The 144,179-nt window shown below is 37.7% G+C and overlaps 7 protein-coding genes across 14 annotated transcripts in view; 2 read left to right on the top strand and 5 right to left on the bottom strand.

The window, feature by feature from the left end:
• LOC103042803 (signal-induced proliferation-associated 1-like protein 1) overlaps window positions 1–64,638 on the bottom strand; it is a 65,329-nt gene extending 691 nt beyond the window's left edge. Inside the window, exons 1-23 of one of the 5 annotated variants that reach the window (XR_007424044.1) lie at window positions 64,371–64,637; window positions 34,315–35,998; window positions 33,235–33,365; window positions 31,516–31,704; window positions 30,016–30,190; window positions 27,407–27,510; window positions 26,230–26,387; window positions 18,872–19,439; window positions 16,456–16,730; window positions 15,205–15,474; window positions 13,855–14,004; window positions 13,190–13,308; window positions 12,756–12,829; window positions 12,232–12,647; window positions 9,730–9,933; window positions 8,055–8,208; window positions 6,807–7,008; window positions 4,940–5,089; window positions 4,262–4,376; window positions 3,755–3,833; window positions 2,221–2,333; window positions 1,744–1,849; window positions 1–171 (exon numbers count right to left, since the gene is read on the bottom strand). The exon at window positions 1–171 is cut by the window's left edge and continues 691 nt beyond it. Coding sequence is in view for 3 of the 5 variants with exons in the window: in XM_049463624.1 (XP_049319581.1) it covers window positions 1,813–1,849; window positions 2,221–2,333; window positions 3,755–3,833; window positions 4,262–4,376; window positions 4,940–5,089; window positions 6,807–7,008; window positions 8,055–8,208; window positions 9,730–9,933; window positions 12,232–12,647; window positions 12,756–12,829; window positions 13,190–13,308; window positions 13,855–14,004; window positions 15,205–15,474; window positions 16,456–16,730; window positions 18,872–19,439; window positions 26,230–26,387; window positions 27,407–27,510; window positions 30,016–30,190; window positions 31,516–31,704; window positions 33,235–33,365; window positions 34,315–35,797 (5,166 nt within the window). In the remaining 2 variants the exon portion in view is untranslated. Of the gene's footprint in view, window positions 1,850–2,157; window positions 2,334–3,754; window positions 3,834–4,261; window positions 4,377–4,939; window positions 5,090–6,806; window positions 7,009–8,054; window positions 8,209–9,729; window positions 9,934–12,231; window positions 12,648–12,755; window positions 12,830–13,189; window positions 13,309–13,854; window positions 14,005–15,204; window positions 15,475–16,455; window positions 16,731–18,871; window positions 19,440–26,229; window positions 26,388–27,406; window positions 27,511–30,015; window positions 30,191–31,515; window positions 31,705–33,234; window positions 33,366–34,314; window positions 35,999–64,370 lie in introns of all 5 variants that reach the window. The other 4 variants (XR_007424045.1, XM_049463624.1, XM_049463625.1 and 1 more) reach the window with 4 other exon arrangements.
• Window positions 64,639–71,304: 6,666 nt separating this feature from the next.
• Window positions 71,305–73,713, bottom strand: gpx2 (glutathione peroxidase 2). Its single transcript, XM_022672567.2, has 2 exons — window positions 73,053–73,713; window positions 71,305–71,952 (listed from the first exon to the last, which is right to left on the bottom strand). Exons 1-2 carry the CDS (start codon window positions 73,272–73,274, stop codon window positions 71,599–71,601), a joined length of 576 nt encoding a protein of 191 aa, XP_022528288.1. The 5' UTR covers window positions 73,275–73,713; the 3' UTR covers window positions 71,305–71,598.
• A 1,304-nt stretch (window positions 73,714–75,017) lies between these two features.
• Window positions 75,018–81,297, bottom strand: LOC103039104 (ras-related protein Rab-15). 2 transcript variants are annotated; one of them, XM_007230372.4, is made up of 7 exons: window positions 79,275–81,297; window positions 78,390–78,450; window positions 78,077–78,137; window positions 77,657–77,734; window positions 77,426–77,515; window positions 76,961–77,026; window positions 75,018–76,144 (listed from the first exon to the last, which is right to left on the bottom strand). In XM_007230372.4, exons 1-7 carry the CDS (start codon window positions 79,396–79,398, stop codon window positions 75,986–75,988), a joined length of 639 nt encoding a protein of 212 aa, XP_007230434.1. In that variant the 5' UTR covers window positions 79,399–81,297; the 3' UTR covers window positions 75,018–75,985. The 2 variants fall into 2 exon arrangements, with proteins under 2 accessions (XP_007230434.1, XP_049319879.1); XM_049463922.1 differs by having other exon boundaries at window positions 77,675–77,734.
• Window positions 81,298–81,400: 103 nt separating this feature from the next.
• Window positions 81,401–87,171, bottom strand: LOC103037189 (protein max). 2 transcript variants are annotated; one of them, XM_007230367.4, is made up of 5 exons: window positions 87,016–87,171; window positions 86,741–86,767; window positions 84,316–84,423; window positions 83,225–83,348; window positions 81,401–82,666 (listed from the first exon to the last, which is right to left on the bottom strand). In XM_007230367.4, exons 1-5 carry the CDS (start codon window positions 87,049–87,051, stop codon window positions 82,482–82,484), a joined length of 480 nt encoding a protein of 159 aa, XP_007230429.2. In that variant the 5' UTR covers window positions 87,052–87,171; the 3' UTR covers window positions 81,401–82,481. The 2 variants fall into 2 exon arrangements, with proteins under 2 accessions (XP_007230429.2, XP_007230428.2); XM_007230366.4 differs by having other exon boundaries at window positions 83,225–83,363; window positions 87,016–87,170.
• A 14,994-nt stretch (window positions 87,172–102,165) lies between these two features.
• LOC103037734 (sodium/bile acid cotransporter) lies at window positions 102,166–107,331 on the top strand. Of its 2 annotated transcripts, none has more exons than XM_022672570.2 (5): window positions 102,166–102,560; window positions 103,943–104,147; window positions 104,922–105,100; window positions 105,614–105,816; window positions 106,750–107,331. In XM_022672570.2, the coding sequence occupies exons 1-5, from the start codon at window positions 102,166–102,168 to the stop codon at window positions 106,800–106,802; spliced, it is 1,035 nt and encodes a 344-aa protein (XP_022528291.1). In that variant the 3' UTR covers window positions 106,803–107,331. The 2 variants fall into 2 exon arrangements, with proteins under 2 accessions (XP_022528291.1, XP_022528290.1); XM_022672569.2 differs by having other exon boundaries at window positions 106,747–107,331.
• A 797-nt stretch (window positions 107,332–108,128) lies between these two features.
• Window positions 108,129–123,047, bottom strand: LOC103038790 (sushi domain-containing protein 6). Its single transcript, XM_022672571.2, has 9 exons — window positions 122,957–123,047; window positions 120,004–120,150; window positions 118,567–118,758; window positions 116,668–116,880; window positions 115,624–115,815; window positions 115,339–115,533; window positions 114,594–114,732; window positions 113,221–113,594; window positions 108,129–112,273 (listed from the first exon to the last, which is right to left on the bottom strand). Exons 2-9 carry the CDS (start codon window positions 120,119–120,121, stop codon window positions 112,248–112,250), a joined length of 1,449 nt encoding a protein of 482 aa, XP_022528292.2. The 5' UTR covers window positions 120,122–120,150; window positions 122,957–123,047; the 3' UTR covers window positions 108,129–112,247.
• Window positions 123,048–123,843: 796 nt separating this feature from the next.
• Window positions 123,844–142,006, top strand: mthfd1b (methylenetetrahydrofolate dehydrogenase (NADP+ dependent) 1b). Its single transcript, XM_022672573.2, has 27 exons — window positions 123,844–124,064; window positions 126,183–126,267; window positions 127,026–127,085; window positions 127,194–127,247; window positions 127,860–127,996; window positions 128,819–128,919; window positions 129,066–129,202; window positions 129,658–129,769; window positions 130,041–130,168; window positions 130,348–130,445; window positions 130,956–131,129; window positions 132,847–132,983; window positions 133,358–133,404; window positions 133,491–133,598; window positions 133,718–133,792; window positions 134,143–134,245; window positions 134,519–134,595; window positions 135,310–135,450; window positions 135,655–135,723; window positions 135,925–136,036; window positions 136,335–136,474; window positions 136,662–136,703; window positions 136,805–136,905; window positions 137,814–137,991; window positions 138,129–138,236; window positions 139,602–139,754; window positions 140,178–142,006. The coding sequence occupies exons 1-27, from the start codon at window positions 124,027–124,029 to the stop codon at window positions 140,265–140,267; spliced, it is 2,805 nt and encodes a 934-aa protein (XP_022528294.2). The 5' UTR covers window positions 123,844–124,026; the 3' UTR covers window positions 140,268–142,006.
• Window positions 142,007–144,179: the final 2,173 nt, after the last annotated feature.

The following is a 144,179-nucleotide window of genomic DNA, read 5'->3' as shown; positions in this document are numbered from 1 at the left end:
TCTGTAGTTATACACAGCTTGATATAAATATTCACCTTATGGCACCATAGGGGTTTTATTTCCACTTTCAGTACTTTCAGTTTCCTTCTTCTTTACATCAAAACTCCTAAAATATAATATACAGAAGGTCGTCTCTCGTACGTCTCACACTGAGCGCAGGTATCTCTCTCTCTCTGTATTAATGACGTTTAACACAAACACACAGAAACAGGTTTACAACTTTAAAACAAGACACTAAACTCAGAACGTCGCCTCAGTCGCACTTTTAACGAGCATGAGAATGGAATGAGGTTCGGCTCGGAGTCGGAGAAGATTTGAGGGACTGTAGTTAATCCCTTACAGATGGAGAATGAAAGACTCGTCCCAGAATTCTCTGAATATTCTGCCTTTTCAATCAATATTCTATTGAGTTAGGACTGAAATTAACCGCAAGAATGTGCACTACCGGTCAAATGCTTTACCACACCCCCATTTTTCCATTTATTTTTGCAATTTAAGCTCTTCAGCTCCAGACAATAAATATAAATGGTAAGTATGCCTTCATTTATGGCCATTATTTGGCATAAAGACCAAGACTAAACTGTAAACCTGTAAATTACATGCTCAGTGTTAAATTAGCATAGTCATGTCCAATGGAAGGTGGGATGGGGTTAATTTGTTAAAAAAAATTCCAATTAAGATTTTTGTATTTTTGTGTTCATTGAGTTTCTCAGTGATAATAGGTGAACAAATCATCTACAGTTTACTGACTTCTCTGCTTTCACAGATCTGCTAAACCTGCCAATGAACAGGTAAGCTGAACCAGGTGAGCTTGAGCAGGAAAAGCCCAAAACTGTGAAGAGTTCTGCACTCTAAGTCAACCTAAAATTGGAATATTTCTGCAAAATCACTGTTTTATTTGCAGAATTTAAGAAATAAAAATGAATTCACTTTCACTGTTGTTGATTTATACGTATTTTCACTTAGAAATAAATTAATAAAATAGGTCATGTGATCACTAGGAATGCCCAAACTTTGTGATACATCTGTAACTGTAAATGTAAGATATACAGTTGTGGTAAATTTACTTAATTTTACTTATTCTCATAATGTCATGGTAACCTTGGGCTTTCAATGATTCCTTTTTAACTGTTCTTTTCTGTGGCAGAAAGTGTTAAAATGTCTTAATAAACAAAATAAAGCAGTGTATAATTTTCATTATTATCTAAATACTACACAGGGTAATCAATATATACATACAGGGCCAAAGTATGTGTCATACAGCCAATTAGATAATTACAGCAAATACATGCTGGCCAAAGTCTCTTAATTTGTTGATAATTACACACCTCCTCTGACACATGTGAAGTCAGACTCCGCCTCTTTTTTAACCTTTTTGCCTAATAGCATCACAGTGCTAATTCTCGGAGGAAAGCGCAGCGACTCGGTTCTGATACATCAGCTCACAGACGCAGCCTTGTGCTGATCCACATCACCCTAGGAGTGATGAGGGGAGAGAGCGTCATCTACCCAGAGAGAGCAAGGCCAACTGTGCTCTCTCAGGGCTCTGGCAGCTGATGGCAACCCCGTATATTTTTGATACTGTATATTTTTGCTTTTGTTTAATTAAAAATAAACCCACAAAAATTTTGTCTTTCTTTTAAAGAAGACAGGTAAAAAGAAATCATGAAAGACCAAAAGTGCCATGACATTTATGTCAATAATGAAGGTATGACCAGAGTTCAGAAACAAATTTTCACACACCTTTGTCGTCATGATGGACACCTGCTTCATTCCAGAATTTTCTAATGGTGTTAGCATCCTGCCTCAACTTTAAGAGGCTGAGTAATGCCATCTCCTGCCATCACAGCTATGAATAAATGAGAATTCTGCGTTAGAACTTGTGCATCATCATTATCTGTAAGACAGAATGAACGAGTGCGACAAGGAACAACATATCGACTCTAGAAAAACTGGTCCAGGCCGCAGCAGATCTCGAGTTTAAAAAGGAACCCCTCTAAGGAAGGTAATGGAAACACAGAGGCATGCACAGATACCCCGGCAGATCTGAGGAGGCAGGGAGACATGCAGGTCTCTCATCATGACTTAAAAATATCTTAAGTCTTTTTGAGTCTTTTAAACACTGTGATTCTCGTCTCCTCAGGATTGAGTTCGCACCGTTTGAATTGCACGTCGTCATGGGAATCGAGTCAGTTCATGTCAATGGTGTTGAAAACCCACTCTGTGAACTTCTTGAGTTTGGCTGATGCATTGTGGGATTCCTCCTGCAGTCGCTGATTGTCTGCTCTCAGGTTCTGAACCTCGGCCTGCAGGGAGGCTTTCGCATCTTTCTCCTGATAAAAAAAAAAAGAGAAATTGAGAGAGGATTAGAAATGAAATTAAACTCATCTTTGCACCCAAAAGCTTAAATGTGCCAATTCTAATGACAGTGTTTGTCATTTTTGTTGAGTTTCTTTTGATAGTAGTGATAATAGTAGGGTATAATAGGGTAACAGGAAGTGGAGTCCACCACAATTTCAGGGTTCTTGCACCATTTTAAAAGTCTAAAAAATGTAATGCTTTTAAGACCTTGATAAATATAAGTAAAAATTACCCCATTATCCCTTTGAGAGAAAATTATTTATTGTAGAGGAAACCTCACCAACCCTAAGTTATTTTCCCAGTAGCTTAGCTAACTCGCCCTTAAGGTCAGTATGTTAGCTAGCTCTCCGCTGACCTTAGTTCTCACCCCAGTAAAGTAGCTAGCTTGCTGCTAATGTTAGCTAGCTCTCTGCTGACCCTAGTTCTCTCCCTGGTAATGTAGCTAGCTTGCTGCTAATGTTAGCTAGCTCTCCGCTGACCCTAGTTCTCACCCCGGTAAAGTAGCTAGCTTGCTGCTAATGTTAGCTAGCTCTCCGCTGACCCTAGTTCTCTCCCTGGTAATGTAGCTAGCTTGCTGCTAATGTTAGCTAGCTCTCCGCTGACCCTAGTTCTCACCCCAGTAAAGTAGCTAGCTTGCTGCTAATGTTAGCTAGCTCTCCGCTGACCCTAGTTCTCTCCCTGGTAATGTAGCTAGCTTGCTGCTAATGTTAGCTAGCTCTCCGCTGACCCTAGTTCTCACCCCGGTAAAGTAGCTAGCTTGCTGCTAATGTTAGCTAGCTCTCCGCTGACCCTAGTTCTCTCCCTGGTAATGTAGCTAGCTTGCTGCTAATGTTAGCTAGCTCTCCGCTGACCTTAGTTCTCACCCCAGTAAAGTAGCTAGCTTGCTGCTAATGTTAGCTAGCTCTCCGCTGACCCTAGTTCTCTCCCTGGTAAAGTAGCTAGCTTGCTGCTAATGTTAGCTAGCTCTCCGCTGACCTTAGTTCTCACCCCAGTAAAGTAGCTAGCTTGCTGCTAATGTTAGCTAGCTCTCCGCTGACCCTAGTTCTCTCCCTGGTAAAGTAGCTAGCTTGCTGCTAATGTTAGCTAGCTCTCCGCTGACCCTAGTTCTCTCCCTGGTAATGTAGCTAGCTTGCTGCTAATGTTAGCTAGCTCTCCACTAACCATAGTTTTCTCCTCAGTAACTTAGCTAGCTTGCTGCTAATGTTAGCTGTGTTTAATACATACTCTATAAAGACTTTTTAAGGACCTCAGGGAACCCTGACTTTGTATATTTGTAAAGCAAAATGTTTATATAAAACATAGATTAAGCTGAATGAATCATTACAGGATGCACTCATGTGCTGATGGTTTCAAGTAATTCATGCATTAATCTTGTTTATTTTATTTCTCTCACCTTCTGCAGGTTGTCCTGGAGTAGTTTCACCATAGACTCCAACTCAGAAACCTTCCCAACCAGACCGGGAGGGTTTTCACTAAACCACAGCACAGAAAACAGGAGAATATTAAAGTAAGGTCAAATCCTGCAGTTTTTTTTTTAACAAATCTGCCAGTGGACCAACAGCAGCAGATTACATGTCTCTCAAAACCATCACTGATCATCAGTAAATTTTACATTTTTACAACTTTTATGAAGATGCGGATTTCATTTTCCAGCAGGACTTGGCACACTCCCCACACTGCTCCAAAAGTACTAATTGGTCTTATATAATATTCTAATTTTCTGAAACAGTGAATTTTGGGTTTTCTTTGGCTGTAAACTTCATAATCATCAACAATATATATATATATATATATTTTTAAGTTGCAGTAGTAGAATATGATATAGGAATGATTGATAAGTAAAAAATGAAGATGTGTGTAGATGATATCTGAAAGGTAGAAGCAGAGGACAGGCATGTACCTGGGTGAGACGTGTTGTTGTGGGGCAGTCTGCAGCTCGGCCTTCTGGGAGCTAGTGGTTAACGCCTCGGACCTGCAACCGGCATCTTTGGCTGCCAAGAACGTAGCCCTCTGAACTACAGACCCAAACATAAACATAAAAATCAACTTCAGCTGCTGAGACAAATCTTTATATCATCAAACAAACTTTAATATCAGACAAAGATAACCAGAGTAAATATAAAAAAACACTTTTTAAATAATCATTTTATCTATTAAAGCAAAAAAAAAAAAAATCTAAACCAATCTAACCCTGTGTGAAAAAGTGTTTTTCCCCTAAATCTAATAAATTGATTGTTCCACTCTTAGCAGCCACAACTGCAAATCAAGCTTTACTGATAACGACTTTAACTAGACCATCCATTTTTTTTAAGCCATTCAGAGGTGAACTTTAGAGGTTTGTGTGCTTTGGGTCATTGTCCTGCTGCAGAACCCAAGTACTTCTGAGCTTAAGGTCTCGTCAGTCCTGTAAAGAATATTTACTCAAAGTCCTGGAGATCATCAAGATGTTTGTTGGTAAATGTGAGTCGGTTTATTATATTAAGTTGTATGTTTTCCTCTATATTTACAGGGTTCTCCAGACCAGTAGTAGTCTGGGCTGTGTGACCAGAATAGACAGAAGTGGATATTAGATTATTACCTTCAAAGGCTTTGGCTGCATCCACCAGGTCAGACCAGTCCAGTCCACTGTCTGTACTGGCGTCTGGGAGGGGGATGAGGGGGGGCTCCTGCAGGGGGGGTCTGCGGGGCTCCTGCTCAAAAACACTGCCGTCTGTGGAGGTGAGATCTCCTGAAAAGAGAGAAAAGAGGAGAAAGAGCAGAAAAAAAACACGTTAGATTACATAATATACAGCTTTCACATAGCTTGTTTCAGGCTAGAGTCTAATATACTCACCACTGAATGGCAGGTGAGCTAGCGCTTAGCGTGGTTAGCAGCTAATGCTAATACTGCTCCAGCCTTAGTGCTGGAGAACTAAACTGAATCTCCTGTATAACTCTGTACTTCAGTGTTCAGAGTGTCTTTACTGCTCCTTAATACCTGACTGATAGAATTCATACATAAGGAGCACTGGATTATAAGGAGAACTGACCATTTTTGGGAAAATTAAAGGATTTTAAGTGCAGCTTTTAGATGTCTGTTAGCAGCAGGAGAAATATGATTCCACCAATTTACTAAAACACTGTGTACTTTTACACAGACAGCCAGGATTATAACAGAGCTCCTCTAAACCACATAATCATTACCATCAGAGTGTACCGCTCTAAATCCCACAGCCTCACACTGAGTCTGATACAAATCCAGCGTTCAGGTTCCTTATAGAAAACCATCCAGGCAGCAACACACACATCACAAAACACTGGAGAGATCTGAAGCTGGTTTTATATTAGGTAGTCTGCATTATATCTATATCGGGAACTCCAAGCGTTTCCAAGCTGTTTTTCTCTGTGGAAAAAATGAATGTTTTCTAAAATAGTCTTCTAAATCTGATCTGCTCCACGGTACATACCCATCTTCCCTGAATATCAGTGGAAATATGAATACAGGCAGGTATACAGCACGCCAACTCAACTGACTTCACAGGACTGGCAGCTTCACCAAAATATCCACAGCAGAAAAGAGCGAGATTTAGCAAAGTGAGGAAGTTAAAGAAAAGTTTTCCCAATATTTTAAAATAACTTTCAGACCTGCCAACATTGAAAGAATTGTATTTGTACAAATCAAACCCCCCAGAGATCTACAGCTCTGGGAAAAAATAAGAGAGCACTTAAAAAACTATGAGTTTCTTTGATTTTACCAAATTGAAAACCTCTGGAATGTAATCAAGAGGAAGATAAACGGCTTGAATTTTAGCACCAGGAGTAAAGCAGCATAAAGTTATCCAAAAGCAGTGTGTAAGACTGGTGGAGGAGAACATGATGCCAAGATCTTTTTTGTTATTTCAGACATTTCTCATTTTCTGTAAATAAATGCTCTAAATGAGAATATTTTTATTTGGAATTTGGGAGAAATATTGTCTGTAGTTTATAGAATAAAACAACAATGTTCATTTTACTCAAACATAAACCTATAAATAGCAAAATCAGAGAAACTAAGTCAGAAACTGAAGTGGTGTATTTTTTTTCCAGAGCTGTATAATATTGAAGAAAACAATATAACATAATTTAGCATGATTCAAAAATGTGTTTGTAAGTCTTATATTGTATGGTACTAGCCTGTGCTTCTTATAGGATAATAATTGGTTACTAAACTGACTAAAAATGTAAACTATACATTTTTTATTAACTTAAAATCACCAGTACACATATCAAACAGTGCACGCATGTAAACCATGGAATATTTGGAAGTGAGAAACCAATATTTGTTTAGATAGAATAAAGCTGCTTATTCCAGAGTTCCTAAAGTGGCAGTGATTAATATTACAGGATGACGTTCTTCAAAGGTCTATTAATCCATAACTAAATATGCAAATCAATAAGCATCGATTTAAAGCTATCGATCAGCTCACCCAGAGACTTGGCTCCCTGAGTGTAGGAGTTCTGCCGCAGGGGAGCGCTGCGATTGGTGGGCGAGCGGGGCATGGTGGAGTGACCGAACAGACCGTCACTCTGTGCAGCAGACAGCGGCTCCCTCTGGACACTGAAGATGCTCTCGTCTGAGAAGGTGCGCTGCAGGGAGCGAGGGAACGGCGTGGAGGAGGAGAAAGAAGGCTGTGGAGAGACAGCAGAGACAGGCAGGTCAGAAAATAACTGCTACTGAACATTGTATAAAGTGTGTTGATGTATATCAACACCCCACTGTCACACTGTGTGTCTGAATGTTTAGAGTGCATGAGCTATAGATGTGTCTAGTAAAATGAAAAAGAGAGAGAGAAACAGACAGAGACAGAGAGATGGAGGGAGGAACACAGTGTGGCAGGGAGTGACAGGAGAGAGAAAAAGAGAGACAGACAGACAGACAGACAGATGGAGAAAGGGGGGGAAGGAAGACAGTGAGGCAGAAACAGAGAGAGAGAGACAGGCCGTCAGACAGAATGGCAGACAGAAAGGCAGACAGATGGACAGATCGAGGGAAAAAGACAGTGTGGCAGAGATTGAGAGGAAAGAGAACAAGAGAGAGACAGACAGAGAGACAGACAGACAGACATATTGGCGAAGGGAAACAGTGAGACAGGGAGTGAGAGGAGATTAAAAGAGATAAAGAGAGAGAGACAGACAAATTGAGAAAGGGAAGATGGAAGACAGTGAGGCAGAAACAGACAGAGAAAGAGACAGGCAGACAGTCAAACAGAGAGACAGGCAGGCAGGCAGACAGTGGGAGAACGAGACGGAGAGGGAGGAGGATGGCAATGTGGCAGGGAGTAAGAGGAGAAAGAAAGAGAGAGAGAGAGAGACAGCCAGACAGATGGAGGGAGGAAGAGAAAAAAAGAGAAAGAGAGAAACAGACAGAAACAGAGAGATGGAGAGAGGCAGGAAGGAATGAAGGAATACAGTGAGGCAGAAACAGAAAGAGAAAGAGAGACAGACAGACAGAGGATGGAAAACAAGGCAGACCGAGAGAGAGAAAAAATGGGGACAGAGTGAATCAAGTAGAGAGAGAAGGACAGAGCAAGAGAAAGAAACAGAATAAGAGAGAGAGAGAGAACAATACATTGCATACTTGAACTGCATCCGTGAGAGAAAATAAAACTTTATCAGGATATTTTCTGGAATGTTTGTCTCTGATAAAGATAACAGTGTCTGTAGCTGTGTCTCACCTTGCTGCAGGAGGGAGGAGGACTGTCCAGAGTGATGAGCTTCTTCAGATCCTCCTCTATATTAGATCTGGGCGCGTGCTGAGGGGACAGGTTCACCCTCATCGTGGCCCTCAGCTGGGGCTGCCCGCCCAAATGCCCGTCACTCTGATGCCGCCTGAATCAGAAAGAAGGGAAACATCAGCCCACTCTCTAAAACTGCAGAGCTCTGCCATACCACATAAACCACCCAGAGCCCCACTCAGAGTTTAAACAGGAGAATATCTGGGGCAGAAGCTTTTTTTTTTCTGGAGAAATTTCTATTTTATTTGAAAATTCTATAGTCAAATGACAAAAGGGTACACACTATAATAAAGTCAGTATTTTATTTTTGTTTTGTATCATTTTAAACTTGTAGTTTCTAATCACCATCAGAAAACCTGTGTTTTAAATTATTTTCTTTATTAGTGTATCTTTTTCTTATTTTAACATTTAATTTATTTAATTTATTTTTTATTTATTATTACTTTTTTTATTCAAATGTTTTATATTTTCATTCTTATGTTCTTATTTCTATTATTCATCTTATACTTTCTTATCTTTCTTTACTTTTACTATTATCTTTTTATTTTATATTTTATATTTTATAATTTTTTATTTTTTTATGGTATTTTAGATTTTTCTGTTATACATATATATTTTATTCTTATATATTAAATGTTGATTTAAAATGAGTACATCTTTTTTGTTTTTTCAGCCATTTCTCATTTTCTGTAAATAAATGCTCTAAATTACAATATTTTTATTTGGAATTTGGGAGAAATGTTGTCTGTAGTTTATAGAATAAAACAACAATGTTCATTTTACTCAAACATAAACCTATAAATAGCAAAATCAGAGAAACTGATTCAGAAACTGAAGCGATCTCAATTTTTTTCCCAGAGTGATGCACATCTCTGGCCACTAGATGGAAACCTGACAGCTTTATCAGAACTCTCATTCTACATTTTAGTAGAACTAAAATAGTAGTGCACTGTGGGCGTGGCCTAAGCTTTTCTTCTTAATGGCTTTATTTTTTCCCCTTACATTACTTTTACTTTTATACTTTAAGCAGTTTTAAACAGTACTTTTATTATTTTTTTAAAGAGAAAAAAGCTTGAGTTGACACTTCAACTTCTACAGAAGTATTGTAAACTATGTTGCTGCTACTTTCTTACTCTCCTTTATATTGTGTGTATGTATCTTGATATCTATCTTATTCTATTTTATTTTATCTTATCTTTATATTTATCTTATTATAACAAAGAAAGAGAAAATAATTTCGTTCTACCTCATGTACCACATGTGATGTGAATGACTATAGTCATAGAAGTCTTTTTGAATTCTTAAATCTTTGAATTTTAATACGTTTGACACATTTTGCTGTAAATATTGGTTGTAAAATGATACACTGCTGCATTCAGTAGAGGAAACTACACAAGCCTACAGTGTAAACAGCATTTTAGGATATGCACAGTTAGAGTTACAATTACGTAATTGTAAATAGTTGTGATTGAGCTGGATTAGCTGTATAAGTGCAGGAAAACCACAGAAATGTGGAACACAATGGGTTCCCATGACTTTAAGAACCGCTGGCCTGTGAGAGAGACTCCACTCTGCAGTCTCACTCTGACTCTGATTCTCCTCCTCACTGACTTACTTGCGACTGTTACCGAAATCCACAGAGTTGATGGTGCTCCCGGGTTTCTTCCAGCCAATCAGGTACTTGCTGGTGGCTCCCTGGCGGGGGTAGAAGCTCTTGGGGCCGGGAGAGAGCGAGGGATGGGTGGGGGAGGAGGCGGAGGGGGCAAACTCCTCCTGGGTCGAGCTCAGCGGACTGCCTGAGTGTACAGAACTCAGAGTACTGAGAGAGAGAGAGAGAGAGAGAGAGAGAGAGAGAGAGAGAGATAAAGAAAGATCGAAGGAGAGATAGAGATAAAGAAAGATCGAAGGAGAGATAGAGAGAGATAAAGAAAGATTAAGAGAGAGAGATAGAGAGATAGAGAGAGATAAAGATAGAGAGAGAGAGAGAGAGAGAGAGAGAGAGGAAGGGAGAGATAGAGAGAGAGATAAAGAAAGATTAAGAGAGAGAGATAGAGAGAGATAAAGACAGAGAGAGAGAGAGAGAGAGAGGAAGGGAGAGATAGAGAGAGATAAAGAAAGATAGAGAGATAGAGAGAGATAAAGAAAGATAGAGAGATAAAAAGCGATAAAAAGAGAGAGAGAAAGAGAGATGGAGATAGATAGATAGAGAGAGAGGAGGAGAGAGAGAAGGAGAGAGAGAGAGAGGGAGCAAGGGAGAGAGAGATTAGTTAGTTCAGTTATAAACACACCATAACACCAGATTCTAATACAGAAATAATCATATAAATCATATTTCTTAAAATAATCTACACAGATATCCAAACATCATCATATCAATTACAATGAGAATTAATGTCTATTTAACCTTAACGAACTGTTTATGTATATATTATATTATAATTAATCAATTGTTGTTCTTTTTTTCTCAATTAATCATTTACTAAATTAATTCATGCTTTAGCAATATTGTAATTAACTATGGTCAATAAAGCTTCTTTGAATTGAATAGAGAGAGAGAGAGAAAGAGAGAGAGAGAAAGGGAGAGCGAAGGAGAGAGAGAGAGAGAGAGCGCGAGAGAGTGACTAAGCACAATGTAACATCAATACAATCATTCTCTTTCCTTTGCTAAACACACACACACACTTTTTGGTTTCACTATCCTTGTGAGGAGCATTAAGAGTCCCTCAGAATATCTGTTTGACTTTTTTTTTAAGCCACTGTTCCTTACTAGCGCTGCATAGTGTTGCACCTTATAATCCAGTGCGCCTTATAGTGCAAAAAATGTTGATAATAATTAAATGTTTTTTGTTAATGTTAAATTTTAAAGAGTATAATAATGTCTGGTACAAAATACAAAAATAAAAAACAAAAATAGTTATAATTATAATAATTGGCCGAGCTTGTGGCTTCATTTTTAAGAGATTCAGCAGCGACAATACTATAAAAAAATAAATGAGGAAAAATCTTAACAGCGGTTTAATACAATTTTATAACCACTCCTACAGTGATAAAGTGTCCCGGAGTCACCCCTGAAGGATACTCTTTACACATGCACTTCTGGACAAGCTGACAGGCGACTCAATCATTTCCTGCCTAATCCGCCATAAGACCAGTTACAAGATGTTAATTTTCCAAGCCTGAACAGAGCAGTGAAGCATTAGCATGATTTTGAAGCTGTCTCTTTTTAATGGTTAAATGTTATATAATGTTGATTTAAGCAATTTTTATTTATTTTAACTTTGCTTATTGGTTCCAACAATGTATTGATTCTTCATAATTTTAAATTTGTCAGGGTTAAAACACTCCTGGAACGCAGCAGAAACAGAAAACATGATCTTATTTTCCGTACCAGTGCTGCCAGTATAGAGCGTTCCTACAGCAGCAAGTGATCCACTGCTGTTCAATAACGGCAGGTTGAGTGTATGCTCTGAACTCCAGCACTAAAAGCATGCTTCAAAAGCGAAACATAAAAGTGAAATCCAGTATTGACCCTTAAACCCTCGGACAGAACTGTTCTTTTTTCTTTCCTTCAGCTGACAGATGCAGAGCTCCGAAGGTCACCGGAGTTCAGGACGGCTTCAGAAGACGAGTTTTTCTCATGCTGCACATTCCTGGCCAATTTGTGCAGTCTCTGGTCTCTCAGAGACGGAGGAAACATGCACATCCTGCCAAGAGCAAGCTGCAGCTTGTTGGATGTGGAAACGGCCTGAGCCTGAGCGGTGCACATGTGGAACTGACGGCGTACGGCGGGGGATAATAAAGAGACAATAGCAGCATTTTACCCGACAGTTACACCACATAATCCTACAGCCAATACGTCTTATTGTGTGTCTAGAACTGTTTACATAAGCTAAAATATACGACATTGACTTATGCTGTATAAACATTTTGCTACCACACTGTTAAGCACAGTTAAATTACTGTAACACTGGTAATTTCACCTGAATATATATATTTAGCCTAAAACAAGAAGTTTAAAATGAGCTGTCAACACTAAAGCAGGTTGAATTGTGTCACCAAGTTTGTCGACTGAGTGCTGAAAAATAAAGAAACAAACAGAGAGAAGGTGAGAATGTACCTGGAATGAGAAGCTACATCACTGAGGGTATGGGAGCTGGGGTCTGGAGCCGGGGGGCTCCTGGTCCGGTTCTCGGGGGCGTCTGATTGAAGGGGAGAGTCTGAAGCACTGGGAGGAATCGCTGCAGCAGACGTGACCTCGCCCCACTGAGCCGAGGCTTTCTCTCTGGGTTTGGCGGTGATGCTGACCGTAACACAGTCCGAGCTCCTGCCGCCGGACCCGTAGGGCGGGGCTTCGGCGAGGCCGTCGGCGGAAGCTCCCTGCAGGTAAGTGACGGTGAATCCGTTGAGGTCCGACTCCGGCTGAGCCGCAGTTCTCCCGCTTATTTCGTACCACTTCTCATCGCTGTGGGCGGAGCTGGAGGCGTTGCTGGAGAGCGTGTTGCTGCTGGATTGGCTGATTGATGTGGAGTCGCTCTGCAGGATAAACATGAGGTCAAACAGGGTCAGAACTGAGCAGTGTTGATAGAGTATTTAATATTAGTTAATATAAGAACGTAAATATAAAACAGTTAATCAACAAACCTTAGAGTTGTTGGGGTAGAGTGCTGCACTATGCTGATCAGCGTTGCTCAAGACTGGCTTTGCTTTTGTTGAATCTATAATCACAAAGGACAGAAAATCACAAAAAAAGAAAAATCTTATTGTTCATAATGAAGAAACACAGAACAGTTTATGCAAACATTGTTCACTTCTTCAGTCCATGATAATTAGCCACAAAAGGATATACCACATTTGCATATACCATATGTTTTTGCACATGTACATGGGACTGTATCCTGCACTTTTACTGCAGGACGCAGCACGACCGCCGGATTCATTTAAGTTGAGCTCTGCTGAACTTTTTAGCCAGAGGGCGGAGCTGCATTCAATGCAATGCAACCCAGCATGCAACGCATCTCTCTCCATTGAAATGAATAGGATGTGTTGAAGCTTAAGTGCCAGTGAACACTGATTACCTGAACTCCTGCTGGATCCTTCTCCCTCCACCACTCTGGCCCAGGTTGGTGGAACCCTCACACCATCTTTCATATTCTGCCGCTCAGAAATCAGTGGGGAGCTGCGGTTAGCATTATATCTAGGGAAAGGGGAAAAATAGATTATTCTCTAAAAATAAACTCTAAAAGTCTGTATTTAGACAGCTATATACTAATATGTGATCCTGAGAGATTATGGATCCAATTCAGGAGACATAAGGATCTACAATTCACTTCCTCTTTTCTTATATCAATTAAAAAAAACAGTAGCCCTTGTAACTCTCCATATTTAATGCATTCTGCATTTCGTAACTGACATCTAGAGCAAGTCCAATTGTGCTCTCTCTGGGCTCCGGCAGCTGATGGCAAGCTGCATAAAGAGGATTCGAACCAAAGATCTCTTGATCTTGGTCATTTTCATGAGAATTTCATGATCAAGTGATTAAAAAAATGCTCCAAATTGACTTTGTATTAAAACTTTTTATCAAAAAGCACAAACGCAACCTATGTAAAATGTACTGAATTAATTTATATTGTTTATATATATTTATATTTATTCTACTTTCATGCATTTTTTAAGTTTAAACAAAATAATGAAAACAGAAAATACAATTTAGTTGTTTTTCAGCTCTGATTGTAGGACCTACCCATCAGGAACGGACTTTTGACGCCAGTGTGTGGAGCTGGAGCTGGAGTCGCTGGAATATGATTGGTTGTTGGGGGAGTTGCGAGTGTGCGGGGATCGGCCCATCACGATGGAGCAAGCCAGAGCGTAGTTATCAGAGCCTGGAGAGTACCTGAGAGAAAATCATAGCAGGACATAGCAGATCATTACAGGAGAAATACAGCAAAATCTCATCAATTAAACCCTCTGAGCCTGACGATCAACCATGATGCATCATACAGAAATCTGCTCAGGAAGAGCTTTAAAATCTGAACCGCAGGAGCAGAGGAACAGGGTTTATTACAGGGAGGAGAGGAGCATTTGGGAAGAACTACAAAGCACAGGTTCACTAATTTAAAGGTGCAGTTTCATTAGAACACTTTAACCTCTAATCTGTACATGAAAAGCGAGTGTTTGCTTTGCTTTTTTCTTTGGGATCTTTTTGCTTTGACATCAGGGTTTCCCCCAGTTACCCAGTTAGCTCTAGAATGACGAGGCAATAGCTGTAGGGCTTGGAAACGCATAAAAACCCTTGTGTAGGAAAGAATTTCTAGAACATATATTTTTAAGGTCTGTATTAAATCTGATATGCAATGGCAAACCTCAGAGATAACAGAATTCAGGCTTTAAGAAATACCTTCACACCGTTGTGTTTTTGTAAGGCTCAATCCCATTTTTCCCATACTTAGCCCTACCTAGGGCTGCACGATTTGGGCAAAAAAATCAAATTGCGATTTTTCCACAGAATATTGTAATTTAAACTGTGAGTATTAGTGGTTAACATATCTATCAAATATAATTATACATTTCTTTCCACATAAAATGCTCTCAGGGTTCTCAGATTAAATGCAGTTGTAAGTTTTATTTTAAAATTTCAGGGCAAAAAAAATAAATATAGCTCTGGAAAAAAATAAGAGAGCAATTAAAATGATGAGTTTCTTTGATTTTAACAAATTAAAAACCTCTGGAATACAATCAAGAGGAAGATGGATGATCACAAGCTATCAAACCACCAAACTGAACTGCTTGAATTTTTGCACCAGGAGTAAAGCAGCATAAAGTTATCCAAAAGCAGTGTGTAAGACTGGTGGAGGAGAAAGAACATGATGCCAAGATGCATAAAAAAAATGTGATTAAAAACCAACCAGGGTTATTCCACCAAATATTGATTATTTCTGAACTCTTAAAACTTTATGAATATGAACTTGTTTTCTTTGCATTATTTGCTGATCCAAACAATCAATTATTTATAAAGGAATATAATGAACATCTAAATTATCAAGGGTGCCCAAACTTTTAAACTGCTGATCTCCCTAAAGCTTTTGAGATGTACCTTTTAGGGTTGAGTGGACGTCCATCGCTGGAGACGCTGCGTGGAATGATGGAGCCGCGGTTTGCGTAGTCTGAAGCCTGGGTCTTGCTCAGCGTCGCCCCCTGGGTTAGGCTGCGTTTCTGCGCAGTGGGAGCAGGAGTCTGGGGAGCAGCAGTGGACTGAGGCCACTTGTTGTTTTTGTTGTGAAAGGGGAACTTGTACTCGTAGGGCATCCCCTCCTTGTGGTTTTTGTAGTCCACCAGAGGCATGTGGTAGATCTCCGAACATCCTCTTTACAACAAGAGCCAATAATAGATCAGTGATCCCCAACCACACAGAACACATGAATGAGTTCCTCCAAACCACAGAAAGACAGGAAACTGAATTTCCTCTATACACACCATTAGAACTCAACAAAAATATACAGCTCTGTAAAAAAAGACCAGTTATAAATGAAGCGTTTCTTTAATTTTACCAAATTAAATACCTCTGGAATATAATCAAGAGTAAGATGGATGATCACAAACCATCAAACCACCAAACTGAACTGCTTGAATTTTAGCACCAGGAGTAAAGCAGCATAAAGTTATCCAAAAGCAGTGTGTAAGACTGGTGGAGGAGAACATGATGCCAAGATGCATGAAATCTGTGATTAAAAACAGTTATTTCACAAATATTTATTTCGAAATACGACATTATTGACTTTTGGGTTAATAAGGGTTATTTTTATTTTATTTTATTTTTTATAATATAATATAATTCAGTCAAATTTTGTTACATAAAAACTGATTATTAGTGTGGAAATGAGAAAATTCTAATGTGTAATTAATGCTTCTTTTTTTCTCGATGTAAACTTATATAATATATTTTTCTCTCACACACTTGATATATATATAAAACCAAAATAAAAAGTTATTTAGTATTATGATAATTTGTTAGGGTTAATTTAATTTTCAAAACATTTGTAATTTTTTTTAATGATTAAGTCAAATTTAGTTTGGTTTTGACCATTATTAAAAAATATATATTTTTACTGTTAAAGTAGAAATATGCTGATTAAGAGTGTAATAATAGAATTGTCTCATTTTTATGAATGCTCCTGACTTTTTGTTTTAAATTCATATTTAATATATTATTCTCTCACATGTTTAAAAGATGTCTTTGAAAGGTGAGCTATAAACATTACATTTTGATAATTAAAAATTGTGTGATTAATATTTTGGGATCTTGGAATAACTTTATGAATTAAATTCAGTATTTGTAGAGATTCACCTGCGTGGCGTGGAGTCGTCGTGCGGGGGGATGATGACGACTCGGACAGTGACTGAGGTGCGCAGGAGGTCGATCATCTGCTCATGGGAGAGCGTTGCCACGGCCACTTTGCAAATCTCCACCAATCGGCTGCCTTGCCTCAGGCCTGCCTGCCAGGCGAATCCGTACGGCTCCACCTCCGCCACGATGCCCTCGAAGTTCACGTGGAAGCCAAGCTGTCCCAGAGAGTTCCTGCGCAGGGTCATCTCCTTCGTCTGACTGCCTTTAGTCACCAGCTGAGGAACAAACAAAACCAGAGCAGTTAGAAACATTTTAAAATAAGGAGTTTTTTACACTAATAACAGTCTTTGAAATGTCATATGTTACTTTATAACATGTGTAATAATGCCCTGCTAAGTGCAGTTTAGCCTATACTGACCTAGTCTTAGAGTCTCTGTAAAACACCAAATCCACTGGAGATCCTATTTAAACATATAGTTACTTACACACAGAGGTGGGTAGTCCAGGTCCAGAAAGTGAAAAAAAAATCCACCCCAACTTTTGAATAGTGTAAACAGAACTGTTCTAAACATACACCTATCTATCTCAATTGTACTTGGCTGGTGGTGTTTTTCCTCCATAGACGAATTCTAACTGTTTGTTTCTTAGCTCTGAAACATTACTGGGTAAAGTATATAAACACTGATGTGTTATTCGCATAAATAACACAGGAATGAACTGCATGCTGTTAGCTCCTAGCGCTGTTAGTTATCTCCTATCTGACGAGATGGCGTCACTGCCCGGCTTCAGCTCTGTCTGTGGGCGGTCCCGAGCTGAGGTGGGCGGGGCCATGAATACTAATTGACGGGTTGATGTAGACACGGTGCTTTTCCAGATCGACTCGTTTAGTTTTTCTAAATATTTTCTTTTACTAGCTGCTGCAGAACAATGAGGAAGAGGATGAGGAAGAGTTTCATCATGTGCAGCATCATAAACAACTCAGAGAGAACTACTGTATTTCACAAACAACAAGAAAAAGAGGATTTTAGCAAAAAAAGCTATTATTCTATTTTTTTCAGAGCTTCATGTCTATTAAAACTACACAGAACTACATTCTTTAACACAGTTTAAACCAGTGGCACTGTGGTTTTGCTGGCCTTCAAAATTGCCTTTAATTAAAAGGTCTGTGTTGACGAGCATCAAATGACACCAGAGAGCCATTAAGCTGCTCCAGTGCCAGACTGCTGATAAAACACTGTGTGTGTGTGTATATATTTATCTACCACACCATTACTGTGTTGCCATACACAGCAATCAAAGCTGGGCAGAGGCAGCAGCAACAAAACAGGTGAACATTACTGAGCACCAGCAGACACGACAGATAGGTGACTAATCTGAAACCACTACTGAAAAATCACAGTGTGTTATTTAGGAGAGGGCGGGGTCATCAGCCATTTACAAAACACACGACTGAGAAATTACAGCAAACACACACCAGCATGCAGCACCAGCACCTGCTGCAATCTGTGTTTATGTCTGTGATGAAACCAAATTTTAAGAGTGTAAATCTAGGAGTGTTTAAATCGATTCAGTCTAAATGAGTTATTACATCAATTACATTTTTATTTAGATTTTAAAATCTTTTTAAATAGTATTTAAATAGTATTTTTTTGGGTTATAAGGAGAACTACCAAAAAACGTCTATTTTCTGGTCTATTTTCATACATAAGAAGCAAGCTTATCACCATGTTTCCCTTTTAATGGGAAAGCTTCTTAAAAAAACATTTTCTTTTAAAATCAAACGAGTGGACTTTAATCTACACAGATTTTTCTCCTGAAAACTGTAAAACTGTTTATTTTGTGAGTAAAGCGCTTCCGTTTATCTACAGTGAGCTTAGATTTCCATTTTTTGTGTCTAAGAGTGAGTTAAGAGTGAAGTTTTCTCCAGCACTAAGGCTGGGTGCAGCAGCATTAGCATTAGCATTAGCTACTAAGCACAGCGCTAGCACCGACAGCACTACACTGAGGAACCCTGATTGTTTCGGTAACCCAGGGTGCCATCAGCTAGCGGTTTGTCGCACATAACTTGTTTTAAGATGTTGTTTTAACACACAGACTATAGTCCAATATACTCATCTGAGAATGGGTAAAGAGCTAGTGCTGTGGTTAGCGGCTAATGCTAATGCTGCTGCACCTAGCCTTAGTGCTGGAGAAACTTCACTGAAAACTCACCCTTATAATGCTCAAATTAATACATTAGATGCACCGGATTATAAGGTGCACCAATGATTTTTGGGAAAATTAAAGAATATACGGTAAAAATAAATACGGTATACAGTTTGTAATGTATATCCTTTGTATATCCTTTAATCATTATACATTTAAACTGGTACATTTGACAGAATGAACTGGTCTAAGCTTGGTGGGACTCACTGACCTCCAGACGCTTGACGACTTCGCTGAAATCCTCAGTGTTGTTGTTTATGGATCGCAGTGAAACGTTCTCGCCTCGCTCGTAATAAATCTTCATAGAGGCGGGGCTTCCCGACGACCAGCCAATCACGTCCCTCACAGAGCAGTTGAACACCAGAGCTTTGGCCTCCTGGTCCAGTATGAGCACAAACTCATTGGAGATGGCCAGAAGCCCCTCCCGCTCCGCACCTGCGGTCTGGTCCTCCACGTGCACCGCCCAGGTGATGGCGCCCAGGCTGCGGAGCTCCGCCCCCCCGTACGGCCGACTCCTCTCCTTCTTCTTTTTGAAGGGGAACTTCCCGGAGGATTCCACGGGGGTGCTGGTGACGTGACGCTCGGCCAGGTCCCGCAGGTACTCCTGCCGCGTCCGAGTCGCCATGGCGCCGAATTTATCCGACTTGTGAGCCGCGTTTTCCGCGTTGATGAGTTTGGTCAGGAGGAAATCTCTGAAGACGGTAGATTTGGGTAAGGTCACGTCTTTAGGGATGGCAGGACCAAAAGATGGAACATCACCCGAGCGACTGACTGCAACGCTGCAGAAGAAGAAAAGAAAACAAATTGTGCATTTTAACAACAAATAAATTAAATTATTTGCATCAATTAACACCAATTAATTTGTCTTGGAAAAGCCAATTTACTGTTCTTCATAATCATCTTATTGTTCTACGCTCAAAAATGTAATTTAATCTAATCTTCTCCCACAGATTTTTACGTAGAAACACAAAAAAGTGCAGAATTGACCGAACTGTAGCTGATTAGGTTCCTTGTGATTTTTGGAACGATACATCGTCCAACAAAGCCCCCTAAATTTCCTTCGGGATAAATAAAGTGTCTGTCTGTCTGTCTGTCTGTCTGTCTGTCTGTCTGTCTGTCTGTCTGTCTGTCTGTCTGTCTGTCTGTCTGTCTGTCTATCATACGGTTTTATTAAAATGGACGTTTTAATTTCCATAGGAACCCATTCAAAATTGTCCGTAAACTTATGGACAATTTAGGGGACGGGGACAGGGGGAGGCAGCAGATAGAGGAAGAGGCAGCAGATAACACACACCTTAACAACCACTTGGTAAACCATAGTAACAGCACAGCACCCACTTGGCAACGACCTGGATTCCATAGCAACCATGTATCAGAACGCTTTTGTACACAACTCTATGGTTAAGCCAAAGTTTAACCAAGCCAAATCTTTTTGAACTATAGCATTAACATCAACATTTTTGAATATCGTGAATGAAATTATAACCTTAAAATTTGGTGCCATATCACCCACCCCTAATTATCACGTGTGCCATATATTGTATGCAATGATAAAATCCTAATGTTGTGTTCTTGAAGAAATATTTTTTATTAATTCACTGTTTTGTCATATTGCCAAGAGTATCGCTATAGCAAAAATAGCATGAAATATCGTGATATTATTTTAGGGCCATATCGCCCACCCCTACTGACTTACACTGTTAAATACTGAAGTTTAGTTCCACCATATAACCTAGCAAACACTGCATTTCCTACCGTTCTGTAAAAGTTAAAATGTTAATTAATCCTTATATTTATTGATGTTAAAAGTTTATGACCTCAGTCTGCAGCTATAGAGTTTTGAGTACTTAATTCAAGTACACACACACACACACACACACACCCGTGCAAAAGCCATTTACTCAGGTTTCTTGTGTGTGGTGCTTCTCAGCGGGACAATAGAAGTAGGCTGAGTGGATCTGCCCTCAGGATAGTGAGCTAGAGAGGTCAGAGCGAGGAAAAGCAAGAAATCCAGTATTTTAAAGTGGAGAATATTCCTTCAGCTATTGTTCTGGATAAGCCTTTTCTTGACCAGAACACAAAAGGAGGGTGTGAGCTCTCCCGCGGCCGGGGTTCAGCTTAGGTTACAACCCGTTCCTTCCCAAATCTAACTTCAGCTACGGCCCCGGGGAGCAGGAGCACGGAGACACAGCAAAAATACACCAATCAAGTTTCAGTACAGCCAATGGTTTCATAGCAAGACTGGGGGAGAGAGAGAGAGAGAGAGACAGAGGAAAAAGGAGGAATGGTGGACAGCTGTGGATCTCAGTCCCATACTAACATCCTGCTGTTCAACACAGCTTCACGTGTTCCAGCTTCTGACACAAACTTTTAGACTTAAGTTCTGAAGCAAAACAGGGCTATTAAACAAGCTGGGGTGCATCAGATTATAAGGCACATTAAGCGACACTAGTAAGGATGCCTACATCGAAGTGAGCAAGGGTGTCGCCATGTTTCCCTTCTAATAGGGAAGCTGGGAGAAGCACCTAAGTAAACAAAACTGTAATTCTTGAAAAAAATATATATATATTTTCCTTTTTTTTTTAAATGGAACGAGTGCTGGATGTTAATCTACACAGATTTCTCTCCAGAAAACTGTTTTTTGGGTGAGTAAATCACTTTTGTTTATCTACAGTACATATTTTGTCTGAGGGTGAGTTTTCAGATTCAAGTTTCTCCAGCACTAAGGCTGGGTGCAGCAGCATTAGCATTACCCGCTAACCGCAGAGCTAGCAGGACGCAAATTGCACTCAATAGCACTAGACTGAGGAACCCTGAGTGTTCTGGTAATCCAGGGTTCCTCAGTGGTAATCCAGTGCTGTGGTTAGCAGCTAATGCTAATGCTGCTCCAGTCTCAGTGCTGGAGAACTAAACTGAATCTCCTGTATAACTCTGTACTTCAGTGGAGTGTCTTTACTGCTCCTTAATACCTGACTGATAGAATTCATACATAATGAGCACCGGATTATAAGGAGCTCTGATGATTTTTGGGGAAATTAAAGGATTTTAAGTGCAGATTATAGTGCAAAAAATACTGATAAATGAGCTCAGAGGCAACACTCAGCTGCAGAAGTGTTAACATTGCTATAAAAAAAATCCTGACCTACTACAGTCTGTGAAGGCAAGTCACCCATTCAAGACCTTTACTGCTAGTGACATGTGCACTCAAACGGGAGCTCGGCATTTTCAGCCAAACTAGCCGAGCGTTGTAGAGAGATTCAGTGCTGCTGCACACTCCTCTGAATAATGCTCAGATTATCTGTCAGAACAGTCACGCAGAATCATCATCCAGCACTGCTGCCACTCTTAAAGTACAGTATACAGCTCTGGAAGTAAGAGAGCTTCAGTTTCTGAATCAGTTTCTCTGATTTTACTATTTATAGGTTTATGTTTGAGTAAAATGAACATTGTTGTTTTATTCTATAAACTACAGACAACATTTCTCCCAAATTCCAAATAAAAATATTCTCATTCAGAGCATTTATTTACAGAAAATGAGAAATGACTGAAATAACAAAAAAAGATGCAGAGCTTTCAGACCTCAAATAATGCAAAGAAAACAAGTTCATATTTATAAAGTTTTAAGAGTTCAGAAATAATCAATATTTGGTGGAATTTTTGCTTAATTTTTTGCACCAGGAGTAAAGCAGCATAAAGTTATCCAAAAGCAGTGTGTAAGACTGGTGGAGGAGAACATGATGCCAAGATGCATGAAAAAAAACTGTGATTAAAAACCAACCAGGGTTATTCCACCAAATATTGATTATTTCTGAGCTCTTAAAACTTTATGAATATGAACTTGTTTTCTTTGCATTATTTGAGGTCTGAAAGCTCTGCATCTTTTTTGTTATTTCAGTCATTTCTCATTTTCTGTAAATAAATGCTCTAAATGAGAATATTTTTATTTGGAATTTGGGAGAAATGTTGTCTGTAGTTTATAGAATAAAACAACAATGTTCATTTTACTCAAACATGCTCTCTTCATTTTCCAGAGCTGTACACTCATCTCTGATGGATAACCTCTTGAACCGTTTCTCAATATTAAGCACAATCCAAATACGCATTCAAACAAACAATGGAAAGCCTAAAAAAAATCCAAAAATCTGTTTTTGGAAAGAGCTCCCGCAGAGAGGTCAGCTTCTGACGAAATTCGCGAGCCAACACAATAAACGAGGAATAAAGACCAGGGTTTATATCCAGGAGCTGTAGTTCTTGGTTAATCCGCACCTCGGGGATGAGCAGAGTGATGAGTGGTGGTTCAGAGGGACGAGTGATGCCTGGGGGACGGCTAGTGGACTGAAGCCAAGCCGAGGACAATTGTAGCTCGAAGGCAATCGCTATTGTTTTCCTTCCTGCTGCTGAAGCTGCCTCTGAGGTCCTCCACGACTCTGAGGTTATTTCAGAACATGCTCCCACTTTCCCCTCCTCTTAATCCAGGCGAGAACAAATTCAATCAGAGAGTCCCGAACGGCCGAACGCAGTGAAACGGTGGGAAAGTGCTGGATGCATTGCTTCCAATAATGGAAAAAAAAGGGAAAACGATAAATTGAAGATTTTAAAAAGGTCTCCTGGTCTCTTTTATGAGAATCCAATTAGCTCCACTGTGTCCTGTGGGGCGCTACACAATCCAGATTGCTCTCCAGCAGTGTGTTCTCAGTACCTACGTGGAGGAAGAAGAAGAAGAAAAAAAGAGGAGGAGGAGGAGGATGAGAGAAAGAGTCCAAAAAAATAAAAATAATAAATAATAAAAAAACTTCCAAAACAGTGTCTGCTGCTGACGAATGCTCTCCTACCACAAGCTCCCAAATAAATCAACACTATTAAAGTGTGACAAGAGAGACAAAAGCAGAGTCCCAAAAGCAGGTGTGTGTGCACGAGTGTGCACGTGTGTGTGTGTGTGTGTGTGTGTGTGTGCAGCATGGGAGAGAGCTGAGCAGTAATGTGAGCAGGGAGCTCGATGCACTGGTGAAAAACTGACTGGATGAGCGTGAGGAGGAGGAGGAATAAGAGGTGGAGGGGGGGGGGGCTATCCGGGAGAGTCCTGCCACACTAACTTCTTCAGACTGACTGCTCCATCTCAGCTGCCTGCAGGCAAACCAAAGAACGAGAGAGCGAAAGAACTAAAGGACGAAAGAAGGAAAGAAGGACCGGAAAGTGCAGGAGTGCTGCATGTGTGTGCACATGGGTACATGCACACGTGTCCAACCCCTTTTAGATGCACTACTTGCAGAAACTCCAAAAAACCCTTTTAACATCTCCAGCCTTTGCACATACAGGGTTTATACACCTTTTCCAAGGTAAAATTCAAGCACTTTTAAGACCCATTTTAAAAGTTTTTCCAGCACCTTTCAGCTGTGGTAAATTAATAATAACGGTGATAAATCTCAAAACTGCGATTCAGCAATAATCAGTATATATCGCAGCAACTATACTACCGAAAATACATATAGCAGGAATTATGAATTTATTGGTGTCAGTTTCACACTATTTAAATACCAATGTTCTTCACCACTGATTGAGTTACTGTAGTATATGTCAAATTCAGGACGAGTTAAGAGCATTTATACATACATATACTCAAAATATACTCAAAATTATTGATTTGCTTTTTGTCACAGTGTAAGAGATGGTATTACGTTTGTGAACACAACTAGAATTGTGTTTGGTAATAGCAGACGGAGAAGAAAAATTAAAAGTATTTTTATTTTATGCTCTGCAATATTTTTCTTTAAGTTAATTTATTAAGTTATATAGTTATTTATTGCAAAGTAATTCAGTTAGACTTTTAAGCATTTTCTCCAAAATTCCAGAACTTTCCAGGCCTGGAAAACAGAATGTTAAAATTCAAGCATTTTCCAGGATTTTAAGCACCCATACGAACCATGCACATAAAAAAATCTTAAGAATAAAGGTGAAAAAAAAACAACGTAACAAATAAAAAAAGAGAAAGAACTGAAGCAAAAGAGCACAAGCTGAATCAGCGCCTTCATCATATTAGGAATCAATTCAAAGAGTAATCTCTCAGTCAAGCATTGTTAGAATGGTAAATATATAAATATATACTCATACACACACACACACTGTAAAGAGGACTGTATATGAGCATCGCCTATAGAGAGCTTCTGAAGTGGCTTGTCATGGCCTAACTCATTCAGACACGTGTTCGTGACCCACAACCCGTGCACTAGCTGTGATACTGAAGTTTAATATAAATCTACAAATAATGCACAAATACAGATGAATGCAATAATTCTGCAAATGTTTACAAAACACTTAATGACACTAACTGTATAATAAGCATTACTATTACTGTCACTGTTACTATTGCTAAGGCACAAAAGCAGAGGTTTTAATTTGGCAGGATTAGTTATCAGACTTCTTCTGACTGTGGGATCTGTATCACAGTTACATTACATTACATTACATTACATTACATTACATTTGGCAGACGTTTTTGTCCAAAGCGACTTACAATAGTCAAGCACAATGTAAAATAAGTTTAAAGGTAAAACAACTTTGGATAGGGATAAAAGGAGGACAAAGGGGAGTAATAGGATAGAGGAGTGAAGGAGGGGAAGAAGGAAATGAGGTTAGAAGTAGTTAGTGTGTTAGAGGTGTTAAGAGAGTAAGTACTCTTTGAAGAGCTCTGTCTTCAGGAGTTTATTAAAGATAGTGAGAGATTCTCCTGATCTGGTAGTAGATGGTAGTTAGTTAGAGGTGTTAGGAGAGTAAGAGCTCTTTGAAGAGCTCTGTCTTCAGGAGTTTATTAAAGATAGTGAGAGATTCTCCTGATCTGGTAGTGGAAGGTAGTTAGTTAGAGGTGTTAGGAGAGTAAGTGCTCTTTGAAGAGCTCTGTCTTCAGGAGTTTCTTAAAGATAGCGAGAGATTCTCCTGATCTGGTAGTAGAAGGTAGTTAGTTAGAGGTGTTAGGAGAGTAAGAGCTCTTTGAAGAGCTCTGTCTTCAGGAGTTTCTTAAAGATAGTGAGAGATTCTCCTGATCTGGTAGTAGAAGGTAGTTAGTTAGAGGTGTTAGGAGAGTAAGTGCTCTTTGAAGAGCTCTGTCTTCAGGAGTTTCTTAAAGATAGCGAGAGATTCTCCTGATCTGGTAGTGGAAGGTAGTTTGTTCCACCATTGGGGAACTCTGTATGAGAACAGTCTGGATTGCTTTGTGTGAATGTTTGTTTGGTAAAGCGAGGCGACGTTCACTGGAGGAGCGCAGCGGCCGGGAGGTAGCGTAAGCCTTCAGGAGTGAGTGCAGGTAGGAAGGAGCTGTTCTGTATCACCTTGTAGGCGATTGTAAGAGCTTTGAATTTGATGCGAGCATCAACTGGTAGCCAGTGGAGCTCAATGAGCAGCGGGGTGACATGTGCCCGTTTTGGCTGGTTGAAGACCAGACGTTAACCATGATTTAGCTTGTTTGTATTATGGTATAATATAATATGTATGTTAAGTGATTTCACCACAAACATTCCCTTCATATAAGATTTTAATTAGTCAAAGAATATAATCTGGTATGGAATATGACGTTACCTATAACAGGTGTTGTCCGAGCAGGGGTTGTGGACTCGGACGATGATGAAGACATGCTGGAAATGTGAGCGGATGTTTTTAGGTGTGAAGGGATGAGCACCCGGCTCCTGAAAGACGATGGTGACAATATCGTTCCCAATGTGCCTTTTCCTCAACAACTGCACACAAAAAGAAAAACTGTCATTGAAAGAACATTACCTCACATATTTCTCATATCTCATATGAAAAGCTGATTTATTACTTTACACTTTAAGATTATAACCTCACATTTAAAGACTGCTACCTCAACACCTCACACATCACCCTACAATTAAAGCCTATTATCTTAAAAAATTACTTCATACTGGAAAACTATTACATCAACACCTCTCAAAAAGTGAAATACATTTGCATTACAATTCTCTCAAAATAAAAATGTATTCACATTATATTTAAATGATATAACCTCACACATTTAAGGCACTATTTTAAGGCAGGGGTTCCCATCCTTTTTTATTTATTTATTTTAACTGTGCAATCCTTTTTAAGGTTCAAAATATTTTGCAACCCCACCTCCATTCACAAAACCAATGAGTGGCAGTACCAGTACTAGTTTCTAAAAATACAAGAACGATAATTATATAATTCACTCACTTACTGTGATAGTTGGACCTGAATTGTAGCACAAATATTTTCCACACATTCCATCTTAATAGAGCTTAAAAATATTTCAAATGATTCTTGATGATGATTTATGTATTAGATATGTCCGTGCAGAAAATATTAAAATTTTAATTAATAGAGAATTGGCCATTTCTGCACATTACCTTTTGCATTCCTGGCTATATTTCCACTTTTCAAAAAGCACTTATTTTTAAGCGAACCTCTACATACAGACCAATAACTTAAGCATAAATTAACCTGAATCAAGTTGAGTTGAAAAGTCAACTCAGAAGAATCAGATGCAAACATTATCCTAACATTTTGAGCAGAGAAACACCCTTAATTAGCATAAATCTCGCTACCCGCAAGAAATAAGATCACCTTGGAAGACATGACACCCAGGTAAAGAACCCCTGTTTTAAAGCAATATGCAACTTTGTGAGAAAATGTTCTTCATTTTTTTAACCACTCATCTTGGCAAATTTCAAATTACACAATGAGCACGGTACTTTAGAAAGGAGAAATGCTGCCTAACCTGCTGCTTGTTGTTCGGAGTGTAGGGCAACATGGTCGACACGTGAAACATGATCTCATAGTCCTTGTACGCCGTGTATAGAGAGTGTGTGCCGGTGGAATCCGCTGCAGGTGAAACAGAAGTGTGAGTGTCAAACACCGTCATACTGAGATACTATTACCAGACAATTATATTATATGAGCCTTTAGAAGAAGAACAAATTATTCTGCTCTTTAACAAAGAAGTACGCAGACATTATCGGTTTGTAATAGTGAGATAATAGTGATTATAATCAGTCAATTAAGCGGTTCTTTCAGAAAGAAAACTTTAAGATTTTTAAAGGTCTTAATCTGCTAGAATCCACTTTTTCTTGTTGTTTTTGAAATACAGCAGGTCTCTCTGAGTTGTATATGATGCTGTAAAAGCTAGTAAAAGAAAACCCTCAGAAATACGTGTTGATCAGAGAGATGATCAGAAAATGTTGACGTCAATCAGTGACGTCACGGCCCCGCCCGCCTCGGCTCAGGACCTCCCACAGGAGGAGCTTACCACAAATCTTGTGTAAGTAAATATAGGTTTAAATCGGATCTCCGGTTGATTCTGTGTTTTACAGAGACCTTAATATACAATAGGGAAGCACAGTTTGACGAGATAACACAACTCGACAAAACACTGATCAAAACAGGCGCCGTTAGAGTCAGATTTTATGATATAGCGTGTATATAGGCTCTGGGGCTTCGACGTGGTGAACACAGAATCACACAACTCAGTGCTGTATCTTCATAACTAAGGCTGAAAATCTCTGAAAACATTTTGTCCTTTCACTTTTAGAGGTGTAAAATTGAGTGTGGGGGAGCCAGATAAGTGTTTTCTGCCTCAGTGCTGTTAGCCAATCAGAAGCGATATATATATATATATATATTTGCATGTATGAATATTAATGAGTAAGAGCCAAAACCTGTCTCTTTCTTTAGAGAGCACTTCAGTGATTTAAAGCAGGGCTAAACAGAAACACCTGAGCCTTTTTATTCACACACAAAAAAAAACATCTCAAATGGCATTCATTCCTTTATACTACAAACCACAACTAGACATTTTAAAATGAATAAAAAAAAAGCGATGGAATGAGACATTTAAGAAAACTTAAAGAACACTTATCTGAACAAACATATTATATATTTATTTAAATAAAATTATGCAATTTATTAAAAACCCAGAGCATTCTCGTTGAGCCTTTGAAGTTAAAGGCTCTTTACTCAGAGAGAGTAAACACAGGTTGTCTCTGAATGAATGAAAGATAGGAAGACCCATTTCAAACAACAAACACCAACATATAATTTACTGCATGCTTACAATTATCTGCCATTTCTTGTTTTCATTAGCAACATAAAAGCTTCATTCATGCAGCCGGAGAATGTGTGCATGTGGGTACGGGTATCCGTCTGCACTGCTGAGGTTTATTTAAGGTCTTTGGGGCAAGAAGACGGAGAGAGGGAGAAAATACAGCTGGAGAGGAAGAATCACATTAGAGAGAAAGAATGCAGGGTTGAGGGAAAGGACACAGTGCCATTTGAGAGAGAAACTCATCTAAGTGGATTTAAAAATATATATATAAAAAATAGAAAATAAATATTTAGGGTTTTTTTTTTTATTTAGTTTTAAAACAATTTTAGCCAAAGCTGGGAGAAAATTAAATCTTTACAAAGTAAGAGATGAATGCTTCAACAATGAAATTAAAATATAGTTGGAATATCTGATCCACATTATAATATATAATTATATACTAATATACTATTAACTCACACAGCTCAAGACTATTACAATAAATTATTATTATTATTATTATTATTATTAATTTGTTACCTTAAAGTGAAATACTCTTATTAGAGTGTCAACACTAAAAGACAATTACCTCACATTATCTCACATTGAATAACCATTATCTCACTGTTACTTCACACCAAAAACCCATTATCTTACACTGAAAGACTATTATCTCTCAAAGTACAAGATTATTTTCTAACATGTCACCTTATTGTGAAATACTATTATCTCAAACTATTACTTCACACTAAAATACTAATCTCAGTTACCTCATACTAAAAGATTAGTTTCTAACTAGCTGTGTCCATCAATTAAAAAAAATAATCTGGTTAATCACAACAGAATTCTGTGATAAACTACGATTAATCGCTTTTGTTTTTATTCAGACACAGATTTGTATAGATATTTAAATGTAAATAAAAGAATGAATGTAAGAAATGTAAAATGCAAATTATATGTATTTTAGTGGTGTCAATTAAAATAATAGTACACAATTGTATGTTTGAGGGGAGATAAAATGGATAAATGATAAATTGGATTGTAAAAAGCTTGGTTGTGAGGATTTTGGAATTTTGGAACATATATTTGTATATATGTCTAGTTCCTATTATATATTATATATATATATAATGTTTAATGTGAAATATAGTCTATAATAAAGAGATAATAGTTCTACATTGGCCTAATACACACAGTATAATCTGAAAAGAATATGACTTAAAATATATATTTGTGATCTTCTTAGCATTCAATAAGCAGCAGATGGTTTTTCCTCTCTGAGGACTGGTTAAAGGCGAGGTGCTTACTCTTGGTGTCCAGCTGGGCTCGGTACTTGGTGAACCCTTTCAGTCGTACTTTCTCTCCCAGCAGCTGCAGGAACTCCTCGAAGGCAGGACCGGCTGTCTCGTTGTTGTACATCTCCTCCTCCGTGCTCTGTCCCGCCCTGCAGTACATTATCCCCACCTTCACCTGGAAACTGAGCTGAGGAGAACCACAGGACCCGAGAGAAGGCAGAGGATTAGACTACAGGACTACAAGGACAAGACAAAGTGTGCAGCAGTGATACAAACACGAGTCATTAATCTCAGAACATTTAATCAGGCCTTGCCCAGATCCAAGGATGGAGTAGCAGCAGGAATGCTAATGCAGCTAACAACAAATCAAAGCTAATGGTGTCAGATGAGCTCATGCTCCATTAGGTTTCTTTAACACTGTATTCAGGGTTCATACACTTTTTAACCAATAAATTCCCATTGAAATTGATTACACTAGGCCAACAATAAATTAAAAACAATTTTATAATAATAACATATTTAAAATGCGTGTCAGATCCTGAGAGCTCCATTGTTTAGGGCTAAATTACTGAATTAACTAAATTAGCTCAAAATAGATTTTCTTCATTGATAAACTAAAACACAAGGATTTGTAGAACAGATTTCCATGACTTTTCCCAAACTTTCTGTTCATTTATATTTTTTCCAAATCTTATCCAGGCCTGGAAATTGCTATTTTCAAAGTCCTCTACTTTCTTTCAGGTTTTTCATGACAATTCGAACCCTGTGTATATTCGTTTTTGCTTTGTTTACCAGGGTTTCTGCAGGGTCCTTAAAAAGTCTTAAAATGTCTTAATTTACTGTTATTATCAAGATTTTAATTTGTCTTAAATTTACTGTAAAACTGATGTAGTTATCACATTTTTAAATGCTGCGTTTAAAGCCAGTGGGAAAGCACATGCTAACATCCTAACATTAGCTGCAAGCTAGCTGACATTACTGAGGAGAGAACTAAGGTTAGCGGAGAGCTAGCTAACATTAGAGGAGAGCTAGCTAACGTTACTAGGAAGAGAACTAAGGTTAGAATAGGGCTAGCTAACATTAGCTGCAAACTAGTAAACATTACTGGGGAGAGAACTAAGGTTAGTGTAAAGCTAGCTAACGTTAACGGGGAGAGAACTAAGGATAACATAGAGCTAGCTAACATTAACAGTGAAGAAAACCAAGGTTAGCGGAGTTAACATTAGCGACGAGCTAGCTAACATATTAATGTTAGTGTCGAGTTAGCTACGTAACCAGGAAGAAAACTAGGGTTATCGGAGAGCTAGCTAACATTAGCATCACAACGGAACAAAATTTAAAAAGAAAATTGATAACAAATGGGAAACTTTACATTTAAATTTTCAATACAATCATTTATTTTCCACTTAAGAAGTTATGAGTAAATTTTTTGGCCTTAAATAATTTTTTGAGGTCTTAAAAAGCATTAAATTTGACATTTTTAAGAATGGAGCAAGAACGCTGTTCACGTACCCCCTGTTCGTCCAGTTTCATCAGCTGCTCTGTAACTTTGGGCGTATTGAGGGCGAGTCTCAGACAGGAGATGTCCAGCTCCGGCAGCAGGTAATCCAGCACTTCTTTTAGAGGTAGTCCTCGAGTGGTACCATGTTTAGCACTGGAAGGCACTGAGTCCTCAAGTATTGAGCCACGCAAGGTGGTCAGCTAAACAAAAAAACAAAGAAAAAACAATGAATCATAAAAAGCAAGCAATCAATACTCCTAATCCATGACTGAGGGGTCACTTTATTACTCTTTATTACTCTATTACTGTTTATGATGAACTACCCATTTACAAAGAGCACAAGGAATACAAGTAATGGAGAAATGCAGCTCACCATCAGCTGCCGAAGCCCTGAGAGAGCACTTTGTTACACTTGAAAAGAAGGTGTAGGGGTAAGTGGTGAAATGATGTTGAACCTAAGACTAGTTTAAGACAAAACCTTCTGTACAGTTACTGTAAAGCAATATCTCAGGTAGTGCTGAGAATTATACGGGTTCATACAGTATGCAAAGAGGAATTTAGAACTGGTATGCGTTTTTCTCATACCGCCACACCACTAGAGGCGCTGTGGAGCAGCATGTACAACTATTTAAAATGTTTAGTTTTGTAAAGAAAGCTGTGTAAAAGTTGTTGTAGTATCTATTTTTATTAAGGGCATTAATGTACATTCTTCAGCTGTTTTTTCTGCTAATGAAGTCTGATTTCTTCATATATTGTATAGAAATTATATTTTGTGGGACAAAGTAAACTCAATAGAAATCAAAGCCTTAATTTAATGTACAGCAACATATAACATGTAACATATTAAAACCCAGTCATGCAAAAAAATATAAAAATAATAATAATTAAGGACAAATACTTTAAGTTTCTCTAAAACTCATTTTTAAAGTTGCACTCTGTCGTATTATCTCCCGCCAACACACAGCTGAGAACTCCAACTCCTCTTAAACATACTTATGCTGTACAGCACTTCTGCACTTCACTCTACAATCATACCATCATAAACACTGAAACGGATGGAGGGATCTCTAGAAAACACTGAAGCAGAGCAGAGGTTATAAAAGTTCTGCCTGTGGTTAGACTTGCTCAGGGGTCAAGCTATATTTGCTTCTGTCTGCAGAACTCTGGCTCAGTGAGGAAGAAGCAGCAGCCTTGGACTTCTTCCTTCTTCTTAAAAAATCTTCATACAACTGTCCCCAAGTGCCCTATATACTTATTAAACCCAGTTCAGAGTAGATCTGCATCTGAAGAACCCTTAGAGGAAACAAACTGATAGATATATAGATTTTTTGCACTATAAGGTGCACTTAAATTTTTTTAATTTACCCAAAAATCGCCGGAAAGAGCGCCATCTACTGTACCCTCCCAGAGAGAGCAAGACCATCTGTGCTCTCTCAGGGCTCCGGCAGCTGATGGCAAGCTGCATAACCAGCGGCAGCGCCTTAGTCCGCTGGACCACTCAGAGGCCCATAAAGCCCTAAAGTTAACTAGTTAACCAGCAGCAGATAGGTTGCTGAACTCTGTGCTGAACTGAGCGCTCCACTGCTATAACTATACAGTATCTGAATTGAGTGCTGTAACTCAAAAACACTCAAAAACAAGGGTTGAGTGTAGAAAAGAGAAATGGGTTTGGGCCAAATACATAAACAAGCCCAGCTGTCGGAGGTTTAATTGGGTAGGAATAATCTCACCTCACTGGTTCTGAAGATAATGCGGTAGTTGTACTGCTGGCCGTGCTCCTTGTGTTCCTCCAACTTCTCCCTCCGTATGCTTACAGCCACAGGGCCCAGCGCCTCGTCCACACCAAAATAGTTCCAGTGCTCTGAAAACAGTCAGCATGATGCACACATAATTTGATTAGAGAGGATGGAGAAAGAGTGAGACAAAAGTTTTATGCCCATCATTACTCCAGAATAGATAAGTCTAGAGAGTATCGAACATAGGGCTGAGCAATCTGATTGCACTGGTGATAATAATAATTTAAAAAAGCATATTTCCTTGTAGGTAAATTTTGCAGCTAAAGGGTGGAGGCCTTGAAAATACTAGGGTTGGGTATTGTTTTACAATTTGTGGTATCGATATGATACTTTGATACCCAAGCGATACTTTTTTTAAAACCGAGTGAGGGAGAAAGAGAGAGAGAGAGAGGAAGACTGCGAGAGACAGAGTGAGTGAGCGAGTGGGGGAGAGACAGAGCGAGAGTGGGAGTAAGCGGAGACAAAGCAAGTGAGCGAGAGACAGAGCGAGTGAGGGAAAGACAGAGCGAGTGAGGGAGAGACAGTGCGATAAGCAAGAGACTAAGTGAAAGACAGCGCAAATGAGCGAGAGACAGTGCAAGTGAGGGAGAGACAGCGTGAGTGAGCGAGAGACAGCGCGAGTGAGCGAGAAATAGAGTAAGTGAGCGAGAGAGGGAGAGAGAGCGAAAGGCAGTGTAAGAGAGGGAAAGACAGAGCAAGTGAGCGAGAGACAGCGTGCGAGAGAGCTGATACTTACTAATAATATTGCATTACCGTGATAGAAAACATTATCATGATACATAATATTTACACAGATTTTTGCAGTTAAAATGATTAGTAGCACCAGATCCTTAAAAAATACAGCTTGATGTTTACTCAAAATGTCAAATTAAATGTCTCTCATGCAGATAAACAGGCTCTATTAAACTCTCTGTAAAGGAATGTGTGGTTGGTTCAGTATTCTTTTAGCACAGATGAAATCTGGCATACGAAACTGTATTCACAGTATATCTGATCAGATATGAACCGTCTTACCTCTAAGGTAGAAGAACTTCCTGTAGTAATAAGCCCCAAGATCCACATGTTCAATAATGTACTGCTTGTCTCGGTCGTTGAGTAGACTGGGCGCATCCTTGGGTCCCTCTACCACAGCGACTCCTGCGTTGTTACAGTGGGAGTTTACTGTAGGATCATCAATCCCATGTACCCTAGAGCTCCCACCGCCAACGTCTGCAGGTAAAGACAGTCCGAACTTGTGTCTGATGTCGCCTCCGGTTTCGGTACGGAAGCAGGGGCAACTCAGAACCAGGCCGTTGCCCTCGTCGTCGACTGCGTCGAAAGATGGACTGTCTCGAGCGCTTAGCTCCTCCTGGCTGCCGCCGGGAGAACTGTAGGGCAGGCTGTGAGTGGACGACAGGGTGGAGGTCGCCGAGGTGGAAAACGCTGAAGCGGCGGAGGCACCAGATGTAGTGTTTTTGCGTAAAGCTGCAGAGTTCTGTCTGTTCTGGATCACCTCGTTCAGGTTGAACAGCGTGCTCTGCACGTCGTAGTGCGCAAAGCCTTTTTGGCACATCCAGGGTTTCAGCAGAGGTTTGGGATCTTCGAGACGCCCGTCCTCTGCATTAGCGCCCACCCTCGGAGTATCCACTTCCGCCCTTACACTGCGGAGCTTCCGGAAAATTGACTCTCCGCCAGTCTCTGATTTGGATCTTCTCTTCGGCTGTTTGTCTCTCAGCCGAATGGAAGCTGGCCCATCCCTCACGTCCTCCCCTGAGTCCAGCAGATCCTGCTTATGAGAGGCCATTAGCAGCTCCGCCAGTCTTTCAGGAGCAGGACTACGCTGGTCTTGCTTTTCCCCTTGGTAGCTCATCAGCATCTCAAAGAAGCTGTTCCCTGAGACCCCTGTGGATGTTGCGATACCGTGTTGATCGATCGACGAGGTGCTGCCGTACTCCCGATGCAGCGGCGACCACTTGGTGCCCACAGATCCCCAGTCCTCCCCACTGTCCCCACTACCATCCAGCTCGCTTAGGGTCATGTCGCTGTTGCTACGCTGTCGGATTCGCCTGGTACTCCTCTGTGTTGAGCCCCTGTTATCACCGACTGTGAGCAAATGCGTTGATGATTCCGTTGAGCTTCCAGAACTGGCAGGATGCAACTTGCTCTGCAGAGTCCTGTGGATGTTGTGAAGCATGGTGGAATCCTCAGGACTCAACAAGGTCCCTAGTTTGGGGTGACCACTCGAGCCACCACCAGCTGTGTAGCTGCTCATGGTTTCACCGTCTGAACCGCCAAGACGCAACGTTCCCCCATCCCTCCTAGGAGGCCAATCGGCGACTCGAGCTCGGACCCCCATTTTCGGCACTCCGAGCATCCCCCCCGCCTGATAAGCGTTCTCCTGCCGCACACCACGAGCCCCTCCATTACTCAGCCGTAAGGACCGAGTGTAAAAGTCTTCAGAGGCATGCACCGTCCCCACGACAGGATGATCAGAAGGCGAGTGCTTAAGGCTCGTCATGGTGACGCCTCACCAAGCGAGCGCCTCAAGCGCGGCACATTTCTGCAGATGGCTCCGACACTGCAGGCTTCCATCCAACTCAGCAAAAACCTCCTAATCCTTTGGTTCCATATCCTGCAGCCGTTACTGCACTAGCACTCAGGCCTGCACCGCGGTCTTCTAAAATGATGAAAAAGCCTCATTCTCTCGTATTCTGTCCTCCTGCAACGAAAAAAAAAAGACCAGAGTTAGAACTAAAAAAAAAATGTGGAACTTTCTGTTCAAGCTGTACACGTTATATCGTAAGTAAGTAGAGGGAGGAAAAAGGATAAGCAATACAGGTCATTATTAAAAATTTCAATACTAATTCAGAAAATTAGCCAATCAGCCAATTCTTTCTAGTGAAACCAGGCTTTCTCAGACCAGTGGTAATTCAGGGACTCAATTCTTAATTCTTCTGTACCTTTGCAAACTTGTTAAATCTGTAAAGACTTATAAAGGTAATTCAAAAGTAATTTCTGAACCTTACAGCTGTTTTGTTGTAGTAAAAAAAAACAGAAGTAAAATGACCCAAGTCTAAAATGTATTAAACAAAATAAGTTAATTTTACATTACATTACAATACCTACAATAAAACACATTTATAAACAATAAAAAAACAAATGCAATAGGCCTTTTTCAATAATTACATTATCAACTACTTCATAATCATAATATCATCTATTGTGCTTATTTTCATGTCTGTTCACAGATTTAACAGTAAACCATCATTTAATAACTACTTTATTTGGTTCTGCTGCAGAGTGAGAGTAATTAAAGTCTTTACTGCAGAGTTTGTTGACTAATCTAACCTGACCAACAAACGCTGACATAGCCTGAATTATTTTTGGCGCTGAACGATCACAGAAACCGAGCCAGAGGGGAATTCGGTAGCAAAGTCCACATTTCACTGCAGTTACCATAGTTACACCAGGCTGAACCCAAAAGCTTGTTTACATTTTACTTTACTTTTTTAATGTTCGGATCATTTCTAAAGATAAACTTTGACCAAAGTCCATTTTCACTTTAATCTAAAATGTGATTTATCTTAAATTGTATTTATACTTGCACAAAAAAAAACGAAAATCAGCACATTAACATAACATTGCAAAAGTAATGCATGCATGCACTAAATACAGTATTTTGCACTGTTAATAATTTGTTGCTGAACAGAGTCAAAAACTCCAAGCAATGCTGGACAGTAGAGACAATTCAAAACTTCAATAAAAGCCTGATGCAATATTTCTTTCTTTTTTTTCCTCCTTAATTTCAGAGGAAATTGCTTTGTTATGCTATTTTATTATTGGTCCACCTGCATAACAATAATAAAACAGCATAACAGGAAGGAATTATTATAACAATTAGACCTTTTTAGTTTTTTCTAGACGATATATCGGTCCAGAAATGATTGAGACAAAAAGATGTTATTGTCATTTTAAGACAACTAAATGCATAATTAATCACATAATATACAATAATAATACAATAATACAATAATTAACAATAATATAATAGAATAACAAAGATCACAACAATTATACAGTTTAAACTATTTTGCAAAAAAATAAAAGTTTAAATGTGAATATAGTGCAGTGTTGAACTACACTAATCTCTAACTGCCTTAAAAATGGGTCAGTTGTTCAGAGTGATCCAACTGTAAGCTGCTCTATCCTAAATTCACGTGAAACTGAATGAGATCTGATCACCAGAGAAAGCTCAGTACAGGTGTAAACAGCTTATTCATTTACTCTGGTAATCTGATATCTCACAGAGATTTAAATCACAACCTCTGCTAGAAAACAAAAGCTTAGAAACAGGAAGTAAAGCCTGTGGGGGTTTGCCTCGGGGTTGTTTACTTTAGCACTGCTTACAATGCCACTGTCAATCAGTGTGACCACATTTCAAATCCTGATCACATGAGAGGATGAATTTTCTTGCATTTCAGTCTATTTAATATGTTTTATTTTGGTTTATGGCTTATTTTCAAAACGTGACTTTGATTAAAAGATTGAGTCACAGATCCTTATTAGTATAATGATGTAAATTCACTGTATTTTTGCACTATAATGTGCACCAGGTTAAAAGGCACATTAAGCAACACTAGTAAGGAACAGGGGTGTCTTCATGTGACCAAGACAGCAAGTCTTTGTGATGCATCAAGAGCCACGGTATCCAGGGTAATGTCAGCATACCACCAAGAAGCACCAACCACATCCAACAGGATTAACTGTGGACGCTGTAAGAGGAAGCTCTCTGAAAGGGATGTTCGGGTGCTAACCCGGATTGTATATACACAGATATATTATATATACACAGATATATAAATATACCCACAACCCTCTCCGCTCTCTCTCATTGGTTTATGTAAGTAATTACGCTTGGCTAATAGCAGATCTCTCAGGCTTGGAGCTGCCGAGGACTTTGAACTTGCTCCTGCAGTCGTCCCTCTCAAGTCCCTTTTCCCAGAAAGCTGCGACACGTTCCCCTAATCAAAAACACTCTGCTGCAGTTTTCTGATATCAAAAGAAGGCCTGCACACATCAGAGCCAGCGGGGGACTGTAACTGATGTGTGTGGAGCGGCGCTCGGGCTCAGTCAGCACACATGCACACTCCCGAGTCATTAAGACCCTCCCTCAGAGCAGCGGCAGCAACGCTGTCATCAGATTAAGGACTGAGCTGTCAGTGCTTCGCCTTCGGAGGCCTTCACATTCGGCAGTGAAACGCAGCAGATGTGATAGCAGCCAGGAATGATAAACACTACGTGACCTATAATTGGGATAACAAGAACATCCATAACAAGCCACTCACTTTAACAGACCGATAAAACTTCTGATAAGACAAAATAAACACGTAAATAAACTCATTAATTACTGAATATAAGGTGCACTTTCAATAACTTCTACTTTCTGGTCTATTTTCATATATAAGGCACACCAGATTATAAGGCGACACTAGTAAGGAACAGGGGTGTCGCCATTTTTTCCCCTTCTAATTCAGTAGTTAAGCTAAGATAAGTAAACAAAACTGTAATTCCTTTTTAAAGTCAAACCAGCGCTGGATGTTAGTAAGTTTAGCTTTCCAGATTTCCACTAAGGCTGGGTGCAGCAGCATTAGCATTAGCATTAGCGGCTAATGCTGCACAAAAGAGCTACACTCAGGAACCCTGAGTGTTCTGGTAAGCCAGGGTAAAATTAGCTAGCTTGTTTTAACATGGTAAACACGCAGACTACAGTCTGATAATACTCACCTCTAAAAGGTGAAAGAGTTAGCGCTTAGCTAGCTAGTAAGAAAAGAAAAATACAGTAATTAAAAGAGCCTCTCCTCTCCCCTCTATTAGAGCTATTGGAGACTAAACGATTATAAGTACAGGAATAAATAAAATATCTATACACATCCAGCAGACTGAGGGCAGGAAGAAAAGCTAGATCAGCCGCAGCAGGATGATCAGATCAGTATCTCTCCTGCTTCAGGGGAGAAATCTGTCAAGATGCCAGCAGGCTGTAGAGCATCTCTCTCGTGGCACTTCTAATCGGATTCTGATCTGAGATTCTGTTGCTCTTACAAGAGACTAAACAAACACAAACACACACAAACAAGTGGAATACCATGTATTTCTTAGCACTGATGCTCAACCACCGTATTGTCCCAGCGGTAATAAATGCAATAAAATAGATTACTGTAACTGTACTGTACAGTTCATGCCTCAGATATAATATAATTAATACAATTCCTGTATCAGTATTTTCTTTTCAACAAACATGTGCTGATGAGCTGGTGTATACAGAGCAGGGAGTGAGGAATAGAGCTAACAGGAGTGACAAACGGCAGGTTTAAGTTCATTTTTACTCTTGCGTAGATTAAACGGAATAAATCCTTTAGCATCACTCATCTCGGTTTGTATTTAGTGCTTCTCAGGCAGCAGCAGCCTGTCACTCACACAGACACAGAGACAGCGCTGTGTATCTACTAGTTGTGTCGAGAATCAAAACAGTGCAGCATGATGTGCTCCACTAATAAGAAATAAATAATCATCAGCCAGATTCACTAGCCTGCTGACCAGAAACCGGATCTAATGCTGAGAGATCTAATGAAACAGAAAAAAGGAAATAACTTTCCTAAATTCTACTCTGGGAAGGTAGGAAGCATTTTAAGCATTTCTGCTCTAACGCTGACATGATTTCCAATATGGAGACTCTCTCTAATCCCCTGCTCTCCTCATTGGTCATGCAGATTAGTTGTAGTAGGAGAAGCAGAAGAGGGCAGGGAGCCCGTGGAAACGTTAACTTCACGTAATCGGCTGGCCACCCGCCCGTCCAGCGTCTCAGCGTCTGAGCGACGGCCAGCGGATTGATTATGAGGTCAGATAGCGAGCAGCAGAGGATCAGATCAGCACAGCTGCCTCTGGGGGCAGAGCTCTTGTGCTGTTGTTGCATCAGTCAGTCACAGAGGCGAGCGTAATGCACGAGCGCCGTACGCTCGCAGGGTCCCAGGTGCTTTTGGCAGCATAATGAAGGGAACGTGCACGCGGTTGCCAGGCAACAAACATCACGGTGCTTTTTCTTTTAGGCTGATGCACTAAAAGCAAAAGTGCAGAGCTTTACATTTTCCCTGCTCTGTGTTAGATACTTAGAAATAACAGTGGAGAGAGATCCAGATATGCATTCAGTTATCTTTACAGGAGAGATATGTAAAAGGGTTAAATCTATATAATTTCTCTTTAATACTATACCTATAGACCGGGAAACTACTGTATATACCCCTCTTTCCCTCTTTCCTTACATATCAGTATTTTCCCATACATTTCCCGTAATATATCATAATAATAATAAAAAGAAACATTTCTGTGCCTCTCCAAACTGACTCATGTCCCTAATTTCATGAGAGGTTAGTGCCGAAAGCGGTACAAACCCTGGAACAACAAAAAAGCAGAGAGATGGATCAATGGATGCAAGGAGAGAGAGAGAGAGAGAGAGAGAGAAGGGGGGGTATTTCTGGCAAAAAAAGTGAAGACTTCATGTAAATATAAAAAAAGTGTATATATAGGCTGTATTATAAGAATTACATACGTAGGAATGTCCACAGCATTTCAGGTAGGCCTATCAGATCATCTGATCATCTAATTGCAGTGTGGTTATTTTACATTTCTTGAAACCGGTCTTAAAAAGTAATTTTAAGTGTTTTTTTTTTTTTTTATTGATCCTGAACCTCGGTTGAGCTGTTTGGATGGCTGGAGGCGAGTGGCGAAAAATTTCCTTTATTCTTAAATCCCAAACTAGACACATACATGCAATACCGATGCCAGTTTTTAAGGATCTGCCGATACTGATACCAATACTAGTGCTAGGCAGTATATTGTTGGTATGCTTTTTTTTTTTTTTTTTTTACATACCGCCATACCACTAGAGGCGCTGCAGAGCGCCGTGCAGAACAGCACCACCAAAGAAGCATACTGATACAGCTCTCTAGCTAAGACTAGCCTGTTAGCATAACAAGCTAACAGACTAGAGTAAATGTAGCTCTGTTCTGTGGAGAAACACTCGTCTCGTTGTGTCCTGCCTGAAGAGAAATGAGAACAGCCCTTTATCTGAGGAGCTCCTGCTGCTGTTCCTTGCAATATGAGCGTTTTTATTCAACTAAAATAGAAAAACAACAGCAAACAGCAATCATTCACTCAGAAAGATACACATTTCCCAGACAAGCCCAGAATCAGTCCTGTTGCCATCCGTTTAACGTACAAACACACATTGAGGCTGAGCTGGATAACATCTTGTACGAAACTAAAGACACACCTCAAAAGAGCCGCGTGTGATCTCATCAAAAAGAACAGCTCAAGTTTTACTGGGCAGCCTAAAGTTTTTTGTGTGTCCGAAATAAAAAAGTAGCCTCTTAAATACAAAGAGGTCTTTGATAAAGTACTCTAAATAAGCAGGTTAGGAGTAATGATACTATTGGTCAGAGAAAGAAACTGTGCAGTGATTCTCGCTCTCTCTCTCTCTCTCACTATCTCACAGTAATTCACACTGCGGACACTGAACTAGGGTAGAGGTGGGCGATATGGCCCTAAAATAATATCACAATATCTCATGGTATTTTTGTGTAATCATACTCTTGTCGATATGAAACAACATTAAATAAAAAAAATTAAAGAATACACAACTGGAATATAATTACATAATTATTATTATTGCACACAATATTATATGGCACACCCCTAACTGAGATATTAAAACATACAACAATTTACTCCAAATATCTCCATATATCCGGGATTAAAGTAAAATAAATGATACTGGACAGATATAATCTATAGACTCTAGTAGATATATAATGGGAAATGAGAACTGTGTGTTTTTTTCTTTTGATAAAAACAGTAAAAAAGTAGAATGTGAAAATTAGGGGTGGGGTGATATGACACCATATTTCAGGGCATAATATCGTTCAACATATTCAAAAATGCTGGTGATAAAATTGTGTATGATAGGATATGGCACACCCCTAAACTACAGTTTACTTGTTTGTGTGTAACATTATGCAATATTTCAAACATGAGTGTGAAAGTATTACACAGCAAATCAATATGAAATTCACAGTAATGGATTCATGCATTACTACTTTATTGCTTTTCTGCTTTTTTTAATGTATTTCTCTTTTATAACACACTGCATCCAGAAACTCAGTTCTTTCACATATTTTATAAATCAATTTAGTGTCTAATGAAATTAACGTTATTAATGATATTGATTTGCTGTATCAAATGAAAGTATACACACTTCATGCCTGGAGGGAGCAGGGTTTGGATTTTACTGTATAAACACACACACACACACACACACACACACCATTAGAAGTCAAGTGCAGACTGTACTTGTCTCTCAATCCATTATTGATCCTCATCCAGCTTGTTTCCCAGTCCTCACTCTCTTACTGTGTGCACTTATCCTCTTCACTATTGACAGCAGTAGTGAATAAACTCAATACAGCTTTCCTACTAATATTCCTGCTGCCACTTATAATCTAATCTGTATATGAATAAAAGCAGCGTCTCCAAATCTCTTGATGTCGTTCCAGTTCCTCGGATTTCAGGAAGGAACAGTTTAGACTGTAATTTCCAGCCTTTAAACCAGAGTGAGGAGCAGCATTGTTCAGGAACAACCAAACACCACGGACTGGAGGCTTTCCAACATCACTGGGAGCTGCAGAGATTGGCTGTACTGCTTCAGACGGGAAGATAAGAGGAAGTAATTCTCTCAGGGTAAAAAACACCAGTCTGACAACAGTCAAAACATTTTTAAAAACTAAAAAACATACAGCACACTCGGAGGAAAGAGCAGCGACTCGGTTCTGATACATCAGCTCACAGACGCGGCCTTGTGCTGATCCACATCACCCTAGGAGTGATGAAAGAGTGGGAAAGAGCGCCATCTACTGTACTGTACCCACCCAGAGAGCGCAAGGACAATTGTGCTCTCTCAGGACTCTGGCAACTGAAGGCAAGCTGCATGACTGGGACTCGAAACCATCGATCTCCCGATCAAAGTGGAAGCGCTTTAGACCGCTGGACCATTCGAAACCATACTGGACCATACACTGTTTCTCTCACTTGAGCTATCTCTCCCTCTCTCTCACTGTCCCTCGTTCATGCTGTCTCCCTCTCTCTCTCTCACTTCCTCACTCTGTCTCTCTATCTCACGGTGTCTCTCCCTCTCTCACTCATGCTGTCTCTTTCTTTCTCTCACTCACACTGTCTTTCCATATCTCTCTTGCTGTCTCTTGCTAACTTGCATTGTCCCTTCGTTTCTCTCACTTGTTCTGTCTCTCCCTTTCTCTCTCACTCACAATGTCTCTCTCTCTCACCATCTATCCATCCATATATCCATCCATCCATAAATCCATCTCTCCTGAGATATTATAATACAGTAAAAAAGCTCTACACTACTCTATTACTCCTCTCCAAATACAGAGAACTGGCAGCATAAAAAAAAGAATCATAATTTTAATTCAATTTTTATTTTTATTTAGACCACTAATATAACATAATTTAATTTGTGTTAATGTAATCCTAATATATATATTTTTTTAAATAACTCTTAAAACTAAAATGCATAAAGCAATATGTGTAAGAAAGATATTTTTAGTTTAATTATCTGTTTAGTTTATTTATCTGTTAAATAATTTTTTTTTTTTTGTATATTTTGGTTACAATTTAGAAAAAGGTATCGAAAAGTAGAAGTATTGTTTGGGTATCGGTACTGAATTTAAAGTATCGTATCGGTACTGATATCAAAAAAGAGAAACTATAAATAGAAACTTTAATATAATCTCTGTTTAAGTGGTTCTGAAATTGGTTTTATGGACCAGCAGAGCACGTCTGGGGTCCCTGAGGACCAATTTAAAGACCCCTAATCTACAGTCTACAGCTAATGTAACTCAGACGAGCTGGCAAAGCAGTTTAGCAGTCAGCAAGGTGCATGAATAATGTAAACTAAGCAACAACAATAGGAACCTGTGCTCCATTATCCGCTCTGTATTGTTTCTGTAGTGGAGTGTGATCCTGTAGGGTGGATGAACAGCAGTGTGATGATGTGTTGGAGTTTAAGCTGGGAAAATACCTCTCTAATCTACTGAGACCTGGCTGAGACTGGAGGTGGCTTCCTGTTTCTAGCAATGCTGTGGAACCGTGCGACTGGCAGCGAGCCACAACACACAGTTTAGAAGAGAATTATGGGAATTATTCGGAAATAAAACTACTCATGAATAGAGGTGGGCGATGTGGGCAGTGTGGGAAATGTAGGACAATGTATTGCTGAAAAAGAAGACATTAAATCAGAGTAAACGAGTATATGTATATGTATACATGGTGTTTGTGTTGCTCAGTTGCCTCAGTAAGCTCTCTTTCATATTGCTTCCATGTCACTGATTGGACAGGGTGAAACTAATGATGTCATAATACAAAAACATTGACTTTCAATTTGCTACCAGCCTAAATATCTCAAAAACAATGCTAAAAAGACACAGCAAAAACCCTAAAACATCAGAAATGAATGAATCAACAGAAGCTGTGATGCGATGAAAATGTGATGATTAGATCAGTCACGATAATGATTACATAATTAACATAATTGACCTAAAATTGTACAATAAATGGACTTTACCTCAGTAATACTTGATAATCTGCTAAATAAATAATGAAACTAAGTAAAAAATGCTAAAAAAAAAAAGTAACTAATCATATACTATAATACTGTCATGCAAAACAATAATAATAATAACATCAAAGTAAATACAAAATGGACTGCTTTTAAAACTGTTAACTTTTTTGTAGTTTAAAAAAATTCTATATGATACAATATCACAATACAGTGATTCTTTGAAAATATATCAAGACAATTTTCTGTGATACTTAAAGGGATAGTTCGGGATTTTTGACATGAATCTGTATGGCATCAACATGACCAGTGTCGTGCATTCTCACTGACTTACCCCCGACCATGTCCGGTGAGCGGAGTTCTTGTCCAGTATTGTCCGAGCCGAAAGTAGTCCGGCATGTTTGCTGGGGTCACGAAACGAAAGCGTTTTTCTTCCCAAAACAGTACGAGTGCAAAAGAGTGATTTATTTGCATAACAAAAAACGGTGTCTGCAAAAGTCACGCCTCATTATCACTGGGGCACTACTTTCATTTTGGATCAGTGCGCGCGATTGCGCAACCTGGCAGCTAGCCTACGGTTTCGATTTCACTGTTTACTGTTCGGGAACATGTCGGACTACGAGAGCGACGAGGAATATATTGATTTCCGCTCAGAGCCAAGGGGGTATCTTTATGAGCCTGAGTATACTGAGGAGGAACTTGCCCAAATCGAATTGGATCGTGCAGAAAGGATTTAGTTATGCCCGAGATACAGAACCTGTCAATTGATGAGGACGTCGGCGGGCCAGCTGCTGCCTGCATCACAAACAACAGCGGGCATGGAGAAACATAGTCATCCTCGCTGAAGTGCGCACCGCAAACACGAAGCTTCTTCATTTTCACCACTTTGGTGTCCACATGGAAGCCCATTGCAAGTATCCAAAGTTGCCTGAGAGCAATGTCAGTCACGGGGATACGATGGAAACTGTGCGGAGAATCAGCCACATCTTTGTTGCTACAGCCTGGATAATCACAAGTCCGCACCATTTTAACACACACACATACAAATGTATAAATCTGTGTTCAAGAAGCTTATAAAAGCCGATAAACTTCTCTCTAAAGCTTGCTCTTTGCGTTGCTGGTTGAAGCTGAGCGCAGCCAATGATCTGAAAGACTAGTGCGCTGCTCGCAGTTAGAATGACATGCGCACTGATCCAAAATGAAAGTAGTGCCCCAGTGATAATGAGGCGTGACTTTTGCAGACACCGTTTTTTGTTATGCAAATAAATCACTCTTTTGCACTCGTACTGTTTTGGGAAGAAAAACGCTTTCGTTCCGTGACCCCAGCAAACATGCCGGACTACTTTCGGCTCGGACAATACTGGACAAGAACTCCGCTCACCGGACATGGTCGGGGGTAAGTCAGTGAGAATGCACGACACTGGTCATGTTGATGCCATACAGATTCATGTCAAAAATCCCGAACTATCCCTTTAACATAATCTGTGTAATTTAAGAGTAAAAAAAAAAAAAAAAAAAAAAAATCTCATTATTCTTAATTTTTCTAAACGTTAAACCCTTTAGCCTTATATGGAGACACTGCCCGTACTATTTAGTGGTCACATGACAACATTATACAAGTGATTAAAAACAAGATGGCGGGAATCCCAGTCAAAAGTTTCTACAGCCAGTCTAAAGAGAAACATGGGACAGATAAAATAATCTCATCGAAATTTATGTTTGAAAAGAGGTCATTTCTTTCTGTAATAAGCAAAAATTTAGTTTTGGCAAGAATACATTTTAAAATGTTAATATGAGTACCCTTGTTTGTTTGTTTTTTTTTTTTTGCAAAAAACACGTACAATACAAAGAGAAAGTAAAGTTTCTATATTTTTTTATAGTTGTTAGGTTCTCCTGAATAGATAAAAAAAAATTAAATAGGCACACCAAGCTAAAGTCCTACTAGAGCAATTCAATGCACATCACAATATAGGGGTTGCAATATATTGTGATACTGTAAGCAAAGTAATATATTGTGATTATTCAAATCAAATCATACATATAAAATCAGAACAACACTCCTAACTAGAGCGTAGGGTTTAAACACTGTTTGCCACCAATATTTAAGCCACCAATATGTGTAAACTTATAAATAAAAATCAATACTTTGTTTTTTGAAAATCCATAAAGTATTGCAATGTAAAAATTTGATTTATTGTGATACGATACTGTTTTTTTCTGACTTTCTTACAGCTAACAGATGTAAATGTTCCTCCCCAACTTCCTTCCTCCCTTTTTCCATGATATCACTCCTGCTGCTATTTCACAAGTACACACAATAGTGCACTACAGGAGCTGTGATGAAGACTCACTGCAGGACAAAGATCCTGAAAACAATAGAGTCAGGGCAGAACAGCTGTCTGTCTGAACACACTGTGAATGTGACACCTCCCGGGGAACACACACACACACACACACACACACACGCCCCCCGGCAGACAGACAGACAGGGCCGGGGGTGAAGCGGGAGGAATGTGGATGGCGGAGGAAGTAAGGAGGATGAGTAAGTGGAGGTGGGGTCTACAGGCCCAAACAAACCCTGCAGTCGTCACAGGTGGAGAGATGTAGATCTTCTCCTGCTTTCTGTCTGCTGGAGCCAAAAGCAAACAGAGTGTTTCTACACAGGAATTTCTCAGATCAAAAACAGGGGAAGTTCTAATGTGACATCCAAATCTACTTTAGATTTTCAACAAATTTAAAGAAGTACTGCAACATTCTCAGCATAATTGTCTATAGTGCCTTTAGTATATCAATAAACATCTATTTATTATTTTCTGGCCTTCTTTCATACATAAGGTGCACCAGATTACAAGGTACATTATGCAACACTAGAAAGGAACAAGGATGTCACCATGTTTCCTTCTAAAAACAAAAAAAACAAAAAAAAATTAAAGTCAAACTAAAAACTGTTAAATTTGGGGGAGTAAAGTGCTTTTGTTTATTTACAGTAAGCTTTTTTTTTCAAATTTCCAGATTTCCACTAAGGCTGGGTGCAGCAGCATTAGCATTAGCAGCTCACCGCTAGCCACTAACAGCGCTGCACTGAGAAACCCTGAGTGTTCTGGTAACCCAGGGCGCTATCAGCTAGCGGTTCGTTGGCTTTTCCTGTAAAATATAAAATATTTTTAGAAATGTATCGCTTTGTTTCAACAGGAACAATAATTAACATTTTTCCCCTCTATTAAGTAAAAGTCACAAATCTTAACAAAAAACAGTGGATTAAAACATCTGCCTCTGATTTACATCTCGATTCAATTAAATACAGTGGTGAGTTTACTCTCCATGTTTTTTAATTGAGGAAAAAAAAAGTTTGGCAATACTTTGCTTTTTAGTATTTGAAATGTACCTTTGGTCTATACACGCCCCCAGCTTACACAGAAATGCACCTGTATGGGAATTGTAATAATGTACTGGGTGATATGACATCAAATCAGTATCACAATTAATATTACCTTGACTATATTTAATAAAATATTATTTTTTCAAATATTAGTGTTTGACATACAAAACATTAAGTAGAACTCAATGAGTCACATGGCAAGATGAGTTACATGGTTTATGGGAGGTAAAAAATAAATAAATAAAGAGTAAAAGAACCTACATGAGTTTAAGTCAGTTAGGACAAGATTAAGTCATTTACAGGTTCTGAATATCGGTTTAAACTATTGTCCAATTTATTTTCCAACCCAAAGCCAAAGCTTATATCCAATATTTAACATAAAATATGCAAACAACATAAATTATAACTACATACAATCATATTCTATACAGGCAAAAAAAAATAATTTAAATTTTGACTTCAGAAGCTAAGGTTAATGGACAAATCAGACCCTGAAATCCAATATAATAATAAAACAATTCCCTGCCAACCTACACACAACAAAGCTTAGGTTAAATATCTATTTTTAATAATATGCGGACAGACTGTCAGGTTGTGTATCTACGTACTACACCGCCGTGCTAAATCTGTAGATGTAGAGCGATACATGATATATTTCATAAAATAAAATAAAATCTTATTCCAACTCATGCGTTCCACTCGAGTTAAAGCATCTGTGCTCAGCCTGGCTGTAAAATGTGACTCGGGCTGAATTTATATCCAGTATCAGCTTCTGTAGTTAGTGACAGATCACTGCCTGAGGCTGAGAGAACAGAGCGGACAGTCGCTTAACTGCCTCCCATGAGAAAAGAGCTGTAGACCAGACCAGAAACTATACTCTCACATCACTATACTCTCTCTCTCTCTCTCTCTCTCTATCTCTGTACCTGTCTGTAAACAAGGTCTTGTTGTTTAAAATGTGAAAACTATTAAGTGTTTATTTCTTTTATTATTGATGATTATGAAGCTTACAGCCAATGAAAACCCAAAAATCAGTGTCTCAGAAAATTAGATTATTATATAAGACCAATTGGTACTTTTGGTATGCAGTGTGGGCAGTGTGCCAAGTCCTGCTGGAAAATGAAATCCTCATCTCTATAAAAGTTGTCAGCAGCAGAGGGAAGCTGTAAGATATGAAGTGCTGTAAGATTCACACTGTTCTCATTATTTCCCATTATATATCTACTAGAGACAGATTATATCTGTCCAGTATCATTTATTTTACTTTAATCCTGGATATATTGAGATTTTTGGAGTGTGTTATTATTATTAGTATCATAACATTCTGGATCATTGACTTCTGTTACAAATCTGATAAAATTCTTATATATTTTTTTAAATATCTTAGTTATTAAAGGGGTGTTCCGTATCATATCACAGCAATAATAAAATTGTAGTACTTTTTTAATTTTGTTGCAGTGGTGCATTCTTAAAAAAAATAAATATATATATATATATTATATCGCCCAGCCATAATGTGCACATCCGCAAAGAAAAGAAAAAGTGTAGGAATTAAAGTATTTAAAGTAAACAGTATAACAAAAGCGCACTCTATAATCACACTGCTCGCTTTGATGTGGCAGCTCAATTCACTATAGGTCCTGATTAATGTAAAACATTGCTTAACTTAAATAAATGTTGACAGAAAAAGCAGTTTTTTCCTTAATAAACACAGTAATGTCCACAGTGTCTCAGAATGGGGTTACTGCAGGTACACACTGCACAGCCGTGTAGACTCTGGAATCTGTCATTTTAAAGTGGCTTCAAAGTGAAAAACAAAGGAAAAAGTGATGGAGTGAGAAGGAAGTAGTGCAGGGAGGCACTGATAAAACACAGTGTCGCAATATATTTCAAATACATCACTATTACAACTGCATTTGGCTCTCTTCCCAAAACCATGTGACACACACACACACACACACACACGCGTCACGTCTTTCACTCATGATTATACATTTTTACAGATGATTAAAGACAAATCTATTACATACTGTATATGAACACAGTGGCTTTTTCTACTTTTTTAAACCAAGATTAAGATCAAGTCAAAATCAGGTGACTTTACAGCAGTTTCTCAAACGTAACTAATAAAGTAACTTTTTAATAAAGTACTTTTTAAAACAAGTAATCCATTAACTAAATTAGTTACTTTTTAAGTCAAGAATACATGAAGTAAATTAGTTTCTTTTTTAATCAAGTAATCCATAAATTAAACTAAGTACTTTTTAAATTAAATAATTCATAAAGTAAATGTGGTACTTTTTTTAAACCAAGTAATCCATAAAGTAAATTAGTTACTTTTTAAATCAAGTAATCCATTAAGTAGTTTAATTACTTTTTTAAAACAAGTAATACATGAAGCAACTTAGTTACTTTTTAAATCAAGCAATCTGTAAAGCTAATTGGTTACTTTTTAAATTAAGCAATCTGTAAAGCTAATTGGTTACTTTTTAAATTAAGTAATCCATGCAGCAATTTAGTTACTTTTTAAAATCAAGTAATCCATAAAGTAACTTAGTTACTTTTTAAATCAAGTAATTCATGCAGTAACTTAGTTACTTTTTAAATCAAGTAATTCATGCAGTAACTTAGTTACTTTTTAAATCAAGTAATTCATGCAGTAACTTAGTTACTTTTTAAAAGGAGTAATCAGTAAACAGATTACTTTTTTTAAGTAACTTTTACATCACTGTTAGTCAGTCACCTGACCTCAATCCAATTGGATACGACATTAACTAGACAATAATGAAATAAATTGTACTCATATTAAAAACAAGTTGTGTAACACAGAGTGATTTACTTAAGAATAATATTTTTTAAATTGAGGACATTTATAGCTGACGACTACATGCTAATGTTCTGCGCTGCAGATAAAAATAAAGTAAACTACAGACCTAAACTAAAGACATCTGCAGATGCTAATGTCTAAATTCATAATAAAGTGAAAGATTACAGTTGTAGTGTTGATTTGAGCGAAACACACACAGATACACCACACTCACAGGCCTGTTTCAGCGATCTGGATTTTTAATGCGACCCAGAGCTGAAACGAATTCCAGACAAACACTAAAACGCAGTCATTACTTCAGCTAGAGGATCTGAAATCTCTGGCGTAAGACCACTTCACAGAGTCCTGTAAATCCAGTTTATAGATCATTTTATACAATCACGCTTGTTTACATCTCTTTATATGTTGTTTATTACTTGTTTATGCTGTTTGAGACGTGTGTAACAGCTCGTTCATGGCTGAGGTTTGGTTCTATGTTTGTATCGAGAGCTTTATTTCTCATGTAAATGGAATAACATAGGACTTTAACTGGGCCAATCACGAGAACCAATTCTTTTAGACAATATATCACACTAGAAATTAAAATGGTCAGTTTGGGGCCATTTTTGTCCACTGTTATAATGATAGTACAGTAGCAAACATATTACATTTAATTTAATATTCTACCTCTTTTTAAAGTTAGAAGTTAGAATAGGTCTATGTGTCACAAAAAAACATGTTAAAGAAGTCCTTTGCACAAAATAACCCTCACATAAAGAGATCTCGCCAGCACCAATCCCTTTTAGAATGAGCTCTTTAAGGGCTCTGTCACTTTTATGCAAATTAGCTGTTGCTGCCCATGCCATAAATATATGGTAGTTCATCCTTAACTGCAATTAAAACACAAAACTCATTATTTGGAAGTTGGGGGACATCTCCTTCATCTGCTAACTTGCTACGAACTGTGGGTACAGATCCCTCCCTCAGACAAAGTCTGTTGGCTACTCAACCAGCAGACTAATCTGGCTTTTCTTCAACTGATCTAGTGTCTAGTGGGTTCTAGGGTGCCAGGGTGGTTCTATGAACATTTTCTTATTGTGACGTCACAATAAGGAGCCATCTAAACGGATCATAGAAGCGTATGATTCTTCACACTGAACTCTTTCAACTGATTCAGAAAAAACAGTATTGTGATATTGAGATCACTACAAAATGATGAGTTTCTTTGATTTTATTAAATTAAAATCCTCTGGAATATAATCAAGAGGAAGATGGATGATCACAAACCATCAAACCACCAAACTGAACTGCTTGTTGAATTTTTACACCAGGAGTAAAGCAGCATAAAGTTATCCAAAAGCAGTGTGTAAGACTGGTGGAGGAGAACATGATGCCAAGATGCATAAAAACTGTGATTAAAAACCAACCAGGGTTATTCCACCAAATATTGATTATTTCTGAACTCTTAAAACTTTATAAATATGAACTTGTTTTCTTCGCATCATTTGAGGTCTGAAAGCTCTGCATCTTTTTTGCACAAAATGACAATATTTTTACTCAAACATATACTTATAGTTGTATATTGCTTGATAAGTCTAAACGTTTTTGTGTTATGAATTCTAGCATAAAATTTTGCACAAGATAAAGCACAACACTAATTAAATTTTGACTGATATAAAAAGACATCATACAATAAAAGAGCTCTCCTCATGTGTAATCTTTTACCCCAGCCTATTCTCTGCTTCAGTTCACATTCTGTGCTTCAATGTCTCTCTTTTTTCATCTTCCTGTTTTCCTGGATAAAATGCAGCAAGTGGCAACACAGCCATGTGCATTAAAGCAGAACCGCATGAACGACCCTGTAATTAAACTGGTGATTGAGGAGATGAATGAGTGTGTGTGGTGTGTGTGTGTGTGTGTACACTGTGTCTTTCCCCCATAAAACGCTACATGTTTTAGATGCTAAATGCTGTAGGCAGTTCATGTACCATCCAAAGGCAACAAGGGGACTCTACCAACTCACTCCTGTTACTTTTTATGTTTTGAGTAACAGGAATGAGTTTTTAGCATAGAATTAGCAAAAACATGAAACACAGCTAAACGCCAACTATGCTAATAGCTAATATTGAGGACACTGAGCACATTCTAATTTTCCCAACATTTGTAGTTTAAAAATAAACCAATAAGATGTAAGAATTAATTTAGGTAACAGGACTGAGTGTTGAGATTGAGCTCCTCAGTCATCGTTACAATAAGATCAAATATACAGAAAAAAACGAATGAGGGAACTTAATTTTGGTCTTTCCATGATCTTCAGAATCAGAACCTGCTGATGTCACTTCCTGTTGTAGATGTGACTTCCTGTTGTAGAATGTTCCAGATGTTTTAGATGATCAGGGTAATGTGTTACGTGTTTTGTGTAACAGGACTGAGTGAAACCCAGGGACAAAACATGGTAAAGTTTATGGTAAAAAGTTTATGGTAAAGTTAATAGTTAGAGAGTGGGGGACAGGTAACAAATGCTATTTTTTCAGTGTTTTAAGTAATTACATCATACTTTTGCAATTAGATCAATGCACAAGTATGTACTAGTACACTATTTTTAATAATAAAATGTATTTTAAAGTTATTTTGTGTGCACATTTCTACATGTATTTTCCTGGGAACAGAAATGGCACAGATTCGGCTAAATATGCTTTTTCTCAATGAGCAAAACAACACTTCCTTGCAGTCATGATGACTATTATTTCTCATAATTTGCCACATGAGTTTGCATCCGAGCAAGAAAGCCGAGGATAAAAGCCAGGGGAACACCAGCACGACTGCGGCATGACTAAAACACTCCTAATAATAAAAGCTCTCACTAAACAGCACAGATTTTCCAGCGGTTATTTGGAAAGCAGGAGTCTGGTGTTTTGCTGTAAGTGAGAGTGGCAGGTGATGGCTGGTGATAAACTGACCCCTGATCCACAAGGTCACACAGATGGAATGTGAGAGTGGAGCGAATCTCAGCGCACCCATAATCCTCCTGCTCTGTTAAACAGTAGTTAAGGTCAAAACCCCAATGAACCAAAGCCAACAGTACAAGAGACAGCGTGTACAGAAGAGCAAGTAAAAAAAAAAAAAAAGATAACGGCAATCTGATTTCAGTAGAGCGAAGTGAAATAAGGGAACACCACCAAAAAAAAAACAACTATGGCCTTGTTTAGGGCTTAGGAGCAATACTGTTATCAAAAAGAGAGCGATTGTTATTGAACTGGCAACCTAGACAGTACGAAACGGGTTTAAAAAAGACAAACAAAAGTCAGGACTTTTCTCCACTCGCACATGTGAAGTCAGACTGCTGCTGATACAGCATTACCTAGTAGCGTCACAGCGCTAACGCTCGGAGGAAAGCAGCGCAGAGACTCGGTTCTGATATATCAGCTCACAGACGCAGCCTTGTGCTGATCCACATCACCCTAGGAGTGATGAGGGGAAAGAGCGTCATCTACTGTGCTCTCTCAGGGCTTTGGAAGCTGATGGCAAGCTGCATGACCGGGATTCAAACAAACAACCTCACAATCGTAGTGGCAGCCCCTTAGTCTGTTGCACCACTTGGAGCTCGTACATAATTTTGTTTTATTTAATAACAGAGCTTTCACATCTACCATGCTTCGACTTTTCAGTTTGGTCTGAACCATGGACCAGACTCCAGACCTCTAGTGGTAGTCCGGTTGATCAAATGAACTACGATTTGGTTTGCTTATAGTGTGAATATAGACCTGTAAAGCTAAGCTAATTTAAGTAAACAAAACTTAGCAATTCTAAAATAAAACAATTGAGTGCTGGATGTTAATCTGCACAGATTTCTCTCCTGAAAACTGTTTATTTGGGTGAGTAAAGCTCTTCTGTTTATTTACAGTAAGCTTAGATTTATAGATTTTCACTAAGGCTGGGTGCAGCAGCATTAGCAGCTAAACGCTAGTGCTAGCCATGGTTAGAGGCTAATGTCGCCCGAGAGCGCTACACTGAGAAACCCTGAGTGTTCCAGCAAGCCAGGGTTATATCAGCTAGCTTTACGTTCCATATAGCTCGTTTTAAAACGATTAAAGGGCAGACTATATAATACTATAGTTATCTTCGTATATATAATACATAATCATACTTTAAAAATCTTAAAAAAAAAACACTGCTCAACTCTTCATTGAAGCCAAAGTGCTTTTTTATTTTATGATAGTGCTGTAATACCATAATTGTCGTAATGTAGTAAGGGTAGTAATCTATTGTGTTACACCATTTGCAATTGTAAATTATAGTAATATACTATATATATATATATATATAGTATATTACTATATACTATTACTCTTTTCTCATTTCTTGTCTTGACCAAACAAAACAGATATAAAAATAAATATAGAGAACAGCTCAGTCTGCCCCTACTTGTGCCCTCGCACAGTCTTGTGCACAGTCCCCCAGGACGCCTGGTGTGAAGACACAAGGTGAACATGTCGGGACACGTCTGCGTCTGTATGTGCGGAGGAGAAAGTGAGATGTAGTACAGATGTTTTTATTTTCTTCTCCTTTTCCTCCTCTAAAGCCCCGTGACACTTGTCTGGTGAGACGGAGGTCTGCCAGGAGCTAACTATTTTCAGATCCAGTAGGATTTGGGAAAACGGGAGAGCGTCTGAGACGAGAGCAGGAACAATGCTTGGTCTGGTCGCGCTGTGGTCTCTGTTTCTCCTCCGAAGAGTCCGCGAGGTTGAGATGATCATCTGGACGGCTGTTTCTCGGGTCAATGAAGATCTGAAAACAACATCACAGTCTTCTTCTACGCCACAGAAACTCCTGCCACCCCTGATTTCCACTCGCCTTCGTGGGATTGGAGAAGCGCTTTGTTACCAACAGGGCAATTGGGACTAAAATTAGCCGAGTCAGACACAGCTGTGTGTGTGTGTGTGTGTGTGTGTGTGTGTGTGTGTGTGTGTGTGTGTGTGTGTGTTTGTGTGTGCGCTCTTGTAATTTAACACTTCAGCACCTACTTAACTTCTTTCTGAAGTCTGGTGGCAATTCATTATGCGGAGCAGCAGCAGGTCACGCCATGCTCTGGAGCTGCACTTGCTGCTTTTTTCCTCTCTTTTCTTCTTTCTTTTTCACTCAGATTTAGAAGGAAATAACCAAATAAACACTTTCCATCATCATAATCATCATTATGGCCTGAGAAATCAATCAAAAAAAAAAAAAACCTGCCTTTTCCAATCAATTTACCTTTACCCGACTTTTGTGGGGAGACATAAAGACAGTAATGATCAGGCTGGACTGGCAATAGGGCTGCACGATACATCGTTTAAGCGTCATCATAACTGCGATGTGCGCATGCGCAGTACTCACATGGAAGGAAATGTGATGTCACTGAAGGCAATTAAATTAAAAAACACATAGTCATGTTGCAAAGTTTTGATTCTAGTCACAAGAAGTAGATACACAGCGCTGTCTCTGTGTCTGTGTGAGTGACAGGCTGCTGCTGCCTGAGAAGCACGAGAGGGAGGGGGAGGAGTAAACCCGAGGTAACTGCATGCATGGCCTCCATCCACATGGTTGGGCACGTGCTTGTAAAAACGTGAGCACGTGTGAAAGCTGTGCACCTCAGTCCAGCACAGTTTAGCAATGCAGATATTTCCAGTTACAGCTGAATTCACGCTTTTAATCCCAGAAAAACAGAAAACGCTCTTATTTACCTTTTAAAAAGCCATTTAAATGCCTGATTGAAAGGTATGATTACTGTTGTTTTGCTGTTTTCCTCTGGTTTTGAGTGTTCGGCGGTGACTCAGCTCTTGATTGGTCCGGATGCGAGACAGATAGCGTGCGGGTAGGGGTGGGGCTGGTGATGTCATGGGCCCTGCATTGTTTAATGTCACGATACATATTGTCGAAAAAAGAACATTTGCAATGTAAATTTTTTTAAATATCATGCAGCTCTAACTGGCCACAACTTGGGGGATTGAAATCAATTCAAGCTTATTTTTTATATTTATTCTCCTCTGGCCATTGTCATGAATGAACACAACAGGTTTTGTGAACAAGAACAAAACAAAAAGAATGAAACGAAGGAGGGCAGTTTTCATTGTCCGTGTTCTTTTTCCTTCCACCCAGAAAAAAAAAGATGACATCACCTCCACTAAGATCACAAGGCACCGTTCCCTCGCTCCATTGGCTGGCGCACAGTAGCTCTAGGTACACAAAAGCTTTACCATTCCCAACAGTCCAACAGGAAGCACAGTCACGGGCATTATTAAAGAACAGAGGCAAATTAATCAAACAATGGGCAGAGAGAGCACAGTCAGGCCACGTTTACAGAAGGGCACATTGACTTGCAAATCCATTCTGCCACAGCAGCGCTGGATCAGGCAGACCTGCCTTTCCCAAAAAGGATAAATATGCTGAGTCTGGGGTTTCAGTGCACAAGGCCACACAATATATTACACACAATATCACTGTTATTCCAGTCATTTACCCTTTATAATACTGTACGACCGCTATTTAAAAGAATGAGGAAGAAGAAAAAGATAAAACACACATTCATTTAGTGCACTGCATTTTACACATTAGTTCAAACCAGGAATGTGCTCAGATACTTATGTAGAAAAATGGTTTTCTGTCATTTCTATCATTATTCTTCACCTGCTGGCCTGGTCTTTGTTTGTCTCCAGCTCTGCAGAGTTGTGTTTCCATAAGCTGCATCCTTTAACACCATTTCACATACAGTAGAATCAATTTAAGATGTAAACAGGCCACAAAATCAAGCTCTCAAATGTCCAAACGTCCCCTTCAGGCTCATTTGTTTGGTCCACAATCATGCAGACTGAGATCTGATGCTCAATGAAGGTCAGCTTTTGATTGGTCAGCCTTATTTTAACTCACTTTCAACACACTTTTTTTTATTTTATTTTATTAATATGCAGCTGCGCATAGTGTGAAAGCAATCATTAATATACCTGTGTTCATTTTTACTTTTAACATGTTATTGTTCCGTCCATAACGCAGTGAGAAAAAGGCATTTAGGGCCGAATCAAGGTTCTTGGTACAGTATATAAACATCCAGTTTGTTCTGATTTCAAACTGCAGTTTAATAATCACTTTACAGGTTGCCTTTACAGGTGTTGTGCCAGAGTCTGTCTCCCTGACAAAATCGGACACCCTTTAAGTGCACATGCGTCACACAGTATAATATCTGTTAACAGACTTCCCTTCAGAATTTAAGTCATTAAAACATTTGCGGTCTAATGTTTTAGGGCATAATCATTTGCATTCTGTTGTACATCTTAGCTTCTGAACAGCAGAGATGCTGCCAGTTCATTTGTGTTCACTTATACAAAGCCTGTATTAAGTCCAGAATTGTCTGTTTTTATAAACTAACCACACATTATACAGTATTCTTAATAATCAGCGCTGTCGTCATGTTATTAAGGTACATTAATGTGAATTTCATTGATTTATTATAAGTTATATATAAACCTTCTCTTGGCTCCACCGCTAACGTGTCCTAGCCTATGCATGTGCCAAATTTTCTAAACTTTAGTATTGCGGTAGATGCTTTGTTGCGTAATTTCGCAACATTATTATTATGCAAAAACAGGATTAGTAATTAACAAGCTTTAACAAACTCTAGGCAAAAGTGTTTGTCCTCTGGGTTTGTTTCTCTTGATGCTGCAATCAGAAAAGCATGAAACCAAGAGATGATGCATTATCAGTGTTGTAGAAGCAGATCTCTGTCCATCCAGCCTTTTCACAGAAACACACTGGCCTTTAAATAGAGCCCTACACCTAAATTAAGGATTTAAAAAGTGGCACAGAGTGAGAGTCGGGAGAGACTTGAGAACAATGGATTTTTCCATCCATCCACACAGCGCAGATGTTGGGCCTCCTCCTGAAACTCTGAACGATTCCCAGCGACCGGGAGCGACTGTCTTCATCAGTATGCAAGGCAGGTGCCTCGACTGAGCATGAGTGTAAAGCACTAAAATGCAAGTCATGCTCTCTCCTCGTCGCACATGAAGAAGAACACCCAGCTGCAACCCGTTCGTCACTTAGCGCTGACTGCAGATCTCGCAGGTAAACACTTCATCAGTGATGCTGCGCTACGAGACGTGAAAGGTGTTTAGCAGCTGGCTTTGTTGCGTGTTCTTCAGGAGAGGCTTTCCTGGGAAAACGAGTCTCGAGCCTCGAGCGCAGCGTGCCGATTTGTTCCGAACGTGAAACGTGCTTTTGATCTGTCTTACAACAAAGATATCTCCAGCTGGAATAAAGTGAAGGGGTATCGGGTAGATCCAGGCTAACTCAAACAGCGGGGGGGTGTTTGAGGAGCAGCGGCAGGCCGAGACAGCTGCTGATTCTGCATTTGTTAAAATAATACAAGACACTTATTCAGAAATTGATCATGGCTCGATCTGAAGCACAGGGATCACGCTGTGAGAATGGGCTGGAAAATCAAGCTAAAGGTGCCGAAATTCCAAACCACTTCACTGAGGAGTCAGGGACTGTAGAAATACATGCTGATCTGTCTATTTTCTCAGGTTAAAGGTCTCATTCCATCGTTTTAATGAATGAATGAAGCCATATGAGCCATTTTTGGTACTCAGGTGTTTCTATTTAGCCCTGCTTTAGTTCACTGGATTAGTGCTCTCTGAAGAAAGACAGGACTTCAGCTCTTGCTCATGAATATTCATACATGCATAAATATATCGCCTCCTATTGGCTAACAGCACTGCAGCAGAGAACACCTTCCTGCCTTCGATCCCACAGTCAATTTTACAGCTCTTAAATGTAAAGGACTAAATGTTTTCAGAGATACAGCCTTAGTTATGAAGATACAGAACTGACTGGCGCTTTACTCACCCAAATAAACAGTTTTCAATAGAGAAATCTGTGTAGATTAACATCCAGCACTCGTTTTACTTTAAAAGAATATTTAAAAGTCTAAAATGTCTAAATGTTTTTTTTTAAGAATTACAGTTTTGTTTACTTAGCTTAGCTTAACAGGTCTCGCCACACAGTGGCATGACGACACCCTTGTTCCTTACTAGTGTGCTTTATAACCCAGCGCTCCTTATGTATGAAAATAGACCAGAAAATAGACGTTCATCCGCTGCGCTGTATAGTGTAAAAAACTGGTATTCGAAAAACCATCTAATAGACTAGTCAACTACCAAAATAATCATTATTTGCAGTTCCACCACCAACCGAGGAACAGTACAGCCAATAGTTTTGGGCCTGGAGACTCACTGCTCCTCACATTTTAGTGGACTCTAGGCTTTAACACACTCACTACCACTCTGAAAGTGATGGTTAATAATGAAGATCATACCTGACTGGTAAAATTCATACATAAGAAGCACCGGATTATAAGCAGCACTGACGAGGTTTTGGATAAATTAAAGGATTTTAAGTCCTTACCTTATAGTAAGAAAAAAAATATGGTAGTGTACTTATTATACTCCAAAAGAGCCCAACAGTGACTCTTATTATTATCAACATTAGGGCTGCAAACTGTAGACAACTCCTTAACAAATTATGAATCGATCATTAACTAAAGCAACATAAACAACAAGCAATATAACAGTAAATGCAAATATAAAATTGATATTAGCTCAATGGTACGCTGAGATGATGTAGCTCACTGCAGCCAAAGCTTTCCATGCATTAACCTTTGCCCTAACTCTCCCTAAAGCATGCTAAAATACATTTAATAACAATGAGCGTGTGCTGGTGATGCACTGATATAACACTGATATAAACTGGTTAATTTCACAATGTCACGGATTTCATTCTTAACAAATCAATTGACAAAACTGAATAATATCATTAGCCACATTTCACAATTCCAATTCTGGTGCATCCTCTATTATTTTATGCTCCATTAGTGTTTAGACATGCTATCTAGTTTGATTGGACACAAAAACATGCATTAGTATTACTGGTGTTGAGATAAACAGTGTTATGTTTTTTTTTAGTATTTCCCTAATATAGTACTTAAATACTAAACAACTACATGTGTTATTACAACAAGAGTATAATAAATAGGCTACTACTTAACTTGTTGTAGAGCTGCACTACTTATACTACTACTACTACTTACTGCCTTTCATCTGTTCTCACTTAAAACAAACCCAGACAAACAAAACTAGATGCATACTATAATGATATCACAATACTCGATAATTCACGCCATCTATGTTACTGAAGGGGACAAAATACCAGGAATTATGGGTATATTGGGCCTAAAGTAACTTTGCTGAGAGTCCTATAGAGTGTAGAGTGTAGAGCCTTTGTTTCAATTAAAAGATATCTATATTTGACACCACATATATCGATAATGTATAGTAAACAAAAACGTAGCAATATATTGCGATATCCACATTTTGTCGCTCTCCTAATGCATATTATGGAAAAATGTGTCATCAGTTCCACCTGTGCTCCTAACTCCTCCAAACATGATGATCTGAGAAGAACCTGAGCTTTTCAAATACAGTTATATAAATATAAATATACAATATAAATATGCAATGTAACATCATTTAGAACAGTATATGACCAAAAAATATATCGTGATCAAAATTATACCCTAAAATATCGGCCATATCACCCACCCCTAATTATCACATCATGGTACTACTTTTTTACTGTTTTAAGCAAAAGAAAAATTTACACTGTTCAAATTTCCCTTTGTATATCTAGTATTTAGGATTATAGATTTTATCTGTCCAGTAACAATTATTATCAGTATCGTACACTTTAATCCTGGATATATGGAGATAATTTGAGAGAGAATTATTAGTATTATGACATTCTGGATCATTGATTTTTGTAACAAATCTGATAAAATTATTGTATTTTTTAATATCTTAGTTAGGGATGTGCCAGATCATACTGTATACAATAACAAAATTTAATTTTCATTTTGTTGCAGTAGTGTATTCTTGAAATATTAGTTTTAAATTCAGTGTTTTGTCATATCACCAAGAGTATCGTTATTGTGAAAATACTATACAATATTGTGATATTTTGGTTGTGTGCCAGCTGGGTATTGTAGACCTGATTGAGGCAACAAATTAAACATAAATCTCTGTTTTAGTAGTTAAATAAATGAAAAGAAAATAACCCCAAATATGAGCAATTATAAAAAAAATGGTACAGTGTAAAAAGTGCAGTGTAATAGTCCAAAAAGTGGTTTGTTGGCTGAGGGCAAAACCATACCATCCATAGAAGGTTCATCAATCATACTTGGTTTAACACTAAACTTCCTCTCTTTGTCTACCCAAAACTAACATGAAGCATCTCTTATCTATATAAAAAAGCTCAAATCTGACACAATCCATCAAATTAGCCCTAAACACATAAAGTGAAGCTATGAAAATGACAGAAAATTCAGAAAATCAATCAAAGCATTTGAGAACCACTTCTTCAGCATGACTGCCAATGATGACTCAACTTTGATGTTATGTTTGAATCAACGTTTGATTTGGTGTTGATTTTGAAAAGTGAATCAACATTGATATGGCATATCGTATGTTTAAACCAAATATATCATAGCTCACATTCAGGATGCTGAAAATTGTATAAAACATTTAATTCTCTTTCTCTGAATGTTTATTAACTAGGAACTGCACAACTTTATACATAAATAAATAAAGAGAAAACAGACCTATATATGAGCATATATGAGAAATAATGATCAATGAAAATGTAAGTGTAAAAGTGCAAAAACATGCCATACATAGTTAGTTAGCTAGGTTAGCTTACATGATATAAACTACAAGCTTAGGAAAAAGAGTAAAAACAAAGAAACGCATAGTATTTTAGTTAGTAAACAGTAACCAGACTGCAGATAGAGATAGAGATAGCTTTAGCTCCAGCTAACCTGAATGAACCCATACCCCACAACACCACCAACACCACCACCAACAACCCTATCAACACCAACAAAGCTCACAGCCAGAGCCCAAGAGAGAGAGAGACAGAGAGAGAGGGGCTTTCAATCTCATTCCCACCCCCTCTTTATCCCTCTTTCTCTCTCTCTCTCTCTCTCTGAATGTTCTGTCTATCTCAGCTCCTCCACAGCGTGTTTTGGGGGAAGCTGGGCCCATGTTGGTTCAGCACTGAAAGCTAACTAACACCTGAAATCACCTTTTACAGAGAAACAACTTTAAAACCCAACACTTTAACCAGTTAATCTACAGGATTTAGCTTTAATAACCTGGAAGAAACTCGTAAAACAGCCTGAGGAGATCTGGTTCTGCGACTGTCGTCAAACTAAGTTTTTGTTTTCGAGCTGCTGGATTGTTTTTTTTGGAGAGAGGGGAAACAGCCTAGCCCTCATTCCGCATTAAAACTCCACTGTTACGCACAATTACTCTCACACACACATATACACAGAGAGAGAGATGGATAGATAGATAGAGATAAAGAGAGAGAGATATGGGTATTTTGAGAATTTGTGGGTTTTTAGAAATTATATATATATTATACATATATATATATACCATTAGGTTATCTGGTAGTTATTGAAGATTTTCTTTTTATTATTATTTTTTTTGTCACTACACTTTGTAACTTAAACATAAAGTATATTAGTTAGGTAACCTAAAAATAGATAAAATAGGTAAAATAAGCTAAAGCTATTCGGCCTATACCTTTTCGGTTTGTATTGATTTTTTAAATGCAAGATATAGGATGTAGATATAGTGTTTTTTTCCTTTGTCCTTTTTTATTATGTATTTTTTTAACTTTTCCTATGTGTGTAACTATATGTTTTGCAAAACCAAAATGAACTAAACTGAACAAAAAAAAACCTAAATACTAGTTTTAGTATTTTTGATTTTCCTATTTTTATAGCTAGATTTTTATAGCTACACACATATATACATATTTTTGTATGTTTTATTCATCTATATTAAATGTTTGTTTTTTTGTATTTTTTCTATTTATTTTTTTTCTCATCTAAGCTAAATGTTTTCACCCCCCTTTTTTAAAATGTGTAGCTGAATGCTGGGCTGCATCAATTGTAACGCTAGTTAAATGAGGATCACCCTCAATGTAATTATCCCGAGTGAGAATAAAGAGGCTGATTGATTATTTGGCTGACTGATTATTTGACTGATTGATTATTTGATTGATTAATTAATCAGAATCAGTATGTATAGATAAGTAGTGTTATATAGTAGCTCTCGCTCAGCTCCACTCACCTTTCTCTCCCCCTCTCCGCTTCTCAGCCGCTGCCTCGCATGATCAAAATACTAAGCAGCGTTTCCCCGCGTTTAGCTCCACAGCAGCCGCAGCCCGACCCCGCCACAGCCCGCGAGCTCTGCCCGCCGCCCCCGCGCGCCTCTCCCGCGCCACCGGCCGCCGCTAATCCCCGCTGTCTCGCGCCGCTGCGGCTGAAAGTTTGCTACAAAGTTGCGGCTCCGTCCAGCTGCACGGCGCGCGGTCGCTGGAGCGGTGAGATCACCGCGATCCTCTGACTCCGCCCCCCCGCCTGCTGGAGTCTCGCGAGAAGAGGAGGAGAGGAGGACCGCGCCGAGAACTCGGGAACACGAGAACTCGGGGGAAGCGCGAGATGCTAGATGTGGTCCGTGTGGAAGCAGAGGAGATTTCCATCCTCAGGTGTTGTGTCGAATTGTGCTTACCTCTCCATATGTGCGTCGCGCTGGCACTGCGCATGCGCTGATTCACATTTCTAAAATTATTAATTAATATTATTAAACAATAGGCTAGTTGGAGATACAGCTAGGGAGGTGGAGGTGTGGAGTTTGTGGGGTGTAGATGAAGTAGTGGGGGTGGAGGTAGAGTTGGGTAGGTGGAGGTGGAGTTAGGAGAGTTGGAGTTTGGGGATGAAGGTGGAGCTGTGGGGTGTAGGTAGAGTTTGTGGGGTGTAGATTAAGTAGTTGGGGTGGAGGTAGAGTTGTGGGGGTGTAGGTGGAGTTTGAGGAGAGGAGATGGAGTTGGGGGTAGAGTTTGTGGGTGTAGGTGAAGTTGTGGGGGTGAAGGATTTTGGGTGTGGAAGTGGAGTTGTGTGGAAGTGTGGAAGTGGAGGTGCAATTGTGGGGTAGAGGTGGAGTTTGAGGGGTGGATGTGGAAATGGGGGGGTGCAGTATGGGATGGAGGTGGAGTTTAGGGGTGAAGTTGGAGAAGTAGAGGTGGATTTTGGTGGTGGAAGTGGAGTTGTGAAGGTGGGGTGGAAGTGGAGTTGTGAAGGTGGGGTGGAGGTGGAGTTTGAGAGGTGGAGTATAGGTTTGCAGTTGGGGGTGTAGTTTTGGGAATGGGGTGGAGTTGGAGGGGAGGAGTTTGAGGTGAAGGTGAAGTTTGTGGGGTGGTAAGCTTTTGGTCTTTAAAAAGGTATGTAGAGCATTATTAAGTATAGATAGCATCAGATAAACCTTATTTACTGCTTTATTAAAAAAATCTTTTTTAAAAATGGTCCAGAAATGAATAACTTGGTTCACTTCTGGATGTCTTTGAAAGGATTTTTAAAACTTTAATAAAAATAACCTTTAATAATCCCAGCAACTTTAAAGCCAGATGATCAATTCTGAAAGTTTTAGCGTATTAATGCATGTTTTTGCTTTCTGGCATGTAGACTTGACTGAAGCTCAAAAATATTTACAGCACTTTTTAGATTTCTGTATTTATTTAATGACTGTGAAACTGATTTATAATAAAGGTGCTGCTCACTCTGCCTCTGGCTGTATTTTATAGCCTAAAGCAAACAAATGTTCACATACCAGCCCTGGTCCTGAAGATCTACCTTCTCCAGCCTTAATCGAACTCTGAATGTTTTCAGAAGACTTTACTGCCAGATATGACCTTGAAGAAGCTTTTTCACTGGCATTTAACACAGAGCTATTTTTAATGGAAAATAGTCCAAGACTAGGCTTAATCCCTGTCTGGATGGGAAACTGGAAGGTAGAGCTGACTCCAGAAGGAGGAGGAGGAGGGTCAGTCACCACTGCTTTTAGTTGAATCTGTGCCTGAAAATATAAATTGCTGACTTGATTCCTAAATGAGCTGAGGGGACATATTGCTCAAATGAAGGAACAGCTTTTCTCTGGTATTTTGCCTAATATGAAAAAATCAACAGTGAAACTGCTAATGCTAAATATAACTAATAATAACAGTGGTAAACAAAAGTTTGGAGACTCTTTAAGTCTTGCTGTAAATGTGACACATTAAAACGTTTTAGATATATGTGGGGATATATATTTACTATTGAACACCAGGTGGAGTTTTATGAAAAACGAAATCTAAATTTTTGTCTGAAATGCAGGATGGTTGTGCAGCTAAAATGGCTTCAACAGTTTGCTATGGTGGCTTATATGGTGTTGCTAAGTGGTTTCTATTTGGTTGCTAAGGTGTTGCTATGGTGTCCATGGTGGTTGCTAAGATGTTGCTACGTAGTTTATAGGTGGATGTTAAGTCATTGTGGCTGAGTGGTTGCTAAGGTGTTGATATGGTATCTGTGGTGGTTGCTATATTGTTTCTAAGGCGTTGCTATAATATTGCTTAGTGGTTGCTAGGTAACATATTTGAGGGGTTATAATATGTTTGCACATTGCGCAGCTATGGATGTGCTGGGGTGCCCAAACTTTTGACCAGTTGCTGCTTTATCCAATAGCAAAAATTTAAATCTTAGTAAGTTAAATCATCTTTAATCTTGTGTAAAAATCTGATATTTCTCATTTTTGTACAGAATTTTATAAGAATATTTGACTAATTTCCAACATATTTATCTTTCAAAGCAACTTAATCTACTAAGTGTCCATTAGCAATCCAATTGGCAGATACTTTTGCTTCTCTTAAGCATTACTTCTTGAGAAAAAACATGAATAAATTAAGCCAAACTATGTGTCAATACATTACAACACTTTTAGTAGATTAAAATAACCTAAAACAAGTACAAGGTACTTATACATGTTATTAATCATTTTAATAATATATTTTAATATTATATATTAATATTTTATATATTTTATTTTAATATTTTAATATAATTATTTTATATTACTATTTTTGGATGTAAAGGAGAAATATTACATATAACAAAATTATAGACTACATTGTAGAGGATTTTACTTGCCAAGACATACCATGTTTTATGTGATGTTTCTCATCATCAGTCTCCAAGTGTCAGGAGCCTGGTGATAGTGATACGGGGAGTCCTGGTGAGCGAGTGGGTGGGTGCGTTAAGAATGATCATGTTTTGGGCTCGAGGGAAGAAGTGATTCAATTAAATGCTTCGAAAATTTTGGAAGAAATAAAAACATTCTATAAAAAGTGGAAGATGTAAAGAGGAAGACCCTAAAAAAACACCAGCAAATACCTGGAAAAACGACCTCAAGAGGTCAAGCATGAACATAATGCCATAGATCTACAAGTTCCTGACTTACAGTGGCTTGCAAAAGTATACATACCCAGTGAATTGTTCACATTTTCTCAGCTTACAACCACAAACCTAAATGCATGTCAATGAGATTTTAAGTGATTATTCAAAATGATGCATGATTTTAAAAACCATCAAACCATTACATTGTAGCTCTGGCTGTATGTTTAGGGTCATCGTCTTGTCGGAAGGTGAATCTCCTTTCCAGTCTCAAGTCTTTTACAGCCTCCAACAGGTTTTCTTATTCCAGGATTGTTCTGTATTTATTTATCTCCATCCATCTTCAATCCATCAACTCTGACCAGCTTTCCAAATCTGTCCCTGCTGAAGAAAAGCATCCCCACAGCATGATGCTGCCACCACCATGTTTCACAGTGGGCATGGTGTGTTCAGGGTGATGAGCAGTGCTCAAAATCTCAGTAAAATACATTAAAGGAGAACTCCCTTGTAAAATTGACATTGGGTGTAGTAAAACAAGACTAGGCTACGCTATGGGATGTAAACAGGGGTTTTGAATAAGCTTTTTGTGCACTAGGGATCTACGGATAATACCTATGAGGTGTGGAGCTACTTTGAGCCTGAATAACGGTGTAAAAAGCGATGTATCTGCAGATGGAAGAATATGCCCCATATCATCCATTCTAAAGGGTGTTTGGACAAATAGAATAAAAACACTGGAGCTCAGAAAGCTGCAGGAGAGCGGAGGTGGGCTATTCAACAATGTTTAGTACTCTTTATCATGTTTTACTAAAGCAAAAGTCAATTTTACACCAGATTTCTCCTTTAAGTTTGTGGTTGTAAGGTTCCAGTGTAGATGGCATTGCCTTTTACAAAGAAAAATAGGCAAAAATCCTTATATATGAAAATGTGAATGTATTTTAAGCATTAGCTCAAAGGCAAAAGCAATACTACTAAAAATATAAATAGCCTGTAATATAAAAAAGGCTAAAACTAAAATGTGGAAGAGTCTGCGGCACATTCAGGAAAACACAGACCTGCATAATGGAAAATCTCAGACATGGACGTGCCTGCTCACTGGAGGCAGTGAGGAGAATGAGGGAGGAATGAAGGATGGAATGTGAATCTCAGACAGAGATTAGGTAATCCGGATCATGTGATAGCACGCTCTGGACAGAAAGCAGACAACAGAGATCAGACAGCAAGGCACTGGAGCACATATTACAGCATGTTTCTTCAGGTGTCCAGGTGAAAGCGTACCTGAGGGATCTAAAGCAAGCTTTACTGAGGTCAAACCTCGAGGCAGAACACAACTTTCTGAAAGAGGTATTCAGTAATAAGCAGTATCTCATGTTATGATATGTTATTAATGGAAAAGTGGTGGTAGATCATAATAATAATAATAATAATAATAACTGATTACAAAATCCATTAGGGAGCTGTGTATTGTTGATTATGGCTTACAGCCAATGAAAACCCAAAAATCTTTTTCTCAGAAAATTTGATAATTATATAAGACCAATTGGTACTTTTGGTACTCAGTGTGGGCAGTGTGCCAAGTCCTGCTGGAAAATGAAATCTGCATCTCCATAAAAGTTGTCAGCAGCAGAGGGAAGCTGTAAGATATGAAGTGCTGTAAGATTTTGCGGGAAAACAAAACTGCACTGACTTTAGACTTGATAATAAAACACAGTGGATCAACACCAGCAGATGACAGACATGACTCTCCAAACCATCACTGATTGGTGGAAACTTCACACTAGACCTCGAGCAGTTTGGACTGTGTGTCTCTCCACTCTTCCTCCAGACTCTGCTCCCTTAATTTACTTTAAAATGAAAATGTAAAATTTACTGATGATCAGTAGACTTAATACCAATTGATTTTTTGAGTTTTCATTGGCTGTGAGCTTCATAATCATCAACAATAAAATAAATAAACACTTAAAATAGATTGTGTGTAATATATGAGTTTCACCTTAGCGTTGAGCTGTGGAGCAGTGTAACTGTGTTCTCTGGAATGATGATACCCCATCCAATACGATTTCGAGATGAGTTTGGGAGTTGGGGATCATCCAATACCCTTAACTCAGTAACACTGAATAAGAACAATCAGATTTATTAGACAGCCTTCTCTAAACCGTAGAGACAGTTACACCAACAAAACTCTTTTTAATACCCCTGATTAAAAAAAAAGAAAAACGATGAATGAGCAGGTGTCCCAATACTTTTGTCTCTTTAGTATACAGTATGTTGTCTACCTTTGCATCAGGACTAGTTTAAAAATGGTGTCTCAAGAGCACTATCTAATGGACAAGATGTGTAGCACACTTTCTGCTGAATGATAATTTCTAAATTATCTAATTTTTACTCATTTCATCGGATTTAGAACACTTTTAATCATGTTTTTACTGTTTAGAAATGGTTTATAAACTAAAAAGGTCAATATGAAATATAAAATATTACTCCCAATGCAATGGAAATAAAAATATACCTTAAATATTTTCGTTAATTGTTTTTTTTTTTTTGCTATATAGATTATTATTTTTTATAGTCTTCTGTGCATAACAGACAGAAAACTTGAGAAATTTCAGGTCTGAAAGGGTTAATAACATTTATATTTTTTAAAAAGTAGATAAATCATGACAGGCCTAGGCCTATCCATATGTCCTCAAAATATCTCATCACAAAAACAGCTGAATGTTGTTTATTCATTTATTATTTTTTTATTAAACCATTATATTTTCAGCTGCTGGCGTCCTCTACATGTCTTTTATATTTACAGCGTCTCAGATGATGCCCCTTTAAGGTTTAGGGCATCGCCCTCATTAAGTAAAATAAGAGAAGGTAGAGGAACGCCACAGTGGTGCCAACTTCACATTAACAAGGCAATAACTTCATATCAAAAGTCACCAATTTTATCAGCTACAAAAGCTCATTCAATCAGATTTTTGAAGACACACCAATTAAACAAGTGGTTAAGAATATAGGTGTGTGCCATATCGTATCGTACGCAATAATATCGCCCACATTTTTTAATATGGTGAACGATATTATATCCTGAAATATGGTGCCATATCGCCCACCCCTTATTATCACATCAGAGTACTACTTTTTTTTTTTTTTTTTTTTTTTTTACTGTTTTTAGCACAAAAAAAATACTCTGTTCTCACTTTCCATAATACAGCTCTGGAAAAAATAAGAGAGCTCTTAAAAATGATGAGTTTCTTTGATTTTACCAAATTGAAAACCTCTGGAATATAATCAAGAGGAAGATGGATGATCACAAACCATCAAACCACCAAACTGAACTGCTTGAATTTTTGCACCAGGAGTAAAGCAGCATAAAGTTATCCAAAAGCAGTGTGTAAGACTGGTGGAGGAGAACATGATGCCAAGATGCATGAAAACTTTCACCTAATAATTATTCCACCAAATATTGATTTCTGAACTCTTAAAACTTTATGAATATGAACTTGTTTTCTTTGCATCGTTTGTGTTATTTCAGCCATTTCTCATTTTCTGCAAATAAATGCTCTAAATGACAATTAATTGGAATTTGGTAGAAATGTTGTCCATAGTTTATAGAATAAAATAAATAAAAATAAATAGCAAAATCAGAGAAACTGAATTAGATTTTTTTTTCAGAGCTGTATATCTACTAAAGAGTAATAGAGATCTCTGTCCAGTATCATTTATTTTACCTTAATCCTGGATATATGGAGATATTTGGAGTGCATTATTATTATTACTACAACATCCTGTATAATTAACTGTTAAAAATCTGATTTGTTTTCATTTATTTTAATTTAATTCTTTTCATTTTTTAATATCTCAGTTAGGGGTGTGCCATATCATATTGTATGCGATGATATATATATATTTTTTTTCATTTTGTTGCAGTAGTGTATTCTTGAAATTCAGATTTTTGTTATTGGGAAAATACCAGGAAATATCATGATATTATTTTATATCTGCCCTTTTTGCTGATAAGATTGGAGACCCCTGAGTTAGATGTTCAGGTGTTCAGATGTTCAGGTGTTCAGATGTTTAGATGTTTAGATGGCTGGTTAGTTGGTTGGTTAGTTCTTGGTCAATCTCAGTAATCTCTGGATGTCGGGTTCGATGGCAATGGTCTCGAACTTTTTGCTGTATCTCTTGAACGGCTCGCCTTCAGGGCCAATGAGGAACTTCTCAAAATTCCAAGAGACGTCAGTCCGGCTGACGGGGCTCCACACAAGGAATTTGGGGTCCTGCACGAAGGAGACCGGGTCGTCGTCAGGGTATGGGAGTTTGTCCTTCAGGTAGGCGAAGACGGGGTGAGTGTTGACCCCATTCACGTCACACTTCTCGAAAATGGTGAATCCAGGTTCGTATCCTGCTCCTGGCCTCACGTGCTTCAGGGAGTTCAGGATTTCTCCATTGGTGCAGTTTTCCTGCAGGAAAAGGAAACAGCAGTTCCACTGTGAGCATGGAAGTGTTTTATAAGGAAAACAAAGGATAATCTCTGGCCTAATCTCCTTCTATTATGTGTGTATTGATTACCTATTGACTGAAAAGACAAAACTCTAAAGCACTGCCCCTATGATCAGGAGAACACAGGTTTGAATCCCGGTCATGCAGCTTGCCATCAGCTACCGGAGCCCTGAGATAGCACAAATGGTGCTCTTTCCCCTCAACACCTCCTAGGGTGATGTGGATCAGCACAAGGCTGCGTCTGTGAGCTGATGTATCAGAACCGAGTCACTGCCCTGCTTTCGTGCCATATCACCCACCCCTAATTATCTAATTATCACATCAGGGTTCTACTTTTTTTTGCAGTTTTCAGAAAAGGAAAAAATCACACTGTTCTAAATACCCATTATATATCTACTAGAGACAGATTATATCTGTCCAGTATAATTTATTTTACTTTAATCCTGGATATATGGAGATATATGGAGTGATCATTAGTATCATGACAATCTGGATCATTGGCATTGTGTTACAAATCTAATAAAATTCTTTTTTTGAATATCTCAGTTAGCCATATCATTTTGCATGCAACAATAAAATTCAAAATATTTTTTCTAATTCAGTGTTTTGTCATATCGCCAAAAGTATCATTATCGTGAAAATACCATGAAATATCGTGATATTATTTTAGAGCCATATCACCCACCCCTAAGAATAATCCTATTTTTATTGTTATATGTGCTTTTCAATGTGTTTACTTTAAAAGAGCTGTGATAGTGTGAAATAACAGCAATCTCAAATTGTATTTCCTGTATGCACCAACAGAGGAAGCTCTTCGCACCGCAGACTGCTGTGATCACCTGACCTAACTAAACTGGAGGCAGAGCGAGGCTGAGACGCTAAATTGCTCCTAATCTGGGAAAAACCTCTGAGGAGCTTAAACAACTTTTTTTTCAACTCTAAAACATTAAAGCACACAAGCTTTCTAGAAGAGAAGAGAAGATACTAGAAGAGTTCTAGAAGAGACTTTAGGTCAGAGATTAAAACTTGAGAGATTAAATAAATGACTCGTTCCACCAACCTGGTAGCCAAACTGGTTACAGGGGAAGCCCAGGACCACCAGCCGGTGTGGGTACCTGCTCTGGAGCTGGTTGAGCTGGCTGTAGTCCCGGGTGGTCGTACCTCAGAGGGATGCCACATTCTCAATCAGCACCACCCGTCCTCTGAACACATTAAAATCGACGGATTCTCCCTCCAGCGTTGTAGCACGCAGGTCGTAGAAGGTCTTGGCTATGAACGTCATTATCCACACTGGTCCTCCACTACACTGTCTCTTCCCAACTGTCACGCAGGTCCTCCTGGTTGCCTAGCCTCAACTATAAAGCTGGGGTATCCAGTGACTCTGAAGAAAGCAGATATACGAGTGATACCTGATACGAGCTGGTGGTGAAAAGCCAGAGGTACGCCAGCTCAGGTTTTAGTGTGTAAACCTGCACCAGCCTTTACACACAAACCAGGCTTTTCTATGGGAGGGAAAATGAAATGTAGCTTAAAATAAGTCAATAAAAAAAATCAGATGGGTACAACGTTCAAAATGAGCAAACTGAACACAGTCTACCCTTGTAAAAATAAATTGTAAAGTACTTAAGTTCATTTAAAATATGTTTATATTAGGTAAATAATACTAGTACATTTTCTATTTAATATGCTTTATGAAAATACACATTAAATATAATTTATCTGTATTTTCATAAAATGCATTTGTAAGCAATATGCTTTAAATTATATTTATTGGGAAATATATATATATATATATATATATATATTAAAAACATGTACTTAAATCTACTTGAGTTTGCAGAAGATACACGAAAAAAGAACAACCTAATGCTTTTATTTTGTATTTAAATATAGCTTGATTACAATTGAAACATCCTTAAGTTGCCAGAAGTTCCAAAATAGTGCATTTAGTATTTATTATTGTATTTAAGTTTGTATTTATTTTAATGCTAAAAATATGTACTTTTCCATGTTAAGAGCACTTTTTAAAAATATATACTTAAATGCACTTTTCTTTTACAAGGGACTGTTCACAAACAGATTGTTCAGCACCTCCAAGAACTCCTTCAAGACGCTGAGAAAACTATTCCAGGTGACTCTCCCTCATGAAGATACTGAGACTGAAATAAATTAAAATAAATAAAAAGTGTGCAGATCTGTCTGTGCAAAATAATTCAGCGCGTGTTCCTGTATAGCTTTAAGATAGTGTTCAATATTCAATAAAAAAAAAACAGATTTATATTGCACCTATAGTGTGAAAAATACGGAAATCATCCACGAGAATGCCTTCAACACTTCACAGCACTATTTCAAAATGTATATTAAAGCCTTTGCAGAACGAATAAGGCCTTTTTTATGATCAAGAGCAGCTCTGTAGGTGCTGGTGTCCACAAACTTTTGGCCATTCAGTGCATGTGAACTTCAGAGGCTGCATCCATCTCTGAGCCATTAAACATTCAGCGAGTCATTACCTATGTTCCTGCGTCATTAAATATTAATGGCTGTTCAATCTAATCCCCTTCAGTGGAGCTCGTCCTAAACTCTGATTCTGTTACACAGAATCTTTAATTTGACGTCATCGCTAATCTGCTAAAGAGTTCAGCCACAAAACATCTAATACACACTTAATACACACCTGAACCTGCATTCTGAATTATTGTAGTCTGATCATAAACTAGTCCATATTAACCCTAGTGAAAAAAGGAAGTATACTTTTTTTTTTTTTAGGTCTAGCTGTTTGTGGATGCTGCTTTTGTACTGAACCATGGTTTCAATCACTTGGTGACTTGGATCATCCGTTTAAAAATATTATTATCATTATTTAAATTTTTTCACCTTAATACTAGCACAACATTTGGTATCCTCAGTGCCGAAACACTTGTTGTGACAAGTAATACAAAAATTATAAAGTGGCAAATGCTGTATTGCCCCAACCTTTTTTTGGAAAGTGTTGCCGGCCTGAAAAGAAGGAAAAAAATTGGGGAAAAAAATTGGGAGATACTGTAAAAAAACAAAATCTCGATATTCTTTAAATATATAAGCGATTATCAATTACGAACTTCAGTTTTTTTTATATTTCTAGACAAATAGCACCATTTAAAGTGATGCACAACCTATTGATTTCTTTTCACTGTAAGTAGTAAAAGTGCAGCATACATTTGATCCCACTTTCCAGTATTTTCTTATCCTGAGAAATGATTTAAATATGAATAAGTGACCTCTTCAGTTTCTGAATCAGTTTCTCTGATTTTGCTATTTATAGGTTTATGTTTGAGTAAAATGAACACTGGAATTTGGGAGAAATGTTGTCTGTAGTTTATAGAGTAAAACAACAAATAAAAATATTCTCATTTAGAGCATTTATTTGCAGAAAATGAGAAATGGCTGAAATAACAAAAAAAAGATGCAGAGCTTTCAAATAAAACAAGTTCATATTCATAAAGTTTTAGAGTTCAGAAATAATCAATATTTGGTGGAATAACCCTGTTTGGTTTTTAATCACAGTTTTAAATTCATGCATCTTGGCATCATGTTCTCCTCCACCAGTCTTACACACTGCTTTTGGCTGATAACTTTATGCTGCTTTACTCCTGGTGCAAAAATTCAAGCAGTTCAGTTTGGTGGTTTGATGGTTTGTGATCATCCATCTTCCTCTTGATTATATTCCAGAGGATTTCAATTTGGTAAAATGAGGGAAAACCATAATTTTTAATTGCTGTATTGTTTTCCCAGAGCTGTACCCATGATACATGATACCCATGTGACTGCCCTCTCCTGGGAGAGGACCAGAAGTGCATTTTCTCAAACACAGGACTGAGCTCTTGCAACCTGATATCATGTGCAATTAAAACAGAAGGAGCTTGTCCAAACCGTTACCATGAGCACCTTATTTGACTACTTAACAGATATGACGTCTGTATCAGCTGAAAACTGATATCATGCTTCAACACTTCCCTAACATGAGCAGGTGCTGTATTCCTCCTCCTCCTTTATCTCCTGCTCCTCCTCCTCCTCCGGATGAAGAACTGCGAGGTTGTCTTCTACGGACGGAGGTATCGTATCCAGCTCCATCCTGTTGGCCTGCAGCACCAGCTCAGTCAACCGAGTGAATGACTGGGAATGACACAGCACAAACAGTAATGCTATAACCCTACATTACTCAAATTACAGGTCACACGATAATGACACCCACAGATATAGTGGTATGAAAAAGTTTGGGCACCCCTGATAATTTTTTATGATTTTCCTTTATAAATTATTAGTTGTTCAGATCAGCAATTTCAGTTAGATACTATATATCATATATCAGATGAACACAGTGATATTTGAGAAGTGAAATGAAGTTTATAAGATTTACAGAAAGTGTGCAATAATTAATTAAACTAAATTAGGCAGGTGCATAAATGTATAAATTTGGTCCCCAACAGAAAAATTGCACCAATATTTAGTAGATCCTCCTTTTGCAGAAATAAAATAATCTAAACTCTTCCTATAGCTTCTAATGTGAGTCTGGTTGAATGAATCTTCTGGTTGAAGGTATTTTGGATCATTCTTCTTTACTAATCATCTCCAGTTCAGTCAGGTTTGATTCAGGTTTCTGATCATGAACAGCTGCTTTAAAAAAATCACACCACAGATAATATTCAATAATATTCAGGTCTGAGAACTGAGATGATCTGAGATGATCTGAGATGATCTGAGATGATCTGAGATGATCTGAGATGATCTGAGATGATCATTCCAGAACGTTGTACTTGTTCCTCTGCATGAATGCTTTAGTATATTTCTCAGCTTCAACTGCACCAGAGGCTGCAGATTAGAGCCAACTAGCACAGACTCACAGCCACAACTAGAAATTGGGGTTAAAATCGAGCTCTAGAGGATTAATATCAATATCAATACATTCAACAATGTAATCCATGAACTGACCTGTTTGATGTTGTAAGTACTACGGGCACTTGTCTCAAAGAAATCCATCCCATAAGACTTCGCAAGCTGCAACAAGAAAACAGTTTCTGATAGTTTTAATTTTTCATTATAGTTTCATTATTTCATTCACTTTTTCTCATCCAATTCAGTTAGTTTTAATTGTTTTTTTTTGTTTGCTAGTTTTTATTTGTTTTTTTTTTATTAGTGCTTAGTTTCAGTTTAGTTTTTATACATTTTAATATTAGGGATTTTTCGTATGTAGGGTAATTTGTAAGGTGCAGTATTCAAAAATGTTCATAAAAGTTGGGAAACACTGCTGTATGCATTATGAGTTAATGAGTTAAAACAACCAAATTACCAAAAAACTGAAACTTCTCTCTAAAATGTGTTATATACTCTGATTCAGCCCCAGAATAAAATCAATGAAAGCCCAGTATTGTCAAAAAAACAGAATAAAAGTGGCACCTGGCTCCCCTGCTCTGTGGCCACCTGTCTTCTGTGCTCCTCATCACTTTTGTTCCCGATGAGAATCTTCTGCACAGTGGGAGGGGCATACTACAAAAACACAGTCAGGTAACAAATATAACTGTGGCGGAATTACTGAACCCTGCTGTTGTAGTGTATAATACATAAATAAAAATAATAAATAGTATATAATATGTAAACGTGTAGGAAGTTTATGAGAGCAGTCCTCACCTCATCCACGTCACTCACCCACTTCACTATATGCTGGAAAGAGGAGGCGCTGGTGATGTCATATACTAGAAAGATTCCCTGTAGACAGTGAGAGAAAGAAAAAACTATGTACTACTCATCACTTGCACAATACAATCCCAACAGTGAAACATGGTGGTGGCAGCATCATGCTATTGGGGTGTTTTCTGCAAGGAAGAACGGCATAGGACCCCCAAATACAGGTGTGAAAAACTTGTTACATCATTCCTAAGAAGACTCATAAATGTTCTCAATACTCAATACTGACCAAAGCGTCTAAATACTTATGACCATGTGATATTTCAGGTTCTCTTTTTTAATTCATTTGAAATAAACTTTTTTTTTTATTTTAGCAAATGTAAAGTAATGCTTGTGCACATCCAGTATGATGTATATAATTACCTGAGCACGTCTGTAATACTGCTTGGTGATAGTTTGGTACCTCTCCTGTCCAGCTGTGTCCCTGTAAATGGGAAACACACACACACACACACACACACACACACACACACACACAGACACACACCTCACTTCAATCCACAAAATTATAACTCATTTTTCTAAACTCACAAACAAATAAACAGACTTTAAGGCCGACATCGGTTAATAATTGAAAATTTAAATTTATATTTGAATTTACATTTTCATTTTTATATTGTTTTTAGTAAGATTTCTGACTGATACAATTATTTCAAACACCATATAAGCAACTCACCAAATCTGTATTCGTACTTTAACTCCATCTACTTCCAGTGTTTTCATCTTAAAATCCACTCCTGAAAAAGAAAAAAAAAAACATTTAGATTACACTGGATTAACAGGAAGGACACTGAAAATCTGAGCTTTGGGTCATGATAAAAAAAATACTGTAGAATTTGATCCTCGACATGTAGAAAATACTTTTGTTGCTGATAGACTCTGGTCCCTTGATTTCCAAATGAAATGTAAAATTAACTGATGATCAGTGATGGTTTGGAGAGACACGTCAGTCATCTGCTGGTGTTGGTCCACTGTGTTCTATTATCAAGGAAAATCTTCCAGCACTTCATGCTTCCCTCTGCTGATGACAACTTTTATGGAGATGCAGATTTCATTTTCCAGCAGGATTTGGCACACTGCCCACACTGCCAAAAGTACCCATTGGTCTTAATTAATAATCTATTTTTTAATTGGCTGTAAGCCATAATCATCAACAAAAAAGAAATAAACGCTTAAAATAGATCACTCTGTGTGTAATTCATCTATATAATATATGAATTTCACATTTTGAACTGAATTAATAAAATAAAGTAACTTTTTAATAATATTCAATTTTTCTGAGATTTACTTAAATTGTAGTACACTCACATTTACATAATTTTAATTACAAACAGGCAGTAATTAAATACAAATTAGTGGACCTAAAAAAACAGAACTTTAAAGATATATATAATTTTATCTTTTTTTCCCCAGAAGGTTAGTCTGTGTGTAACGGTAAAACAGGTGTACCTGTGGTCCAGTCTACAGGTGTTACATTATTAACCTCCCTCTTAGCAGGTGGAACTAAACGTTTCTCTACATTTACACACAGAGTTAAAGCAGTAAATCCTAAAGGTCTTACCGATGGTTGAGACGTGCTGAGGGAGGAACTCGTTGTCGGTAAATCTGCACAGTAAGCAGGTCTTCCCGACCCCGGAGTCTCCCAGCAGCAGGAGTCTGAACAGCACGTCGTACTGCTTCGCCATGCTGTAAAACACTGAATCCAGCAGCTCTAAAAGAGTTTAGAACTGATATTTCCCTTATTAAAATCCCATTAAATCCTCCCGTCACTCAGCAAACTCTCTCCAAACCCTAACGAGCCATTGTTTCTCTGAGAGAAAGGAAGGAACCTGAGGAGACTCGAGTCCTCAGAGCAGCGTTTCCTCTCCTCAGCCATCAGAACATCACCACAGCTTCCTCCTAACTGTCTACAGGTGTGCTGTGATGGGAGGCAGGTCCCAATTTACATATGTTTACCTGTACACTTAAGTATGACCTTATTAGGATTCATTTGCTGTATAAAAAAAATATTTAATCCAATAAAAACACGTTTCAGTGAACTGAGGCTGTTATTAGCCTTATTTGTGATTAGTTTCTCAGGGCGTTCTGGGGTCATTTTCTCTTTTATGGGGGTCCTCTGTGATTTTATTCCTGTCCGGTGTTCTGTCGAGTTGTGCTACCCATCGATACATGCTTCCAAAAGGCACTGCGCATGTGCTGGCCTACACTATTTAATCATTTCTCGTTTTTTTTTTAAATAATAAATCTGGTTTCTAGGGGTTTTATGTGCATGGAAAACAAGGATTTGCTGTCACTGCACAAACGTCTAAATGGAAAATAATGATAATTCATGAAACAATTTTTTTATTTAAAAAAATAATTACAAAAGTAGTTTGTAATGACCTCTATTTGCCATAACTTTGCCACGATACAGTGATTTATGCTATCCAAATATACTAACGCTAATCTACTGGAGCATGGTTTCACAGGGTAGCATAACTTGACAGAACACCGGAACGACCATGTACGTGTTTTATTTCTCAGAAAATAAAATTACAGGCTGAATTATCTACTGTTTTTCTCTGAACTCCGTGCTCCATTTCACACTGTAATGATTGTGGATTGTGATATCTTGTAGACGCATCTTAAGCAGTTTTCCCACAAAAACACTAATGTTAAGATCTAATCTTACCTGATTGAGAGAATGTTCAGCTTTATTCTGCTCTATCATTTGGATTAAAAAAAAAAAAAAAAACACCTTTGAGCCAAAATATTTTTTGGCAAACCCAACATTTACATTCATGTCCAGAACTAATCAAAATCCAGCTGTGGCTGTTCACACAATAATTTTAATGTGATCCTTACCGGAGAGGCCCAAATAAGAAATGAAAATGTGAGATTCAATGTGCTTTATGTGTTTAAACACCACAAACAACCCATCAGTGTTACATGACGTGAAAGATTGTACAAATCTTGGCCAAATTTATCTGCTGAGTGATTTATGTGCTATGATGCACTCACAAACATTTTGCCTAGTTACGGACGTTAAGGCTACAGTCACAAACAGCAAAATGTTCCAAATCTGATCTCATGTGACAAAGGTGTGTTAGTTTGTGTGGCTTTGTAAACACAAATTTTATTTTAGTATTATTTTTCTTTATTAAAAAAAAATAATAAATAAAAAAAATGCACCGAATCTGACATTTCCATTTCCGATTTGGGTCACTTCAATGTGTGATTTTGAAATCCGCACACCTTTTCACTCTTCGTCCAGACTTTGGTCCCTTGATTTCCAAATGAAATTTAAAATTTACTGATGATCAGTGATGGTTTGGAGAGTCATCTGCTGGTGTTTTTCCACAAAGTCTTACAGCACTTCATGCTTCCCTCTGCTGATAATATTTCATGGAGAGGCGGATTTCATTTTCCAGCAGGACTAGGCCCACACTGCCCTAAGTACCAACTGGAGACAGTGATTTTTGGGTTTTTATTGGCTGTAAGCCATAATCATTAACAATGAAAGAAATAAACCCTTAAAATATATCACTCTGTGTGTAATACATCTATACAATATATGCACCTATACTGCATATATGAAATGACGTTACATAAAAAAATGCCCAACATGCATGAAAGCACACTCTCACTGGGCCTCAGCAACAGTGCCTTTCAAGATACAGAACATTTGGTTGACAATCAGACCTGATGTAGATAAGGATAAAATAGTTTTATTTGTAGTCTCATAGTTAAGGTATGCCTCAACTTGCAAGACAACTGTTGGCAGTATGTACAACATACCTGTAATTTCCATGGAATGGAATAAAAAGCAATATCTATTTCATACACACTATCTCTGAAGAGAGAAACTTTCCCTAGACAGGCAAAGATTTTTCCAGGGAAGGTTATGCGGTTGAGACGATTACATTTAAAGAGTATACAGTGCCGTGTACTACATACCAAAATGGACATACTTACCTGTAATTGAGAAAATAAAATAACTGCATTTGAACTGCACTGTGTAACATTCAATTGAAATTCCTGCAGGGAATATTACCTGTATTAAATATTGTCCTCGTTTGGCGCAGCAAATCAGAAAGAAAAAATAAAAGTCCCAAAACTATGACGTGAGGACGCGTAAAAGTAGAGGCCATCTAATTCCACTTACAATCTCAGGCAAAACAACAAACTACACAATAACAGAACGCAGCCCCAACGTTACAATTAAATAAACATTTTTGCAACAAACATTTTTCCAAAAAAGGGGAGAACTTCAGTCTTCTATACCAGTGAAGTGGGTCTCACAGCCACATACCCTCTTTTTTATAAAAGCACCATCTTTTTTTGTGGAAAAGTACAAATCTTACAAAGGTAAACTATTTTTAATGACTGTTTTCTCCTCCTGACGTCTCCAAACAGGCATATTCGGGAGAGAACAATAAGAGGGCTGTATCTTGTAGCTTAATGTATGTAATTTGTGCACGACTAACTGAGGAGGCTATAAAAGGTTTCTGCAGTCTTTGACTGTCGAGCTGCCACTCTTTGGAGGGGAATGTGGCTGGGCTTGATCCGTGTGCGGAGTGGCATCAGCGCTGGGAGGGTGAAAGGCAGGAAACTTCAGAGAGCCTTTCTCTGGATCCTCCTCCCAAGACTCTGAACACACGAAAAAGAGGAAGAAGAGAGGGAAGGACGGGTTGTGGAGGGAGAGAGAGAGAGAGAAGGGGAGGAGGAGGAGGATGGAGCTGAGAGTCTGAACCGAGGTTTCCCCACTGCTGGGAAGCGTGAGCTGGATCTAGCTGGGCTCCACGCGGAACTTTTTCTTCGTAGGCTGTTCCTCTGGCTCCGACTCTGAGCTGGTGTCAGAGCCTCCGTCGAAGGCTGAGACGGCGCTGCCCTTAGGGTTGGTGTACAAGCTGCTGTCCGAGGAGTAGCTGGCCTGGAGCTGCGCGTTCCCCTTGGCCTTTTCCAGAGCGCGGACTAGCGTGATCAAAGAGAACAGAAAATGTGAAATTAAGGTACCTGGAGGTGTTAACACTTTAACATTACAATTTTACATTTCTCAAAAAAAAAGATATCGCGGTAATCAGCCAGATTTGCCCAGAAGTAATGGGAGCTAAATCAGAGCAAGAAAGTATAGAAAGTGTCTAAGAGAGACAAGATTGAGAAACACTTGCTCTATACATACATCTATTAAAGGAGCAGCAGACTGAGAAACAGCTCCATCCACCAGGCTTTGAGGATGCTCAACTCTCTTCCCAGCTCACTTATGTCTATATCTGCAACCTTGTTGTATTGTACATTTAGTGTCTCTCATTCTTTTATCATTTATTATCTTATCTTGCTGTACTTGCTGTAACTTTGGGAGGAACAGTAAAGTAATTTCAATCCTCTGAATGTCCTGTACATATGCATTATTGTTAAAATAAAATAGCCTACACCAAACCTGACCTATTGTTGGATACCCAAAGGGAAAAGCATAATGCAGATCTGACTGTATCTTTATCGATATTAATTATCATGCTCTGCATTTCTCACCTTGCTGTTCCAGGAGCGCGTTCTGTTTCTTCAGGTCATCAATGTCCTGCTGGTGTGTGTGGTTCTTTCGGCGCATGTATTGGATGTACTCTGTGGCTTTGTCTAGAATCTGAGCTCGGGAAGCCTGTTTAACAGAGTGCTGTCAGCAAAGAATCACTACTAAACCATGACGCAATGTTTGGTGACACAACATATACAACACTTAACAAGAAACACCATCAACAGTCCTCTAGTTACAGCTAATATGTTGCTCTTGAATTATTTCCTCATAGGTACAGTACAAATAAAAAGCTGGTATATAGAAATATATCATATAAATAAATATTACAGACTACTGCATAGAGTCAATAAGCAAAATTTACTTTATTTACTCTATTTGTAAAAAAATATTTACGATCTGAGGAATATTCTAAAGAACCTGATCTAAAACAAACTGAACAAACTGAGATCAAACAACTGAACCAAACAGTACTGCAAACGCTATTACAAACATTGCCATATTTTTCACACTACAAGGCGCAACGGATAATAATAATAGGCGGGTAATGCTAATGATGCTCCAGCAGTGCTAGCCGGGGATAGCAGCTGGCTAAAGGCCATTAATACTCATCTCTGAACAGGTCGATATTAGCTAGCAGTTCGTCCTGCGAAGCTTGTTTTAATACGGTAAATGCACACAGGCTACGGTCCGATATACTTTAGTTAGCGGCTAATGCTAATGCTGCTCCTGTCTCGAGTGCCAGAGAACTAAACTGAAACTCCTGTATAACTCTGTACTTCAGTGGAGTGGCTTTACTGCTTCTTAATACCTGACTGATACAATTCATACATAAGGAGCACCAGATTATAAGGAGCACTGATGATTTTTGTGAAAATTAAAGGATTTTAAGTGCATCATATAGTGTGAAAAATATGGTACTCAAAAGAGGCAATAAACAAGTAAACAGCAGCCAAGAAAGACATGAACCATACAGTGAATTAATATTACTCTCTACACTCTACTAAAAATAGTATTTAAATGTAGATCCCCATTCATTTATATCTCATTTGCAAATTAAACAGAAGCCTGAATGAGAAATTTGATATCCAACCTTCTCTCCTTGTAAAGCAGGCACTGAGTCACGTAAACTGTGGAAACTGTCTTTGATGTGGTCCCTGCGTTTGCGCTCCAGTGCATTGTGATGTGCCCGCTTGTCTGCCTGCAATAAATAAAAGCCAACAAATAGATTAATAAAACATAATTAAACAGGCTAAAACAATCAATACACTCTAGCCCAGGCTTAGACTGCACAGCAATTTGACTAGAGATTTTCAAATGAGAGAAACATATAGGATATTGCGAGGCTTAATCTCTGTCTGGGAAACTGGCACAATATTTATTTTTATTTTTTTATCAAGTGTTTGTAGAAAAAGGTACGTACAAATTACTTATTTACAAATTCTTCACATCAATAAGTATTGTTGACAAGATACACCAAAAATATTATATGCATAGATGTACACATACCTAGATACATATACATACACTAACACACATAAAAATATATGTATAGTTCTGGAACAAATTAAGAGAGCACTTCAGTTTTTGAATCAGTTTCTCTGATTTTGCTATTTATAGGTTTATATTTGAGTAAAATGAACATTGTTGTTTTATTCTATAAACTACAGACATTTCTCCCAAATTCCAAATAAAAATATTCTCATTTAGAGCATTTATTTGCAGAAAATTAGAAATGGCTTAAATGACAAATGATGCAGAGCTTTCAGAGAAGCATCCTGATCCTCAGGAGAATCTTAAAATTTTAAAAGAATATCTATGAAGGTGGGCTGCACTATACATCAAAACAGCAGCTCTAGGAAGCAATACTCGCATCCTTAAATGTACTACAGGCATAAACTACACACCAAACTCCAGATTTAATTGTTTTTATGACAATTATATGCCTATGCTTATCCTTATGACCAACTGAATGTGTTAACACATATTCTAAACAATATATTTTCTGTCCTTTTCTGAATATTAGTAAATCTGTTGCCAGTACTTTAGCATTTATAAATCAACCACTTTGCAATTAAATAAATCCCTAATTACGCTGTTATTGAAAAACAACCACAAACACTATACATGCATAATCATATAGAACTATGCTTACCGTAAAACATCTGGAATAAAAATGCTACCAACAGCACAACATGACACCTCATTTCTCTGAAGTGAACGAGAACGGTCATTGACCACAAACTATTATTAGCCCATCTCCAAGACCAGCGTTCCCCAGCTCACTGCACACAGTAGAGTTTTCTCTGCTCTAACTTTTTTACCTCTCAAAAATTAGGTAACCTAGCAGTTTCAAAATCTTTAAGTGAGTTTTTAACCATTTATGACATAGTGCTGCCCCAAGCAAAAAAACAACAAAATGTTTGGTTATAACACTTTCCCATATCATGCCTTATTTGTTTATGTATGTATTTGTTTGATTATAAATTTTTTATTCAGTGTTACAAAGCATATCTACACAAAGTACGATGAGACAAGTGGGCAGATGAGATACTTTAAACATATTTTCAGCAGATAAGATTTTTTTTTTTATCAAACATACCTTCCACAGCTTCATTCTCTGTCATCTAGTCTAATATAAATAGCTCAAAGCTAAAAAACTTTCCAAAATTTAGTATAAATAACATTATCTGATACACACACAGACAGTACTAGTCTAGCACCTCACCTTTAATATTAATAAACACAAACCTACTTAAAGCTGAGTATAGATAACATTAATTATCTGATACACACACAGACAGTACTAGTCTAGCATCTCACCTTATATAATATATAATAACCACACAAACCAACCAACAGCACCATAGCTAGCACGACCGCTTAAACCCACCTAAAAAAAAGGGGCTAGTGACTGTTAGTGAATGATCAGCTTGTTGTCAAAAAGTCAAAATAGAAAGTTAACTAGTTATATTTGATATATCCACGGGAACTACAAAAATATATTTTCTCTCTTAAGCCTCCTTAAAAACAGCAGTAAGTCGCAAACCTACAGTAAAGCCCAGTCAAGCAAGCAAGAAATAAATAAATAAACACATAAAAATACCGTGATATACCATAAAACCGTCAGAATCTTGAAAAAAAAAAACACTGTCATATATATATTTCGGTCATTTGGCCAGCACTAGTTTATATTAAATGTTTATTTAATATAATTTTATTTTTATTAATTTTATTAAAATGTGTATTTATTTCCTTATAATTTCTAATGTAAAATATTTTAAATAATTTTAAATTGTAAATGCTCAGCTGTATTGTGAATGAGGGGCAACAATCAGGGTAAACTCGTTTAAAAATAATGGCTGACTGATTAATTGATTGACTGATCATATGTTGTGCAAAATAATAATAAAAAAACAGGTTAGCAGTTAGTTAGCTTAGCAGGCTAAAGGCCACGGAGCCAAATGTTCACAAACACACAGACTGAAGCGCTTTTAAAGGACAGAGAGGAAACTCACCACCGGGTGAAATCTCGAGGACTCTTCCTGTAAAGAAAACACGGGGTTAGCGGAGAGAAAAGACTCGTAATATTGAAAAACTGAAGGATAAACGAGAGAGAAAAGCAGGAAAAACACAGCTAGCTCTCTGCTGCTAACTGAGCCCGAGTCTGAGGGAACCACACTACTGGGCACGCGCCCCGGAGCACACTTCACGCGCAGCCTCGCGCTCTAAAAACCCCGCTCCTGGGCTCTAAACCGGGGCCACGCGGGCCGCCGGAGCCTCCACAACTCACATCGCTGTCGACCTCGATGTCATCGTTATCGCTCATCCTCTGCCTGCGGCGGAACCGGGATTATATCGGTGAGAGACGGCGGACACGGCGAGCCTCCACGGTGAGACAAGAGGGACACGAGCTGGGTTCCACACGTGACTCGGGAGGTTCGTGCTGCGCGAGGCACGCTGGGAGTTGTAGTTCTTAGCGGAGGCTCCTCTCAGCGGCGACGGAGGGAAGCGATGGTGAAGAGAACTACACTGAGTATCTGAAAGTACGGGCGATAACCACCATGTCAAAACCGAGCCTGCGTCACATGCGCGAGCGTGCCCAGAACCGCACGTGTCACTTTAATCCTCTGTGTATATGTGTCACGCACAAACCACGTAACCGAGCGTAGCGTGAGCTCCGCTTCTGCCTTGTTTGGGAGGGGTTGCATTCAGAAATTAAAAAATTATAAATCTATAAATAAAAAATAAGCTTTGCACAAAAAAAGATAAGATTTATTTCTGTTAATCTGGAATTTTGAAAGATTAAAAAAATATTTTTATTGATTGTACAATTCGAAATTTCGGCATTAAAAAAGAACATTTATATTATAGATTGGTCAATCATACATAAATTGTATCAAAATGTATTTTATCATGGTGCAAAAGCACAATATCTATTGTACTGTGACATCTGTCCATTGTGAAAACCTAACATTGTAATTACATTCCTTACAAACTTTACAATATTATATATAATAATATAATAATCGTCTCTCCTGCAGAGATAATTAGTTGAAGTGAACTGCTGAGAAGAACATGCTGAAAATAACAACTCTTGACGTTTTTATTTTTATTTTTTGTTATTGCACTTATAAACTGTACTTACCTGTAGATTTATGTTAGAAACAAAAACGTGATACAGGTAATTATTTCTTTTTCATAATTTTTATTTCCTTTTTTTAACGCATTCCTAATTTAAAAGGCAAATTACCAAACCTACACATTAAGACTCCCCTAATGCTTAAAAATAAAAGATAAAGATAATTTCCTGTGCAGTTTGGGTTTTGTTTTGTTTTTATATTCATATTTATTATAATAATTCCAAATTCAACATTTAGATAGATAGATAGATAGAACTTTATTTATTATTTAAACAAAAAGTAGTTGATTTATAGTTTGTTATCATAGCTGTCACACAACGGCTGGTTTGGAATGATGTGCTTTATGATGTTAAATCAAGTGAGCTGGTGATGGAATTGGAAATATCCACCATGTCTCTGGCTGAAAATTTCCATTACAACTCATGGGATATAGAGTACTTTCCTAAATATAAGAAATACTTGTTGCTTTTTTACCGTATTTCTGTTTAATTGCATCTGTTCAAATAATATGTGGTGTTTTTCCAGTCAACAACACTCTTGTAGCGGAGATAAATGTTTAAATAAAATATTCTTAGGTGTGTAAAACAATTGCACAGTACTGTGCACTGTACATTTTAAGACATTTATTTTTGTAACTTCACACATTAACATTGTGGTTAAGAGTTGTGAAAAGGTCTGTAGCAGAAAGTCTGTAGTGTTTATTCACACCTTACTAGAACTATGACCAGAAATAACACTGCTAATCTCTAAGAAGCATCTGAGAAGAGTGGAAGTCAAGTGAAAGAGTACAAAGAAAAAAACAGAATCTGATGATCAAAAAGCTTTTTATTCAGAGCATATATAGAGTAATGCAAACAAACAGTATATTTAATCCAACATTTTTTTGGTTTTCCTTTCTTTTTTCCTTCTTTCTTTCATTCTTTCCTTCTTTCTACAATTTTTAAAATTATTTTTATTTTTTTTTCTTTATTTTATTCTGCTGAAGCGATGGCTGTCTTGTTCAAACCAAACGATTGAGACAAGAAAAGTGAACATTGAAAAGTAATAATTGCTTATTAAAGCTGTCCTAGCCAACATATATTTTGGATTTACTTGGGTATATTGGGCATAAACTGGACTTGGGTTAAAATGGGCAAATTTATGGGCTGTAACTAGGAACTACATGGGCTTTCTGTTACCATTGCAGGGTTTCAATTGGACAAACCCAGTTGGGTCTCTTGTGGGCAATTGGATGGATTTTCTTGGGCACTGCTTGGACCAGAAATGAAAATATATGGCTTTTATATGGGATTACTCAAGTGGGTATATTGTGGGTTGTCTGATGGGTTCTGTCTTGGTCCCATATGGAAAAACCTTTAATGCAGTTGGGTTTCAAAAGGCCAAGCCAAGTTGGGTGTCTAATAGGCAGTTGGATGTGTTACGTATGGGCACTGCTTGGGCTCCAACATTCATGACCTATCGTACTGTACCCATTTTTTACCCATCCTTATCCAAAATACATGTGGGCTGCTGATTGAGGGGCTCATGTGGAAACATCAGCTCTCGTGTTTGCTGGGATTGCACACAATCCTGATTGATGTTGCCCGATTACACACCATTCTGAATGATGTTGCCCTTCTGTTCGCACTTATAACTGTCGTTAGAGGGCTTGCATTGATACAGTGGCACAAATTGGGTTATCGCTTTGAAATCCGGGTCAGTCCCTATTATATCGTGCTTCCAGATCTTTTGGAAGACGAATGCTTTCAGGCCGCCACGTTTGCTCCAATTTTTCAGTGCATTTAGGATGTTGTATTTGCTGTTGATGTCAATACAGGATTTAACACAGGGCGAGTTGTAGGTGTAGAAGACCACGCACCCGTCCTTCTTTTGGTTTAAGAGTTTGTCCATGGGAGAGGGGTCGTTTGGCTTGTTGATTGGTGGGTTCAGGAGAATTCCCTCAGCGTGTCTTGTCTCCTTCTTTGTCTTAAATGATCCTGCAGCGATGATATTTAAATGATCTTTGCTTTCATACAGAGCCACTTTCCTATCATAGATCAGCTTTTTCACACGCTCGGCTTCCTCATTTGTTGGCAAGTTGCATTGGTCAGGTTTAAATTGTTTGCACTGATTTTCATCAACGTTAATGGCCACAGCATACTGCCGTACTTCTTCTCCAACACCTTGCTTGTAACTATAAACGGAAATCAGTCAATCGATTAGAATTAACTTCAGATACATGTGAGAAAATCCTGTTCATATACCACACCGGTAAAAAGTTTGGAAACACCTTAAATTCATTGTTTTTTAATTACTATAAAGGTCTCATTTTATAATATCTAGTTGTGGTCTCTAGTATGAATGAATGCCATGTAAGCTGTTTTTTGTTAAAAAATCAGCTCTGTCTGTGGGTGGTCCCGAGCCGAGGTGGGCGGGGCCCTCAATAGTAATACTAGAACTATAAACAACTCAGAGAGACCTAGTGTATTTCACAAAGAACAAGAACAAGTGCATTTTAACAGAAGGAGACCTTTAAAATGTTCTGCATTTTAGATTTATACAGAAGTCATGGCTATATTATTAGTTTTATATTTGGATATAGCTTTAATGGGTATTTTAGAGTATTTTAGTTTGTTTAACACTGTTTTTAAGTTACTACATGATTCCTTATGTGCTCCTTCATAATCTGATAGATCACTTTACTATTCATTTACTGTGTAAGAAAAAAACACTGAATGAGAAGGTGTGTACAAACTTTTGTTTGGTACTGAACCTCTGTTCATTTAGTTTATAAAAAACATTAACTAGTGTTCAAAAGTTTCAGAATCATACTGTGTATTAATTATTTTTGCTATATTTTACAGTAACTACATAATAAGGTGAATAGGACTTTTTTATCATGCTTGTCTGCAACATAATTGTTATTTATATTAAAAAAACACTGATTCTAAACCTTTGAACATTACACATAAATCTATTTAATCTCATAGTGGGTCATCCTGAAGACTACAAGCTTTAGCATAACCTGGTTGAGGAAGTTGTAGAATTAGTTTTTATATTTTAATCTAAATGAAATGATGCTGAATAAACACACACTAAATCCTAAACAGTAAATAGTACTTATTTCCCATTGGTGCTCAAACTACTTCTCTTACTTGTCGTCAAAGAACTTGATAATATCAGCCAGAGTTTTTATGTCCACTTTTCCAGGATCTGGTTTAGCACTTCTACAACCGACAGCGAGTAGAGACAGCAGAACCAATGCCCTCAGTGATCCAGACAGACCCTACAGAAACACACACACACACACACACACACACACACACACACACACACACACACACACACACACACACACACACACACATACCATTACTGTAAATAAACATTTGCCACCAGTATTATTCACTTACAGTGATGCACCAAAAGCACTGCTTCCAGTTTTGTCCAGATATTGTAAAATAACTAACTTTAAAATCTGTGTTAACCCTTGTGAAAAAAGTATATTTAAATTATGCTGGAATTAATCTGTACTTAAGTCATGTTATTCTGGAACCACTAATTTGTACTTAATTACTACTACTAATCAGCACTATTTAATACAATTTAAGTATATTTGTGTGAGCTGTCCGATTTAACATTAAAACATATTAAAGGTGTGATTAAAACATAGATTTAACACATCTAATCACATTAATTTTTGGAGTGACTGGTAAAACATACAAAAAAAAAATCTCATTGTTACAAGAATCAGCTGTTAAAGTTTTCCCTAAACCTTTACCTAAACTAAACTAAACTAAACTAAGTAAGTTTTTAAGTATAATTTTAACACATAAAAGTTCATCAGCACAGTTTTAATTTGCATAAGCAACACAAATTAAGGTTTTGGTAGCAAATTTCACTAAAGTACAGTTTTATTGCATTAATATCTCCTCACAGGACCCATTTAGTAAAAGTATAATTTTATCATAAAATAATATAAAAAAAATGTATATAGGTTTATTAAGTACATCACCAATATAAAATTAGCACAGAAAAAAATAAAATATAGTGCTGTAATAAAACTATACTGAAATACAGATTAAGCAGATAAAAATTTATGTATAAGTAGTAAAGTATACTTTTTCCGTGTAATTATTCTGCATATAGTTACAAGTACACTATTATTATATTTAATATTAATATTAAATAGTATTTGTATAAATACATATTAATATGCTATTTTTTGCATAAATTGATTTTGCATTTTATTCAAAAAATGTAAGGGTGTGCATGTTTGCCGACACCTTTGTTATACATGCTTCTGAATTTTAATGTAGATAAAAATGTCTATAAAATAGATTCTGCATTTTGCACTGAATTAAAGTGGTGTGTAATTTTCCCAATGCTTTAAAATCAGCTAAACAATGTTTTTGATATGTAGAATACCAGACTTATAGTGCTGCTGCCATTTTCTCGCTCCATTAGCACTGTGTCTATACACATCACATTAACTCAATTTTATATAATTTTTAAAATATATAAAATATATATTAAAATTCACTACACCACTAAAAACAACTGTAGGATGTGCAGATAGGTGTTTTTCCCCCAATCTTTAACTTCTTCATTTCATTTCATTTCTGCCTTTTAATAACAGAATTGAAAAAAAATTAAACTTATCTTAATGTTCTTCTTCTTTTTCTTTTTTTTTTTTACATTTTTGCATTTTGCAAAAAATGTGATTGTATAATGCAACTTATTTTGTTACAAGATTCATTTTTTTCTTTTCTTTCTTGAAATTCTAATTGTAAGGTGCATAAATAAAAAGAAAAAAAAGAAAATTGATTATTATTCTATTATTCTATACTACACCAAATGTTAAGAGTTAAATAAGTGGTTTTACACTTATTTTTTATTTTTGAATTTAGCCTCAGGACTCAATACTCAATACTTAATAATAGCTCTGCCTCTGGTTTGATGGATTGGAGGAAAATAGAAAAAGCAAATCAAATTTACAGTCATTTAATAAAAAATATTGAAATAAAACTATATGTGTATGGTTTAACATATATATTAACATATATACTGCTTGTAAATATACTTTGTACTTTAAGAGTATTACTGTTGCTGGATGTTTCTTCTAACCTCTGAATATAATAAACTAAGTTTCAGTCTAAGTTGTTTTTAGTTTTTCTACTGCATGATAAAAAATGGAAAATCAACTGAAATAAAAGGTACACAGACTGCAGGAGAATGAGCTTTAAACTTTTAAAACAATTACATTTATTTAAATATGAGTACCAATTAAAAAATGCTTAAAAACTTCTGTATATTAACATAGAGCATTGTATCATTAGTCATAGTCTTAATTAAAGCTTAAGGCTTAGAAACAAAGACCAGTGAGTAAAAAATCTGTAAGGTATAACAACTTGCCATATTTGTCGTCAGGGGTCTCGAGTCGAGCTGCACTGTGATGAAGACAAGCTGAATCTTCTGAGAGTGAAACCAGAAGGAAGTGGGCTTTATTTACTAACCAAGTCCCAACCCCAAAATAAAAACGTCATTAAAACAAAAGCTCTCTATTGGTGTGACTCTAATTATTATTTTTTTATTAAAACAATACAGTGTGACGGAAAGAGAGCTTAAAAACTGTCCTGAAGCAAAAAGAGACTCCTCATCACCTTACTTCACTCAAAGTTAAACTGATCATCTGCTGAAAAAAAGGAAAAACTTGAGTAATACTGTAAGTCATGCAAAATGACCTCCCAATCCAGAACCAGCTCAAAAGTCCCTTTACTGTTCAACAGCGTTAATAAAACTTGGCAGATGTTTGATCCAGATGAAATCAGAGAGTAGAGGTTGAATGCGGACACTCAGAGGCAGTTCTAAAGACAGAGTTTAAGCCTAGTCTGGGTCTATAAAGCATGCTGAATAGAGCTTTTTTTTTAAAACTAGCGTATAGTTTAAGACTGGGCTCAATCCTTGTTTGGAAAACCAACTCTCAATGATTTTGTTCACTCCAAAAGACTTGAAATGGAATGGAAAATCATGGGAAAGAAAATTGGTCTCCTCTGCCTAATATTTGGAAGAACACCAAATATAGTTTTTTTTTTTTGTAACTATGAATAAGTCTCATTCATTACATTCCAAGTCTCGCCCAACTATTGCTTCTCACAACTGGTGTTCTAGAATTTAGATCTGGATGTAGATCACTACAGAACTCTCCAGCATTCGTACAGTCATATGAAAAAGTTTGGGCCCCCCTATTAATCTTAATCATTTTTAGTTCTAAATATTTGGGTGTTTGCAACAGCCATTTCAGTTTGATATATCTAATAACTGATGGACACAGTAATATTTCAGGATTGAAATGAGGTTTATTGTACTAACAGAAAATGTGCAATATGCAATAAACCAAAATTTGACCCTTATAATTTAATTGATTTGAATACTCCTAACTACTTTTTACTGACTTACTGCAAAAGCACACCTCAGGCGACTCTGTTTGTGGCGTGCTTGCAGAAATGGCTTCTTTCTCATCACTCTCCCATACAGCTTCTCCTTGTGCTGTATTATTGAGCGATGCACAGTGACACCATCTGCAGAAAGATGATGCTGCAGCTCTTTGGAGGTGGTCTGTGGTTTGTCCTTGACTGTTCTCACCATTCTTCTTCTCTGCCTTTCTGATATTTTTCTTGGCCTGTCACTTCTGGGCTTAACAAGAACTGTCCCTGTGCTCTTCCATTTCCTAACTATGTTCCTCACAGTGGAAACTGACAGGTTAAATCTCTGAGACAACTTTTTGTATCCTTCCCCTGAACAACTATGTTGAACAATCTTTGTTTTTAGATCATTTGAGAGTTGTTTTGATGAGCCCATGATGCCACTCTTCAGAGGAGATTCAAATAGGAGAACAACTTGCAATTGGCCACCTTAAATACCTTTTCTCATGATTGGATACACCTGGCTAAGAAGTTCAAAGCTCAATGAGGTTACCAAACCATTTTTTTGCTTCAGTAAGTCAGTAAAAAGTAGTTAGGAGTATTCAAATCAATAAAATGATAAGGGTGCCCATACTTTTGCACCGGTCAAATTTTGGTTTAATGCATATTGCACATTTTCTGTTAGTACAATAAACCTCATTTTAATCCTGAAATATTACTGTGTCCATCAGTTATTAGATATATCAAACTGAAATGGCTGCTGCAAACACCCAAATATTTACAACTAAAAATGATTAAGATTAATAGGGGGGCCCAAACTTTTTCATATGACTGTATCTGATTAAGGACCACATATAAATGTTACTCATCTGATTTGGTGCATTCACACAGCCATGACACTTCAGCATGGTTATGTGAACGTAGCCCTAATGTCCTATGTCATTTAGACAGTGTTATTCCAAGCACTCAGTGTTTTCTCTCTCTCTCTCTCTGGCTTTCTTCCTTTTTGTAGAATTTTTCAAATTTGAGCTGAGTTTGGAGTCAGCTAAAATCAGGGGATTTAGCTCCCCTTTAACACATCCACTGCAGCTCCTAAAGTTATTGTTAATTAAATGATTAGTTGAATATTATTATAAGTCTTGAGACTTGGCTCGCGCCAATAGTGACCCTGCGAGATCCTCAGTCTTTGCAAAATTCAAGTATGTGAGTAAAAAGTCTGTAACTTGTCTTTAGATGTGAGAGGGTGCCAGAGTCTTTTCGACGTCGCAGTAGTGTGTGGTTAGCATTAATCTGACTAGTATCTCACTGCAGAGCTGCACTTCAGGCCAGTTGCATTTAGCACCCACACTGACGCTTGTTTTGGTTTGTTAGAGGTGTTAAACTTATCATTCATCTAATCATTTTATGTGTCAGGGTATTTCTGGTGTGGTTTTAATACTTTTGCATTGGGCAGCTTTATTTTGAATGCGTACAGACATTAAGATTAAAAATAAGGCCTGGGTAAGATAATGCATTGTTTCTGTGAATAACCTTCATTTTTAATCACAAAATTGATAGTTTTCTTTACTAATCTGTGGGTTTTGTGAACACATACACTAGCTGTACTGTGTGTGAAATAATACAACTTTACCTCAAACAGACTTAAACTGGGCATAAGCATTAGATTTTTGTTTTGGAACAAGTCTAGATATTAACAGACTAAATATCACACAAACAAAAAAGTAATTTAACTAATTACTCTGACTGTAACTATAACGCCATTACCATTTCCCACACCCCGTTACTGCACATTACTTTAGCCACTCAATCAACTTTTTTTTTTTCACTTTTTTTCGCGCATACAGACAAAGGTGCAAGTGTACCTGTGACTCACAAGGGACGTGCTCTAATCAGTTCAGTGGTTGGTGTGGTAGTGTAGGCCTACACTCGGTTTCTGCTGAGCATCTCTGTAGCTTTCTCTCTTCCTATCATCACCATTTCACTGTTCCACAGCTTTATTCCAGGTAGGAATTTTATAGTTTTTAGGAATATAGGAATGCCCGTTACATGTTTTTTTAATTATTAGATATTTGTAGAATTTGTACAGGTTAATGAGAGAATTGTTGGACAGACCAAGTTCCGTTTTAAGGAGGTTAAGCTCTCTTTAGCTGCTCCGGTTTCTCTTTTCCTCCTTGGTGAAACACGCTAACCTGTCCTGAATAATAATTAAATAATAAAAGTCATTAATTGACTAATCTTCTTCTCATTTACAATTTTTTTTAAACCCTTTTCAGTTTTACAGTGTAACAATTTAGGAAGTTAAAGAAATACAAATGTGAGTTTAAAAGGAACTCTGGCAAGGTGTTAAACATTTAACTATTTTGAAAGTGTGGAGCTATATAAACCCTGAAAAAGAGTTAAAATCAACTCTGTGGGAGTTAATTTAACACTTGCCTTTTTGCTGTGTAGGGTGAACAGACAGAAACTGCAGTAATGCTCATCTAGGGCACCAGAAATAATGACCCAAACACAATTTTTTCTAGATCACTGAACCTGTTTTGTTCTGTATTTCTGGTCATTTGAGTTCATTTTCAAAGGGATGTCCTGCAGTGAAGATGACCCCAGCAAACAGGCTTTAGTCCTTTGGCGCAGGTCCAGGCTTGATTGTGCCAAATGCACGGGTTCGAGTGCCAAGAGGCTCCAGAGCCAGATGAAGCACCACCATCACAATTACGATCTACCCAAACACAAAAAACCCGAACAATGTTTTAAGAGCTTTCCCACGGTGCTCAGGTCCTGCTGGAGAAAAAAACAAGCCGTATGCTAACTACCTCAGCGCTAACACAGCCAAAACATCAATGCTGGCTATTTACTACAGGGTTAGGGTCAACAGGTAGAAAGCTTCCAGGTATTCTCCAGCTCTGTACACTGAAAAAAAACGATGAGTAAAATGTACTTAAAAAAATTTCGCAACTTTTGCATTTGCTTTTTTTTAAGTAAATTTAATTTCAGATCAATTTAAGTGAAGTGAACTTTAGTCAATCCTAAATTGTTTCTCATTATAAAAAAGCATGTAGTGCATCTGTGTACGCAGAATTACTTTGATATCACAGTGTACTTTTAAGACATGATGGTTTGTGTGGGACTAAAATAGGCGATTTTCAGTTTTTTTGAAAAATTATCAAAATACAGCTCTGAAAAAAATAAGAGAGCACTTAAAAATGATGAGTTTCTTTGATTTTTACCAAATTGAAATCCTCTGGAATATAATCAAGAGGAAGATGGATGATCACAAGCCATCAAACCACCAAACTGAACTGCTTGAATACATTTTTGCACCAGGAGTAAAGCAGCATAAAGTTATCCAAAAGCAGTGTGTAAGACTGGTGGAGGAGAACATGATGCCAAGATGCATGAAGAAAAAAACTGTGATTAAAAACCAACCAGGGCTATTCCACCAAATATTGATTATTTCTGAACTCTTAAAACTTTATGAATATGAACTTGTTATTTTCTTTGCATTATTTGAGGTCTGAAAGCTCTGCATCTTTTTCTGCAAATAAATGCTCTAAATGACAATATTTCTCTTTGGAATTTGGGAGAACTGTTCATTTTACTCAAACATAAACATATAAATAGCAAAATCAGAGAAACTGATTCAGAAACTGAACCAGAGCTGTATATGATGGGTTGCCCAGTTGGGAACCAGAATATTCTGTCCACAGTTTTCTTGTTGACCTCTTATATAATTGTGAGTTATGGGCCTCATCAGGATCAGAGATTCAGATGGAGGGTCAGCAGGGGTTAATCATGGGGCCCATCTGGTTTGTACACTACACATGAGGCCTAGATGGGATTCATAAAGGTTTAAGGTGAGTTTAAAGTGATTTTAGGGTATAATGGGTCTCATTTGTGAAGCTCATGTGGGTCATACTCATACTCACATGCGCTGTACCTGTCCCACTGTACCTGGAGCCCACCTGGTTCAAGCTCCTCCCATATGAGCCTCAGGTTTCCATGTGATCCAGTGATCCAGTGCTCAGAAGGACAGCTGGATGCATGCAGAGGGGGTGTTGATTCAGATGCATGTTGCGCAGAAGGAGGCTTCACTGCATGTGACTGTAAAACACCATGTGATGAGGATTTTAGAGCCGAGAGCCAAAAGGGGTTAAGCTTAAAAAAATCTGGATGAGAAAAGAGGGGCAGAAAATGTGTTTGTGCTGAAAAGAAAGAGGGGAGAGAGGAGGGGAGGGGGGAGTGATTGGGAAAGAGAGAGAGAGAGAGAGAAAGAGAGAGAGAGAGAGGGATGGTGGTGGGGGGTTGTTGTTGGAAACGTAGACAGAGAAAAAGTTGAGTTTGGTTGAGTCGTTTCAGAAAAGCTTCACAGCTACAGCTTGAATTCTGCACAAAAATGAAGGTAAGAAATACATAAAAAATATATATTTTACACTATTTATTATAGATCAACTAATCTTATATTTTGATTATATTTTATGTTGCTTTTATTAACTAATACCTTTCTAGCAAAACTGGTTATGCCTCTTTTTTCACAAATTTGACTTATTTCACTTTGAATATCTGAGGAATTTGCATAACTCATTTACTGTGCAATATATAATATAAGGCACTTGCTGTACTGTATGTGCGAGGTCAACATACAACTGCCATACGATAAAAAGACTAAAAAAGCTATTTGCCTGTATTTTAATTTTCTTAAAAAACTAATTCAAATTTTGGGAAATTAATTTTATATACTCTTAAAGCTAAAATTCAACAGAGGATTTTTTTGACCAATACCTATTTTTGATCCATAACGAACATTTTTGTAAAAGATAAGTGAGTGAACTTTAAATTGGCTAAACTGGATTCATAGACTTTAAACCCCCAACTGCACATTTCTTACACAAGGTGTGTAAGGAAATATTGATATATTGAAGTTTTGCAATATTCTATTGATTTTTCTCCATTGATTTTAAGATTGGTGGTTCATTTTGTGTTATGTTCCTATTATGTTCCTGATTGCATTAAAAAAACGTAACTTTTCTTTTATTCCGATTGTATAAATATGTTTGTTTTTCCCAAATTCATACAATTTATTTAATTTAAACAATCTCAATATTTTAATTGCTTACAAATTAAAGAAGTAAAGCCGAACAATATAATAATATTTCATTTACAGAACACTCATATTTATTCCGATTGTATAAATATAAGTGTTTTTTTAATACAATGAGTTTTCCCAAAATTTAAACAATTGAATTAATTTAAACCTATTTAACCAAAAAAAATTTAATATTTTGCTTACTTTCAAATCTGGACAATATTTTGATATTTTATCATATTGAAAGTATGCTTTAATTAGAATATCAAGAATATCATCAATGTTTTTTTATACAATGAGTTTGTAAAATATAAAAAAATATTTAATTTAAACCTATTTAACTTAAAAAAAGCTGGACAATATATTATTATTTTATTGTATCGTAAGTATGCTTTAATACGAATATCAAAAATATCATCATTTTTATACAATGAGTTTTTTACAAAATGTAAACAATTCATTTATTTTAAACCTATTTATTAAAAGAATTGCAATATTTTTCCTTGCTTACATTTAAAGCTGGACAATATACTGATATTTTATCTTATTAAAAATCCTTTAATAAGATTATCGAGGAAATCATCAGCGTTTATGTTTTTTTATACAATGAGAATTCCCAAAATGTAAACAATTTATTTAATTTAAACGTATTTAATTAAAAAAGAATTGCATTATTTTGTCTTTAATATGAATATTGAGGATATCGTCAATGCTTGAAGAACACAGAAACAACTGTACTTTTCTTAAAAAGAAGTATTTCTGTGGTTTTGATTATAATATGATTTAGAACACTTTTTAATCATGTTTTTTATTTTTTTTACTTTGTAGAGATGGATTATAAAACAAAAAGGTCAATCTAAAGTATAAAATATTACACACAGGCTTCTAATACAATGGAAATTAAAAAAAACTATTAAATTTTAGTAGAATGTTAGAGTTTTCTTTTGTGTGCATTACAGACAAAAAAACAGCACTTCCTTAACTTTTTTTCTCATCACTGGAGATAATTCAGATCTAAAATTGTTAATATCTGATGATATTGCACATTTCAAAAGTGGCTAAATCGCTCAAACAGATGACTATTTTTTATTATTAATATTATGTAATATTACTACTTACGTTTTTTTTTAGTTTCCCATTATTTAAAGATATTGCTGCTTGTTTTATTTTATTTCTGTGGTATAAAAAAGAACAAGTCAGGAAGATCTGAATAAAGCTTTTTAGTATCCAGGGAACCAGCACTACACTTTAAAGATGTTTGGAATGGTGTTGGTACAATAAATTACACAATAGAGACATTAGAGAGGTGACAGAGGTGACTATAGTGCACTGAACACTAAGTGTGCCAGAAAGAGCCAACCAATGCTCATGCCCTTACCTCTCCTGACCAAAGATTTGTTTGTCTTCTGGCCTGAATTCCTTCTAACAGGGAGGCTGCCTGGCTTTCATGGAATTTTTAAGCCTCCTTTTGCGTTTCTGCAGCAGCTGAAAGTCACACGCTTATTTAAAGACTCTTTGGGCCAGCAGGCCTTCAGCTGGGTTACAAAAAAGCCATTATGCTGAGCCTGGACTACACTTAAACATATTTAAATACAGAAAGTCTTATTACAATAAATCACATTGAGTTAAACAAATCATTTACAAAATGAGATCTCAGATTTTTTTTTGCTCAGATCAGATTTGTGTATCTTGTCGGTTCACATTCAGTGTAAATGTAAGTGATCTGTATCTGTGTGTAATGTGAACACAGAATCTGTTCCTGAATCGTCTCACATGCTGCACATTGATACCTGTATAAACGTCTCCTTCTTCACCAACAACAAAACCCTCATATTAGAGAGATGAGAGACTCGTAGCTTTATAAAGGGTTATAGATGAGTTAGCAGCTCATATGTGGAGCATCTTTTGCTGGAGTGGAGAAACAGTAAACCGCTGCTCTGAAGTTCATGCTCAGGTCCAGGAGGTGAAAAGAGGACAGGTGGTTTGCTTTTGCTGTTTTTTTTTTGCTGCTATAGCTGCACCAAGAGATGCAGTGTGGGTACGAGAGAGAAGCGCATAGCACTAATGCTAATGCTAATGCTAATGGGATACGTATCCTTTGTAGGACTACTTATGAAAGTGACTTAAATCAGATTTTTTGCTCAATGTGGATCAGATCAGTTTTTTTTTCACAGCTGTGTGAACGTTCACACTGCTGTGAAAAAAATCTGATCTGATTTAAGTCACTTTCTTATGTGGTTCTAAATCGGATACATATCCAATCCATGGACATGTGACATGAATTTTAATGGTCAAATCTGAATTCATGTGTCTTTTAGCTTTTACGCATTAGCATTAGCGCTACGTGCTTCTTCTCTCTCGTACCCACACTGCATCTCTTGGTGCTGCTGTGCAGCTATAGCTGCAAAAAACAGCAAAAGCAAACCGCCTGTCCTTTTTTCACCTCCTCCTAATTGTTTTCTCACCTTCTTTCATGTATCTTTACTGATGTTTTGTGATGGTTTGTGAATTTGTATTCCAGGGCATGATGAAAGAAGGTTAACAGCTTTAGAGTAAAGGAAGGAGGAGGAACGCAGACAAAGAGGTCAGAAATCTGTGACAAATTTCACAATACACTATCTCATGCTGCTTTGATTAGGTAACTGGGGAGAAAATGCCATAAAATTATCAAAAGAAAATCCCAAATTATTGTTAACTAAGTAGTAAACTAGTTCCTGTCTCTTATGACTCCATTGATTTATGGCATATCAGTGTACAAACACATTTTTATTTCTTTTATAATTTAACACTAAAGGTCGGCCACTTCAAATGCAATCATGAACATCACAGAAGTTTACCAAAGAGAAGTCAGCTATGGCACCACCATCTCAGAAAACACCACCACCAGCACAGGAGGGTTCCAGTCGCCCTTCTCTCCAGCCATGGACAAGGCCATCAACGGCCTCACCATCATCATCCTCTTCATCACCATGATCTCCCTCGGCTGCACCATGGAGATCGCCAAAATCAAGGCCCACGTCCTCAGGCCTAAAGGGGTCGGAATCGCTCTGGTGTCTCAGTTTGGCATCATGCCTCTCACCGCCTTCAGTCTGGCCAAGGTCTTCCAGCTGGGAGCCATTGAGGCCGTCACCGTGCTGATCTGCGGATGCTGCCCTGGGGGGAACCTCTCCAATATATTTGCCTTGGCTCTGCAAGGGGACATGAACTTAAGGTAATCTTCACCTTGAAAACACACCTATATATGTTTTTATAGGAAGCCTAACTGAGAAACAGAAGGTTTTGCCCAAAGGTTCCATGGTTCCATGTTGGCCCCATGTATATTTAGGCCCAAAATAGAAAAATAGTACAGTGATGCATTCTTTATGTTTTGGGATTTGCTAGTCACCACACTGGATTTAAAATTAAACAAACAAGATGCAACTAAAGTGCAGACTTTCAGGTTTAATTCAAGGGGTTAAACAAAAATATCCTATGAAACGTTTAGAACCTGCAACCATTTTTCTACAAAGCCTCCAATTGTACAGTTTAACTTTACTATAAATAAAATGCTTGTTTGAAGTGACTCAAATCAGACTTTTTTTTTCATGACTGTGTGTACATGCCAAATCCGATGTTTTCTAATCAGATTTGAATTACTTTCATATGAAGGCTTAAAACGTGCAAAAACAGCAAAAGCAAACCGCCTGTCCTTTTTTTACCTCCTGGACCTGAGCATGAACTTCAGAGCAGCTGTTTACTCTCCACTCCAACAAAAGATGCCCCACATATGAGCTGCTAACTCATCCATTTCCCTTTATAAAGCTACGAGTCTCTCCTCTCTCTAATATGAGGCATGGCAAAAAAGATAAACAGTGCTACAAAAAGGGTCAATAACGAGGAAGGTAAAACAATAGAATGAGTCATAGAAGAGCTAGAAAAACTGGATTTAGTACTACGCAACAAACTGAGGGGTATATATACTAGGGAGGACAGGTGGAGCCAGTTAGTAACTTGGAGAGCGGGAACTCAGTATAGTCATGTGATCAGTGGAGTCAGGTATGTCTGGTGTGGGTGCATGCTGGGAAGTTGAGTCTTTAGAGAAACAGTTCAGAGTCTTCAGCAGGCAGACTAACAGCATCAGGACTAACAGCTGTTTTGAGATGCAAAATGAGGAAAAACTTGCAATTTTGCACCTTAGCCCTTTCTCATAATTCTTAGAATTCACCTATGTGAATGTAGGTCAAGGGTCAATGAGCTTATCGAACTAATTTTGTGTTCCAATAATTAGTGCTAAAGGTTTTTAAATTAATAAAATGCCCCAAAAAAGCCCAAATTTATGCACTTGCCAAATCTTAATTTTAAATAATTATTGCACACTTTCTGTAAATCCTATAAACTTAATTTCACTTATCAAATATCACTGTGTTCATCTGATATATGATATATTTAACTGAAATTGCTGATCTGAACAACCAATGATTTATGAAGGAAAATCATAAAAATTAATATTATCAGGGGTGCCCAAACTTTTTCATTCTACTGTAACTATTATATCTGAAATATAAAAAAATGTGATTTTGAAACTCTCTCTTTCTCTCTCTTTTTCTTCTTCAGCATTGTGATGACCACATGCTCCACGGTCACGGCTCTGGGCGCGATGCCCTTTCTCCTCTTTCTGTACTGCCAGGGCTTCTCTGGGCTGGAGAACGCCGTTCCCTATGCTGGGATCATTATTGCGCTCATCATGACTTTAGTACCATGTGCTATAGGCATCGCCATCAACCACTGGGCACCACGATACTCACCATTGATAATTAAGGTATAAATCTGGGAGAAGAACTAAATTTTGTATAAAGTTCTTGTTAAAAATTAAGATAACCACCCTATTACCATAGTTTAATGTTTTCTGGCTATTTTCTTCATAACAAGCAAAAACATTTGCTAGTTCCACCTTAAATGGTCTGGCAGAGAATGGACAATAATAATTAATTGCTGCTCCATCTCCCCATTAAACCCTAAAGTTAAATAGTTAATCAGCAGTTAATCAGCGCTCCACTGCTATAGTTACTAGTGCATCTCAAAAAATTAGAATATCGTTGAAAAGCTACTTTATTTCAGTAATTCAGTTCAAAAGGTGAAACTCATATTATATAGATTAAACACGGGCTGATTTATTTTATTGTTGATAATTATGGCTTCTGGCCAGTGAAAACCCAAAAATCAGTGTTTCAGAAAATTAGAATATTATATATTAAGAGAGCTCTTCAGTTTCTGAATCAGTTTCTCTGATCTTTCAGACCTCAAATAAGGCAAAGAAAACAAGTTCATATTCATAAGGTTTTAAGAGTTCAGAAATAATCAATATTTGGTGGAATAATCCTGGTGGTTTTCAATCACAGTTTTTAATCATGCATCTTGGCATCATGTTCTCCTCCTCCACCAGTCTTACACACTGCTTTTGGATAACTTTATGCTGCTTTACTCCTGGTGCAAAAATTCAAGCAGTTCAGTTTGTTGGTTTGATGGCTTGTGATCATCCATCTTCTACCAGGATTGAACTGATTGAAGCTTATGTGGCCTTTATCTTTAACAGGTTGGAATTAGCATCTTGCTAATAGCCTCTGCGGCGATTGGTGTGATGGCCGGCATCACAATTGGTGGAACGGTGTGGGTGGTACTCTCTCCAAAGCTCATGGCAGTGGCTTCTCTCATGCCTCTCATTGGCTACCTGCTCGGGTACATCCTGTCAACTGTCTTCAAACAGAACGGCCAGTGAGTTCTGAGCATGACTTTATAGCAAATATGAACATTATTCTACTTTCTAAAATTAAAGAAATACTCATAACAAGTGGTTTATTATTATTTTTTAATTTAAAGTTTTTAGCTCCATTCACCCCATTCGTAGAGGACTCAGTCGCGAGCTCCCTCTAGAGTTAAACACCCATTTACTGATAAAACAGGGGGACAGAAAGTGGTCAGACTCTCTATAAGCGTTTTGCTCTGGTAATGCAGGAGATGTGTTTTAGATCCGTGGTTCTCTCTTAATCTGTAATTCCAATGGCTGTATGTAGCCGCTGCTCCTGACTCCCAGTCGACGAGTCAGATATCTAGCATCAGGCAAGCGTTTTTTAGTAGTTTACACTACGCGACTGTGTTTTTATCAGTTTTTATCAGCGATCAATGAAAAACTGGACTAGTGTAGTAAGAATTTGCCAAAAGTGGCTTCCCGCTTTTATTTTTAGCAAAAGAATGTCAAAAAATTCCATTATCTATGTCTGTGTACAGGTGCAAGAGGACCATTGCAGTGGAGACCGGCTGTCAAAACATCCAGCTGTGCTCCACCATTCTGAAAGTGGCTTTTCGTCCCGAGGACATTGGACCCCTGTATCTCTTTCCACTAATTTACATAATATTTCAGGGTGGTGAGGCTCTGCTCTTCATCATCATCTTCAGATGGTACCAAAGGTGTAAACCCACAACCGAAGAAGGTGCGTTAAAAGAGATTTTCTTTGATTTTACCAATTGAAAAAACTCTGGAATATAATCAAGAGGAAGATGGATGATCACAAACCATCAAACCACCAAACTGAACTGCTTGAATTTTTGCACCAGGAGTAAAGCAGCATAAAGTTATCCAAAAGCAGTGTGTAAGACTGGTGGAGGAGGAGAACATGATGCCAAGCTGCATGAAAAATGTGATTAAAAAACAGGGTTATTCCACCAAATATATATTTATTATATGAACTTGTTTTCTTTGCATTATTTGAGGTCTGAAAGCTCTGCATCTTTTTTGTTATTTCAGTCATTTCTCATTTTCTGAAAATAAATGCTCTTAATAACAATATTTTTATTTGGAATTTGGGAGAAATGTTGTCCGTAGTTTATAAAACAAAACAAATTTACTAAACATAAACCTATAAATAGCAAAAACAGATAAACTGATTCAGAAACCAAAGTGCTCTCTTCATTGTATATCTCTCAACAGCTGATTAATTGATAATCATAAATAATAAACATTTCAGTTTAGATTGCTGAGTGGTCCAGCCTTAGTAGATGGCAATCTTTCCTCTCATCACTCCTAGGGTGATGTGGATCAGAACAATGCTGCGTCTGTGAGCTGATGTATCAGAACCAAGTCGCTGTGTTGCTTTCCTCCGAGCGTTAGCGCTGTGATGCTACTCAGTAATGCTACAGCATCAGCAGCAGCTCAAAAAGAGGCGGAGGATATACAGATGAAAAAAGGGACTTTTTTATTTATTCTTTTATTTATTCTTATTATAGTGTCCCCTTTAAATGCATATTGACACGATGTGTAGAGAACCAGTGTTAGATTTGCTTTAGCTATTTTAGCCATTTTATTAAATCAGGTTAACATCATATTCCAGGGGTTATAATGTGTGTTTTTCTGTCATTTCCAGCAGAGAAAAGCATTTACCTGGCTGTTGACAAACTGGAAGAGGCTAAAGTTCCCTAACCAGAGACTTGATCTGCACAGTCCAATCAGCTGGAAGGATTACGCTTCTGACCAATAAATCTGACCAAAAACAAGAGAAACAAAGCAATGATTAACAGACGTCAAAATATGCACTAAATGTGTGAGACAAATGTGTAATCGACTTTTTGTAATGAACTCTGTGCTGACTAAAGAGTTTTATACATTTCCCCATTCCTTCTGAACACAGGGCATTCCACACCTTTTCTTTAATCTTTCCAAAAAAAAAGTGGAATATTGCTGGAATACTGAAATGTGATATTTAAGGACAAAGATATTTTGTATATAACAATGTAAGCTCTAGAGGTGCAAATCAGCTGTACAGATTAATTTTTTATCATTTCATCTGTATGTGTCTTAAAACAATAGTTTGAAGAGAAAAAAGCAAAGTAGTATTATTTAATTAATACATTAATTGATTAATTGATTAATTCATTTTAAACCACTTATTGTAGATAAACCTTATTTAAACTTTTAACTTATAATTAAAAACTACCATACTTAAATACCATCCATGTAATGTCCCACTTCCTAGTACTATTCTGTTTTCAATCTGGATTGCAACATGATTTTTGATTTTTTTTTCCCATACAATCCCTTTTAAAAGTTCTATAACAGTGAGGCCAATCCTTTGATATTAAAAGATGATTATGATACAAGAACAACAACATTTTCTTTTAATTCCAGGTATTTATATCGAAATCTGACCAACAGTTCACAAGATATCACTGTTTATCTGAACCCACTCATTTGTCTTGTAATGAAAAGTACTGGAGTATGTACAGCACCTGTCAGGTGTGTTTTGTTGCCCAGGTGTGTCCTGATAAATTTATGATTCAAACAATAAATAGCACTGAAATATTTGGGTTTTAATGCATAAAAAACAAGCAAATGTGAAGCTGAAAGAAAATGGAAAATCAATCAGAGCCATTAGAGCACAAATATTGGCCCATATCCAGAACAACCATTTGATAGGTCCTAAAGAAGAAGAAAGTCGTCACTGGTGTACTAAGTAACAGATGTTGTTACTTAGTTGTAAGCTAAAAAGAAAGACTATAGGAACTGTTTGATTGCAGTGATTGCCTCAAAAGGTTGTGCAGAAGGCCTGTTTCATGTGTTTAAAGAAAATGTCTGATTTTCTTTTGTTTATTTTAATAGAATTTGATTTATTAGATTCAAGTTATTTCTGTGACCATTGAAGGTTTTTCTTTCATTAACCGAGGGGTACCAACAATTTTGTCCATGTGTGTATTGTCGATTGAATGTGAATGTGTACAAAGCACTGAAAAGAACACCACAAAGCCAAAGTTACGTTTACACAAGTAAAACAATATTTAATCAGAAATCATCACAACTTATTTACAACGCAGATATAAATTAAATCTTTATACAAACACAAAGTACTACTCCTCGCAATTTACTCCACTCTGTTCCGAAAGGAAAACAGATATCAGTCAGTCAGTCATACAGTACAAGACATCACTTTTTTGGTATTAAATAAATTCATTTACATTAAGTTATGATTCGACTCCTGCAAAAGTATCAGCAGAGAGAGCGTTTAACATGTTCCTCCCTGCATATGAGTACAATAGAGCTTTACAATGCTAATCAATAGCACGTCATATACAAAGCCCAGGGGGTTTTTCAGTCAGTATACTGAATAAAATTCTCAAAAGCACAGTCAAATGCGAATATAAAATATGAAAAAAGCCTGTTTTATCATCCAATCAAGCACACTCAGCACACGCACACCAGCTGTAATGCTGTGAGGAGAGTAAACATTTGTTTAATGTTATTTAATTCTCTGTGGGAACGCAGTCAAACTGCTCAATGCCTTCACTTATAGACCACTGAGACACCACACACACAGTCTGTGGCCCGACTCATCTTCTTTTAAAAGGTATAGAAAAAAGAAAAGAAATGTTTTTGGGCACCCAAATAGTTTTGCAGGCTCGTAAAAAGGTATATCTTCAAAATGGTAAATTTATAGTAGAAGGAAAAAGGAAATACCTTCCTAATTATATCAAATATAAAAAAGAGCCAAATATAGAGACAATACAGCTCTGGAAAACATAGGAGACCACTAAAAAAACCTCTGGAATATAATCAAGAGGAAGATGGATGATCACAAACCATCAAACCACCAAACTGAACTGCTTAAATGTTTTTTTTTGCACCAGGAGTAAAGCAGCATAAAGTTATCCAAAAGCAGTGTGTAAGACTGGTGGAGGAGAACATGATGCCAAGATGCATGAAAAAAAAAAACTGTGATTAAAAACCAGGGTTATTCCACCAAATATTGATTATTTCTGAACTCTTAAAACTTTATGAATATGAACTTGTTGTTTTCTTTGCATTATTTGAGGTCTGAAAGTTCTGCACCTTTTTTGTTATTTCAGCTATTTCTCATTTTCTGCAAATAAATGCTCTAAATGAGAATATTTTTTTTTTTAAGTTCACTTTACTCAAACATAAACCCATAAATTGAAACTGATTGAGAAACTGAAGTGATCTTATCATTTTTTCCAGAGCTGTATATACAACATATAAAAATTTGAGTTGCTACTGTGTAAAGTTTTTAAGGAATGAATACAGTGTCATGGTTTCAAGATCAGTTTAAACCAAACTTTTATCAAGTTTGGCCCAACTTTCACCCATAATCTATATGTTTTAAAAGGCCTAAATGTATTTTTAGCTGTATGTTTTAGTAAATGTAAATTAAGCCAATCTTTTCTGCAGAAAGCTTGAAGTAAAAGTCCTGCAACATGATCAGGTCATCAGTATCCACATCATGTTTCAAACAATTAACTTCAATAATTATGAATAACCTTAGTCTTAATTTGGACAGAGAATTTTAGGAGGGGAGATTTAATATTTTTAACAACTTAAAACTAACTTTATGTGCAAGAGAAGGTGAACACTGGGATAAAAAAAGATAATAAATACATTTAAAGGTCTCATTCCATCATTTTTTTAATCATATTAAAATGTATAGTTGTGTCTCTAGTATGAATGAATGCCATGTAAGTCATTTTCTTTTTTTTTTTTTTTAGAAAAAAAAGTTATCAGGTGTTTCTATTTAGCCCTGCTTTAAATCACTGGATTAGTGGTCTCTGAAGAAAGACAGGATTTGGCTCTTGCTCATGAATATTCATACATGCAAACATACAGTATCGCCTCTGATTGGCTAACAGCACTGCTGCAAAAAATGCCTACCTGCCTTTTCCCCCACAGTCAATTTTACAGCTTTAAAACTCAAAGGACAAAATGTTTTCAGAGATACAGCCTTAGTTATAGCGGAAGAAAATCTTTAAAACAACTGTAGAAGAAATTCTTAGCCAAGCAGCTAGCCCTGCTTATTGTCGAGCGTCAATATTAATATTATTCAGCAATAAACTGAAGAAAGACACTTAAAAAAGTATGCACATCACTTTTTTTAAAAACGATTAAGCTAAAAAGGAGCAAAGGGATGTTTATAACTCGGTGAATCTTTAAATTAAGCAGAATGTATTTCTGTTTGAATCAAGAAATACAAGGTGGTGGCTAGTGTGGGCTGAGATCCACCAATGGTGGACACATACATCTTAACTGTGAACATTTTGAAGTAGATTTTAGTCATTTAGTTTAAAAAGAAGAAGAAAAAGAAGAACACTATGTGATGAACCGTGAAACCATGACACTGTAACAACCCTCAACCTCTCAAACCATTTTAAAATTAAGAAAGATTGGTCAATAATTACTTGTATTTTTACTTATATAGTCAGGAAATATATTTAAAATAATGCATGATAACTTTTAAACCTGTCCAGCAGCCAATTCTCCATCAAAGATCAAAATACAAGATTTTTACTCTTTTAACTAATATGTCTGACAGTGGCAAATGAACGCAGATGGAAAAGGATGAGGGTAAAAATAGCCCTTATCACGGTGTTTTCCGGGGTGTATACACCAAAACATTTTTTTTTTTTTTTTTTTTAACATGCCACTAATTTGCTACAGGTGGGATGGACGCATTCAATCAAGTCTTTAAAAAATTAGGAACAAAGAAAACCTCTCAGTGCACAAGTGTTCCATGCATCATTCACAATGTCGAGTGGTGCCCTGCTTGTGTACATAAAGGTGGGGTGGAGTTCAGTGGGGTAGGTAGGTGGGGATTAGTGGGGTAGGTAGATGGGGTGTAGTGGGGTAGGCAGAGTTCAGCGGGGTAAGTGGGGTTTAATGGCATAGGTTGGTCTGGGTTTAGTTAAGTAGGTGGGGTTCAGTGAGGTAGGTAGGTGGGATTCAGTGGGGTTTAGTGGGGTATGTAGGTGTGGTTTAGTTAAGTAGATTGGTTTAGTGGGACAGGTAAGTGGAGTTTATTGGGGTAAGTGGAGTTCATTGGAGTAGGTGGAGTTTAGTGGGGTATGTAGGTGGGGTTTAGTGAGAGGTCGGTGGTTTTTAGTGGGTAGATAGGTGGGGTTTTGTAGGATATGTAGGTGGGGTTTAGTGGGATAGGTAGAGTTCAGTAAAATGAGTGGGGTTTAGTAGGTTCGGTAGATGGAGTTCAGTGGGATAGGTGAGGTTTAGTAGGGCAGGTAGGCGGAGTTCAGTGGGATCAGTGGGGTTTAGAGAGGTATGTAGGTAGGCGGGGTTTAGTGGGATAGGTGGGTGTGGTTTTAGTTACGTAGGTGGAGTTCAGTGGGGTGGGTAAGTGGGGTTTAGTGGGAAAAATAGGTAGGGTTTTTATAGGGTATGTAGGTGGAGTTTAGTGGGATAGATAAGTGGAATTTAGCGAGATAGATAGGTTGGGTTTAGTGGAGTATTTGGGTGGGGTTTTAGTTAAGTAGGTGGAGTTCAGTAGGGTAGGAAAGTGGAGTTTTAGTGGGATAGATAGGTGTGGTTTAGTGGGTTAAATAGGTGGGTTTTTATAGGGTATGTAGGTGGAGTTTAGTGGGATAGATAGGTGGGGTTTAGTGGGGTATTTGGGTGGGTGTGGCATTGCTTCACTGTGATCACTGTGGGGTTTTTGATCCATTAGGAAACACAGATCACAGAATTTGTTCAATAATAAAATATTATTATTATTAATATCTGAAGGCTTTATGTTGTTTTGTGTCTCTCTGTACAGTGCTGTGTCTCTCTGCTACGTCTCCATCACACACACCTCAGGGGTGCAGAGGGACCGTCTGAACTGTAGGGGATACGTATGTACGTGTGTGTGTGTGTGTGTGTATAAAGAGCTGGGAGATCTTGACTGGTCTGTATCATGGTACCAGTTGGGCGTGGGGGGGCGGGTCTAGTTGAATATCACCTGAGATGGGCGGGGCTGAGTCTGGTACAGGTGCAGCACAGAAGGGGATCACAGCGCTCAGGCCTGCAGGGCTGCAGCCTCCGTGGCCCCGGAGTTCTGGCTGAGCTTCAGCCTGGAGGATCAGGGTCCACAGACTCTCAGGATTCCTTCAGTAGGGGAATGTCTGCAGGGAAGAGTGTGGACATATCAGTTATTTTTTGTGTGGCTTAGGGTTAGTTCATTTTTACTTTACAGCCTTTTACATGTTTCATACTAATAAAGAGAGAGAGAGAATGCTACATCATAAATACCGTATTTTTCACAATTTAATGTGCTAGTAAATCACCTCAGAGCTCCTTATAATCCTTCTAATCCGGTGCTCCTTATGTATGAATTCTATCAGTCAGGTATTAAGGAGCAGTAAAGTCAATCCACTGAAGTACAGAGTTATACAGGAGATTCAGTTCAGTTCTCCAGCACAGATACTGGAACAGTATTAGCATTAGCCTCTAACCGCACTTGCTCTTTCACTGTTCAGAGGTGAGTATTTACGGCCTGTAGCCTGCTGCTAAGCCTGGCTAGCACTGCTAGAGCAACATTAGCATTACGGTAAATAAACAGAAGCGCCTTATTCACTCTAGTGTCACATAATGTGCCTTATAATCCAGCGTGCACCTTATAGTGTGAAAAACCTGATATATACTATACTAGATAAAAATTCTATTACTATATATTGATCACTATTAGGTTTTTAGGTATCACTATTAGGGAATTAAGTTTTGATTTAAACTACAATTATGCAGTCTTAGTCTCAATAAAATTAGTTTGTTTGTTTGTTTGTTTGTGTTTTGTGACATACCAGCAACATATTGGCTATTTTACGGCATCAACAATGTTCGTGACTCATCACAGACTTAAATGAGTTTCTTCATATGAAGGACTTCCAGAAAATTAAGTATTTAAGCTAGTGGATTTTTTTTAACAGTTTGTTCATATTTGTAACCCTATAAAAAAGTTATTTCTGGTGGCTACAAGTTCAGGGCAGTCTACTAAGATGTGTTTCAATAAAATGAGAGTGGAAGAGGGGGAGAGAGAGAGAGAGAGTCTATAAAATGTATGCTGCTTTCTCACCATCCGCCGTGTCCTGCTCTGGGCTGTGTAGAGACAGCATACTGTTCTGCTGACTGGTCTCCGGGTTATGGTGCTGCAGCGCTGCGGATGCTGCCATTGCCCCCTGCACAGTGTCCAGAGACCAGGAGGAGGAGGAGGAGGAGGAAGAGGAGGGAGGCCGATGCACCACTGCGATCTCTGCCAGCTGAGCGTGTGAGGAGGAGGAGGAGTCCTCTGCAGGAGGCTGATCTAAAGACTCCAGCTGTGGGTTCAGGTGAGTTCTGGGCACAGCAGGACCTCCAGCTCCAGAAACAGCCTCCTCGTATGATGGCAGCGTCACCTGAACGCCCTCCACCATGATGGTCACGGGCTGCCCTGAGCCTCCCTGATCTCGCCTACAGTAGAGGAGAGGGAGAGAGTTCACAGAATTTACAAATGTGTTAAAAAAAAAAAACCTTTTTAATGACTGTAGAGAAGCACTGCTATTAGAATAGGAACCTCTGCAGCAGATAAGTATTTTGCCAGTCAGGTATTTAGAAGCAGTAAAGTCATTAGCATTAGCCGCTAACCATGCTAAGCGCTAGCTCTTTCGCCATTCAGAGGCAAGTATACTGGATTGTAGTCTACGTGTTTACCATATTAAAACAAGCTTAGTGGGATAAACCAATAGCTAATAATATCGCCATTGCTTACTGGAACACTCGAAGTGTGTGAAGCTAGAGGTTAGCCACTAATGCTTATGCTGCTGCACCTAGCCTTAGTGAAAATCTGGATACCTAAGCTTTACTCACCCAAATAAACAGTTTCCAGGAGAGAAATCTGTGTAGAATAACATACAGCGCTCGCTTGATTTAAAAAAAAAATAAATAAATAAATAATAATAATAATAATAATAAATATACATATATATATATATATATATATATATATATATATATATATATATATATATATATATATATATATATATATATATATATATATATATTTCAGTTTTGTTTGCTTAGCTTTACTAGTTACTAGTTACCCCACCACCACCACCCAGCGGTGAGACCTGCTTAATTAGAAGGAAAACATGGCGACACCCCTGTTCCTTACAAGTTTTGCATAACGCACCGTATAATCCAGTGTGTCTTATGTATGAAAATAGACCAGAAAATAGACGTTTATTGATAGTGTGCCTTATAATGTGGTATGTTGCAACATATTCTGTGCACTTTTAATAGCTTGGCATTTATTTTCACATTAAAATATCTGGCTGCAGCTTCAGCTTAAAAAAGATTTTGTGTAAATTTAAATTTTCAATTTCTTTAATGACTGACTCCCTATTCCAAACTTTTAGTTTAGTAAGGAATAAAAATCTGAAATGAGACGATGACTGAGTTGACACTTACCTTCCATGATGGAAAGACTTCAGTTTGGGCTGCAGTAAAACAAACAGGACCACCAGCAGTAGGACCAGAGCCACAGAGCTGGCAGTGGATGCCACGATGGACAGTGTGTTCATGCCCAGCACAGGAGATGCGTTCTTTTCTGTTTAGAGAAAAAGAGTTATAGGGTCACAACAATTATCATGATTTTTGCACCAGATTATAAGGCGTACTGTCAATGAACACCTGTTTTCTGGTTTATTTCCATACTATAAGGTGTACCGGATTCTGCCGCACATTATGAGACAATAGTAAGGAACAGGGGAGTGTCCATGTTCCCTTCTAATTCAGCAGGTCTCGCCGCTGGGTGGTTATGGGTGGTAACTAAATAAAGTAAAGCTAAGTTAAGTCAACAAAATTGTAATTCTTAAAAAGAGAAAAACATTTTCTTTTAAAGTCAAATGAGCGCTGGATGTTAATCTACACAGATTTCTCTTCTTTATTTGAGTAAAGCGCTTTTGTTTATTTCCAGTAAGCTTAGATTTCCAGATTTCCACTAAGGCTGGGTGCAGCAGCATTAGCATTAGCAGCTAACCACTAGTTAATGTCGCCCAACAGCGCAACACCCTGCTAAACTGAAACTCCTGTATAACTATGTACTTCAGTGAAGTATTTTCACTGCTCCTTAATACCTGACTGATAGAATTCATACATAAGGAGCACCGGATTATAAAGCGGCTAGGAAAGAATAGGAGAGAGTTTAATTCACCCTGGCTGAGAACACAGCTGATCTGCACTGCGCTGTCCCACTCTCCATTCTGACAGGTGAGGTATTTGTAGTCCCCTTTCAGTGTGTATCCCTCATCACAGAAGTACTCCACCACAGTTCCGTGAGTCAGGTGATGACAGGGAGACGGGTGGCAGTTATAACCTCCGTTCTCCGGCTCAAACGGAGGACCACACACTGCAAAACACAGAACAAACAGGTATTTTTATATATTTAAGCTCAAAATTTCCCAATAAATAGGAATAAACAGAATATCCTCTTCCTCACATGTATTGTGTAAACAGCGTGGGGGTCCTGAAGTCCAGAGACCCTCCCTGGTGCAGATGACGATGCTGGGACCATCCACAGTGTATCCTGAATCACAGCTGTACTGGAGCACAGTGCCCACAGGAAATGAGCCTCTGTTGGTTTCGGTCACATTCACTTGGCCGTGCTGGATGGAGAACTGCCTCACACAACCTGGAGAAAGAAAAGAGACACGTAAGGTAAGAAGGTAAAACCTTCTCTTTTAAGAAAAAGAATAATAATTTCAACACGCCAAGAAATTATCAATCAAATCGTACATCATACCCTGCACCACCACCAGAGGGGGCAGTTACACCACGACCACAGTTTCCCCACACTAGAACATATTATGTAAGAGTGGGCGATGTATTACAATTATATTTTTAGGCAAAATCATGTACAAATATTAAGTTTAATGAAGTTTCTTTGAGTCCTCTCCCCTACATCCTTCAGCCCATTACTCAGAAACGAATCACCAAACTAAGTCCACCATTACTTATTTGCAAAAAGCAGAAAGAAGGAAACTTCCAGAATATGGAGAACAAAAAATGACATAAGTATATATAAATAAATCCACATATAAATGAATACATAAATAAATACACTCATAGATAATTGTATAGACAAATAAATGAATTAACAATGGCTCCCCCATGAGATGCAACACCACAACATCCACCCATACCCCCCACCCTGACCACCAGGTGCCCGGAGGGACGGAATGAAGGTCCAGACACATAATCGTAGCCATTATCTAATGATTTTAAGAGCCATGCGCCAAAAAAATTCCTTTTATTTGGTTTTTAAAGGGTAATGGATGGTTTTAATGCAGCTTAGCGATGATAAGGAGGTCAGCATTGACCTAGCCTAGCCCTGTTAGCTGTAAGGATGCAAAGCAGCTGCCGTGACTCTGTTCACTCTCACTCACAAGATATAACCTCACAACTTACACAGTCCCCCGAGGTAACACTTCATGATGCATATAGAGAATATCACAACTTCTACTTCTACAGCACTTCTGCTCACCTTGAGTGGGCACACAGTTGACCTGCATGGAGTGGTCCCACTCTCCATTCTGACAGGTGAGGTATTTCTGGCCACCCTTCAGTGTGTAGCCCTCGTCACAGAAGTACTCCACCACTGTGCCCTGAGACAGGTGATGACATGGAGACGGGTGGCAGGTATAGCCTCCGTTCTCCGGCTCCAACGGAGGATTACACTGATCTACAGTGTACTGATCTGCAACAGGGAAGAAAAACAGCAGAGAGAAAATTAATAAACCATATACAGTAATAAAGAGGCAGAACTATGAATTTACAGTGGTAGAGAAAGCACAACGTACTGCCAATTAAATAGAGCTGCAAAAGCACAAAACACATCCATCAAAACGAGCTGTAAATACGTAAATGCACTGCAAATAGAGAAATGCTCTGCAAATATGGAAATGCGCTGCAAATACGTAAACTCCCTTCAAATACGGAACCCCCCTGCAAATATACAGAAATGCCCTGCAAATACGGAAATACGCTGCAAATACGAAAACATGCTGCAAATACGGAAACTCCCTTCAAGTACAGAACCCTCCTGCAAATATACGTAAATGCCCTGCAAAAAAGGAAACACGCTGCGCATACGGAAACAAGCTGCAAATACAGAAACGTGCTGCGAATAAGAAAACGTGCTGCAAATACATGGTACAGCCCTGCAAATACAAAAAATGCTGCGAATACGGAAACAAGCTGTAAATACATAAATGTGCTGCAAATACAGAAATGCCCTGCAAATAAGGAAACATGCTGCGAATAAGGAAACGTGCTGTGAATACGGAAACGTGCTGCGAATACGGAAACGTGCTGGGAATAGAGAAACGTGCTGGGAATAGAGAAACGTGCTGCGAATACGAAATTGTGCTGCGAATACGGAAACGTGCTGCAAACACGGAAATGTGCAGCGAATACAGAAACATGTTGCGAATACGGAAATGTGCTGCAAATTGAAAAACGTGCTGCGAATAGAGAAATGCCATGCTAAAACGGTAACGCGCTGCAAATACAGAAACGCATGTCTTCAATAACATCCTTTTTCAGCAATCCTTCTCTACATGGGAATTCACGCATCTTAGTTAGCAAGGGGTTTAACTTCAGGTAGCTGAATTCATTGATTAGAAGGGGTGTCCACTGTCCACACACATTTGAACATACAGTGCAGGTAAACAGCTCTGTTATTTGTGTCTATAGCAGGGGGTATTTATACATTTACACTAAGTGGTCAGGCTTAAAGGCTTACATAAGAACCTTTCAGGTTACTGAACATACTGGCTTTAGCAGCCTTATTACAACCCCTCAACAGTGCTGGGAAATAAAGCAGTAACAGACAAAACCAACAACTACAGCTTCAGTTATTTCTAAAACAAAAAAAAAAACAACTATGTTTATCTGCATTAGTCATATTTCCAGTTTAACTGATGATTATCTGACCTAAAGGAGTGGCTTGGTAAACAAAATAAGATATATACGTCATTTTCCACAGTGCTTCCTCTTATTGCACTCAAGACATTCTTAGTGTCATTTTCTTTTAAAAATAATAAGCAGCTTAACCCATTATGCAATTAATCATTTGATCAAAAGAGCTTCACTTGACGTGCATATTTAATATGTATTTATGTGCAGACATTTTACTTATATGCTTTCATAGATAGATAGATAGATAGATAGATAGATACTTTATTAATCCCCACAGGGGAAATTCATTTGTCCAGCAGCAACAACTATACAAAAAAAAAAAAAAAAAAAAAAAAAAAAAAAAAAAAAAAAAAAATTTGTTCATTAACAAATTACTTCATTAAAAAAAATTTGTTCATTAACAAATTACTTAAAATATTATTTAAAATGTTTTGCAAATACAGAAACGCACTGCAACACTCACAGCTATTGTGTAAACAGTGTGGGGTTCCTGAAGACCAGAGACCCTCTCTGGTGCAGATGACGATGCTGGGACCATCCACAGTGTATCCTGAATCACAGCTGTACTGGAGCACAGTGCCCACAGGAAATGAGCCTCTGTTGGTCTCGGTCACATTCACTCGGCCGTGCTGGATGGAGAACGGCCTCACACAACCTGGAGAAAGAAAGAGGCATCAGATACAGTCCTGAGATTAGAGAATACGGAAGGTATTTGAAGTTTGAGATCAGAGTTGTGGGCAGAGGTAGCACCATTGAAACCTTTGAAAAATAAGCCCAAGTGGGTGTGAGGTGGGATTATATAACAAAGATGAGTCATTTAATCTGTAAGATGTTTCATTTTTTTTCACAAAAAAATATTACCTACAAAACTTTGTTCGTTTACTTTCGGGAGCGTTTTCTCTTTTTCTTTGGTTTGGTTTCACACAGGCAAAAAAACCTAAACGCACCAAAATGCGCACCAACAATGCTCTGATTGGTCATAGCTGTCTTGCGCGGGAGCAAGAACTTAAATATAGCAAGAAGATTCTGTGTTCCAACGCATATATCTGCGCATTTTAAAGCTGTTTTAATACTGAACGCTGAAACGCTGCACTTTCACAGTGTTTTCAATAGTAGTAAACCTAGTCACGTGGCTGCGAGCAGTGAACGCTGCACAGACAGACAGAGCATGTAAACAGCATGGAGCAGCAGAGACAGCGTTTGTACATAGCTGTGGTTATTAGCTTTATCTGGCTAATATATCAGATTAAACTGCACTTTATCAGAAGCTTGGCTCAAATAAGAAGAGTAAATTTGATAGCTGGGTTGGATAAAGACCGGATCACGTTCTCAACACAAGCGAATCGCTCCAGAGTTTGTTTGGGACCAGACCGAGACCACCTACAATATCTGGTCTCAGTTCTGTTGTTTTGATCCACACCTGAGTTTGATTACTGTTTTCACACCTGTTCAATCAAACTGCACTAAGGGTACAAAACCGGACCGAATAGTGCTAGTGTGAAAACACCCTAAGACTTGTGAGTGGGTAATTTCAGCTTTAAATGAACTTAAATAGATTACTAGTCTTGTTCCAAACTAAAAGCCATTACAAACAGTATTTTAATTCAATTTAGTCCAGGTTTAGTCTAAATCTGTATCTGAGAAACAGGTGAAATGGTAGGAACGCTAATACAGAGGTGCTGCTGTAAAATGTTGCTGTGATATGCACCAATCAGCCATTAGATTAGCACTACTGAGGGGTAAAAATGACATCTGTCAAGGTGTGGGGTATGCATATTAAGCAGCAAGTTAACAAGTTAAGGATTTTAAGTGCGCCTCACAGTGCGAGAAATATGGTCAATCAATCAATAGTATATCTGCATTTCAGCACAGAACACAAATGTGGTTGTAGGAAACTTACTTGATGCCTGTGAAGAAGACAGGAGACTCAGGAAGAGCAACAGAGACCAAGACAGAGTGGGAAGTGGCGATAAGGAGACCCGGAGCAATGGAGACCTCTCATTAGTTCCTTCTGACATCTTACCCCTCACGACAGGCCTCCTGTCTCCTGTAAATCATATTCAATCCATGACATTTAGCTAATTAACTCTGAAGCACAGCAGGAGCACAACTACTAATGCAATAAAGATCAGTACCTACTCTGTGAGAATACTCTGTGAGAAAGGTTACATTAGAATGGTCTGAAGCAGTAAATCCATTATGTACTTTAGGTGTAGTAGTTGTTTTGTGTATTTGCACATTACTGAAGTAAATTAACTTAATTTTAGGTGACTTTTTATTTTTTACTCCAGTGCATTATGCGGAATCTCAAAAATTGTGGTTGGTGTGGCTTAGTGGATAACACCACTTCCTGCCAACGAACTGCCACATCATGTGGAAGACTGGGGTTCAATTCCTGGCCATGGGTGACTGAATGCTGCACTACACTAATAAGAGTCCTTTAACAGGACTCCTAACACTGCATTGGTCCACCTTTGTAAAAGAAATAACCTTGTAAGTCGCTCTGAATATGAGACCGTAAGCTAAATGCCTTAATTACAAAATAAAACAAAATGGTTTATGTGGGCAAGCATGTTCACCGATCCAGGTACAGTGCACTTTTGAAATCTTGAAACATCTGTGAAATTCAATATAATATAATATACAGATATTTTTTTTTGCAACAGCTGGAAATCATGCATTTCCACTGAATTAATTTTAAATATGTTCCTCTATCCTACCTATTTGTTTGTGCTCTTCAGTCAATTTATCATGACTTAAATTTTAAGATGGCAGCACCCAGATAGCTACCTCATTGTACAGTGGGTATAAACAGTGTTTTTATTGAACCATCTGTGCACTTTTAAAGATCCCAGTGCCTCATTTTATATTTCAGGGTTCTAAGAATTCTACCAGTGAAGTGTGGAGCAACTTTGAGCTTGTTAATGGTGTAAAAATAGTGATTTCTTTGAATGGACAATGCTATGCCCCTACATGGTTAAGAACCTAGACAGCTAATAGGTTGAAAACTCCCACTCCGGGTTGGCTGATTAAAGCACTTACGCAAAAATCTAAATTTCACGATAACGTCATTAGTTTCAGTGCAGTTAATATTCCCACACCTGCTGACCGCCTGTCTGACTCACTGTGAAACTTCCTTGTTTTATTTCCCCAATTCAGCGCAATGTGACCTAAAGCTTATATTAACCTCTTCACACATATGTGACGCTTACAATATTGTACTTTAACCACAATTTAGGTCATTTTATAATGGGTTAAGAATCACAATCCACAAGAGGATAAAGCTTAGAAATGTACGAAATACTGACACTAATGTATTCTTAGATGAACATTCCTGTAATTTATTATAGAGAGCAACATAAACTTTTCTACACCCAATATGAAGTTAAGATCTATTTAAATGAAAATATTATATTAAATACATTACATGGACTTGTACAAAAAGATGTAAAAAGAAGGGTCATGTCTATATGTTAAAGCCTGGCCTAGGTGTAATAGTTTTAAGACAAAATATTAACTACTGAGCTTTTATTTAAATTACAAATGTTAAAATACCACTTTTTCCAAGACTGATTTTAGAGGACACCTCTGTATGTACACCTAGTAGCTAAGTAAAAGTATTAGCTAAAATTATTTTATCTTCTGCATTAATAACCAATAAAAAAAATTACTATCATAAAAAGAGCCACAACCATCCTCTATTACTATAAGGAAAAACTATTTAATGGAAAATGTTATAATAGAACGACTGTCCTAGAATTTATTTAGCCAAAAATATAAATTATACTATGAAATGTGGAACAAGGCACTAGAATAGCTAGGTAAGAATGCTTAGGTGTTTACAGTATTGAACCTACACAGAAAAGGATATAACACCAATTAAACCACCTTAAAACTGTGTCTCTAACATCTTTAAAGTGTTTGTCAGCTTTAGGCTGATATATCATATTTCTAAAAATATATTTTGTATATGAATAACATGTTAAACTGTGCAAATTCTTGATTTCTTCCCCAACAAAAGAATAACGTTAGTACAGACAATAGCTAACGAGCCGGTGTCCTGTCGAGTTGTGCTACCTTGCCAAATCGTGCAACCCAAGTGTGTACAACGTACAAAAAAAGCACACTTTAAGAAATATGCTTCCAACAGGATTAGCATTTTGCTAATGTTAACTAACTGTATGTAAAAAAATGATAAAGTAGTAAAAAATAATGAGACATGATTAGTGATTAGATTTGTTTTTCGTATTTTGTATTTTTAAAGCTTATTATTGCTATTTGCTATTTACACGTTTGTATCACTCAGACAAAAAATAACAGTGAGTTGACGTTTATAAGAAAAATCATAAATCATAAAAACGTGAAAAATTACTAAAAAATGTGGGTCCGCGCAGGCACTGGTGGAAAGAATCATATAATCGACGGGAGGCACAATCTGACAGAACACCGGCTAGCTAATCTAACGATAACGTTAAGCCAGTGTTTAGTAAAACCAAAAAATAGATAGATAAACAGTTAGATAACCAAATGTATCTGTAATTCTATGCTCATCCCCTTTTAACTATCTAGTTATTTAGTCAGATTTTAATTATTTTAGATCGTTTTTGAGATTTGTAGGCTAACGCTAGCTGAGGTGAAGAATTTGACAGCTAGCAGCTCGTTAGCTTCTAGGCTAACCCCAGCCAGCTAACTAACAGGCTTCCAGTAACGTTAGCCTGCTAGCTAACGCTAGATGTCAACTAAATTACCAGTGCTGCTCCCATATAAAACAGATATATCTACCCGCCGCGGAAACCCCGGGTTAAATTCAGCTGTTTAAAGCTGTTTTAAAGCTGTTTTACGGATAAACTGACCTTTCTTCGGGATGGGAAGCTAGCGAGCTAGCTCTGCCTCCGCCACAGCTGTCAGACCCACCGCTCTCAGAACAGATGACCTGTCCGTCCGCCCACGCCCCCCCCTTCTCTCACTGCGCTCCATTAACAACAGAGATATAAAACACCCCGCCATAATAAAAGTCCTAACACACCTGAACCCATACTGTCTCAGGTAATTACGGCCTCACATTTATTACAGGGCAAGCATGTAATTTAGCCATATTCAAAATATATAACGCTAAAAATCCAAGCAGTTCAGCTTGGTTTGATGGCTTGTGATCATCTATCTTTCTCTTGATTATATTCCTGAGGTTTTCAATTTGGTAAAATTAAAGAAACTCATAATTGTAATGTGGTCTCTTATTATTGTTTTCTTTCTTTCTTTTTTTATTTTTTACAAGAGCTAGAAAATAAAGCCATGGTCATTGTGCAACAAGCCAGAGTGACTATTTAATTATGAAAGCAAAACTGTTTTTATTATCATTTACAGTGAACTTCAATTGGGTCTAACGAAACAGAAAAACAATACTTTATAAGACAATAACGAGACAGTTTACAGTTTTTGCTGTCTTTCTATTTGTTCATCCATGTATAGTTTGCATACAAATTTTTATTTCAATTTTTAAATAGCACGAACAGTGTGATGCACTTTTTGATTTTACATAATGAATATAAAATGTCCTATTTTAATTAATTAATTATTAATTTATCTTATGTTTAAAAATTATTAAACCCAGGGTTAATGTACCCTGCGTGTGATCTTTGGTACGGCACAGAATCAACAGCGGCTCTGTAACGCGGCTTCAGATTGGTTGAGAGCGGTACGCCTACATCTTTAACGTCAGGCTGCATGGTTATTCACGACGCGTTTACGCTGAGTTTGGACTCGCAGAGGCTGGAGTTCAGTGTAGATACGTAAACTACGCTCGGGCTGTTCTCAGCGTGAGAGGCTCTGCTGCTGAAAAGTGCAGGAAAAGTTTGGAGTTTGCTGAACTGTTGAATTGATTCTCCAGAAACAGGGAGAGAAATCTCAGGAGACTCCACAGAAAATGCCAGGACAGATTATCAGCGGGAAGGAAGTCTCTGCGTAAGTTCTGCACCTAGCTCATTATCAGCACATTTTATTGTATATAAACTATAGTTAATTTAGCACTAGAGGTGGGTAACCCAGGTCCAGAAATTAAAAATCCATCCCAGGGTTGGCGCAGCAGAGCCGCCCAGGCATTTGGTACAAAACCCTGGGATGGATTTTTATCTTCTGGACCTGGGTTACCCACCTCTAAGCCACATTTCACTCAGAGCTCTTCTGAGACAATATTCCATAATTTTCTTGAAACTCTATAGTTATATATGTTGGCATGCAGTTTATAATGAAACGTGGTGCAACAGTGAGCTGGAGAGAGACAGGGGCGCGCGCCAGCCACGTGCAGCGCTCACGAGCGTCTCATTATGGAAGCGTTTAAAATATATTACACTATACTTTTAGATTTCTGCAGAATTTAATAATCAGATCAAATAAAATCATATAAACTGTGCGTGCTGGATTTACTGCACTTATATTAGCTATTTTCTCATAAAGTCGTGGATGCAGTTCTTCAACACTTTACCACGAGTTCATTGTTGAAATATGGCATCAGATCAAGGGCAGGTTTTATGCTTTTATGGTTCTGAAGTGTTTTGCAGCGACCCTGACACACATTCATTAACTTTTTCAGACCCTGCATGCATTACAATGGACATCATGTATTTTCTTTATCTGTAAAATGCTTGTTGCACATTGTTAAAGAGCTGTTGTCTATCAGAATTGACCATAATAGCTTGGCCCCGCCCACTGCACTAGAGAAACAGTAGTACTAGAATTAAGTAACAGCTAATTTTTACTAATTTAATGTATTTAAGAACTGTTTTACTGTTTAGGGATGGATTATTAAAAAATATAAAATATACAATATTACACACAGACTTCCAATACAATGGACAAAAAAATATATATATATTTTTTAGTTAATTAGATTTATTTGCTATATAGATTTTAAACTCAGTTTCAGCAGTGAAGAGAAGATTTGAAGGGCTGACAGGAGAAGAATTGCAGTAATAAAATAATTGAAAAGATAAAAATTGAAAATAAAAAATGAAGGTCGCTTGGCTGTACAGCACTGCAGCTACTGGACAACTAAAAAAAAAGTAAAATAAAATAGGGGTGTTAATTAAACATGTAGATACACAGTTTTGAAAACTAATGAGATCTACAGTATTGTCAGAAAACACAATAACCATTTTATTTTATTTATTTTAGTCACAAGATCAAACATGCTTAAAGAAATTTAAAGGTTGTAATAATTCAAGCTAGTTTTTAAACTTGTTAAAATTGTGTTTTATTAGTGTTTTAATGCCAAAATCAAAGTATATAGTGTTTTTCTATACTCTGTGGGTTGGATATTTTTTGTAATTTTTTTCTAATTTTTCTGTGTCTCAGTGATCACAAGACTTTGCTCATGTTGTCCTAATTTGCTCCTTCACATGACTGATTTGGCTGTAATTACTCAGCGAGTGAGTTATCTACTCATCCCTTACAATAAAGATTTTTGTGGTAATTGATTATGAGTGGGTGAATTGACTCTTTAAAGAATCTGAGTGTGTGAAACACTTTATTGATTGCTGGATGTTTGCGTGCACTGTGTATAGTGATCTTTTGATTGCACTGTGACCTTTGTGCAGGCCAGGTTATCACAGAGAGTTGTATCATTGAATACATTGTGGATTTGATCAGAGTACAGTGCTTCCTCCTCCTCCCCCATGATGGTGAATGATCACTAGAACAGTGACACAGTTCAGGATTACATTATTATTATGTAATCTCAGGCCTGCATTGGGTCACAGGTCACAAGACTAAATTCGAAAAACTCATAGAATTTATCGCATTCTTTCTGAAATGTGAAATATGTTTGAACATCATAGCAACCACCATGGATACCACCTAGCAACCACTTAGTAACAACATCCATCCATCCATCCATCACAGATACCATAGCAACACCATAGCAACCACCACAGACACCTTAGCAACCAGCTAGCAACTGACATGAATATGCACTGCAATCACACTCACAGTTTCTGCAGGAACTGCAGTCTAGTTTAAATTAATTGTGTAATCTGATTGGGTGATGTTGGATTAATTGTTTCCTGTTTGTTTTTTTAAATCCAGTCAGGTGAGAGAGAGGCTGAAGAAGGAGGTGGAGGCCATTCTGAAGCAAGATGCAAACTTCAGACCAGGCCTGGTGGTGCTTCAGGTCAGTGCGAGGATGTGCCTTAATTCAGACCTAAGTGTGAAATTTTAAATAAAATTCTAATTATTTTTATGCTGCAGCTAACTCTTAAAAATCCTCACTAAAATATCGCTTAAATTAAACAAGTAATTGTTTGGTTTACATTTTTCAGTCTGTTCACTGATTCCTTTTTTGTTTGTTTGTTTTAGTCAATAAGCTGTGACCCACTTTTATAGAATACAATCCTAAAGTAATTTCTTTGTGCAAAATAGCCTTCAAAAACCCATTTAAACATACATAAGCATGCAAAGTGAATTTAAGAGCATTGTTTTAAGAAACTGAGGAGGAACAATGGCAACTACATGTATAAAAGTTACTACAATAAAATTAAAGTATCTAAACTGCACAAAATAAATGAGGCAACAAAATGATATATTTCACATCTTTGCATACCTCTGCATTCAGAGAACATTGGTCAGAAATATAATATAAAAGACGAATACAAAATCAGATAAGCATTGTTATTTTTCTCCACCACTATACAAGGCCAACTACCCAACCCACTCATTAGGACTCCCCCTTTTGTTTTCCCACAAAATCTTACAGCACTTCATATCTTACAGCTTCCCTCTGCTACTGACAACTTTTATGGAGATGCAGATTTCATTTTCCAGCCGGACTTGGCACACTGCCCACACTGCCAAAAGTACCAATTGGTCTTATATAATATTCTAATTTTCTAAGTTACTTATTTTCATTGGTTGTTTTTAATTGTATTTCAGGTGGGAAACAGAGACGACTCCAATCTGTATATCAGTATGAAGCTGAAAGCTGCTGCTGAGGTAAAGAGCTCGACCAGTACAGTTTATATTAGAAGAGATTTTCTTGTAAATCTTGCGTTTGTTCTGCATTTGTTTCCATATAAAGAATTGCCTTTTGCTTGAATTTAGATTGGAATTAATGCCACACATCTCAGACTTCCTCAGACTGCTACTGAAGATGAGGTGAGTACCTTGTAAATGTGCCTCTGATCCTTTTCGTTTACTTATATTTTCTATAGCAGGGGTTCCTGAACTTTTGCAACTCAGTCCCCTTAGCCCACCACAAAATCTATTTATTTATTTATTTCTATTTATTTATATATATTTTTGCAATTTAAAACCACATATAGCATATAACTATGGCTGGGTACCCAAACTATACTTTTTTCGAAACCTTTTTCTAGATTGTAACCCAAAAATACAAAAACCTATAATTATTCTAATACAATGTGTGAGAATTCTCGACCTAAACATGTTTTATTTTGCAAATAAATGAACCTATAAGCTTATTAAGTAACTTCATAAGGTAAATTACATTTGGTGCACTATTTATATATTTAGAATATATTTTTTTAACTTCGAAAATTGAAAAAAAAAAAAAAAAAAAAAAAAATTATATATATATATATATATATATATATATATAATTTTTTTTTTTTTTTTTTTTTTTTTTTTTTGGGCAATATCTCTGCAGCCCACAGGTTGAAAACCACTGGTCTATAGTATTGAGGTTTTACAACATATGATGTTACTGCTAATAGAATAATTGCTAACAGAAACTGCACATGTATTCAGGTCCTGCGGAGCATCAGGGAGGTGAATGAGAACTCGAGTGTTCATGGACTCATTGTACAGCTGCCTCTGGACTCCATTCACCGCATCGACACTGAGAAGGTCACCAACGCTGTAGCTCCAGAGAAAGATGTAGACGGGTAAGAAAATAGAAATGAAAACTTGAGTTTTTTTCCACCAATTTGTCCATTGCAGCAAATGCTATGTGGTTTACACAGTGGTTAATGAGATCTAGTGCAAAGTTAGTTATGTAGTGGAACTTTTTGGAAGGTGTCCCGGAAAATGTCTGGCCATCTGTTCCTTATTGACCTCAAGCTCAGAAGTACTTGGGTTCTGCGGCAGGACAATGACCCAAAACACACAAACCTCTAAAGTTCACCTCTGAATGAATTAAAAAACTAAAGGAAGGTTTAGGAGTGGTCCAGTTAAAGTCTGGATGATTGAGATGCTGTGGATGATCTTAAACAGGACTTATATGCTGGAAAATTCTCCAATGTGTCTGAATTAAAACTGTAATTCTGTAAAGAAGAGTGGAACTAAATTCCTCCCTAGAGATAAGAGTCAAAGACTTATCAGTTATCAGTAAAGCTTGATTGCAGTTGTTGCTGTGAAGAGTGACACAACCAAGTTATTACATTTAGGGGTTAAACATTTTTTCCACACAGGTCTAGATTGGTTTGGATTGTTGTTGTTTTTTTTTTTACATTATTTCCATTAATAAATAAAATTGTCATTTAAAAAGTGCTTTTTATATTTACTCATGTTATCTTCTGTCTGATAATAAAGTTTGTTTGATAATCGGAAAATATTAGTTTGACAAAAAAGCAAAAACAAAAGAAATCCCATGTTCATGATTGAGTGTTTAAAGCATAGCTGTATCATACTCCTTAAATTATGAAAGTACCGTAATGATTAAATTAGAAGTAGCACTATAAAAAGTGTCATATGTTTTCTGTTTGTAGTTTAACAAGCATAAACGCAGGAAAGCTGGCCCGTGGAGATCTCGACAAGTGTTTCATTCCCTGTACTCCTAACGGCTGCATGGAGCTTATCAAACAGACAGGTAGGTGACAGTTCTTAAAGTTTATTACTGATGACTTCCTTAAATTAGGAAAAATGGCCTAAAACATGTGCATTCTGTTTAATGTGGTTTCTGGTGCCCCACAAGAATTAGTGGTGGTTAAACAATTTTTTATTATTATTTTGCAGGTGTGTCTGTGCTAGGGAAAAGGGCTGTTGTGATTGGCCGCAGTAAGATCGTGGGCGCACCAATGCACGACCTTCTGCTCTGGAATCATGCTACTGTAACCACCTGTCACTCGAGAACCGCTGACCTGGCTGCTGAGGTAAATATCTAATCATAGAAGATTATGAACATTTAGAAGCAGTATAAGGTTTGACCTGAACTTTGTGGGAAACCAGTAAGTCAATAAGTAATATCAATATTGCCTGTTGTGTTTTCTTTGGTGTATTCAGGGGAGCAATTACTTTAAGACAATTACACTGGTCTGTTCTCTCACCTGCTTACTAACTGTGCAACACACACATACACACAGTACAGTTTTACTGCTGCTGTGGTCTTTCACACCGTTTACTCAAGCGATACACAGACTTCTGTAACTTATGTTCCAGTGCAAGACAGAACTGTTTTTAACTTTCAGCACATGCACACATGTTGCTCAGGAAAAGGTGGTGCAAATAAACAGTTTTCAGGAGAGAAATCTGTGTAGATTTATATCCAGTAAAATGTATTCTTTTTGTAAAATAATTATTCATCTTGAATCTAAAATCCTCTTCACAGGTGGGAAAGGCGGATATTTTGGTGACTGGGATTGGAAAGCCTGAGATGGTGAAGGGAGAGTGGGTGAAGAAGGGAGCAGTGGTCATCGACTGTGGTATCAATCATATTCCAGGTGAGCATGGTCAGGAATATGTTGAACACAAAATTTTCTTTGTTTTCTTTTATTTTATATTTTGTTTAATATTAACACTCATAGCAACTTGTTCAATGAGCACCTGCTAAATACGCTAAATATGTTTAATAGGCTTTAATAGGCTCCAAACTTTTTTAACACAACACAATTATGTTTCAGTAATTTGATGGCAGATATTTGATGAATAAATAAATGTAAGCTGTTCTACCCTCCTGTTCTTGACCATAAATCTGATTAAATGTCCCCACAGATGACACGAAGGCGAGTGGGAAGCGAGTGGTGGGTGATGTTGAGTTTGCCTCTGCTAAAGAGCAGGCAGCCTTCATCACACCGGTTCCAGGAGGAGTCGGACCCATGACTGTAGCCATGCTTATGCAGGTACACCTCCTATCTGCCTGTTTCTTATTCCTAAGTGTATATTTGTGGCAACAGCCCTAATGTTGATATTTTTTCAGTGTTTTTTGGGGGCTGGATCTTCTCTCTGTTTTATGTGGTTTTATCATTGTTTTTGTTTATTTTATTTTTATTATTATTATTATTTTTTTTTTTTTTTACAGAATACTGTTATTAGTGCCAAGCGCTTCCTTCAGGAACATAAACCAGGAAAATGGAATATCTCTTATACCAAACTCGACTTGCAGAGACCCGTTCCAAGGTTTGCCTCTTCTTCATATGCCTGTCATGATAATGTAATCATAGATAGATAGATAGATAGATAGATAGATAGATAGATAGATAAAAATACAATAAAATAATCTAATAACTGACTTTAATATTGCCTATTGTGTTTACTGATTGTGACTGGATGTAGAGAAGTATAAATATATACTATTCCGACATTCTACTATTGGTTTGGGACTCTGTGGGCGTGGCCTAAGCTTTTGTTCTCTGGCTTTATTTTTTTCCTTTTACATTACTTTTACTTTTATACTTTAAGTAGTTTAGAAATCAGTACTTTTACTCTTTTACTTGAGTTGAAACACTAGTATCTATACTTCTACCCGAGTAGTGAATGCTTTCGAATACTTTTAAATACTTTCGACTATAATATTGTTTCTGTTTGTCTCTTAGCATTCTCTTTGTTCATAGTTAGATTAAGATAATCTCTGTATCTGTATATAATAATCTTTTGTCTATATGTAATATTTTAATTTGTGTTTTTCAGTGATATCGTCATCTCTCGCTCTTGCGTGCCGAAACCCATCAACCACTTGGCGAGAGAGATCGGGCTTCTCTCAGATGAAGTGGAGCTGTACGGCAAGACCAAGGCCAAAGTTCAGCTGGAGACTATTGACCGACTTCGGGCTCAAGCTGATGGCAAATATGTTGTAGTTACTGGGTAAGAAATGTGAAATCTTGTTTTACTAAGATTTGGCAAAAAGTGTTATTATTTATGTACAAATAGAGACAATTATGACCTGTCCAATAGACGTGATGCAGTATCACGTATTTTACAATAGACTGTACATTATACCACAGTTAGTTCTGATCCTGCAATGTGATTGGCTGAGAGGCGTTCTATGAGTGCCATTATCAGCCAGTAATGCACTGTAACCAAAGCTCTCCGTGAATTATTCCTCCACATACAGGTAACCTAACAACAAAGCAGCGCTTACAAACCAAATAATCAAATCAAATCAAATCAAATTTATTTGTATAGCGCTTTTTACAACAGGTGTTGGCACAAAGCAGCTTTACAGAAACATGATTACAGGACAAAGAATCAGGCAAAACATTACACATAGAAAACACAGAATACAGAACCCCCAGTGAGCGCGGAGGCAAGGAAAAACTCCCTCAGAGCTGCAGGAGGAGGAAGAAACCTTGGGAGGACCAAGACTCACATTAAAGGGGGGACCATCCTACCACTGGTCAAACGGCTTTTAAATAGAAATTTAAAAAGTCTTTTATACATCTATATAGGTTTTATGTACTCAGGAGTGTAATAGCGCCACTAATGGCTTGGATGTAATCTGTAGTGGAGAGTAAGATGGTCGATGAGCAGCTGATCTGTGGTGGTGGTGGAGAAGAGCTGACTTCAGAAACTTCCATCAGTCTGGCCGGACAGGAGACGCGAGAGCCTGAGGGTCAACATCGGTATCGGGTCAGACAGGTGGGCAGTCAGTAACTCGGAGGAAGGCAGAGAGATGGAATTAGTTTTGACTGGATTTATGCAAAACTGAGAATATTAAAACATTATCAGAGTGTGGCAAATGACTCCGGCAGAACTGAATAAAACAGCCTAACTAAAGGCAGAGAGCCAGAAGGTAACATAGACATGGAGGCACCCTGAAACACCAGCATCCACCCACTCCACCGTCTACAAACCTGAGTGACCGTGTGCAGTGGGAGAACAACAGCACCAGCATCTCAGTTTACCACAATTTCCTCTGTCCATGAACCCCTGAATCTGCAGCCTTATCTAAAGGGAAAAACATTAATTACCAAAAGCTAAACTAAACAAGTAAGTTTTCAGTCTAGACTTAAAGATTGAGACTGTGTCTGAGTCCCGAACATATTCGGGGAGATTATTCCAGAGTTGAGGCGCTTTATAAGAGAAAGCTCTTCCTCCTGCAGAGCTCCTCTGAATTTTAGGCACTACTAATAAACCAGCACCCTGAGATCTGAGTAATCGCGGTGGTTCATAACAGGAGATGAGGTCTTGTAAATACTCAGGAGCGAGTCCGTGTAGGGCTTTATACGTTAACAGGAGAAATACACAACAGCGCAGAAACAAACAGAGCAGCAATGGAACTATTTTATCTGGCGGAGTTTTTATAACCAAACAGACTCTTGACTCTTTAAAATCTTTCAATAAACATTAATAATGTGGTATAATTAAGCAGTAATACACTTGAGGTTCGTGCTATAATGTGTAATATTGATCTCGCGCTTATGACCACAGCGCAGCAGTGCTAATATTACACGTTATAGCACAAACCTTGAGTGAATTATTGCATAAATATATTGTTGGGTGTTTAGCACCATTCCCATGTTCATTAATATAAATGACACAGAGTTTGCTTTCCTAAATAATTTTATTTGTGCGTTTGTAGAATCACTCCCACACCTCTTGGAGAGGGGAAGAGCACCACTACGATAGGACTGGTGCAGGCTCTTGGTGCTCACCTCAACCGCAATGTGTTTGCTTGTGTACGCCAACCATCTCAAGGCCCCACATTCGGTATTAAAGGTGAGCTTTGAGGATACTTTCACATTCTCTTTTTTGCTTTTACGTATTAGCATTAGCATTAGCGCTACGTGCTTCTCTCTCCTACCCACACTGCATCTCTTAGTGCCGCTGTGCAAAAAACAGCAAAAGCAAACCACCTGTCCTTTTTTCACCTCCTGGACCTGAGCATGAACTTCAGATCAGCTGTTTCCTGTTTCTCCACTCCAGCAAAAGATGCTCCACATATGAGCTGCTAACTCATCTATAACCCTTTATAAAGCTACGAGTCTCTCCTCTCTCTAATATGAGGGGTTTTGTTGTTGGTGAAGAAGGAGGGGTTTATACAGGTATCAATGTGCAGCATGTGAGACTTTTTCTTACTTTCCAATCAATAGGTGGCGCTGCTGGAGGTGGTTATTCTCAAGTTGTTCCTATGGAAGAGGTACTATAGCTTTCCATATCCCCCGATTGTTACATTTTATAACATTGTTAATTAATTAATTAATGGTGTCTTGATTTTGATTTTAGTTTAATCTGCATCTCACCGGTGATATCCACGCCATCACTGCTGCCAACAACCTGGTAGCTGCTGCTATTGATGCTCGGATGTTCCACGAGGCGACTCAGTCTGATAAAGTAAGAACTGTATTTGTTCTCCAGGAAATTCTGAATTTATCTCAGAAATATGAAGGCAGTATTATGAATTGTTTTGTATGCAGCATATCTCACTCTATTGTGCTTCTTCTGCTTTTCAGGCACTTTTCAACCGCCTTGTTCCACTAAGTGGAGGCCAGAGGAGGTTCTCTCCCGTACAGATCAACAGACTGAAGGTGTGAATAAATTATATTTTATTTTACTTTCTAACTTTTGTTCTAAATTTTAATATATTTTTTTTAACTTAATAATGATCTCAATTTGAACGTTTTTTTACTTTTTAAGCTGTATTTTTTCATATGCTTTCCTGTTAAACGTTTCTAATTATCTTTTATATAAAAACAATATGTAGGGCTCCAACTAATAAGTATTTTGATCATTTTCGATTAATTGATCAGATTAAAAAGGGAAAAAAGCTACATTTAATTTCTATTATTTTATTTAATAAACTAATAAACTTTAATCGACTATATTTAAGTTAAATTGCTTGTTTATAATGCTTTTTTTCTGTGCTTCATACTAAAAGAAACTGGGAATAGAGAAGAGTGACCCCACCACGCTCTCTGAGGAGGAGATCACACGCTTTGCCAGGTTGGATATCGACCCCGAGTCTGTCACCTGGCAGAGAGGTATGAAGATTTTATACTCTGAATTTACTACTGATTTTAAAACCACGTTTATCCCGAATTAATTAAATATATCTTTTGATAACTGATTCTGAATATAAAAATACTTTAACTGTCTGGATAAGAGGCAGCAAACTCAGTTCCTCTAGGGACTTTGATATTTATTCTTACTAAGTGTCAGAAGTAGGAAAATACTAAAACACTGATTTTAGAACATGTAGAGCACCCAGTTTGACAGCCCTGATTTTTTTCCCTCCTACTTTTCCTAAAATTCAGTGCTGGACACCAATGATCGCTTCCTGAGGAAGATCACAATTGGCCAGGCTCCTACTGAGAAAGGCCACACCAGAACCGTGAGTATGATGAAGCCATATAGAACCATTAGAAAGAAGAGATGTACAGTATGTTCCACTTTCTTTCAATGCAACAGCCTTATAATAGATGCATTATGGGATGAAGGCGTGAAGCAGGAGTCAGGCCTTGATGTACCATATTTTTTTGCACTATAAGGCGCTTTTGAAATCCTTTAATTTCGATGGTCTAATGAAGGTAATTTAAAAACCAGGACATTTCCTCACTTTTAAAAAAAAAAAAACGGAACACCCGGGAAAGGACGTGAAATACGGACATGTCCCGGGAAATACGGACGTTTGGTCACCCTAACAGTGTTAAAACAAGCTACTAGTTAATATCACCCTGGTTTACTGGAGCACTCAGGGTTCTTCAATGCAGCGCATTTGGGTGGCATTAGCCGCTAACCGCTAGCAGTTAGCTGAGCTTTAGTGTAAATCTGGAAATCTAAGTTTGCTGTAAATAAACAGAAGAGTTTACTCACCCAAATAAACAGTTTTCAGGAGATACATCTGTGTAGATTAACATCCAGCACTTGATTGACTTTAAAAGATTTATTTATTTTTAAGAATTACAGTTTTGTTTACTTAACGTAACATGGCTTTACAGAAGGAAGGCATTAAGATGATTGACATTTTAAATCTCTCTCCTAACACACATACACACAGTCCTCTATTGTTAAAATTTAAATGTGTGTGTGTGTGTGTGTGTTGCAGGCTCAGTTTGATATCACGGTGGCCAGTGAGATCATGGCTGTGCTGGCTCTCACCAGCAGTATGGAGGACATGAGGCAGAGGTTGGCTAAGATGGTGGTGGCCACAAGCCGCAGTGGAGACCCCATCACTACTGAAGACCTGGTGAGTGCAGCAGTGATGTGTATATGTGTGTGTTCAGTAAACTGTTGTTTTAAGGGAAAAAAAAAAAAAAAAACTAAGTGGATAATATCTATATATAATGTAATTCAGCATGACCCATTATCTCAAAATTGGAAAAGTGCCCTTAATCAGCAGAACACTGTGATGACTTTGATGACTGTAATTTTCTCTTTATCTCGTGTTTAGGGTGTGTGTGGAGCGCTGACTGTGTTAATGAAAGATGCCATCAAACCCAACCTAATGCAGACACTTGAGGTATGAGAACAAACAATGTTTTTCTGTGTGTAAATATGTAAATGTGTTGTGTGTAAAATTGAAATATTGGAAAGGCCTGCTTAACAAAACTACAGCTAGAAGTCCCTTATAATACAGTGCGCCTTATAGCACAAATACAAATACCGTAATTTAAAAAAATGTTATTGTTTGAGTCCCACTCATTTGTTTATCTTTTTTTAGGGGAATCCTGTGTTTGTTCATGCTGGACCTTTTGCCAACATCGCTCACGGGAACTCCTCTATTTTAGCTGATAAGATTGCTCTGAAGCTGGTGGGACCTGAAGGATTTGTAGGTAAGATAGAGTAGGATACTGTGTGAATTGGCATTTCTTACTCCTGAGGTGTGAATTTTTCACACATTTTATGAGCTGAGAGATACAGAACTGGCATATGAAGTATCTTAAGCATGTGGACGGCCATGACTGAGGGATGGGCTCCGACAGCTGATGGCAATCTGCATGACCGGGATTCGAACAGCAATCTCTCGATCATAGTGGCAGTGTTTAGCCTGCTGGACCACTCTGAGACCCCGGTTATATTTTTATTGAGTGTTTCTAACCAATTTTCTGTCTTGGCTTTTCTCTTCTTTAGTGACGGAGGCAGGTTTCGGTGCAGACATCGGGATGGAGAAGTTCTTTAACATTAAGTGTCGTTACTCTGGGCTGAGGCCTCATGTAGTGGTGCTGGTGGCAACAGTCAGAGCGCTGAAGATGCACGGTGGAGGACCAACTGTGAGTACAAAAAATATATATATATATATATTTATATAATGGTAAATATTAGTGGATTAAGTTGATTTGTTTGTGTGTGTGGGTAGACTCCTTTTTTGGGACTGGTCTGAGAGGAAAGGACTGTATTAAATAACTAATCTGAATTGATTTTTATAGATTTTTATAGTTTTTTTTTTTTTGTCTGTAGGTCACAGCTGGCATGCCTCTACCAAAGGAATACACTGAGGAGGTATTTATATTTGTAAATCTCTGTTTGTAAAAAGAGTCTTAGTGTAAAGATTGTATACATCTTTATACAAGAACTGACTGATATAAAATGATGTGTTTTAGAATCTGGATCTGGTGGAGAAAGGCTGCAGTAACTTGAGGAAACAGGTGGAGAACGCTAAACACTTCGGGGTGCCGGTCGTTGTGGCAGTCAATGCCTTCAAGTAAGAGTTTGAAGAATATTTTAATATATATATATATATTTTATTTCAGATCTTAAGCCTCAGGGTTGATTCGTTTATTATATAAGACCAACTGGTACATTTGGGGCAATGTGGGCAGTGTGCCAGGTCCTGCTGGAAAATGAAAAATCAGTGCTTTTTTTTTTCCCCGGAAAATCTTACAGCACTTTATGCTTCCCTCTGCTGACAACTTTTATAAAGATGCACTGATGCACACTGCCCACACTTCCAAAAATCTCAGTTGGTCTTATATAATATTCTAAAATATTAATTAAATTTCAATGATATTCAAGTTTTTTTATATGCACTAGTATTTGTTGTTGCATGCAAAAGTTACAACCAACACACTTACATGGGAACACGGTTGCCGAATGGCACAGATAAAAAAAAAAATTATATGGCTTTAATATAAAGCCTCTACCTAGAAAAAAATAAAATTATTCTCAATATTACAACTACAGAAAAAGAATATTAAATTACACCAATAGAACACAAAGATAAAAACAGTGATTGTGTATACATACGAAAAAATCTGTTATTGTACATTTGTCAAATTATATTTTGATTTAAAAATCTTTTGTCATGTTTTATAGATGGCAATGTTTTCCAAATGGGTAAAATCATTGTTCTGAAGACTGACTTGTGTAAAGAAATGCATTAAGTGCTCTGGGATATTTTATTCATTTGAATACAATTTATAAATAAATGCTAAGATTTTAAATATTTTATTCTAAATAGAGAGAATCTGTTTCTGACGCAGATTGCATGTATAAATTTGAAAGATATGGATAAACATGACTAAAACTGAACTTACTACAGATCATTTAAAACCAATAGTATGTAAAACAGTAAATTTCAGTTCTGATCATTCTCTGATCTGTTCTCTACAGGACAGATACTGATGCTGAAGTGCAGCTGATCTGTAAGCTCTCTAAAGAAGCTGGGGCGTTTGATGCGGTGCCGTGCACTCACTGGGCAGATGGTGGCGCTGGAGCTGTGGAATTGGGAAAGGCTGTGCAGAAAGCTGCAGAGGCTCCCAGCAACTTCAGCTTCCTCTACAACACTGAGGTAACTAACACACCTTTACCTGCAGTACTCTTACCTGCAGTGACCTGCCTGTTTTATATTAAATAACATCATATTTGTGCACATTTTTCTTAGTTCTGTCGATAAAGTGCTGCTTTCTCTCTCTCTCCTTTATTCAGCTGCCCGTCGCTGATAAGATCAGAATTATTGCACAGAAGATTTACGGGGCCGACGACATCGAGCTCCTCCCAGAGGCTCAGCGTAAAGTAGAGCTGTACACAAAACAGGTGAGAGCGGGTCTGTGAAGGTGAAGACCTCGTTTAAATAAATGGTTTGATTTACACCTCAGACCTCTTCTAACACCTAGATGCTTTTATATGTTTTTTTTTTTGTGCTGGTGCTCCAGAAATTATTTGTTTGTAATGAAACCTATATATATTTTAGATTTAAACTTCGAGTGTCTCCATTTATATGATTCACAGAGCAGTTAATGCGTTTCTTTATTACTACTGATCATTCAGACATCCATGTTCCTAAATTTCTCAGTTTTATAGGTCGCTTCCCCTTTTAATTCATTTCCAAGGGAAAGGATGGTACTTAAAACAAGAGGGTACAAATAGGAAATGGGATTGTGCCCAAAGTCAGAGTATGTCAGAAAACATCATTAAAAAATAGCTTACATTATTGATTCTTAAATTCATTATTGATTTTTTACAAGCATAAACATCTTAGGTGCCTAATACATTTATGAAGAACTGTATTAAGTGTACGTCAGAGCTGTCAAATAACAAAGTACAAATGCTTAGTTACTCTACTTAAGTAAAAATGTTGGTTATCCATACATTACCTGAGTAATTATTTTTTACTTCTACCTATTTTTAACTTGTACACAATTATTTATATTTTCTACTTCTTACATTGAAAAAATATCTTACATTACATTACAGGGCATTTAGCTGACGCTCTTATCCAGAGCGACTTACAATTATTTTTATTCCTATTACAGAGTTGGGCCAATGTAGTGTTAGGAGTCTTGCCCAAGGACTCTTATTGGTGTAGCACAGCATAGTCACCCAGACCTGGAATTGAACCCCAGTCTCCCACATGGTAGCTCACTGGCAGGTGGTGGTGTTATCCACTGCACCACACCAAACATCTTTGTTACTCTTTGTTACTCTTTGTTACTCTTATTTCATTCTGGTTTTCATCATAAAAAATAATAACCCCAGATAAATCTCTCCTTTATCCAGATAGAGTGAATCTGATTGTGATTGGATGTAGAGAAGTATAAACATATACCATTCCGACTCCCTATTGGTTTATACTGTGATCCATCACACCTGCACACGCCACTATAGTGCACTATGGACTAAGCTTTTGTTCTTAATGGCTTTATTTTTTCCCCCTTACATTACTTTACTTTTATACTTTTTTTTTAGCAGTTTTGAAACCAGTACTTTCTTAAACACTTGAGTAGATATTTTTTCAACTTCTACAAAAGTACTATATTAAACCAGAGTATTTATACTTCTACCTACAGAGTAATGATTGGAGATACTTTTCACACCTTTGGTCTGAATACGTGCATACATACCATTTGTTAACACGCACATTATTTTATTATTTTATTTTTTTTATTCCTCTCTCTGTAGGGTTTTGGTAATTTGCCGATTTGTATGGCGAAGACCCACCTGTCTCTTTCTCATGATGCTGAGAAGAAAGGTGTGCCCACCGGTTTTGTTCTGCCTATTCGTGATATTCGTGCCAGCGTGGGCGCCGGCTTCCTCTATCCGTTGGTTGGCACGGTGAGCATGAACCTTTCTACATTTATCTGTTGACTCTGCTGGCTAACATACTAATGTTAGCAGCAAGTTAGCTAAACTGGAAGGTGAAAATAAATCTTGACTAAGACTATAATAAATAACTGATAACTTTAGTCTGCATTTTACAAAATGCTGTTCTTAAATTCTTAAAATAAATTGATTAAGCTTTTAAAAAGCATTAGATTTGACTTTTTAAATGGTGGTAGCTCCCTGCAGTACAGTTCCTTAGGCCAGTGTTTTTAATCCTGGTCCTGGAGGAACCCTGTCCTTCACATTTTGTGTTTTCTCTGATCAGTCTAAGAAAACTGCACCTTGAATTGGTTGTCTATTTGCTTGATAATGTAAACGATATATAAAACGATATAAAAAATACGGGTTTTCACTGTTTGTTTTTTTCCGATGCAGATGCCGACCATCCCAGGCCTCCCAACACGTCCGTGCTTCTACGACATTGATCTCGATCCAGTGACTGGAGAAGTCATCGGACTCTTTTAGAGGAGAGAGGAGACGCGTGTTGAGCCGTAATGTGACCCACCTGTGTGCTGGAGATGATTTTAACAGTAAAATTAAGAAGATAAACCAGTATTGTAATAAGTGTTCTGATGTTTTTTTTTCTGTAGTTTTCAGATAGTCTTCCTAGTTTAGGAGTTTTTAGATGAGGTAGGATGGTGCTACTGTCAGCTTCAATAAAAAAAAGGCAAGAGGAATCTAAAATTTACTTTCAGAAACTGCACACCTTTTATTCCACCGTTATGGTTTCCATTTACATTGGTTAGATGAGTAGCTTTATTTCATTTAATGTTCTTTAATATTAATTTTGGAATATTAACACACACATGTTTTGAGTTTTTTAAATTCACAGTACATCTGGCAGCACATCCACGACACGTGCTGAAGTTTTGCACAAGAGCACGATGAGTAAAGCCGGGAGTATGTTCATAAAACACAGGAGTGCTGAACTATAACCAGGTGTCCAGGTGTTCACATTCTTCTTCCTCTTAAATACTGTAGAAATGCAGCCTCTGGTGCTTCATGCTCTCACAACTGCCACCTTTATAGAACCTAGAAATTCCTCTGGAAACTATGAGAGCGTACAGTAAACAAGAACATGACTATTATTATGTTTCTGTTTATTATGTGTTTTTCTCTTCTTTTTTTTCTTTTGAGAAACATTGTAGAATATCTTTAGCAATACGATACTACAACACACTACATCCATTTTATCCACATTGGACCACTGAGTTACCGTATTTTTTGCACTATACAGCGCACCGGATTATGAGGCATATTTTATCCACCACTAGTAAGGCACAGGGGTGTCTCCATTTTTTCCTATTAATTCTGCAGGGTTAGCGGCTAGCAATTAACAGCTAATGCAGCCCGACACAGCTACAAGGAGATTGATGAGGAACCCTGAGCGATGTTAGCTAGCAGTTCGTCCCACGTAGCTTGTTTTAACACAGTAAACATGCAGGCTACAGTCCAATATACTCTCCTCTGAACGGCGAAAAGCTAGCACTGTAGTTAGCGGCTAATGCTAAGGCAGCTCCAGTAGTGCTATCCAGGGTTGGCAGCAGGCAACAGGCTGATAATACTACCTTGGAACAGCAAAAGACTTAGCGCTTAGCACGGTTAGCGGCTAATGCTAATGCTGCTAGAATATATTAGGAATGACATAAGGAGCTCCGGATTATGAGGCGCACTAATGATTTTTGCAAAAAATTTAAGGATTTTAGGTATGCCTTATATTGCGAAAAAATATGGTAATTATGGTACATATATAGTAATTTAAAAAATATGGTCATTAAATTTCCACATTTCCGAATTTTCAAATAACCTACAATTATTTAAAAAAAAAACTGGCATTCAGTATCTTAACAGAGCTAGTATTAATAATAATGAGTGCAATCTTTTATACTTTACCAATGAAATTAATGACTCAATGTGACTCAAACACTGGAGAAATGTGAATTTCTTTCTGTTGAACTGGAACATTTCAATATAATTATCACTCTGTGAAAAAGATGTTCCCATTTATTTCCATCACAGATGTGTTACATGGAGAATGTTTGTTGTGATTAAAAATGATTAATCCGTTAATTGTCTTAAGCATGAGTGAAGCCTTTTTTACTGGATGTTCTGCAATTAAAGTTGTCTTATTTGTCTTATATCTTTCTTTTTGTGTATATTTGCAATTGCTCTGTAATCCGCCATAAACTTGCTGTTTAAACTAAGTATGCTCTGTCTGAGATTTGTACGCTGAATATATTTGTGGCTAGCTATGGATATTCAACATGTACATAGTTCAATTTTGATGTTGTTCAGACGTGTCTAAAATATATATATATACTTTTTGAGCTGCTGCTGATGCTGTAGCATTGCCAAGTAGCATCACAGTGCTAACGCTCTGAGGAAAGCAGCGCAGAGACTCGGTTCTGATACATCAGCTCACAGACGCAGTCTTGTGCTGATCGTCATCACCCTAGGAGTGATGAGGGGAAAGAGAATGCGTCATCTACTGTACTGTACCCACCCACCCAGAGAGAGCAAGACCAACTGTGCAGATGACAGCAAGCTGCATATACTTTACTGCAGTAATTATTTTACATTTTCACACAACTATCTGAACTTTCTTCTCCTCACATTTTAATAAAAACAGCGTCGTTACTCCTGTTTCATTTCAGCTGGTTTTTATTCCGGCTTCTCATCGTTCAATATAACCCCTATCCAGATAAATCTCTCCATCCAGATAGAGTGAATCTGATTGTGATTGTCGTGCACTATAGGACTCTGTGGGCGTGGCCTAAGCTTTTGTTCTTAATGGCTTTATTTTTTCCCTTACATTTTTTTTACTTTAATACTTTAAGTAGTTTTGAAACCAGTACTTTTACTGATTACTGCTACCAGATTTCTGTAAAGCTGCTTTGCAGCAACATCAGCTGCTATATAGATAAATATTTGATTTGATTTGGTTTCATTTGATCTGTTTCCTTGGTCTTGATGTGAACATGATCAGACTGGGTGCTCCTATCAAAGTATGATCAAAATGCTGACTCTTATTATTGCAGCTCTATTCAAGATTAGACACGTAATAGGACTTTTGTTTCCTCTGCTGTTTGTAACACAATCCAGTCATTTTGCAATCGTTTCTTTGAATGTTTGAGATCTGTCCTTTTTATAAAACTATAATTCATTTCCCTCATTTTCCTAAGTTGGTCTCAGATTGTGGAGAGATGATCTGGCTTTGGGAAATCTCAGGAATGCACAGATAATTTATATCATTTTTTAAAATCAGATTTACTTATATGGACAAATCACAAAGAATTAAGTCCTGAAGGAGAATGTCCGGCCATCTGTTTGTGACCTCAAGCTGCAATTAACTTGGGTTCTGCAGCAGGACAGTGACCCAAAACACAACAGCAGGTCCACCTCTGATTGGCTGAAGAAAAGCAAAGTGAGACTTCGGAGTGGCCTAGTTAAAGTCCTGACCTGAATCCTATTGAAATGCTGTGGCATCCCTTGTTAAAAAAAAAAAAGGAAATACTATATACATTATGAAAATACACATTAAATATACTTTCTCTGTATTTCCATAAAATGTATTGTTAAGCCATACTTTAAATTATACATTGTGTTGAAAGTAAAAAATATATATAGTGGCATTAAATACTGCTTAAAGTACACTTTAGTACATATATTTTTTTTTCCCAGTAGCTTTAAGGTGTACAAAATATGTGCATCAATATGCAAATTAGTACATTTACAATATACTTCAAGTGTATTAAAAAAGGTGTTTAAAAAACACAAACTTAAATTTAACTTTAATTTGCAGAAATTGTATGAAAAACACTCAAAAGCACAATTGAATATTTTTTGTTGTGTAAATGTAGCTTAATTACAAATGATATATACTTAAGTTGTCTTAAGTTTTTCCAAAATAGTACATTTAGTATGTATTTAAGTACACATTTTACTTCAACAAAGTATTGTGGTGTGGAAGAGGAAGGAGGATTCGTGAGACTCATTGCAAGTACTCAACAGCTCTTTATTAACAGGCGTGCCACTCGCTTATAGTCTTTAACAAGGTTAGGAGAGCGAAACCCAACTGCCACCACATCGCAAACAGCCCTGGGGCCACCAACCCAGCTATCCCACACAAAGATGGTAGGTCCCCTTAACCCACCCAAAACATACCCCCATAATGCCCCGCTGGCCCCGGATTACCATACCCCGCCCCCACAGACGCCACAGTATGTACTTTTTCATGTTAAGTATACTTCTAAACAATATACTTAAATACACTTTTCTTTTACAAGAGACGACCTTATCAATGTGGTCTGTGCTCAAACAATGTGGTGGAATTACAACAATTCTGTAAAAAAGAATGGGCCAAAACTCCCCCACAGC

Source organism: Astyanax mexicanus, chromosome 14, assembly GCF_023375975.1.
Source record: "Astyanax mexicanus isolate ESR-SI-001 chromosome 14, AstMex3_surface, whole genome shotgun sequence".
NCBI lineage: Eukaryota > Metazoa > Chordata > Actinopteri > Characiformes > Acestrorhamphidae > Astyanax > Astyanax mexicanus.
This window is presented reverse-complemented; position numbering and strand designations above follow the sequence as displayed.

Bases quoted from the DNA above. Each gene is read 5' to 3' on its own strand.
- LOC103038790 (XM_022672571.2), bottom strand. From the start codon at position 120,121: ATGTCAGAAGGAACTAATGAGAGGTCTCCATTGCTCCGGGTCTCCTTA. The intron at 118,759-120,003 runs GTAAGTTTCCTA...TTCTTTCTCCAG, and splicing joins GTCTTCTTCACAGGCATCAA to GTTGTGTGAGGCCGTTCTCC. The intron at 116,881-118,566 runs GTGAGTGTTGCA...TCCCTGTTGCAG, and splicing joins ACACTGTTTACACAATAGCT to ATCAGTACACTGTAGATCAG.
- LOC103037734 (XM_022672569.2), top strand. From the start codon at position 102,166: ATGAACATCACAGAAGTTTACCAAAGAGAAGTCAGCTATGGCACCACC. The intron at 104,148-104,921 runs GTATAAATCTGG...TATCTTTAACAG, and splicing joins ACTCACCATTGATAATTAAG to GTTGGAATTAGCATCTTGCT. The intron at 105,101-105,613 runs GTGAGTTCTGAG...GTCTGTGTACAG, and splicing joins GTCTTCAAACAGAACGGCCA to GTGCAAGAGGACCATTGCAG.
- LOC103039104 (XM_007230372.4), bottom strand. From the start codon at position 79,398: ATGGCGAAGCAGTACGACGTGCTGTTCAGACTCCTGCTGCTGGGAGAC. The intron at 78,451-79,274 runs GTAAGACCTTTA...TTTCTTTTTCAG, and splicing joins TCAGCACGTCTCAACCATCG to GAGTGGATTTTAAGATGAAA. The intron at 77,027-77,425 runs GTGCCACTTTTA...TTCTTGTTGCAG, and splicing joins CCACAGAGCAGGGGAGCCAG to CTTGCGAAGTCTTATGGGAT.
- mthfd1b (XM_022672573.2), top strand. From the start codon at position 124,027: ATGCCAGGACAGATTATCAGCGGGAAGGAAGTCTCTGC. The intron at 132,984-133,357 runs GTGAGCTTTGAG...TCCAATCAATAG, and splicing joins CCCCACATTCGGTATTAAAG to GTGGCGCTGCTGGAGGTGGT. The intron at 133,599-133,717 runs GTAAGAACTGTA...TCTGCTTTTCAG, and splicing joins AGGCGACTCAGTCTGATAAA to GCACTTTTCAACCGCCTTGT.
- LOC103037189 (XM_007230366.4), bottom strand. From the start codon at position 87,051: ATGAGCGATAACGATGACATCGAGGTCGACAGCGAT. The intron at 84,424-86,740 runs GTGAGTTTCCTC...TATTTATTGCAG, and splicing joins CCTCGAGATTTCACCCGGTG to GCAGACAAGCGGGCACATCA. The intron at 82,667-83,224 runs GTGAGAAATGCA...TGATCACGCTAG, and splicing joins CGCGCTCCTGGAACAGCAAG to TCCGCGCTCTGGAAAAGGCC.